Raw genomic sequence first — 144179 nt, forward strand, 5'->3', positions numbered from 1 at the left:
GTGCAAGGACTGTTTTAGGTCCACACGTGGGGGCAGACACGCTTCAGTTCAGCAGCAACACTGTAACATGCCAGGAGTGTCCGGGATTGGACCTGAACCAATACCTGAGGCAAGTCACTCACATCTGATGAAGGAATAGCATATTCCTCTAGATCATCTTGTCTTGCTGCACAATCACTCACTAAAGCCATTTCACAAAAGAACACAAGCATTGGCAGGGGGAGAGATTGAGGGAGAGCGAGAGAGGGGGAGGGAGGAGAGGGGGAGAGGGAGAGAGGGGGGAGAGGGGGAAGAGGGGGAAAGCGGAGAGAGAAGAGGGAGAGAGGGTGAGAGGGAGGGAGGGAGGGAGAGAGAGAGTGGGAGAGGAGAGAGGGAGAGAGGAAGAATGTGAGATTGAGGGATGGGGGGAGAAAGAGAAAGAGAGAGAAGGAAAGAAAGCAAGTTTGTATCAGAGAGAGAGGAGACTAAGATGGAGAGAGAGGGGATTAACATAGAGAGAGAGAGAAAATTAAGATGGAAGGAGAAAAAGAGAGATTGAGAAAGAAAGAGAGAGAGAAAGAGAAAGAGAGAAAGGGAAAGAGAAAGAAAGAGAAAGAGAAAGAGAGAAAGAGAAAGAGAGAGAAAGAGAAAGAGAAAGAGAGAGAGAGAAAGAGAAAGAGAAAGAGAAAGAGAAAGAGAAAGAGAAAGAGAAAGAGAGAGAAAGAGAGAGAAAGAGAAAGAGAAAGAGAGAGAGAAAGAGAAAGAGAAAGAGAGGGAGAAAGAGAGAGAGTGAGTAAGAGAGAGAGAGAGCAGGTGTGGGAGCTGACCAGCTCTCAAGTTCACAATCTCATGTGATTATCAGTTCTTCCACTGGCTACACATGCTCTCTGTGCAGCTCGAGGACCTTTGTACAAGCGACCGGTCTCAGGGAAAGTGTGATCGACTGAGCCGCATCTGAAAAATAGTTGATCCCCATAGCGGGCGGGGGATAGGGTAGGTACGTCGGAACCTGCGTAAGATCAGACACGAACTGTAACCCGCTTTGAAAGGGGATATTCAGGCCTTGGGTATACCTAAGGTCATGGTGTTTCCATCGGTTGCCCAGCAGAAAATTTCTCCTCATCACTTTCCAGGAACAATGGAATCCATGAGAGTGGAATGTTGCAGGAGGAAGAGGAACAGCCAAGAAAGACCTTTGTTAGGTAACTCGAGAGGGTATCAAAAGTGTGGAGACAGTCACCCTAGCCCAGACCTGTTCCTAGTATTTTCTGAATCACTTGTAGAGGCACTGGGTGGTCTCAACAGTCTGAAAAAAATACTATCTACTCAGTCGCTAGGCAACCTAATTGAAGTCACGTCCTAATTACATGGACGCTAGTGTTAAATACTTCCTTCAGCTGTACGTTAACCATTTCCCAACTGCAGTCTTCTGTTCAGACTGCAGATAGAGAAGATATTGTGGTGGAGTTCAGTTTGAGGTTTGGCATGGGTATGTCTGTTCAAGTTCAAAGTTCAAAGTGCATTTAATATCAAAGTATGTATACTATATACAACCTTGAGGTTTGTCTTCTTGCAGGCAGCCAGAAAACGGAGATGCACAATCAAACCCATTATAAAAAGCCTCACGACAAAAACCATCAAACACCCAATGTGTGGAAAAAAAGAACAAATCATGCAAACAATTAAGAAGTTAAAGTTAAAGTCTGTCCCAAGCCTTATAGGCTCATTAGGCCGGTGCTTGTGCCGGTTTCCATGGCGTGAAGCGACTGAGAGTACAAGGCTCCCCCCTCGGATAGGATGCCAGTCTATCGCGAGGTTAACCCCCAGCATTTTGCCAGTACCCATTTCAGCTGGGTGGACTGGCGCAGAGTGTGGTTAAGTGCCTTGCTCAAGGACACAACACAGTGCCTCGGCTGGGGCTCAAATTCACGACCTTCAGATCGCTAGACCAACGCCTTAACCACTTGGCCATGCGCCACATAAGCAATTAAAAAGAAAACAAATAATACAGAGAACATGAGTCTCAAAGAGTCTCTGAAAGTGAATCCATAGGCACGGAGGAGAAGCCATTGGCAGCTGGTCCAGGAACCCACAGCCACCGAGACAGTTCAGTGCTGAGGTGTCTGCTGATTGATGCAGGCCGCAGCTGCGGAGCTATTTCAACATTACAGCTACTCCAGGAGCCAGGTCCAGCGCTGAGGTAAGTCAAGCCAGCCCTGAAGTCCAGTGGTCGCAGGCCATAGCCAACAGAACCGGGTTCCATGTGGGGTGAGTGAAACCAGTCCTGGAGCCCAATGGTTGCAGGCCACAGCCACAGAGCCAGGTTCAGTGCTGAGGCGATTAAGGGCCTGGCCTCGACACCTTGGTCTTTTTAATCTCCAGTTCTGGTCGCCTCACTATAGGAAGGATGTGGAAGCATTGGAAAAGGTACCGAGCAGATTTACCAGGATGCTGCCTGGTTTAGAAAGTATGCATTATGATCAGAGATTAAGGGAGCTAGGGCTTTACTCTTTGGAGAGAAGGAGGATGAGAGGAGACATGATAGAGGTGTACATGATAATAAGAGGAATAGATAGAGTGGATAGCCAGTGCATCTTCCCCAGGACACCACTGCTCAATACAAGAGGACATGGCTTTAAGGTAAGGGGTGGGAAATTCAAGGGGGATATTAGAGGAAGGTTTTTTACTCAGAGAGTGGTTGGTGCGTGGAATGCACTGCCTGAGTCATTGGTGGAGGTAGATACACTAGTGAAATTTAAGAGACTACTAGACAGGTATATGGAGGAATTTACGGTGGGGGGTTATATGGGAGGTAGGGTTTGAGGGTTGGCACAACATTGTGGGCTTAAGGGCCTGTACTGTGCTGTACTATTCTATCCTCTATGTTCTATGTTCTGTCTGGGACAGATGTTTCACTGACCTCACATCCCATAGTCTACCAGTTCCTTCTTGCAGAGCTTCCATCCACAACAGGGGTAATGTGAGTCTGACGGCTGTTACCTCAGAGGCCACAAGGTCTGAATCTGAATCTGAATTTGAATCAGGGTGAAGATCACTAGCATGCAGTATGTTGTGAAATACATCATAATAAAAGCTATAAATTACAGTAAGAAGTATATTTAAAAAATAAATCAACTAACTAGTGCAAAGGGGGTCACAGTAGCGTAGTGGTTAGCACAATGCTTTACAGTACAGGCGACCCGGGTTCTATTCCCGCCACTGCCCGTAAAGAGTTTGTATGTTCTTCCCATGACTGCGTGGGTTTCCTCCAGGTGCTCCAGTTTCCTCCCACAGTCCAATGAGTTGCTGGGCAGCACAGCTCAAAGTTCCGGAAAGGCCTATTCCACGCTGTATCTCAATTTTTTAAAAAGAGGGAAAACGTAGTGAGGTAGTGTTCATGGGTTCATTGTCCATTCAGAAATCTGATGGCGGAGGGGAAGAAGTTGTTTCTGAATCATTGAGTGTGTGTCTTCAGGCTCCTGTACCTCCTCTTCAATGGTAGCAATCTCCATTTCATCAGCTGAACTTTATTCCTGCTATTTGTCATGAGGCCGTAGAGCTCAGAAGCATGCACAACAAGCTGCCCACCCACTTAACCTTAGCCCAATCACAGGGCAATTTACAATGACCAATTACCCTATTAGCCAGTGTGTCTTTGGACTGTGGGAGCACCAGAGGAGACCCACGTGTTCACGGGGAGAGCATACAAACTGCTTGCAGAGGACGCCAGAACTGAACTCTGAACTCCAACAGCCCCAAGCTCCAATAGCTTCGTGCTAACCATTACATTACTTACGACATAGTTGGAGGCCTTCCAGCCCATCTAGTCCATGCTAGCTCCCAGAGAACTCCCATCAGTTCCACTACCATCAGTAAGGAGGTACAGAAGCCTGAAGACACACACTCCAGTCGTGGCACAAGGGAACACACAGCGCACAAGAAAATTCCACGAAGTGTGGTTTTCTGCGAACAATTCTGTAAACAGACACATAGATCTCAGTCCTACTTTTTTTTTGCTGGTTGTGGAGGTGGAGGTCATTGTTTTGCTGCTGCTTATCCATGGGTAGGGGAGCTGGGGGTGCTTTGGGGTTCTAACATTTAACTGTCATACATTTCTTGGGGCACTCCTCTGTTTTTGTGGATGTTTGCAAAGTAAAAGAATTTCAGGATGTGTATTGTATACATTTCTCTGAAACCTATTGAGACTTATAAGCCGCTGCGGGCAAGATTCCGGACCACAAGGCACGAAGTTTGCCACACAGCCAATCAGTGACGAGATCTCCTCCCCACATCACAACTGAGTTTCCAAAATGACAACCTATCAGCTGATTGAAAAGTATATAAAGGCCAAGCATTCGGAGGACACACCACTATCAACAGCGCACCGACGACATCTCCTGGAGAGCAACTCAATCCAACCACACACACTCAATGTTTCAGGAACAGCTTCTTCCCCTCCGCCATCAGATTTCCGAACGGTCCGTGAACCCATGAACACAACCTCAGTAACTTGCTCTTTTTTGGCTCTAATTATGTATTGTTCTTAGTATTTCATATTGTAACTTACGGTACTTCTTCTGTATTGCACTGCCCCTAAACAACAAATTCCATGACATACTGTGTGTGAATGATAATAAACCTGATTCCGATTCATTCCCCTTTAACCCTTAAGTTCTCTCCTTTCCTCTTCAATACCCCACCAATTTCCCCATCGCTTCAACTCAGGTTAATGTTAAGCAGTGAATTAACCAATCAACCGGCATGTTTTTGGGATGTGGGAGGAAACCACAGCAACAAGGGGGTGCCCACACAATCACAAGATCAAGGTCGAATCTAGTCACTGGAGCGGTGAAGCAGCAGGTTTGCCAACTGAATGGCTTGACTGGCACTTTACTGTCAGCCACATTGGTTTGGAAGAGCTAAGGACAAGAGATGTTCTTCCCCCAAAATATCTTGGAGGGTGGGCACTCAATGGTAGAGCTAGCTGAGTCCCTGCCTGGTAGTGCCAGAGGCAAGGGTTTGATCCTGATGTCCAACAGAGTTTGCACATTCTCACTGTGACCATGTTGGTGCACTAGTTCGGTAAGTTAGTTAGAGACTGTGAATTGCCCCTAGCGCACCAGTGAATGTTCATAGAGTTAAACAGCAGGACCCTCAGCCCATCTGGTCCATGCTGACCAAGATGCCCGAGCCAGAGTAATGGAACCTGGGGAAGCTGATGAGAATGGGTTGAGATTAATGCAGGGTTAGTATAAGTGAACAGTTAATGGTTGTTCAAATTTCAAAGTAAACTTTATTATCAAAGTCCATATATGCCACCATATCCAACCTTGAGATTCTTTTTCCTGCGGGCATACTCAGCAAGTTTATAGCATAGTAACTCTAAAAGGATCAATGAAAGATCAACCAGAGTGCAGAAGACGACAAACTGTGCAAATGTAAATATAAATAAATAGCAATAAACAACGAGAACATGAGATAATGAGATAAAGAGTCCTTAAAGTGAGCCCATTGGTTGTGGGAACATCTCAATGGATGGGCAAGTGAGCGTAGTTATCCCCTTTTGCTCGAGAGCCTGATGGTTGAGGGGTAGTAACTGTTCTTGAACCTAGTGGTGCGAGTCCTGAGGTTCTTGTACCTTCTACCTGATGGCAGCAGCGAGAAAAGAGCAAGGCCTGGGTGGTGGGGATTTCTGATGATGGATGCGCTTTCCTGTGACAGCATTTCATTTAGGTGGTTGGGAGGATTTTACCCAAGATATACTGGGCCGAATCCGTATCTTTTGTAAGATTTTTCATTCAAAGGCATTGGTGTTTCCATACCAGGCCGTAATGCAGCCAGTCAATATACTCTCCACTATACATCTATAGAAGTTTGTCAAAGTTTTTGACGCCATGTCGAATCTCCTAGGGAAGTAGAACCGCTGCTGTGCTTTTTTCACAGTAACATTTACATGTTGGGTCCAGCACACGTGCCCAGGAATGTAACACTCAGGGATATAAGGTTGCTAACCCTCTCCACTTCTGATCCTCTGAGGAGGACTAGCTCATGGACTTCTGGTTTCCCTCTCCTGAAGTTTACAATCAGTTCCTAGGTCTTGCTGACATTGAGTGAAAGGTTGTTGTTATGACACCATTCAGCCAAGTTTTCAACCTCCCTCCTGTATGCTGATTCATCACCACCTTTGATACGGCCCACGTGGCAAGATGAAGGAACTGTTTCATTGTTATAACACTTAACAATTCTATGACATTAGTTGGATTCTAACTGCTTCAGCTCAACTTTGACAAGAAGTCTTTTTTAAACTGAATCAAAATTATGAAACTCTTGTTGGAGTACTTAAACCTTAGACTGAGTTTGAATGTCTCAGATACCATTTCAGAAACGCAAGCAGAGAAGAGCTAGGAACAGCAGTATTCTAGCTAAATGACTTAATTAATAGTTTTTACACAGATCTTGTGACCCAACTCCCACCATGGACATCCCAAACATGGGACCGAAAGGAGGAAGGTTGGTCATAGGGTTAACAACCCCATCCCATAAAGATCCGAAGCAACAGAAGCTTCTGAGAGCCTCACCAGGGGAGAGGAAGGATCTTCGAAGATGGGTTACAGCTGGGGATGGTTTGAAAGACTGGCCCAGCACAGAGGACTCTGTCAGTGGCTTCCGCCCCTGTAAGGGTGATGGGGTTAAGTGTGACCCAACCTCAAATTCAGCTGGGGAATTTAAATTGTAAATTAATTAGCTTGAAGTAAAGCACTTGTATCAGGAAAGATGACCACAAAGCTACCCAGAATGAAAATCTTGGGGTTATTTCTCAGTGCCTTCCTCACTGAATTTCCATGAAGGGTGGAGAACGCAAGGAGAGCCATTATTTTAGGCCTCCTGATTTTCTTCCTGATATTTAAGGTGATTGAAAGTCTGAAGCAAAGAGCTTATGTCAGGAAAGATTACCATAAAACCACCAACAATGAAAATCTTGGAACTATTTATCATTCTATCCAGGCAGCCTCCAACCTGATGGCATGGACATCGATTTCTCCTGCCATTATTTTTTTCTCTCTTTTTTTTTATTTTCCCCTCCCCCTTCCCTCTTCTTCCATTCTTCACTTTGGCCTCTTACCTCTTCTCCTCACCTACCTCTCACCTCCCCCCAGTGCCCCTCTTTCTTCCCTTTCTCCCATGGTCCACTCTCCTATCCTATCAGATTCCTTCTTCTCCAGCCCCTTTGCCTTTCTCACCCACCTGTCTTCATCTACCATCTTCTAGCTTGTCCTCCTTCCCCCCCCCCACACACACACACACACACACACACACGTCTTTATTCTGGCATCTTCTCCCTTCCTTTCCAGTCCTGATGAAAGGCCTCGGGCTGAAACATCGACTGTTTATTCATTTGCATAGATGCTTTTTGCCCTGCTGAGTTCCTCCAGCATTGCGTGTGTGTTGGTCGAAGAATAAGTCTGTTGAAATTTTTCAGACAAACCATGAGGGTTATAATAGTGGGAATGTAAAAACAAGAAATAGGAGAGGGAGGGGCTGGTATGAAACAGAACGGTACTGAAAGCATCGACTATAATTTTTTTCCTGCCTATTATGCCACTGGCATTTAGGGCACCAACGAAAGTCCTCCTATCTCTGGCAGTGTTCGGGACTTCCTCCATCCTGTCAGTCGCTTCCTCCTGGTTTTCGCTACCATCAGTCACATAGGTCCCGGGTGGAGACTCAGGAATACCGTCGCTCTCAGATGTAGAAGAAATCTTCGCTGCTGTTTCGGTAACAATTTTGTCTGACCAGTCAGGGTTGTTAATCCTGAACTGAAACCCCCACACCTGGAGGACTGGTGGACCACTCTCACTCTGGGCTCTACCCTTCGACCAGTTTGGCATGGGTGACCCTACCAAGTGCCAACCCATAAAGCCCTGTCTCCGGCCAACATAACTCTCTGGGTTATCGAGGCACACAAGCCTCCAAATCACAACAAGGTTGTGGGCCTCTTGGAGGATTGACTATGAATGTGAGAATTAAAAGACTGTTTATTCTTGTAAATAATTTTCACTCCGTATTCCTAGACTGTAGTCACCAAATCGATGCCGTTGCGCTTCTGGTGAATGGTGAACCCTCAGTTGTTCACGATGAGGGACGTGGAGGTGATAACGCCATCGAAGGTCAAGGATAGGTCATAGAGTCATAGAGGACCACAGCCTATATAGTCTGTGTCAAAATGTTAGGCATAGTCCCATTGACCCACAGCCTTCCATACCCTTCCCATCCATGTACCTATCCAAATTTCTCTTAAATGATGCAATCGAACCCGCATCCACCACTTCCACTGGTAACGCGAGTCTCTCGGTGAAGAAGTTCCCCACTCAGGTTCCCTTTAAGTGTTTCACCCTTCACCCTTAACCCATGACCTTTAGTCCTAGTTTCACCAAAACTCAGTGGGAGAAAAGCCTGCTTGCTTTTACCCTATCTATGCCCCTGATAATTCCCCGACACTCTGGGCAATAAAGCCCCGACCCATTCAAAGTCTCAAGGTACCTTTATTATCAAAGTATGTATACCTTATACAACCTTGGGATTTGTCTTTTTGTAGGCAGTCGCTAAATAAAGAAACACAATAGAATCCACAAGAAAAAAACCCACACGACAAAGACCATCAAACACCCGAAAAAGAACAAATCTGGCAAACAATGAAAAAGTAAATGAATAATACATGAAACATGAACCGTAGGGTCCCTGTAAGCGAGTCCAGAGCCATGGAGCCAGATCAACCTTTCCCAGTAACTCAGGTCCTCAAGTCCCGACAACATCCACTGCACCCCTTTCAATCTTACTGGCAGCTCTCCTGTAGATTGATGCTCAGACTTTCTTGTTGGAGAGAGCCCAGTGGAGCGTAAAGTACTGAAATTAAACCAAAGAAAATCTCTAAAACAAACACATGCAGGGAAAACAGAGAAAGCTATAATATGTTTCATAAGAATAAAGAGAACAAGAAGATATCTAAGGAAGTAATAGGGACTATGAGTTATTTACTGTGTTTGGGGGCAGAGGATGCAGACATTGCAGCTGCCTTCACGTGTATGGAACGTTGCCAACATTGTGGTTAAGGAGGAAGAGCATGAAACATAGGTTGTCATAAATATAATAACAGTGGAAGAATTAAAGGGCTTGTCACCTTTGGATAAGTTGCAAGCCGGAGTGAATAATATCCTGGGGTTTTAAAACATACACCCAGTGGCCACTTTATTAAGTCCACCTGTAAAGAACTGCCTGTTAATGCAAATGATCTGATCAGCCAATTGTTAGGCAGCAACTCAATGCACAAAAGCATGCAAGCATGGTCAAGAGGTTCAATTGTTGTTCAGCAAACATCAGAATGGGGGCGAAATGTGATCGAAATGAGTCCACACAGTTCCTTCCCTTCCACCCCACTGTTTAATTCAGGCATTCCCCCCACTAATTCAAATCCTGATGAAGGGCCTCAGCCCGAAATGTTGACTGTTTACTTTTTTCCACAGATGCTGCCTGGCCTGCTGAGTTCCTCCAGCATTTTGTGGGTGGTGCTTTGGATTTGCAGCATCTGTAGATTTTTTTTGTGTTTGTGATTTACCACATGGTCTTTGAGAGATTCAGGGTTCAGGGTCTGGTGGCACAGAATGTGAGGCAATTTCACTGCTGCAGCCCTCCTCCACCTGCACTGCCACTGCGATGTGCCATTATCATCCATCCACTCCACCATTGGGATCTTGGTCGGATTCCTCTTTGTCTGGACCTCGCCTTGACCTTCCCACTGTGGGTGACCCTACCAGGAGCTAAACTCCAGACAACATCGCTCTCGGGATCTCAGAAACTCACAAGCCTCTTCACCACGACAAGGTGGCAATGCCATACAACCAGCAACCCAATGCATAAAAGCACGCTGACATGGTCACGAGGTTCAGTTGTTGTTTGGACCAAACATCAGACTGGGGAAGAAATGTGACTTTGTCGGTGCCAGACAGGGTGGTTCGAGTGTCTTAGAAACTGCTAATCTGGGATTTTCATGCACAACCATCTCTAAGGTTTACAGAGAATGGTGCAAAAAACAAAAACCATCCAGTGAGTGGCAGTTCTGTGGGTGAAAATGCCTTGTTAATGAGGGAGGTCAGAGGAGAATGGCCAGACTGGTTCAAGCTGACAGGAAGGTGACAGTAACTCAAATAACCACACATTACAACAGTGGTGTGCAGAAGAGCTTCTCTGAATGCACAACATGTCGATGGGTTATAGCAACAGAAGGCCACAGTGGGTCCCACTTTTGTATCTAACAAAGTGGTCAGTGAGTGTACATGGAAATGCACATTTCGTAATTTTATGAGTCAGTGTCTGATCCAAACGTAACCTCACTCAGTACTCCTGTTGACTCATGGTCACCCTTCAGCCCCATAGCTCAAAGTCAAAGTAAATTTATTATCAAAGTATTTATATGTCACCACATACAACCCTGAGATTCAGTTACTTGCAGGCATTTACAGGAAAACAAAGAAATACAATAAAATTTATGAAAAAAGCTAAACATAAAGACTGACACTCAACATATGTGCAAAAGAAGACAAATTGTGCAATTAATAAATAAATACCCTTGAGCAAATACACACAGAGTGCTATCTCAGGAAAGCAGCATCCATCACCCGAGATCCCCACCACCCAGAGTGTGCTCTCTTCTTGCTGTTGCCATCAGGAAGAAGGTACAAGAGCCTCAGGACTTGCACCACCAGGTTCAGGAGCAGTTCAACAAAGAACTGCTTTTTTCGGATTTAAAGAAATTCAAACATTTCTTTAAAGCTATGAAACTGGCTCCTGAACCCAAGGGAATAACTTCACTCACCTTCACTTCAACACACACAAAATGCTGGTGGAACTCAGCAGGCCAGGCAGCATCCATGGAGAGGAATAAACAGTCAACATTTCAGGCCCTGGTCCTTCAACAGGACTGGATAGGAAGGTAGAAGAAGGCCTGTCTCCAACATCCACAGGCTTTGTAGGAAAGCTATCCAGATTCCCACTCCCCTTTGTTTGAAGGAAAACTTCCTGATTTCCATGCCTGAACAATTAAACCCCAGTGATCCGGGTTTCCCCCTGTATGCTGAAGTTATCGAACAGAATACACATTCTCATCTCTCCCAGAGAATTACAGGTAGCATAGTGTAGTAACACACACAAAAATTGCTTTTGAACGCAGCAGGACAGGCAGCATCTATAGGAAGAGGTACAGTCGACGTTTCGGGCCAAGACCCTTCGTCAGGACCAACAGAAAGAAGAGATAGAAAGAGATTTGGAAGTGGAAGGGGGAGGGGGAGATCCGAAATGATAGGAAAAGACAGGAGTGGGAGGGATGGAGCTTCGAGCTGGACAGGTGATTGGCAAGAGGGGTATGAGAGGATCATAGGACGGGAGGCCTAGGGAGAAAGAAAAGGGGACGGGGGAAGCCCAGAGGATGGGCAAGGAGTGTAGTGAGAGGGACAGAGAGAGAAAAAGGAGAGAGAGAAAATATATAATAAATAAATAACAGATGGGGTACGAGGGGGAGGTGGGGCATTAGCGGAAGTTTGAGAAGTCAATGTTCATGCCATCAGGTTGGAGGCTACCCAGACGGAATATAAGGTGTTGTTCCTCCAACTTGAGTGTGGCTTCATCCTGACAGTAGAGGAGGCCGTGGACAGACATGTCAGAATGGGAATGGGACATGGAATTAAAATGTGTGGCCACTGGGAGATCCTGCTTTCTCTGGCGGACAGAGCGTAGGTGTTCAGCGAAATGGAGCCCCAGCAATCATTGATCGGGATTCAATTCCGACCGCCGTGCGCAAAGAGTTTGTACTTTCTCCTCGTGACCAAGTGGGTGTCTCCGGGGTGCTCCAGTTTCTTCCCACATTCCAAAAGGGTGTTAGTAAGTTGTGGCCATGATGACACTTGCAGGCTCCTCCCAGCACCCCTTCAGGCTGTGTTGGTTGCAGATGCAAACAATGCATTTCATCGTATGTTTTAATGTAAATGTGACAAATAAAGCTTTATCTTTCTATTATCTTAATTTAATCAGCCTGAGGATTGAAAAGGAAGGGAAAAGATGCCAGAATTAAAATGTAGGGGGAGGGGGAGGAGGACTAGCTGGAAGGTAGTTGGTGAAGCCGGCTAGGTAGGAAAGGTAAAGGGCTAGAGAGGAAGGAATCTGTTTGGAGAGGAGAGTGGACCATAGGTGAAAGGGAAGGGGAGGGAATCCAGGAGGAGGGGATAGGCAGGTGAGAAGAGGAAAGAGGCTAGACTCGGGAATAGAAGAGGAGGGGAAGGTGAGGATAGAAAAGTACCAGAAGGAGAAATCGATATCTTTGCCATCAGGTTGGAGGCTACCCAGACGGAATATGCGCTGCTTCTCCACCTCATATTCACACGAGAGGAGGCCATGGACTGAAATATTGGAATGGGAATGGGAATTGGAATTAAAATGTTTGGCCATTGGGGCGTTCTGCTTTTAACAGGTGGAGCAGATGTGCTCAACTTCACCTGCCCCATTATTGGACTCACTTTCAAGGCTCCTCGTCTCATGTTCTCAATATTTACTGCTTATATATTATTATTATTTCTTTCTTTTTGTAATTGCACAGTTTGTTGTCTTTTGCACACTGGCTGAACACCCACGTCCCTAAACCCTAACCTGACCCCTAAGCTAACTCACCTCTTTGTCCCCAAAACCATCCTTACGAATCAAAAAAACTACTTTAAAATGACCAAGTCTGAGCTGCAACTCAGCAGAGGTTTCAGTTCAGCACCACAGACCAAGGTCATGACTGCACCAGAGTACTTTGAATTTTACAATTATACCTTGCTATTATACAGTGTACTTAATAATAGCTTCTAACATTTTCCCAACAACAGACGATAATAAACTGACCTGTAGCTTCCTGCTTCATATTCCCCTCCCTTCCTGAATAAAGGCATTGCTTTTGCTATTTTGCAACTGAATCGAAGCTTTTCCAAACTTGGGGATCTTTAAGAAATTCAAATCAATGCAAAAGCCATCTCTCTACCTGTTTCGTTTAAGGCCTACAATGAGGTCTGCCAGAACCCAAGGCAGAGGCTGCAATTTACTCCGTGTCAGTTCCCCTGTGATTTTCCTGAGTTCCTCCCTCCACTCCAGCTCCCCAAGGAGGAAATTGCAAAGGCTCTGACCATTATTTTTCCACCCAGCCTCGTATCAGGAGTGGTGCCAAAGTCCTGCAGTTGTGCTGTTGTTTGAACGGGGAGGAGTAAGTAGGGGCCAGTTAAGTTAGTTTCAGTACTGGACAAATTAAGTGTGATTAGAAAAATAAAAGAAATAGAAGCAGCAGCAGGAAATTTAGCCCCTCTGCCAGACAATGAGATTGTAGAACTTTACAGCACAGAGCAGGCCTTTTGGCCCACAACGTTGTGCCGACCTTTTCACCTACCCTAAGATCGATATAATCCTTCCCTCCCACATAACCCTCCATTTTTCTTTCGTCTCTGTGCCTATCTAAGAGCCCCATAAATGTCCTGAATGTACCTGTCTCTACCACCACCTCGGCACTGCGCTTGCAGACATCCCACCCTGCAAAAACTCATTTCAGGGAGGTAGCACCATTAATTTGCGGGAGACTCCCGGAACTTCTGGGAGAGGTGGGATGTCTGCAATAGAGTAGCTCCTTAGCAGCTAGCCAGCTAGTTTAAATAATGTTAGCTATGCTGATGAACGAATGACACCTGTTAAACTCACCTCAACATGTCTTTTACAGTCTTAACCCACCATGGGCAATAGAAAAGTCACTGTTGCAAACAGTGCAGCGAGCAACACTGTCATTATTTTTGACCTCTATTAGGCAGGGGTACACTTTAGTGCAGTCTGGGGTGATGTACATTTTATATTTCTTGTTTTTTGGAACACTCTGCCATGGTGCGCTCTCTCTCTCTCTCTCGTGGTCGCTGTCGCATGCTCTCGCTTGCTCTCAAAAAAACGATTTCTGGGATATTGTATATAATTTGTGGGCATCAGGGAGCCACTATTAATATGTGGGAGACTCCCGGAACTTCCAGGAGAGGTGGGATGTCTGCACTCCACACACCCTCCTCCCTCTGAATTAGCTCTGACATTCTCCCATGAGGTTCTCCATTGGTCAGTCCTCACAGGGGAGGATATTGCATTCCAGCTGCCTATGGGATATGCAAGCCAGGGCAGTACAGTACAGAGAGCAAACTGTTGCCCATGTAGCAAGCTCCCCCTCTCCAAAGGAATGGCAGAGACTGATACAGTTTGGTACCAGGAGTCACCAGTCAGCGTTGAACTCGGTGTAGGACTGCCTTAAGGACTCCAGCTCTGGATTTTTCCCTTGGGGTTTAGTCCCGAAGCCTTCTCCATGAATAGTTATAGCCACAAGGCAGTGAAGGTTTGAGATCAGAGTTTTCTTTCTCCTAGATGAGCTGCCAATCACGGCTGATGAGCCCCATTTACCCAAAGCGACTGGTTTTATGGTGCCAGTAACCCAACTTTACCCCTTCTCCTGTCAGTAGAAATGGTATTGCTAGGCTTAGTAGCTAAGCCACACGTGAAGGTCAGGAGCTGGACTTGGTTGTCAGAGGCTATTTGAGATGCACACCATTGGGAGCATTTAATAGGTAGCGGGAGCTTATCCCCACCACCATCTCTGTCAATAGGAATCAATAGCCTATACTTTGCCTGATCACCTTAAAATTATACCCCCTCGTCTTATTTGGCCAACAATCTCTTTGATCCCCTACCATTGGCCAGGAAGTACCATAGCATTAGGCCAAGAACTGTTAGAATGGCAAACAGCTTCTTCCCTCAAGCAGTGAGATTACTGAGCTCCCTGCCACCACCCAGGTCTCATCACGTATGAAGCGTCAGTAGCGTTATACTGTTTACTTTTTAACTTGTGTCATAAATGCACCTTATTATTTGTTAACTTAGTTGTGGTAATATTGCTTTACGTGTTGTGTGTGTGAGTGATATATACTGTGTGGTGCACCTTGGTCCGGAGGAACATTGTATTGTTTGGCGACATACATATGTCTGGTTGAATTACGATAAAATTGAACTTAAACTTGATTAGACATTTCCACCCTGGTCACCACTAGTCATCAGCAGCCAACCAGTCTTCCCACTCTTTATTTTCAGCTAGTCAGTCAATCTTCTGAATATACTAGTATCTTATTGACCGGGAAGAGTTAGATTACCTGGTAGGATGGGTTGCATACTTCAAATAGACAAGTGTTAGGTAATTTCTTTTGGAAAACGTAAGGAGCCAAAGAAATGTACAATAAATAATTGGATATGGAGAGGTGTGGAGGAACAGAGGTCCTTGGAATGAATGTTCACAGATCCTTAATATTTGGGATGTTTTAAATCATTAATCAAAATCCAGAATACAACTAAAAGAAGATTATGTTGACCCTGCAGCCAACATCATTTGAACTCTGTATACAGCCCTGTCACATTATACACCCGATCGATTGAGCGATCTGGGTACTTTGCTGTCTCTGAGAAAAATTCCAGGAGGCGAGCGGCCTCAAGGTGGAGATGCTGAGAGGCGGGGCAGTCAGTCAGCAAGTGCCCAGCGCCAGCTACCCGCCTCTTGCTCGCCGCTGTGACATATCTCTCGTTCACTGCCCCCGAGGGAAGGTGTCTGTGTGACTGATCTCTCACTCGCTGCTCCCGAGAGAAGACCTTTGTGTTCGAGTGGTCTCTCTCTCTCCCTCAACGCAGTCGGAAGATGTTATCAAAGTTCTGCAATTTATGGACTGTGGACTGCCGTTCAAATTAGACTCTTTCAAATTTATGTTTTTTTATATATATTCTGTGCTTTCTCCCATCTATCTTGTTATTACATGGCGCGATTTGTTAGTTTTTTTTGTGGGGGGAGGTTTGGCGTTTGATGTTCCCGCTGTTTGCACGATTTGTTTTACTGTGTGGGGGGAGGGTTTGACGTTGCCATTTGCACAATTTTTTTCACCTGGTGGGTTGACGTCGTGTTGCTGTTTGTGTGATTTTTTTGAGCATACGGTGGTGGTGGGTGATGTTTCTCTATGAACGACCACCATGGTTTTTGTAATTATCTGTAGAAAGCAAACCTCAGAGTTGTACACTGCATACGCAATTTGATAACAAATGAACCTTTGATCCTTTTTGAAGCCATTATAGGAAAGATGTGATTGATCTGGAGACGGTGGAGAGGGTACTAGAATGTTGCCAGAATTGAAACATTTTCACTGAAGGGAAGATGGGATTGTTCGACCTGCCGAATTTTCGGAGGATTTTCTGTTCTTATTTGTATTTATAAGTTTAAGCTTCCTTTTTAGCTGAGTGGAGGAGAACGGGAGTGATGAACTGTGAGGCGCAGCCCTGGGGAGAGATGGAATAAACGGGGAGCCGTGACTCTAGTCTCACACAGAGGCTGACATCTTGTGTCATCACTGATTAACTCACTCGTTCCTCAACAGGTTTATTCGTGCACTAGGAGAACAGTACGACCCCTGTCATCAAACTGTTCTGAAGTCTGAGCAAAGAAATTACATCTTTTTCCAGAAATTCCATCACCTAAGGTACAGAAAAAGGTTGAACAAGTTGGGTCTTTATTCTTTGGAGCGTAGAAGGTTGAGGGGGGACTTGATAGAGGTATTTAAAATTATGAGGGGGATAGATAGAGTTGACGTGGATAGGCTTTTTCCATTGAGAGTGGGGGAGATTCAAACAAGAGGACATGAGTTGAGAGTTAAAGGGCAAAAGTTTAGGAGTAACATAAGGGGGAACTTCTTTACTCAGAGAGTGGTAGCTGTGTGGAACGAGCTTCCAGCAGAAGTGGTTGAGGCAGGTTCAATGTTGTCATTTAAAGTTAAATTGGACAGCTATATGGACAGGAAGGGAATGGAGGGTTATGGGCTGAGTGCAGGTCGGTGGGACTAAGTGAGAGTAAGAGTTCAGCATGGGCTAGAAGGGCCGAGATGGCCTCTTTCTGTGCTGTAATTGTTATATGGTTATATGGTTATAAATTGACTAATGGATTTAGGGAGGGTGTCACGGTAGTGTAGTGGTTTTAGTACGACGCTTTACAGTACAGTCAACACGGGTTCAATTCCCAATACTGCCTGTTAAGGAGTTTGTACGTTCTCTCCGTGACTGCGTGGGTTTCCTCTGGGTGCTCTGGTTTCCTCCCACAGTCCAAAGTCGTACCGGTTAGTAGGTTGATCGGTCATTGTAAATTGTCCCATGATTAGGCCAGGGTTAGATCGATGGCTTGCTGTACTGCACGGTTCGAAGGGCCAGACGGGCCTATTCCACACTGCATTTCAATTAATAAATAAATTCTGACCAATTGGTGACCTTGTGTATGATCAAATTCCTGATTTGCATTATCGAACACTATGATAATCTAGGTATTAATAGCCAATAGAATCTGCATGTTAAAGGCCAATAGTACTTCAGAATTATTAAAATAACTGGCCAACAGTAAGTGTCATTCTAGAATCCTTTGTTTACATTCTTATCTTGTCTTGGTATGTCAAATGGCTCTGCTCCCTTGCTGTACCAATGCTCTTCAAAGAGCTCTCTTGCCTGGACTGTCTACACACTATCTATAAACTATTCTTGCCTGGACAATAATTTAACCCTTACCTTGCTTCAGTTTCCACACTGGGATCACTGAGTAAACCTGCTAACACTGTCTGTTTTGTCACGGTCTGAGTGGAGCCACACTGTGAACAACTTCGATCGATCCTTTACACCACACTCCTTATCAAGAAGGAAACAGAAAGGCACTCACCCTATTCAAGGCAGTAATCTTGCACTAGGATTTTCAATGGGAAGCAGGAGGATATGAGATGACAATCTGCTAACGTACTATTCGGGAGGGTCTCGGTGGTAGTCCCTCTATCTGTACAAGACATACTATGGAATAGGTGACAATTCACAAGTGTCAAAAGTTAAATAATGCAGTCTGCAAAATGCAATCCCAGTAAAGGGAATAACACAATCAGGTGTATTATCACTAACATACTGTATGTTGTGTGGTTAAGGCGTTCGTCTAGTGATTTGAAGGTCGCTAGTTCGAGCCTTGGCTGAGGCAGTGTGTGTGTCCTTGAGCAAGGCACTTAATCATACAGTGCTCTGTGACGACACCGGTGCCAAACTGTATGGGTCCTAATGCCCTTCCCTTGGACAACATCGGTGGCGTGGAGAGGGGAGACTTGCAGCATGGGCAACTGCTGGTCTTCCATACAACCTTGCCCAGGCCTGCGCCCTTGAAACCTTCCAAGACACAAATCCATGGTCTCATGAGACTAACGGATGCCTATCATATCACTGTATGTTGTGAAGTATGTAGCTAAATTACTGAGTCAGCATGAAGGGTCTTGGCCTGAAGTGTTGACTCTTTATTCCTCTCCATAGATGCTGCCTGATGTGCTGGGTTCCTTGTGTATTGCGAAACCTGTTGTTTTGTGGTGTAGGTTTCTGCAAATGAAATGGCAGAGGTGTTTTACATTTAAGAAAAAATGTAGCAACTCTTCTATTGAACACCAAAAAAACTGTACAGAAAGTCCTTTATGTAACTACCTCCTCACGTCAGACAAGCCTCTTAAAGTGAACACCAACTCAACGTTGGCAGCTGTAAATTCTGTACCTTTCCACCAATTACATTGCCCTCCACAAGATATAAAAAATACTCAAAGTTACAATAACTAGAGCAAAAGAACAATATCAAAGTATTGTATTCTTATATTCTTATAAACCCCTGGATGAGTCTTCAATCCTCCGCTGTCTCTTTTGATGTTGCACGTTGGAGCTGCCAAAACATGACATTTTATATGCAGCTCTCGAGGGAAGCATTAAGTACTCCCATTCAGAACGATTGCAGACAGAATAATACTCTTCCATTTGGAATTCTATTGGATGATTGTCTCCGAAACAGACCAGGTACAGGGAGGAAACCCCAAGTGGTTCTTCTACAGCTTCCGTGACCTCTGACCCCTCCCGTCTGGGTAGCCTCCAACCTGATGGCATGAACATTGACTTTTTTTCTCTAACTTCTGTTAACACCCCTCTTCCCCTTCATACCCCATCCCTTATTTATTTATTTATTATTCCCCCCCCCTTTTCCTCTCTCTTTTTTCCCCCTCTGTCCCTCTCTCTATAACTCCTTGTGTGCTCTCCATACTCTGGGCTCCCCTCTCCCTTTCTTTCTCCATAGGCTTCCCGTCCCACGATCCTCTCCCTTCTCCAGCCTCGTATCCCCTTTTGCCAATCACCTGTCCAGCTCTTGGATCCATCTCTCCCCCTCCTGTCTTCTCCTATCATTTCGGATCTCCCCCTCCCCCTCCCACTTTCAAATCTCTTACTAGCTCTTCTTTCAGTTCGTCCTGACGAAGGGTCTCGGCCCGAAACGTCGATTGTACCTCTTCCTAGAGATGCTGCCTGGCCTGCTGCATTCACCAGCATTTTTAGTGTGTGTTGCTCAAAGTATTGTTCATGGGTCCATGGACTGACGGCAGAGGAGAAGGGGCTGTTGCAAAAGTGTCGAGGGTCTTCAGGCTCCTGTACCTTCTCCCTGATTGTAGGGATGAGAAGAGGGTGGTGAGGGTCTTCAGGCTCCTGTACCTTCTCCCTGATTGTAGGGATGAGAAGAGGGTGGTGAGGGTCTTCAGGCTCCTGTACCTTCTCCCTGATTGTAGGGATGAGAAGAGGGTGGTGAGGGTCTTCAGTGAGGGATGATGCCTTCTTGAGGCAGTGCCTCTTGAAGATGCCCTTGAAGGAGAGGAAGGCTGTGCCCGTGAGGGAACTGGATGAGTCTTCAATCCTCCGCTGTCTCTTTTGATGTTGCACATTAGAGCTGCCAAGACATGGCATTTTATATGCAGCTCTCAAGGGAAGCATTAAGTACTCCTATTCAGAACGATTGCAGACAGAATAATACTCTTCCGTTTGGAATTATATTGGATGATTGTCTCCTACACAGACCAGGTACAAGGAGGAAACCTCAAATGGTTCTTCTACAGCTTCCGTGACCTCTGACCCCTCCCGTGAAACGATTTACAGCCAATAAGGTATTTTATAAGTGCAATCTCCATTGAAATGTCAGAAATGTGCCTCCGCGAATTTCAACAGATGGACCGTGCAGAGTATTTTAACTGATTGCATCCCCACCTGGTTTGGAGGGGCCACTGCACGGGATCAGAAAAAGGCCGCAGGCAGTTGTAAGCTTGGCCAGCCTGATCATGGGCCCTAACCACCTCAACACCCTGGATACCTTCTGTCCTGTGCAGGGGTGGGGGGCGTGGCATATTTGCTGTTCAAAACCTTCTTCTGTCGTGATTAGTCAGTTTAAAAACTGCCGCTACTCCTCCTATTGGCTGGCTTGCATGTCACAGCATCTAGTGTCCAGTTTCAAACACCCCGGGAGTATAAAGAATAGCACGTGAGAGATTCTACCTCTCCTTTCATCCCCAGAACCATTGGGAAGGCATGCCCCGCGTGCATATTTGTTGAATATTTAGTTCTGTAGTTTGTGTAACTTGCGGGAATGTTTGGTCGTATTTTTTACTGTTTGAATTAAATGACTAATATGCTAATTCACAGTCAGCGTTTACTCCCTCATTCACCAAACCCGTGAACCTGTTTCAGTGTTACACCTTCAAAAGGTGATGCCCCAAAAAGATGGCATATGTCGTTGCGGACCCCCATCACCCAGGACAAGCCTCTTCTCATTGCTACCAACATGGAGGAGGTACAGGAGCCTGAAGACACACACTCAGTGATTCAGGAACAGCTTCTTCCCCTCCGTCATCAGGTTTCTGAATGGACAATAAGTCCATCTACACTATCTCACATTTTTTTCTTTTTTTTTTGCTCTCATTTTTGCAATATTATTTAATTTTTATATAGATTGTGCATTGTAATTTATGGCGTTTTTATTGCAATGTGCTGCTGCCTCAAAGCAACAAATTTCACAACGTACGCCGGTGATATTAAACCTGATTCTGATACTAAGAGAAAAAGTTGGAAAGGGTGAGTGGCTTCAAGTTCCTGGGTTGTCAACGTCCCAGAAGATTTCTCCCTGACCCAATATATTGATGCAATCACGCCAAAGGTGTGCCAGCAGCTATGCTGCATTAGGGGTTTGAAGACTTCTGGCACGTCAAAAAAGACTCCAGCGAATTTCTACAGATGTACCGTGAAGAACGTTCTGACTCATTACATCACCGTCTAGTATGGCGTCCCCAGTGCACAGGAGTGGAAAAAGTTGCAGAGGGTTGTAAACTCAGCCAGCTCCATCACAGGCAAAAGCCTCCCCTCCATCGAGGGCACCTCCAAAAGGCAATGCCTCGAGAAGGCGGGATCCAACATGAAGGACCCCCATCACCCAGTTTCTTCCCAGATTTCTGAAAAGTCCATTAACTTATGAACACCACCTCACTATTCTGATCCCTTTTTGTACTACTTAGCAGTAAATTATATTTTACGAACAGCCGCAAATTAACAAGCCAAAAAGAGACCACAAAATAAGAGAGAACAGATACTTAGCTCAACAGGGTAACTGAAGGCTAGGAGCAACTGGTTGAGGTTGGATGGTTCGTATGAGTGAACAAGGGCCGTAGATGAGACCTGGGTTTAAATAGGCTGCAGGTGATGAGTTGGAAATAAGTGGCAGGTGGCTCCTGCTAGCTGGGTGGAGACGGGGAGGTGCCTGCCAGTGCAGGCCTGACATGAAGGCACGCAGACATATTTTGGGATGTTATCTTGAAGTTGTGTACAACCTTGATGAGGCCTAATTTGGAGTAATGTGTTCAGTTTTGGTCACCTGCTTACAGGAAAAATGTAAATAAGGTTGAAAGATTACAGACAAAAATTATGAGGATGTTGTCAGGTCTGGAATTATAAGGAAAGTTTGAATAGGTTAGGACTGTGTTCCTTGGAATGCAGAAAGATTGGGAGGAGATTTGATAGAGGTATACAAAATTATGAGGGAGTAAATGCAAGCAGGCTACTTCCACTGAGGTTGGGTGGGACTATAACCAAAGGTCAGGGGTGAAGGGGGAAAGGTGAAAAGTTTAAGAGGAATATGAGGGAAAACTTCTTCACTCAGAGAGTCACGGGAGTGTGGAACGAGCTGCAGGCACGAATGATGTGTGTGAGCTCGATTTCAACCAGGTCCCCCCCAGTTTCCTCCTGCAGTCCGAAACATACCGGTGAGTAGGTTAATTGGTCATTATAAATTGTCCCGTGATTAGGTTAGGATTAAATCAGGGTTATCGGGGGTTACTGGGCGGCGCGGTTTGAAGGACCAGAAAGGCTTATCCTGTGTTGTATGTCTAAGTAAATGAAAAAGTTAGTCAATGGTACAGCACAGGAACAGGCCCTACGGCCCACAATATTTTGCCAAACCAATTAAATTAGTAATAAAATTGCCAACTAAATGAATCCCTTTGCATACACAATGTCTAAATCCCTCCATTTCCCTCATATTCATATGCCTATCTAAACACCTCTTAAAAGTTCCACACAACACGCTGGAGGAACTCAGCAGGTCGGGCAGCATCCGTGGAAACGATCAGTCAACATTTCGGGCCAGAACCCTTCGTCAGGACTGAAGAGGGAGGGAGCAGAGGCCCTATAAAGAAGGTGGGGGGAGGGTGGGAAGGAGAAGGCTGGTAGGTAGCCTCCTTCTACTACCCATTGTGTTTTCCCCTATTCCTTCTTCATCTTTCCTGCCTATCACCTCCCTACCTCCCCTCCCCCACCCCTTTATATTTCCCCTTACTGGTTTTTCTCCTGGAACCTACCAGCCTTCTCCTTCCCACCCTCCCCCCACCTTCTTTATAGGGCCTCTGCCGCTTCCCTCTACAGTCCTGACGAAGGGTTCTGGCCCGAAACGTCAACTCATCATTTCCACGGATGCTGCCCAACCCGCTGAGTTCCTCCAGCATGTTGTGAGTGTTGCTTTGACCCCAGCAGAGTATTTTGTGTCTTAAAAGTCCCTAATGTATAGTACAACGCAAAAGTCTTAGACACATATATATAGCTAGGGTGCCTACGACATTTGCACAGTACTGTAGTAATTTCATATATCGCACTGTATGGCTGCCACAATAAAAAAAATCAAATTTCATGACATATGTGAATGATGATAAACCTGATTCTGTTATGGGTCTTTATTGTGGACTGAGAGTGGGAGGGGGGACAGGGAGAGGGGAATCACGGTTGGAAAAGGGGAAGGGAGAGGGGAGGGAGCAGGAAGCACCAGAGAGACATTCTGTAATGGTCAATAAACCAATTGTTTGGAACCTAGTGACCGTGCCTGGTGTCTCAGGGCTTTGTGAGTCTGCACCCGTGCCTGGCACTCCTTCTCTGCCACATGTCCCACCCTCCTCCCAACATCCTTTGCTCTCAAACAGGTTTGCTAACTTGCTTTCTGCTCCACGTTGTGCAGAAGTCTTAGGCACCCTAACTACATATATGCGTGTGTGTATATGTGTGTGTGTGTATGTGTGTGTGTGTGTATGTGTGTGTGTGTGTGTGTGTGTGTGTATGTGTGTGTGTGTGTGTGTGTGTGTGTGTGTATGTGTGTGTGTGTGTAAGGCTTTTGCACAGTACTGTATCGTATCTGCCTCTGAAGCCTCTCTGTATTGTCTTCACAAACCATACTGCCACCCAGCTTCATATTATCAGTAAACTCAGACATATTTCACCTGGCTGCCCCCTCATTCAAGTCATTGATGAGAGCCATGAGCAGCTGAGATTCCTGCACCCATCCATGCATGGTTACAATCTCTCTATCCCAAAATGACCTCTTTATTCCTGCATCCTGTCCGTTAAGCGATCCTCGGTCCAGGCTGGTATATTACCCCAAGAACAAACTCTTTAATTTTACTTAATAATACTTCTGTACGCCACCTTCTCAAAGGTGTAAGTCTATATACATCCATTACCCTCACTAATTCTGTTAGCTACAACCCAAAAACCTTCTGTCTCACTGATTGTTCCAAGACGATTTTCCTGTCATAAATCCATATTGATTCTGTCCAGTCCGACGAAACACCTCAAGCTTTAGAGAGGGTGCAGAGGAGATCTACCAGGATGCTGCCTGGATTAGAGAGCATGTCTTATGAGGAGAGGCTGAGTGAGCTGGGGCTTTTCTCTTTGGGGCGAAGGACGATAAGAAGTGACTTGATTAGGGTGTACACGATGGTATGACGCATGTGTGGCAAATCACATACTCAAGAGATTCCGCAGATGTTCGATATCTTGAGCAATGTGCACAAAACGCTGAAGGAACTAGAATGGACAGTCAGCATTTTTTTTTGGGGGTGAGAAATGACTAATAGAAAGGACATAATTTTAAAGTGATTCAAGGAAAGTACAGTTGGGTGTTCTACCCAGAGTGCATGTAATGTGCTGCTAGGGGTGGGAGTGAGGCAGATACGTTAGCGATGTTTATGAGACTTGTAGATGGGCACATGAATGAAAGAAAAATGGAGGGCTATGTGGGAAGGGTAGATTGATCATGGAGTGGGTTAAAAGGTCAGCACAACATTGTGGGCTGAAGGGCCTGTACAGTACTGTTTATTCTGTGTTCTAATCATCATCATCATTATCATTATGTGCCATGTCATATGACATTGGTGATCATGGTCTTATCCATGGAAAAGAGTAAACAGTCGCTGTTTGAGGCCGAGACCCGGAGTCCCAGAGAAGGCTGTCAGCCCGAAACATCAACTATTTACTCTTTTCCGCAGATGCTGCCTGGCCTGCTGAGTTCCTCCAGCATCTTGTGTGTGTTGCCTGGATTTCCAGCGTCTGCAGACTATGGTCTTGTGCATGACCATGGCAAACTTTTCTACAGAAGTGGTTTGCCATTGCCTCCTTCTAGGCAGTGTCTTTAGAAGAAGGGTGACCCCAGCCATTATCAATACTGTTCAGAGATTGTCTGCCTGCTGTCAGTGGTTGCATAGCCAGGACTTGTGATATGCACCGGCTGCTCACACGACCATCCACCCCCTGCTCCCATGACTTCGCGTGACCCTGATGGGGAGGGGGGCGCCATGCCTTGCCCGAGAGTGACTTTCAGGCTAGCAGAGGAAAGGAGCACCTTACACCTCCTTTGGTAGAGACATCTCTCCACCCCGCCACCTAAGTATTCCAATATCACTTCCTTAAAAAGAGACTCAGAATTTTCCCTCTAACCAAAGTTGTGCTGGATGATTTGGGGTCACGCTGTTTTCTCATTCCCTCCTCTCTCAGAAATCTGTAAATTCAGCCAGCTCCGTCGTGGGCACCAGCCTCCCCAGCGGCCAGGACGCCTTCAAAAAGGCGACGCCACAAGAAGGCAGCATTCATCACGTCAGACCCTCAGCAGCCGGGTCATTGCTACCATCAGGGAGGAGGTACTGGAGCCTGAAGACACACACTCGACATTGCAGGAACATCTTCTTCCCTTCTGCCATCAGATTTCTGAATGGACAATAAACCCATGACCTCAGTATTTTTTGCTCTCTTTTTGTATTTTTTATTTGTATTTATTATTGCAATTTAAAGATTTTTATGACTACATACATAATAATAACTAAAAACTACAATAAGAGCATATATAATTCTAGTGAAAGAGCCCCCGAAACACACAGTGGACTGAAATCATTATTTTCCACCCAAAAGTCCAGAGTCCCTACCAGTAAAATTAAAAGCAAGTTACGGGAGGAATTTGCAATGAGTCCCTTTAAGGACGGAAAAGTCTGGCGGGGAGTGGGTGAGGCGTTGGGAAGTCCTGCAGTCGCTGGTGAGCGAGGAGGGCGTTGGCTTGAGTGAGAACGACTTGTGATCATTGCGTCTGGCTTGGGCTCGAACTCGGCAACTGGCTTCACTTCCAGGGATTCCAGGTAAGAATCGGTGTCCCCGCTCCGATATCTGTCTTCCACCCGCTCCCAAACTATTATTTTCTAGGGGAGGGGAGGGGAGGGGAGGGGAGGGGAGGGGAGGGGAGGGAAGCGAACCCTCTAAAACTTTTATTTTATCTTCGAGAAGAGCTGTTTAATTTTTCAAACCTCCGCCTTGTGAGGGGCTGAGCTGATACTCCGGGTTGTAGTGACGGACTTCATTTTCGGGCAAATCCGACAGCTGGCAGTCGGGGACAGAAGCTGACATCGGCACCCGGCCAGAGTGGAAGAAAACAACTTTTTTTTAAGCGGAGAAGCGTTACGATTTTGCATCTTGTCCCCAAAATGAGTTGTACATTTTAACTGAAGTGGACAAGACCCTGTTACTCTAGTTTCATCTTCAAATCGCCTCCACGGTGCGCTGCAACGTTGGTGTCTTAGAAAGGACCTGGAGTTTAGTAATAACGGAGACGGTATGTAACCCGATTGCTCCGTTTTTAAAAAAAAAACATAATTTTAGAGTATAAATGAAATAGACGGGACATGTTTCTGCATCCTTGTTATTATCAAAGGAAGCATTATTTATTTGTAGACGTGCGCGGTACACCTCGCCTTTCCTTTCGGCAGAGTTGGACGCGGGTGTTTCTCGCTTGTCTGTAAACCAGATGTTTTGAATCAAGTTTGTATGTATTTTAAAGAGCCCCTTAGCGCCCGCGGTGGTAGGAATTTGGGACTGTGTGTGTGTGAGAGAGAGAGGGGTGTGCGTATAGTTTTGTTGTTTCAAGTTGCAGATCGCTCCCACCGTCTTCGGGGTCGCTGCAGGGAGCTAGTTCGCTTGCAAGTCTTGTCAGTGGCTCTGAGCGCTCGGTTCTTATAACTCGCTGATGTCCGGAACATAGGATGCGGTCCCGCGGGGCGGGGCGGGGGATGAGCGTGCCTTTGCTATTTTTGGGGGGGGGAGGGAGATCTCATTGAAACCTATAGACTATCGAAAGGCCTAGATAGTGAACGTGGAGAGGATGTTTCCCATAGCGAGTGAGTGGAGGACCAGAGAGCATAGTCTAAGAATACAAGGATGTCCCTTTAGTACAGAAGTGAGGGTGTTCTTTAGCCAGAGGGTAGTGAAACGGTGGAATTCGTTGCACGGACGGCTGTGGGGCGGAGACCCTTCCCTGGCTTTCTGTCAACTCCGGCCGATGCCAAGGTATTTGTGATGCATCAGGAGTGCAGCAACGTCCCGGCAAAACCTCTGCCTGCAGTTCAGGACGCACATCGACCGGGTGTACGGGCGAAATGGGGAAGGTGAATATTGACCAAAGCCTGGGAGCGGTGTCAGACCATTGCTGTTCTCCCCCCCCCCCGCCCCAAAAGACATCGACGGGTCCCGGAACAGTTTTAGACAGTTTTGGGTTCTCTGCAGTGTGCACAGGTTTGGGTACATTTAAAGCGGAGGCTGATAAGTTCTTGTGAAAGGTTACGGGGAGGAGGCAAGAGACTGGGGTGGAGAGGGATAATAAATCAGCCATAATGGAATGGCGGAAGAGATTCGACGGGCCGAGTGGCCTAGATCGCTCCCATGTTGTATGTTCTTCGCGATGAGCTTGGAGTTTGTAGCTCTGTCGCCTCTTTTACACGGCGGGGTGGGGGAATACGGTCGGCGCGCATGCCGTGATGGCCTCGACACTGCGGAGAATCTGAAGTAGTTCCCGGGGTCCGCCGACATCTGGGGGGGGGGGTAGCGACGCTGGTCTGGAGTGGCCCCGAAGGGTGTGGCCAATATTCACCCCTTTTTTTTCCCATTTCGCCCCTACACGCGGTCGGTATCCGCCTTGAACTCGTAATCAGAGTTTTCGCTTTCCTGATACATCACAGATACTTCGGTATCTGCTGGAGTTGAGAGAGAGCCGGGGGGAGAGTCTCCGCCCCGCATTCCTCCCGCTGATGTCACTTGAACTTAGGGTTTTTGGTTCCTGAAACTTATGCCTTATTTTCTGCTTACATGGCTACCTCATCTGGTACGATGCCGGTGTGTTCAGACGTTGCGGCCCTTTGGGGGCCAACCAAAGGGTATTTCTGACTTTTTTAAAACATTTTTTTTACAATTGCAAGACAATGCTGGACACCTAGAACTTTAAATACTGCAGGTCTACCTCATCAGCAAGCTGTTTGTTGGCAGAGGAACTGCAGCAGTTGGACTTGGCGCAGACTGAGTCACTGCCTGCTACAGGAAGGCATCAGAGGCAGTGCACGAAGGCGGTGTGCGGTCTACCAGCCAGTGATTGTCTTGGACCTTCCTCTTACGATCGCAAGGCCCTGTTGGACATTGATAATGTAAATCGCTGCAAGTCTGTTTCCCTTGTTTGTTGGCACGAAAGGTGACGGGGGGGGGGAGCCGTGTGATCTCGGTCGTAACAAGGACTGGGCCTTTAGTGGTGGGCATGCCTGCTGCTGCAGTCCAGGAGAGGAGATGCTGGAAATGGTGTAGTCCGGCGTTTATGCTGTGTTGGAGGCTGGCCATACTGCTGGTGGTGCCACCCACTGTTGGATTGGTGGCATGCTGGATTTTCTGTGTGTGTGTGTGTGTGTGTGTGTGTGTGTGTGTGTGTGTGTGTCCTTTCATCTGCTAAGAACTGTTCTTACTGATAACACCTATACACCATTAATTTATAGGACATGACACTCAGGGATTTGGGCTATATATGTCTTTTTGTGTGACTATGTTTTCTTGTGTAGCCCCCCGGCCACCCTCAGGGTCGCTTGGCTCGCTGTCGTCTAGGGAAACAGACCTCGGCCCCGCCAAACTGGGTAATTAGTTTGTGTGGATGCTGTGTGATGTACCCCACCTCACCCAAATAACAGACAATACACCAGATATGATTAAATGATTTACAGTTTATAGATATTACTGGAACTATATAATTAATAGAGAATAAATATAAAAGGAAAATAAAAGGCGCCACACTTATCAAAGTTCAGTCTTGTGCACAAAAAAGTTGGAGCTCAGGACCCTTCTTCTTCACCCTGTGATCCCTTGGACCACCTCGACTGGCCGCCTGGGACCAACAACGGGGGTCGACCAGACGCTCCACACGAGTCCGTCTCCATCTCCTCTCCCCACCGAACGCCCTGCTCGGGGTCCGACCCCATTAGCGGACTTACAGCACCTGGTCCATTCTCCGTCTCTCTCTCTCCCACCTTCTCCCTCGAAACCCCGCGCATGCAAATCTTCCAGATACACCAAAGTCATAACAACTATCCCAATTGGTTCATAACATCCTCTTATCACCCCCAAACCACAACAAGCTGCTAGCGCAAAGCTTTCTCAGCGTTTAACATAACAAAGAAGCATTCCCAAGTATAACATAACAAAGAAGCCATTTAAAATTTAACATACAAAAAAAAGAAAGACCCCGTAAAAACTTGCTATCTTATATGTGCCTTGTGCTGTGTGTGACTGTTGGTACTGTGTTTTGCACCTTGGCCCCCGAGGTATGCTGTTTCATGTATGGTCGACATTAAAATTTAACTTGCCTGGTGCAGGATATGGAATCAGAATCAAGTCTATTGTTACTGACACGTGGTAAGATGTGTTGTTTTGTGGCAGCAGTACAGCGTAATACATAAAGTTCAAAGTAAATTTATTAAAGGACATATGTCACCATATACAACCCTGAGATGCATTTTTCTGCGGACATACTCAGCAAATCTATAGAATAATAACTATAACAGGATAAATGAAAGCTGAAAGTAAATTTTGTTTTCAAAGTACATATAAGTCACCATACACAACCCTGAGATTCATTTTCCTGCGGGCATACTCAGCAAATTTATAGAATAGTAACTATAACAGGATCAGTGGAAGATCAACCAGAGTGCAGATGACAACAAACTGCAAATGCCAATATAAATAAATAGCAATAAATAACGAGAACATGAGCTAATGAGATCAAGAATTCTTAAAGGGAGATGATTGGTTGTGGAAACATCTCAATGGATGGGGCAAATGTTCAAGAGTCTGATGGTTGAGGGGTAGTAACAGTTCTTGAACCTGGTGGTGGGGGTCCTGAGGCTCTTGTACCTTCTACCTGATGGCAGCAGCGAGAAGAGACCATGGTCTGGGTGGTGGGGATCTCTGATGGACGCTGCTTTCTTATGGCAGTGTTTCATATAGATGCGCTTAATGGTTGGGAGGGCTTTACCCGTGATGTACTGGGCCAAGTCCACTACCTTTTGTAGGATTTTCCATTCAAAGGATTTGGTGTTTATCTACCAGGCTGTGATGCAGCCAGTCAATACACTCTCCACTGCACATCTGTAGAAGACTATATTAAAAACTCTCAGTAAATTATAATAGGTATAAATAAAGTAGTGCAAAAATAGAGCAAAAATAATGTCCATGGATTCATTAGAAGGACGTCCCTTTAGAACAGAGATGAGGAATTTCTTTTAGCCAGAGGGTGGTGAGTCTTTGGAATTTATTGCTGCTGTTGGCTGTGGAGGTAAAGTCATTGAGTATAGTTAGAGGTTGATAAGTTCTTGATTAGTAAGGGCTTCAAAGGTTTTGGGGAGAAGACGGGAGAATAAGGTTGAGAGGGATAATAAATCAGTCATGATGTCATGGCGATGCAGACTCAGGTCAAATGGCCTAATTCTGCTCCTAGGTCTTATGGTTGTACAGTGATGGAGCTCGCTGAGTTTGCAACACTCCACGGTTTTTTCCGATCCTGTGCAGTGGCCCCTCCATACAAGACAGTGAGGCAACCAGTTAGAATGCTCTCCATGGTCCAGCTGTAGAAATCTGCTAGCCTTTGATTTCATACCAAAATCTCCACAAACTCCTAATGAACACAGAGCGTCATAGGAAGTCATTCCTGCCTGTGGCCATCAAACTTTCCAACTCCTCCCTTGGAGGGTCAGACACCCTGAGCCAATAGGCTGGTCCTGGACTTATTTCCTGGCATAATTTACATATTGTTATTTAATTATTTGTGGTTTTATATCGCTATATTTATACTCTATTCTTGGTGCAACTGTAATGAAACTCAATTTCCCTCGGGATCAATAAAGTATGACTATGAAGTATAGATGCTGGCGTGCCCTGTTTATAATTGTGTCGCTGTATTGGGTCCAAGATCTATCTTCAGTGATGCCGACTCCCAGGAACCTGAAACTTCTCACTCTTTCCACTGCTGTCGGCCTTTACACTGCCCATAGCTCAGTGTCTGCCTGGCTTCTGCATTTATTTTGCTGTTCTCATCTCGTTTCCATTTACCTACTCTACCATTTCTGTGTGTGGAAGTTGTGTGCCTAATATGCTGGTGTGTGTGTATACATACACACATCTGTAGAGCTATACAGCTGGTTGAAACAAGAATACTGGTTCTGTGGAATTCATTGCCACAGTTGGCTATGGAGTCAAGTCAATGGGTACATTTAAAGTGGAGGTTGATAAGTTCTTGATTAAGTTCAAAGTAAATTTTATTATCAAAGTACATATGTGTCACCATATACAACCCTGAGATTCATTTCCCTGTGGGCATACTCAGCAAATCTATAGATTAATATCTATAACCGGATCAATGAAAGATCAACTAGAGTGCAGAAGACGACAAGCTGTGCAAATGCAAATATAAATAAATAGCAATAAATAATGAGAACATAAAATAACAAGGTAAAGAGTCATTGGTTGTAGGAACATCTCAATGGATGGGCTAGTGAGTGTACTTATCCCCTTTTGTCAAGAGCCTGATGGTTGAGGGGTAGTAACTGTTCTTGAACCTGGTGATGTGAGGTCTGAGGCTCCTGTACCTTCTACTTGATGGGAGCAGTGAGAAGAGCGCATAGCCTGGATGGTGAAGATCTCTGATGGATGCTGCTTTCCTATGATAGCGTTTCATGTAGATGTGCTCAATGGTTGGGAGGGCTTTTTCTCTACTTTCTGTCTCCCTCCCCTTTTTTCGAAGGACTCAATTTGTTTCGGAATGCTTTTGCTTGCTTCTGTTTGCGTGATTAGTGTTTTTTTTTCTCTTTGCGCTTCGAGTGTTGGTCTTTATTTTTTCTAATTGCAATCTTTCGGGTCTTCTTTCTTTGTGGTCGCCTGTAAGCAAACAAATCTCAAGGTTGTCTAATTTATGCGTTCCTTGATAATAAAAGTATTTGAATCTTGAATCTTTTCAAAGACATTCCTGCCATGTTGTTTTCAATCATCTGAAACAGTCTCCAGATCTGGAGAATTTGGGAAACGTGCTCTATTGTATCAACCATCTCACCAACCACTACTTTTATGAACCCAGGGTGAGGTCCATGAGAATCCAGGGATCTGTGAGCCTGCAGCTCCAACGGTTTGCTCTGTCCCACTGCCCCAGCGACTGTAAATTTTTTTGACTTCCTCCCTGCCTACAGTTTCCGATTCGGAGCTATTTCTGGGATGTTAATTGTATCTTCCACAGTGACAGCTGATGCAAACATTTATCTTCTGTTTTGCCTTATCATTTCCACAAGCTTGCTTTCTGCAGGACCAAGGTTTGTATTAATTCTTGCCTTCCATTTTTGTCATCTTCAGTCTTGTACTTGGCTTCCTTTATTAATCATTCAAACATCTGTTAATTTTTAAATGCTGTCCATCTTGCTGTCTGTTAAATAGTCTTTCCTGCTCTTCTTGTTCTGTTGATAATTATTGACTCTGTTCATTTGTTCACTTTTATTTAAGTTTGATTATTGATGTTTGCGCATGTGGCCGTTCCGCTAATTATTGATTGCCCATGGCTGTTTGCACTGTTGACTTGTAAATTGTTGGATACTATTGTGTTGTCTGTTATGATGTCCTGTGGTTTATGCTTGGCACCAAACTACGATCAATTCTGGGATGTTTCACATACTGGCAAAGCCGCGACACTGATTATCTGACCTAAGTCTCCTTTTGGACAATTGTATGATTGTACTTTAAGTTGGGTACTATGTTAAACGTTTAACCATGGGTGGTGGATGCATATTTCCTTACAAAACGAGTGGTAAATACAAGACATAGAATTCAGCCCTTTGGCCCATCATGTCTTCTCTGCAATTCTATCATGGCTGATTTATTGTCCTCTCAACCCCATTCTCCTGCCTTCTCCCCATAACCTTTGACACCCTGACTAATCAAGAACCTATCAACTTCTGATCAACCTATCAACTCAATGACCTGGCTGCCACAGTCATTCATGGCAATGAATTCCACAGATTCACCACCCTCTGGCTAAAGAAATTCCTTCACGTCTCTGTTCTAAACTCCAGACAGTTTAAACTCCTTGTATTCTGAGCCTGTATCCTTTTGTCTCAGACTCCCCCAGTATTGGAAACATCCTCTCCACATCCACTCCATCCAGGCTTTTCAATTATTTGATAGGTTACAATGAGATCCCTTTCATTCTTCTAAACTCCAGTGAGTACAAGCACAGAGCAATAAAACGCTCATAAGTTAACCTTTTCATTCCTACATTCATTGTCGTGAACCTCCTCTGGACCTGTCCCAATACTGACACATCCTTTCTTAGATAAGGGGCCCTATTCACAATACTTGTATAGCCCAATGAGTCAATGTTCCCTCAGAATGCAATTCCATTCCCTAGTAGTTTTCTCTGTAACCCACTCTCCTAGCATCTCATCAGTTCTACATCCTACCTGCATCTGGGGCCATGGATTTTGCAAGCCAGGGCAGTACAACGTGGAAAGCAAGCTGTCGCCCATGTAGGAAGCTCCCCCTCTCCACGCATCTGATGAACCCAAAGGAACGGCAGAGACTGTTACAGTTTGGCACCAGCAGCGTCACACGAGTTGTCAGTCAACATTGAAATCAATGTGAGACTGCCTTAGGGACTGCAGCTCCAGATTTTTCCCTTGGGACTTACTCCCAAAGCCTCCCCCGTGATTGGGTACAACCACAAGGCAGCAGAGGTTTAAGATCTGAGATTTCCTTCTAGATGAGCTGCCAATCACGGCTGACGAGCCCAATCTGCCCAAAGCGACTGGTTTTAAGGTGCCAGTAACCCGCATTTGCCCCTCTCCTGTTAGTAGAAACGGTTCTGCCGGGCTTAAGGCTGATTTATACTTCTGCGTCAACTCAATGCCGTAGGTACGGTGTTGCCACGAACCCTACACAGTGCCTACACGGATCCCTATGCCGTATCCTGACGTGAACCTCTCCCAAAATGTAACTATGCATTGCGGCAACGCAGACCGCAACAACTGTGATTGGTCCGCTTGGGAGCATCGCATTTCACCCTACGCTGCAATAGCTTCCCATTGGGCGACTGAAGGGCAGGGAAGGAACTCTGGCTGCAATGCTTTCCATAAAGCTTTCCAGACCTCCGAAATTATGGAGGACACACTTCGCTTTTACGAGAAAAGACGCTCGCTTTAAACTTGTTTACCCCGAGAAAGACTGCCATGACCATGAAGCCTTGCGTGGGCAGGTGTGTGCGCATGCGCGACGTGCCCGAATTGCAGAGCGACGCAGACACACCAACGCACACGTATAAATGCTCACAACGCGCGTAGGCCACTTGCATAGGTTACGGCATCGAGTGGACACACAAGTATAAATCAGCCTTGAGTAGTGAAAGTAAGGAGCTGGATGTGGTTGTCAGAAGCTACTGTATCTGAGGTGCACACCATTGGGAGCATTTAATTGGTAGTGGGATCTTATCCCAATTACCACCCTTAGTTATAACAACCTTAAGGAACCCACCAGCATACAGGTGGTAAGTAACTGTGGCCAATTGACCTGTAAACTAGCATATTTTTTGGGATGTGGGAGAAAATTCTGATGATTAAAAGGAAAATGTAGAAACACTATACAGCACTGGAGATTGTGTTCAAACCAACTGAGTCACAGAAGCTGTGGCCTTTTGAAGTAGTGGATTCCAGTTTATTAGGACACCATTGGAACCAGCACATTTTGATCTAATTGAGTGGCTGTCCCAATGATCCAAAGTTTCATGGAAATAATTAAAAAGGTAAACTGTTTGTTTACCTGAGTAACAAGTTATATATTTAAATAAAATACAGAACAAATTTAAACATTGTTAATATTACTACAGGACTATAAAACTGTATGACTTCCTAGTAGTTATTGACTGAGGAATTGGTGCTACTGGGTACTTTTGTTGTTCCTTTCGAGGCCATGCTGTTTCTTCAGCATTTTTGTCTCTTTTTTATGAGACCAAGTTGCTATCTCACTGCTCAATCCAGCACAGATGGAAAGTGTGCAAGGAGCCAACCGGATTTGAACCCAGGACCACTGGCATCAAAGTCTGGTGCAGATGCTACTACATCATCACCCGGCTGCCAGGTTCTTTTGATTGACTCTAATTGAACAACTTCAGAGGACCACATTAGTCTGCCCACACTATACATCACCATCTTCTAACAGTGACGGTTAGGGAAAAAAAAAATCTACCAAGCTCACCTGAGAGACAGAATTAATTAAATCTCTATAACTTGTGCAAACTCTTTCTTGCGGTTGACGGTTAAATAACCCAGGATTAGTCTATGGATGGAAATGGTATGGAGCACTTTATTTCAGTTGTGGGTCAATGGGACTTAGCATCATTATGTGCCATGTCATATGATGTGAGTGATCATGATCTCTGACCATGATTGTTCTTGGCAAATTTTTTCAAAAGAAGTGGTTTGCCATTGCCGCCTTCTGGGCAGTGTCTTTACAAGATGGGTGGACAACAAATTTTATTGAAAGTGTTGCTTCTTCAGAATTTTCTTCTTGTTTATGGTAGACCACTTGAGCACAAATATAATTTCAGACTACTTGTATCACAGGAATTTGGAAATACAAGACATTAACTTTTATTGACTACAATATGTTTAATTGCATAACGGTACTGATGGATTGCAATGGTGCAACTGAGCTAAGAATGTTTTGTTGATGATTTTCATTTGTACTCAGTGTCTGAGGCTTCTCACTTCAGTGTCCAACAATAATCAGCCAGCAGTTTTTTCATGACTGCAATGTCCTGGTGAAACCTTTCACCATGATCGTCACTGACAGCGCCAAGGTTTGCTGGGAAGAAGTCTAAATGGAAATGCAGAAAATGAATCTGTTTCACTTCATGGTTTTGTATGCTTGAAGCATGTTGTCAACCAGCTGCACATGGATTGATGCTGTGTAGTTGCCAAGAAAAATTCCAACACCATCCTTGAATGCCTTCCATGCGATTTCCTCTGGTCCCACTAGAAGTTCTTGGAATTGCCTGTCATTGATGACCTGTTTTATTTGTGGACCAACAAAAATGCCTTTCTTCTTCTTGGCATCAGTTATCCTGACTTGAATTATGAACTAAATTAACAAATATAGGTGATTCCAAAAAAAAACTGTGCGATTGGGAAATTTCATGCTGATTTTCATGATCAGCAGTATTCAGGAAGCAAAATCTTTGTTGCTCAGTGATATCAATCCTCTTCAGAGGGACTAGGCAAAATAATAGTTCAGCACATTGTGGTGCTCCCTGTCTCTATATGACTCTCTAATCTACTCCTTGGCTTGTTGTTCTTAACTCAAGGTGACCCTTAGCCAGTGTACCGGTGATCTACCATTGTCATTGTGGGATTGGTGCACATATTTGGGATATCCCTAAGGCTCATGATCTTCTCATCCATTGCCCTAGCTGGGCTCATGCTTGTGGCATGAATGGGGTACTGGACGCTGTAGAATGAGGGTTCCTGACATCCTGAGGTTGGTGCTGTCTGGAGTTCGGTCATCTGGTGCTTAGCTCCTGGAAGCGTCACCCATGTTGGTGCGATCCAACCAAGACCGCAGCGGTGGAGCTGGTGGAAGATGATGATGCGTCACAATGGCAGTGAAGGCAGAGAAAGGGTGCGGCAGTGAAGGGGCCCCAGCCATCTTGCATTCCGTGCCTCTGGTCTCTGATCCCAGGCTGCAGAAGGTTGCAAACTCAGCCAGCTTGATCGTGGGCACTAGCCACACCCACTCCCACCCCAGCACCCAGGACACCTTCAAAAGGTGCTGTCTGTAAAAGGCAGCATCCATCATTAAGGATCCCCCATAACCCAGGACACGCACTCTTCTCATTGATGCCATCAAGGAGGTGGTGAGTGGTACTGCCTGTGTATCAGCCTCCCCATGTTAAACAAAGACACAGACAGATGTTCTCCAATAAGGAAATCTACCCTAACGTCTCAGCTCCATTGTGGATGGTCCTCAAGCCTGGCTGTGAAGGGAGGAGGGTTGGACACAGGGCCAGCAACCCCATCCTGTAAAAACCTCAGTGCTACAGAAACAGCAACGGAAGCTCTAAGAACTTCATCCCTGGGAGGGGAAGGACACACCAAGAAGGTGGCCTACACCGGGAGACAATGTGAAGGACTGGCCCAGGTCAGAGGACTCCAGTGAGCTACCCTCAGTGGCCTATGCCCCAGTGGGGGTTAAGGGTACTTAGTTAAGTACCCAGACATCTCGGATATGCGAATCCTATATCGGCCTCTACAACCAGCTGAGGACCCACAGATAGAGAACCCCTTAGGAGAAAAGCATACTTGATTTGAGTGATCACATTACCAGATTTAGCAAGTTCTTGCCACGTTTGAAGCTTATGGAGCGACAATGAGTGTAGGGAGTCTTGTACGTGGGCACCAACCAGCCACCCTTCTGGGTCGGTAAAACTGAGAACCAAGGGGACACTTTGTGGTCCCACCAATATAAGGGTTAAGTATGTGGGTTGCTGGGTGGGGCAGCTCTTTGGGCTGTGGCTCTAAATAAAAAAAAAATCAAATAAAAAAACAATTAAACTGATTACCCTTGGAGGGTGAATTACCCACATTTTAACTGTGGCACTTGGAGGAAGTGTGGACGTCCCTGTGGTGATACCTCTTGAACCAAAAATGCCTTTGCAAAGGCACATTTGCCAGAGGAAGACAGCCCCGTAGCACCCACCCAGTGGCTCCCCTCTCTGATGGGTACCATGGAACGGAAGTTCCCATCTGGCCCAAACCCAGCTCCTTATATTGACTGCAGCCATTGGCTACGCTGCTGCCACATCTTTGTGCTCGTGTCACCGCCCACAGGATGTTAACCAGTTGCTGGTCAATTGGTTAAGTTCTGCAAAGAGAGAAGCGTCGCCATTTTACTCTTTGACTGTTCAAGTGCTTCCAGCATTTAGTTCAGATTTCCAACATCTGCATGATTTAGTTTTTACCGCCAAGCCCCGTTTGGCTGTTAGGTAAGAAATGGGAGCAGGAGTCGGCCATTCGGCCCGTCGAGCCTGCTCTGCCATTCAATAAGATCATGGCTGATCTGGCCATGGACTCATCTCCACCTACCTGCCTTTTTCCCCGTAACCCTTAATTCCCCTACAATGCAAAAATGTATAAATGTAAGATTAAATTAAAGATAAAGCTTTATTTGTCACATGTATATCGGAACATCGAAAAATGAATCGTTTGCGTCAGATCAGAGGATGTGCTGGGGGCAGCCTGCAGGTGTTACCACGCTTCCAGCACCAATGTAGCGTGCCCACAACTTACTAACCTATACCGTACAAATTCCTTACAGACAGAGGCAGAATTAAGTTGGCATTGTAAAGCATTACGCTAACTGCTATGCCACCATTTAATATTAATGAAGGATTATTTTGTGCCTCCGTGCAGGCATAAATGTTTCCATGATGCTTTTGAGACTTTAGTCTTCTCCTGATGTCTTGCTCAGCATTTGCCTTGCAGCCAACTTTGAAATGCAAATAGTTGTCATCTGTTTTACATGAATGTAAATTGTGTTGGAGTAGGGAAATGCAGCCTTAAGGATGCATCACTAGGCGGGTGTCCTCCTTGGGTGCCACAGTGGTTAGCGTGGTGCGGTTTTACCTTGTGGCGCTGGAGTTAGGAGTTTAATCCTGGTGTCCCCTGTAAGGAGTCTCTGTCCATCCTCCCCGTGGAATGTGTGGGTTTTCTCCTGGTGCTTCTGTTTCCTCCCACGGTCCAAAAACGTCCCGTTGGTCATTGTAAATTGTCCTGTGGTTAGGTTCGGGGTTGTTGGGGGGGGGTTGTTGCTGGGTAGGGCGGCACTGAGTAAATTTAAAAACCAATCTTAACTTTGAGAAAGATCAAGCAATTTATTTCTCATAGTAGTTGTGACACAACTTGCAAGTGACCAGTTTTCATCATTTGTGTGGGGATTTGAGCTCTTGGTTCGCTCTCGTTGTGTTATATGAATCAATAAATTCTGACAAGTCTGCTCAGTTCACCTGACCGTCAATGCATGGTGTTGGTGCAGGGGATTGTACTCCTTGTAATGTGAATGAGTAGATTTGCATCTGGCTGCCTTTATCTGTGCCAGGAATCTGTTTACCTCGTCACTGTGTGCAGCAAGGCGTGAGTCACATGAAAGGGACTGGGACATGATTTTCAGGTTCGATTGTGTGTGCGTGCCGACACGTGCCCATAGGTTGACGGAAGAGGCAGCAGCTGTATGTTGGAGGCTGGCTGTTCATGGGCTGGTGGGGGAGGAGGGGGAACAGGGTGTCCTTGTCACAGCAGCCGGCCTGAACCTTTATCCCAGTGAGCTGGCCTAACTGATGGAGCTTTCTCTGTGGGACCAGCCCAGTCTTATACACAGGGCTGCACACCCCTTTCCGGACCTAGGATCCAGCTGTTCCTTTTGGAACAGTTAACTCCCAGCACAGCAGTGAGCAGCATGGGCTCAGAACTTTCCCAGCTGCACAATCCCGGCCGGAAGTCGCCTCGCTGCTCGTGGTCCGTCTCCCTCACATATAAAGCTGGGAATTTAATGAGAGGGCACAGGCTAGCAAGTTGCCCACTCGCCCATTAAGTGCAAATGGTCCCTTTGTCGTTACCAGTATCTGCTTCTGGGCGGGGTAGAAGATACAGGAAGTTATTACCCCATTTACCACACTCTTTAACCAAAGAGCGTAACCTCACTCGTCTCTTTACTGAACTGTTCCTACATCTATAGACTCATCATTGAAGTCGCTGCTGCCGTCAGGCAGGTGGTACAGGAGGCTCAGGACTCACACCGCCAGGTTCAGGAACAGTTATTACCCCTCAACCATCAGGCTCCTGAACCAGAGGGGATAACTTCACTCGCCCTATCACTGAACTGTTCCCACAATCAATGGACTCGCTTTCAAGGACGCTTCATTAGAAGTTCTTGATATTTATTGCATTTATTTCTCTTTGTATTTGCACAGTGTTGTCTTTTGTATATTGGTTGTATGCCCTTCCTGTTGGGCAGAGTCTTCTACTGATTCTATTGTACTTCTTACATTTACTGTGAATGCCCACAAGAAAATCAATCTCAGCGTAGTATATGGTGATGTATATGCACTTTGTACTTCGACACAGCCCTCCCACCAGCGATTGCACTCAGTCAGGACTACGTTGAAGTCTTGATGTACCTTCACTGCCTCAAGAAGGAGGCATCCGTCTTCCAGGCCGCCCACCATCCAGGTCAAAGGTCAGAGTGCACATATATCGCCACCTTCTCACTGCTTTATGAAATCTTCTCATTGTTCCTATCGGCAGGAGGGTAGAGAAGCCTGAAGTCCCACCCCGCCAGGTTTGAGAGTGGTGGCTTTCCTACAACCATCAGGTCGTTGAACTGACCTACATGACCCTACCACAGCGACACAACACTACAGGCCACCGCTTGCTCTACCATGGACTTGTATCTGGTTGCGCTTTGTTTGCACTAATGTCTTTCAGATTCCCCCCCACCCCCCCGCTGTCTCGTATAACTAGTGTTCTTTTCAGAATCAGGTTTAATATCGCCAGCATAGTCATGAAACGTGTTGCCTTTGTGGCGGTAGTACAACGTAATATATAATAATGGAGAAAAATGCGATTACTATGTGTGTGTATACAAAAAAAGAAATACAGAAATGAGGTTATGTTCATGGGTTCAATGTGTCCATTCAGAAATCAGGTGGCAGAGGGGAAGAAGCTGTCCCTGAATCGCTGAGTGAATGCCTTCAGGCTTCTGTATCTCCTACCTGATGATAGTAATGAGAACAAGGCGTGGCCTCGGCGATGGGGGCCTTAATAATGGATGCTGCCGTTTTGAGGCATCGTTCCTTAAAGATGTCCTGAATACTCTGGAGGCTAGTCCCCATGATGGAGCTGACTGACTTTACAACTCTGCAGCTTCTTACGGCCCTGTGCAGGAGCACCCACCCCATCCCACACCAGACAGTAATGCAGCCAGTCAGAATGCTCCCCCCAGTACATCTGTAGAAATTTGCAAGTGTGTTTGGTGACACACCAAATCTCCTCAAACTCCTAATAAAGCCTGACTCAATGTGCCTGTGATGCTTCTGTGAGCAAGCTTTTTATTTGCATGTCAATCTCACTGTACATCTGCAAACAGCCATAAAGCTCTATTTGTCTTGACGGTTAATATTGCAATCTATAAAGAGGCCATGTCTAAGAGGATTGTTTTGACTGCTGAGATTATTGGTTCATCTTTTATCACTGGGCAATAAAACTAGATCTTAAAAAATGATCCAGCTTGGTTTGACCAGACAGAATGAGATTTAATATCCCCAGCATATGTTGTGAAATTTGTTAACTTTACAGCAACAGAAATACATGATAAATAAATGTAGAGGGGAAAAAACTGAGTTACATTATGTATATGCATATGAAATGAAAATCCGTTTTTTTAGGTATCTAAGGGTGAGCGACTTAAGGCTTTTGGACCTCCTGCCTGAATGTGAGCAGTGAGAAGATGCTTTGGCCCAGATGGTGCAGGCTGTTGATGATGGATGCCATCTTCTTAAGGCAGTGCCTCATGGATGTTAATGATTAAAGATTAACTTTATTTGTCGCATGTACTTTGATATACTGGGTCCAACCCATTGATGCAGTTCCAAAGGCACAGCGACGGCCATATTTAATCTAGAGTTTGAGGGGATTTGGTAAGTCACCAGAGAGACTCTCAAATTTCTACAGATGTATCATTGGCAAGCATTCTAACCATACCCCCAGACCATACCCGTCTGGTATGGGGGGTTGGGGGTGAAGGGGGTGGTTTTGCGCAGGATCGAAAGAAGCTGCAGGCAGTTGGAAACTCAATCAGCTCCGTCACGGGCAGAAGCCTCTGTAGATTCCTGGACATCTTCAAGGAGTGATGCCACAAAAAAAGGCATCCATTATTAAGGACCCCCATCACCCAGGATATGCCTTCTCATTGCTACCATCAGGAATGAGGTACAGAAGTCTGAAGGCACATACTCAATGACTCAGGAACAGCTTCTTCCCCTCTGCCATCTAATTTCTGAATGGACATTGAACCCATGAACACTACCTCACTACTTTTTTGCACTACTGATTTAATTTAACTTTTTATATATATATATATATATATATACTTGCTGTAATTCAATTTTTATTATTAATATTGCACTGTACTGCTGCCGCAAAACAACAGATTTCGCAACATTGCGCCATATTAAATCTGATTCTGAAGATCAAATGAGGGTTCCTCAAAGATAAAGATTAGTTTTTTGTCACCTGTACATGAAAACTTTGAAACATAGTGAAAGGCATTGTTTGTGTCAACTACCAACACAGTCCGAGAATGGGTTGGGAGCAGTCCGCAAGGGTCACTGCACTTCCAGTGGCAACGTGGCATGGCCACAGCTTACTACCTGTATGCCTTTGGGATGTGGGAGGAAACCAGAGCACCCAGAGGAAACCCACGTGGTCACTGGGGGAACATACAAATGACAGTGGTGGGAACTGTACCTGAGTGGCTGGCACTGTAAAGCATTATGTAACAGTAAGGCTGGTTCCCGAAGGTTGTCACAGCTGGAGGAGGTGGTGGGGATGAGCTCCCGCTATCAATTAAATGCTCACAATGACAAACATCACTGTCTCTGAAAACCAAGTCCAGCTCCTGGCCTTCAAGTGTAGCTACCAAGCCTGGTGGTACCGTTTCTACTGACGGGCACTTTACTGGCACCTTGAAACCTGTTGCTTCGGGCAGATAGAGCTGGACTGCTGTGGTCGGTAGCTCATCTATGAGAGGGAAAACTGATCTCAAACTTCAACACAAACAAGAAAAACTGTAGATGCTGGAAATCCGAGCAACACACACAACATGCTGGAGGATCTCAGCAGGGCAGGCAGCATCTATGGGGAAGAAGGTACAGTTGACGTTTCGGGCCGAGAACCTTCGGCAGGACCCAGCCTGAAACGGCGACTGTCCTTTTTTTCCATAGATGCTGCTTGGCCTGCTGAGTTCCAGTGTTTTGCGTGTGTTATCTCAAACCTCCGCTGCCTTGTGGCTATACCCACTCATGGGGAAGGACTTGGGAGTAAACCCCAAGGGGAGAAGATTGAGATCTGGAATGCCTAAGGCAGTCCTACATTGAGTTCATGGCTGACGGGCAGCTCCTGCAGGTGCTAAACTGTATCGATCTCCGCCGTTCCTTTGGATTCATCAGCTGTGTGGAGAGGGGAAGCCAGACATCCCACCCTGCAAAAACTCATTTCAGGGAGGTAGCACCATCAATTTCCGGGAGAGGTGGGATGTCTGCAATAGAGTAGCTCCTGAGCAGCTAGCCAGCTAGTTTAAATAACGTTAGCTATACTAATGAACAAATGACACCTGTTAAACTCACCTCAACATGTCTTTTACAGTCTTAACCCACCATGGGCAATAGAGAAGTCACTGTTGCAAACAGTGCAGTGAGCAACACTGTCATTATTTTGACCCCTATTAGGCAGGGGTACACTTTAGTGTAGTCTGGGGTGACGTACGTTTTATTTTTTTTGGAACATTGCCATGGCGCGCGCGTGTGCGCGCTCTCTCTCTCTCTCTCATGGTCGCTCGCGCGCTCTCAAGCACTCTTGCTTGCTTTCTCTATCGCTCGTGCTCTTGCTCGCGCTCTCTCGCTTTCTCGCTTGCTTTCTCGCTCGCTTGCTCTCGCTCCCGCGTGCGCTCTCTCTATCATGGTCGCTCGCGTGCTCTCAAGCGCTCTTGCTTGCTTTCTCTATCGCTCTCGCTTGCTTTCGTGCTCTCGCTCTCTCTCACGCGCATGCTCTCGTGTTCTCACTTGCTTTCTCTCGCTCGCTCTCAAAAAAATTGATTTCTGTGATATTGTATATAATTTGCGGGCATCAGGGAGCCAATATTCATATGCGGGAGACTCCCGGAACTTCCGGGAGAGGTGGGATGTCTGGGAAGCCTGCCCTCCGTATCGTACTGCCCTGGCTTGCTAGAACGCAATATCCATGGTCGAACCATGACCAACAGAGGGCCAGTCAACAGTTAGGCCTCTGAGTTTCCTCACCTCATGCAGCAGCCTCTGGAGCAGTAATGACCAGATGGGTACCTAAGGGAGACTGAGCAACTTTATCCCTTCTGAACGTGTGTTGCGGTGTGAATGCTGTTACCTTGCAACTCCACCATCTAGGTTCAGTCCCAATCTCTGCTCTGAGTAGAGTCGCTACACGCTCCGTGTCACTGTCAGGTTACCTTCCACCCTCCTGGTGCTGTATTAGATGGTTAACTGGCTGTTGTAAGCTGTCACTTGGTGGCAATGTGCGGTGGGGGAAAATGTCAAAGGGAGTTAGTTGATGGTCAAATATAAGAAGATAGATTGCAGATGGAGGTGTTGTCAGTGCTGTCCACTCACTGAAGAACAACCTGGACCAGGCCAACTTGCCATCAGTTCTACAGCCATGCCTTCAGGAACTTGGGCTATGTTCTTTTTCCCTTAGTGACTATATTTTTTCTGAAATTGTAACCATAAGTGCTATTTGTGCAGTGCGGTAATGGTTATGTTTTGCACCTCGCCCAGGAGGAATGCTGTTTTGTTTGGCGACGTTCATGTGCGGTTGGAGGATAATTGAACTTGACTTGAGGGATGAAATGGGACTGATGGGATTTCCTCTGATTGGGGCTGATATAGAAACATAGAAAATAGGTGCAGGAGTAGGCCATTCGGCCCTTCGAGCCTGCACCACCATTTATTATGATCATGGCTGATCATCCAACTCAGAACCCTGTACCAGCCTTCCCTCCATACCCCCTGATCCCCGTAGCCACAAGGGCCATATCTAACTCCCTCTTAAATATAGCCAATGAACTGGCCTCAACTGTTTCCTGTGGCAGAGAATTCCACAGATTCACCACTCTCTGAGTGAAGAAGTTTTTCACTCTCATTCAGGTCTCATACCTTCAAAGTTACCCCTCTTTAAGTTCAGAACCTTTGTTTCTGAATTAACTATGTCACTCTCCATCTTAATGAAGAATTCCACCATATTATGGTCACTGTTACCCAAGGGGCCTCTCATGACAAGATTGCTAATTAACCCTTCCTCATTGCTCAAAACCCAGTCTAGAATAGCCTGCTCTCTAGTTGGTTCCTCGACATGTTGGTTCAAAAAACCATCCCGCATACATTCCAAGAAATCCTCTTCCTCAGCACCTTTACCAATTTGGTTCACCCAATCTACATGTAGATTGAAGTCACCCATTATAACTGCTGTTCCTTTATTGCACACATTTCTAATTTCCTGTTTAATACCATCTCTGACCTCACTACTACTGTTAGGTGGCCTGTACACAACTCCCACCAGCGTCTTCTGCCCCTTAGTGTTACGCAGCTCTACCCATATCGATTCCACATCTTCCCGGCTTATGTCCTTCCTTTCTATTGCGTTAGTCTCTTCTTTAACCAGCAACGCCACCCCACCTCCCCTCCCTTCATGTCTATCCCTCCTGAATATTGAATATCCCTGAACGTTGAGCTCCCATCCTTGGTCACCCTGGAGCCATGTCTCTGTGATCCCAACTATATCATAATCATTAATAACAATCTGCACTTTTAATTCATCCACCTTGTTACGAATGCTCCTTGCATTGACACACAAAGCCTTCAGGCGCTCTTTTACAACTCTCTTAGCCCTTATACAATTATGTTGAAAAGTGGCCCTTTTTAATGCTTGCCCTGGATTTGTCGGCCTGCCACTTTTACTCTTCTCCTTAGTACTTTTTGCTTCAATATGGACCTGATGGGCCAAGGGGCCTCCTGTATCTAACAGGAAGGAGTTGTCCTTTGTACAGGTTGTACTGAGTAATGGTGGTTGTCCGTCAATGACAGGAAACTTGTGTTGGAGAGTTTCTAAAGAGGAAAAGCCCCTTGCACTGAGGGTGGTTCCACTCTCTCGACTTCAGACGTTCGGGTCCAATGATACGAACCGGTGTCACAAACAGGGGCCTTCCTGGCTGTGGGATCTCACTGTAGATCCACCAAAGCTGACTTTGCTTGCTAGGCATGCCCTACTCTCACTGGGATACGAGGCCTCCGGCTACCCCCGCCTGTTTTAGCCCACCTGTAGAAGCAGTTTACCAGGTGTGGCTAGTGTTGCAAGCAAACAGCTACTTTGGAGCCACTAAGTGAGAGCTGAGTAATGAATGGGGTCCATTTTCACAGCTGATTATTTTGTCCCCGAGTTAGAAATTACACAGCTCACTTGATCCAGTAATCTCACTTCCACTGTGCTCAACTGGATAGCATTGAAAAGTCAAAAGGATGACAGGAAAGAACTATTTCTGAAAATGGAGGGGGAGAGAGAGGAAACTACTTCTGCCATTCCTGGGAACAAGTGTATGTCAAAGACATAGAAAAGTGCTGCACACAAACAGACCCTTCAGCCCATCTAGGCTGTTTCAAACCATTTAAACTGCCTACTCCCATCATCCTGCACCAGGACCATAGCCCTCCTTACCCCTCCCATCCATATTCCTATCCAAGCTTCTCTTGCGTGTTGAAATTGTGCTCACATCTACCACTTGTGCTGGCATTTCGTTCCACACTCTCACGACCCTCCTGAGTGAAGAAGTTTTCCCTCATGTTCCCCTTAAACTTTTCACCTTTCACCCTTAACCTGTGGCCTCTGGTTGTACTCCCACCCAGCCTCAGTGGAAAAACCTGCTTGCATTTACCCTATCTGTACCCCTCATAATTTTTTATACCTCTATCAAATCTCCTCTCTATCTTCTACATTCCAAGAAATAAAATCCTAACCTACGATAGGGTCTTTTAAGAGGCTCCTGGATAGGTACACGGAGCTTAGAAAAACAAAGGGCTATGGGTCACCCTAGGTAATTTCAAAAGTAAGTACGTGTTCAGCATAGCACTGTGGGCCAAAGGGCCTGTATTGTGCTGTAGGTTTTCTATGTTCTACGCAATCTTATAACTCAAGTCCTCCAGACCTGGCAACATTCTTGTAAATTTTCTCTGTATTCATTCAACCTTGTTTACGTCTTTCCGGTAGGTCAGTGACCAGAATGGTGCACAATACTCCAAATTAGACCTCTCTAATGTCTTATACAACTTCAACATAACATTCCATCTCCTATACTCAATACTTTGATTTATGAAGGCCAATGTGGCAAAAACTTTCTTTACGAACATATCTACCTGTGACACCACTTACATCAGTGTATGTCAGACATTTAAATTTAATAGTAGAATATTACAGTACAGTACAAACACCACAATATTGTGCCAACCCTTAACCTACTCTAAGATCAATCTAACCCTTCCTCCTACATAGCCCTCCATGTTTCCATCAGCCACGTGGCCACCTAGGAGTTTCTTACACAAAATGCTGGAGGAACTCATCAGGCAAAGCAGCATATGTGGAAAAGACAGATGTTTCGGGCCAGAATGTGAACTGTACTCTTTTCCATAGATGCTGCCCGGCCTGTTGAGTTCCTCCGGCATTTTCTGTGTGTTGCTCGTATTTCCATCATCTGCAGATTTTCTCTTGTTTGTAGGAGTTTCTTAAAGGCCCCTAATGTATCTGCCACTGCACCCGGCAGAACATTCCATGCATTTATCACTCTGTCTTTTAATTAAAGAAAAAAACAAACTTGTCTCTGGCAGCTCCCCCTACAATTTCCTCCAGTCATCTTAAAATTATATGCTTTCATATTGGTCATTTCCACCTTGGGGGGAGAAGGTCTCTAGTTGCCCATTGGATCTAGGCATCTTGTTCATCTTTCTCAAGTCACCTTTCGTCCTCCTTCACTCCAAAGAGAAAAGCCCTCACTCACTCAGACTATCCTTCTATTTAGGACTTCGTTCATGTGTAAGGATGTCTATAAGTTGTGCATTCCCAACCTGGGGAGATTATATTTGCTTGATTTCCTGAGTTTGTGACACAGAATCTAATTTAGTATCTCTAGATGTGGTCTTGAATCTCTTTGCCAGTACTCCTAGTGAGCTGCTTGTCTGATGTCAGTGGCAGAGACATTGGAAGGATCAACAACACCCAACAGGCTTGGACGGGAAAGTAAGGCGAAGGCTGAGCGCCGAACTTGCACCTCCCAAGACGGGTTAGGTAGATCACTGAGCAACACACAAAACACTCAGCAGGTCAGGCAGCAATCATGGAGGAAAATGGGGAGCCAACTTTTTGGGTCGACACCATTTATCTGGTCTCAATCCAAAACATTAACTGTCCACGTCCTTCCACAGATGCCACCAGACCCGCTGAGTTCACCCAGATTCTGTCACCTGTAGCCTCCCATGTCCCTAGTTAGATCAAGAATTCCAGGAATCTTGGCTGTTACCATCAATGTATCCAATTATTGTTCATTAAATGTTGGAAAATTCATGACCTACCTGGAGTTTAGCTGATTCCAGCAATATATAAAGTTGAACGAGCAACCAAACAACACATTGTGAACAGTTTTGGGCCCCTTAACAGAGAGAGGAAGTGCTGACATTGGAGAGGGTCCAGAGGAGGTTCACAACAGTTATCCTGGGAATGAAAGGGTTAATATACGAGGAGCATTTGATGGCTCTGGGCCTGTACTTGCTGGAGATTTTAAAGATGATGGAAGATCTCATTGAAATCTACTGAATATTGAAAGGCCTAGATAGAGAGGACATGAAGAAAATTTTTCGTATTGTGGGAGAGTTTAAGGCCAGAGGACATAGCCTCAGAGTGCAAGGCCATCCCTTTAGAACAGAGGTCAGGATAGATTTTTTTTTTGTAAACCAGAGGGTAGTGAATTTGTGAAATTCATTGCCACAGACTGCTGTGGAGGCCAAGTCATTAGGTGTATTTAAAGCAGAGGTTGATGGGTTCTTGATTAGTAAGGACATCAAAGGTTACAGAGAGAAGTCAGGAGAATGAGGTTGAGAAGGACAATAAATTGGCCATGTTGGAATGACAGAGAAGACTAGATGGATTGAACAGCCTAATTCTGCTCCTATGTCTTATGACTGACGTCTTATGTCTAATGTATTTGTACTCTCCACAGGGTCATAATTGTGAAGCAATCAACTAAAGATAACTTCTTGGATTCAATATGTTGCTGTTACTAGTGTCAATCTGCCTCTTGCACCTGATGACCATCATCTTTCTCATTATCGCTACCGCTAACAATGTAAGTATGGGATGGGGCGTGCACTGTTGGTTTTGCCCACTTCCGATTGGTTCTGGCACCTCATGTAATGGAGTGTTTTGGCACAGGTGGGGATCAGTCACATCCATCTCCAGTACCAGTCTTCCATCTGTGAAAATGAACCAGATTTTTTTTGAGCCTGGTCTGGTGGGAATGTCCTATAGCTATAACCTTTGACCCCCTTTCTAATCAAGAACTTATCAACCTCTGCTTTAAATATACCCCATCACTTGGCCTCCACAGCTATGTGTGCCAACAGATTCCACAGATTCAGCATCCTCAGGCTAAAGAAGTTCCTCCTCATCTCTGTTCTAAAGGGACGTCCTTCTATTCTGAGGCTGTTTCCTCCGGCCCAAGATGCACCCACTATAAGAAAGATCCTTTCCACGTCCACTGTATCTAGGCCTTTCAATATTCAATGGATTTCAATGAGATCCCAGCTCCCCCATTCTTCTAAACTCCAGTGAGTAGAGGCCCAACATTTTTTTTTGTGTGTATCCAGTGTAGACTTGCAGCGTGATCCTTATAAATTTGCCATATTTCCTATCCTCTGGAAATTTTCAAACTTGTCGAGCAAGGTCCAGCCACGAAGGCTCAGATCCCACAATTCACAACCCCAATTTCTTCCGAGATCGTGGAGGTGATCCATCGTGCTCTGAGCTGCTGGTCGGTCTTCGTTAATGATCAGAAGTAATTGGTTTGTGACGTATGTCACAAACTTGCCTTCGCACCTGCTCCTGGGTGACACTCCCTCTTCAAGGGGGATGGGGTTAGGTTGGAGTGGGTGGGCCTTAGAAAGTATTGTAGCCATTTATTAGATGCTCCGGTCAATGTGTCAGAGGATGTTTCCAAAAGAGGCAGCACAGCTTTCTGCAATGATCAATAAACCAATTATTGGAATCAAATGACCTTGCCTGGAGTCTACTCTCACCCCTGACACTCCTTCTCTGCCGCCTGTCCCACACTTACCCCAGCATGTCACCCTCACTGTTCCCAACATCTTTTTGCTCCTGCCAGATTTACAAACTCACTGTCCGCTCCACATTGGCAAATAAAGTACTGTGCAAATGTCTTAGGCACCCTAGCTACATCTAAAGTGTCTATAAAAAGTATTCACCTCCCCCACCCAGTCAGTTTTCATATTGTTTTACAACATTGAATCACAGTGGACTTAATTTCGCTTTTTTTGGACACTGATCAAAAGAAAAAAAACCTCTTGCGTCAAAGTGAAAACAGATCTCTACAAAGTGATCTAAATCAATTACAAATATAAAACACAAAATAATTGATTGCATAAAATACATGGCACACCAAATCATCACTAGTGTAGCCAACTGGTTTTAGAAGTCACATAATTAGTTAAATTGTGATCTGTTTTTGGAGGCCTGTATGCAGTCAAGGTGTTTCAATTGATTGTGGTAAAAATATACCTGTATCTGGAAGGTCCAGCTGCTGGTGAGTCAGTATCCTGGCAAAAACTACACCATGAAGACAAAAGAACACTCCAAGCAACTCCTTGGAAAGGTTATTGAAAAGCACAAGTCAGGAGATGAATACAAGAAATTTCCAAGTCAATAAATATCCCTTGGAGTACAGTTAAGTTAATCATCAAGAAATGGAAAGAACTTGGCACAGCTGTAAATCTGCCTAGAACAGGCAGCCTACAAAAACTGAGTGACCGAGCAAGAAGGGGATTAGTGAGTGAGGCCACCAAGAGACCTATGACAACTCTGGAGGAGCTACAAGCTTCAGTGGTTGAGATGGAAGAGACTGCGCATACAATTGTTGCCCGGGTGTTTCACCTGTCACAGCTTTTTGGAAGAGTGGCAAAGAGAAAGCCACTATTGAAAAAAAACTCATGAAATCTCAGCTAGAGTTTGCCACAGAGCATGTGGGAGACTCTGAAGTCAGCTGGAAGAAGGTTCTCTGGTCTGATGAAATCAAAGTTGAGCTTTTTGGCCATCAGACTATACACTATGTTTGGCATAAGCCAAACACCACACAAAAACACATCATCCCTACCATGAAGCATGGTGGTAGCCGTTGTGGAGCTGCTTCACTGCAGCAGGCCCTGGAAGGCTTGTGAAGGTAGAGAGTAAAATGAATGCAGCAAAATACAGGGAAATCCTGGAGGAAAACCTGATGCAGTCTGCAAGAGAACTGCGACTTGGGAGAAGATTTGTTTTCCAGCAAGACAATGACCCCAAGTATAAAGCCAAAGCTACACAGGAATGGTTTAAAAACAACAAAGTTAATGTCCTGGAATGGCCACGTCAGAGTCCAGGCCTCAGTCCAACTGAGACTTGAAAAGGGCTGTTCACTCATGATCCCCATGCAATCTAACAGAGCTTAAGCATTTTTGTAACGAATGGGGGAAATTGCAGTATCCAAATGTGCAAAGCTGATGGAGACCTATCCACACAGACTTAAGGACTTAAGGCTGTAATTGCAGCCAAGTGTGCATCTACTAAATGCTGACTTGAAGAGATGAATACTTAAGCAATCAGTTATTTTGTGTTTTATATTTGTAAATAATTCAGATCGCTTCATAGACACAAAAGAGTCTTTTTCTGTTATTCAGTGTCAAAAAAACAAATTAAATCCACTGTGACTCAATGTTGTAAAACAATAAAACATGAAAACTTTCAAGGGGGGTGAATACTTTTTATAGGCACTGTTTGCCTAAGAATTTTGCACAGAACCATGCAGGTTAGCATAAGTGAGTTTTGGGCAGGCTATGTTTGCGCTGGAAGCATGGCAATACTTGTGGGCTGCCCAGCACTGATTTGACACATAACATTTCACTGTATGTTTTGATGCATATGTGACAAATAAAACTATAATCAATAGCGAAGAGTCTAGGACAGGAGGCACAGCCTCAAAATAGTCAGATGTCCATTTGGAAAGAAGATGAGGAATTTCTCTTGCCAGAGAGTGGTGAATCTGTGAAATTCATTGCCATGGATGCTGTGGATGCAAAGTCATTGGGTATATGTATTTAAAGCGAAGGTTGATAGGTTCTTAATTAGCAATTAGTAAGAGTGCCAAAAGTTGTGAGAAGAAGGCAGAAGAATGTGGTGGTGAGGGAATACAAATCATTCATGATCGAGTAGTAGAGCAGTCTCAATAGGCGGAATGGTCCAAATGTGCTTCTTGTATCTTATAGTCTTATCAACAGTGAATGTTGGGAGGAAACTGTAGGTCAGACAGCATCCGTGGAAAGAGACAGTGTTAACATTTTAGGCCAAAAATCATTTGGACAGAATTGGGAAAGAGAGACTTCATCAGAATTGGGAAAGCGAGTAGAAAGTTAGTGTCAAGTTGCAGAAAAGGGGAAGGAATGGATAGGTCAAAGGGAATACCTGCGGTAGGGAGAGGTCAGAGTATGTTGTAGGGTTTGTCTTCTGGACATATGAGCTAATGTGGTTAATTGGCGGAGGATGCACTGATCCCAAGGAGAGTGATAATGTCTTGTTGGGACGTATCAGCTTGTGGTAATGGAGAAACAGTAAATGATCTAAATTCACAGAACTTGCAGTAGGAGAGGCCAGTTCGGAGACAAAATGTAGAGAATTTGCTAGAATTCCCACAGCTGTAGAGAGTCCAGATGAGTGAGGAAGAGCTTCCCAATTCTCCACCCTGCTGCCATTCTGACCCATTTGTAAGTGACCTCCTGCAGTGAGGAACGACACCCTTTTTAATTCTAAGCATATTGCAGCTTTCCAGACTTCAGGTAACTTGCCTTGTTTCACAACTGAGCGTTCCTGCCTCTTGGGAATAATTCTGAAAGTGCGTAGCTCGGGTGGCTGATGGTCGGGTTGAGTTGTTCTCCGATCTTGGCAATTTACTCAAACGTTTCGTCACCATACGAGGAGACATCGTCAATGCGCTGTTAATTGTGGCCAGTCCTCTGACTGCTTGGCCTTTATACACTTTTCAATCAGCTGATTGGACATCATTTTGGAAACTCAATTGTGATGTGGAGAGGAAATCTCATCGCTGATGGTGAATTTTGTGTGTTATGATCTGGAATTTTACCTGCATTGGCTCATAAACAGGGTCACGGCGCAAGCTAACATACGGCATGCAAGAGAATTTCTAGAAGCATGGTTTTCCACAAACAATTCTGTAAACCAGCACATTGACCATGATCCTATTCATGAGCCGATGCCAATAAAATTCCAAACCACAGCGCACACAGTTCGCCACACAGCAATCAGTAACGAGATTTCCTGACCCCACCACAGCTGGGTTTCTGAAATTATGTCCATCTGCTGATTGAAAAGTATATAAGGGCCAAGTATTCAGAGGAAACACTGCAATCAGCAGCATACTGATGACGTTTCCTCACATGGCGATGAAACTTTGCGAGTAAATTGCCAAGATCGGAGAACAACTCAACCCAAACATTTCTGCCTGTCTTCTAGTGATCTTTGGCTTGGAATTCTTCTTCCATTAGCACAGCCTGCCTTGCAGAGACATTCTCACCTTCCTGCTGTTAGTAACACAGCACCTTCTTTCTTTCTTTCTTCCATATTTTTATTAATTTCTTACATAAAAGAATAGAGTACAGTACAATATATAATATGTATCGATTACAATATATTGAAATCACAGATAAAGTGTAATTACCCCATATCCATATAAAATTCAATCTAAACATAATATTGAAAAGAGGTAATTTTATGATACAAAAAATCTAAACCTACTACCAGGAAAAAAAAACAGCTGTTAGGTTAAAAAAAAAAGGAAGAAATCCTTAACATGTGGTAAAACATATTACTAGCCAACATCTGTGCTTAATAGCAAATCAAAGATTTTGAAAATAATTCCGAAAAGGTCCCCACAATGTTAAAAGGTTCAGAATTTGAACAGCGAATTGTCTATAAATTTAAGCAAGACATAACATCATGTAACCAATGATTATGAGTCGGCGGAGTGGCATCCTTCCACTTAAATAACAATGCCCTCCCGGCTATAAGGGAGATAAAGGCCAAAATATGCAGATTATGTGTCTCCAAAATAATACCATTTCCTCCAAAAATACCAAATAAGACAGTCAAAGGATTAGGGTTAAAATTTACTTTAAAAAGCTCCGAAAAAGTTTGAAATACTGCCTTCCAATATCTTTCAAGACTCGGACAAAAACATATGGATCAATGAACCTTCTCCATTAGTACATCTATCACAAAAGGGAGATATATCCGAATAAAAATGAGACAGCCTATCCTTAGGCATATGGGACTGCACCTTCTAACTGTCCCTATTAACCCATTATGACCAGAGAGCCTCTGCAGATTATCTCCATGGCAACCATTGTCTTGCCCTTTCACTGATATTCCCTTTGTCCTATCAATCCCTCTCTGCAGTTTAGACCTTTTGAGGCCTCCGTTCATCAGAGTTGACCATGGATGCTGCGTCTTAGCTGTCTACATGATTCACAAGCCAGGCCAGTATGATACGGAGTGCGAGCTGTTGCCCATACAGCAGGCTCCCCCTCTCCACGCAGCTGATGAACCCAAAGGAAGGGCAGAGGCAGATGCAATTTGCCACCAGCATTGCAGGAGTTGCCAGTCAGTGCTGAACTCAATGTAGGACTGCCTTGGGGGCTCCAGCTCTGGAATTTCCCCTCAGAGTTTACTCCCTGTGAGCGGGCATAGCAGCGGACAGTGAGGTCAGCTGAGAAGATCATCGGGGCCCTCTTCCTGCCATCACAGACACCTACACCACACACTGCATCCGTAAAGCAAACAGCATTATGAAGGACCCCATGTACCCCTCATATAAACTCTTCTCCCTCCTGCCATCTGGCAAAAGGCACCGAAGCATTCGGGCTGTCATGACCAGACTATGTAACAGTTTCTTCCCCCAAGCCATCAGACTGCTAAATACCCAGAGCCTGGACTGACACCAACCTACTGCCCTCTACTGTGCCTATTGTCTTGTTTATTATTTATTGTAATGCCTGCACTGTTTTGTGCACCTTATGCAGTCCTGGATAGGTCTGTAGTCCAGTGTAGTTTTTGTGTGTTTTTTCTCTTACGTAGTTCAGTGTAGTTTTTGTAGTGTTTCATGTATCACCATGGTCCTGGAAAACGTTGTCTCATTTTCTGTACCAGCAGTAATGGTTGAAATGACAATAAAAAGTGACTAGGCAGCAGAAGTTTGAGATAAGAGTTTTTCTTCTCCTAGATGAGCTGCCAGCCATAGCTGACAAGCCCCATCTGCCCGAAGCGACTAGTTTCAAGGCACGAGTAACCCACCTTTTCCCCCTACTCCTGTCAGTAGAAATGGTTCTCAGACATCCCACCCTGCAAAAACTCATTTCAGGGAGGTAGCACCATCAATTTCCGGGAGAGGTGGGATGTCTGCAATAGAGTAGCTCCTGAGCAGCCAGCCAGCTAGATTAAATAACGTTAGCTATGCTAATGAACGAATGACACCTGTTAAACTCACCTCAACATGTCTTTTACAGTCTGAACCCACCACGGGCAATAGAAAAGTCACTGTTGCAAACAGTGCAGTGAGCAACACTGTCATTATTTTGACCCCTATTAGGCAGGGGTACACTTTAGTGTAGTCTGGGGTGACGTACGTTTCATATTTTCTTTTTTTGGAACACTTTCCCATGGCGCGCGTGTTCTCTCTCTCTCTCTCTCTCTCTCTCTCTCTCTCTCTCTCTCTCTCTCTCTCTCTCTCTCGCTCTCGCTCTCGCTCTCGCTCTCGCTCTCGCTCTCTCGCTCTCGCTCTCGCTCTCGCTCTCTCTCTCTTTTCTCTCACTCGCTCTCAAAAAAATTGATTTCCGTGATATTGTATATAATTTGCGGGCATCAGGGAGCCACTATTAATATGCAGGAGACTCCCAGAACTTCCGGGAGAGGTGGGATGTCTAGGTTCCACCAGACTTAGTAGCTAAGCCACACGTGAAGGCCAGGAGCTAGACTTGGTTGTCAGACACAATTGGAGCAAACACCACTGGGAGCATTTAATAGGTAGTGGGAGCTTGTCTCCATTACCATCCCAAGCTATAACAACCCGAAGGAACTTAGACCTAACTTAGTTTTTAACTTTTCCAGTTCTGAAGAAAGATTGCTGACTCAAAGCATTGACCCTGCACCACTCTCCACAGTTGCTGCCCAGTTTCCTGAGTATTCCTTGCACTTTCTGCTTTTGCACAAATTTCCGGCATCTGCGGTATTTTTCAGAGGGTTCGCAAGGCTAAGTTACCCAGTGATTTTGGGGAAGAAAAGATTGATGGATGGAATGGGTTTCTGGGGTTGAGAAGGGAACTGATCTTGGCTTGACTGAATTGATCAGACAGGAGGCAGTCTAATCCAGCTGGGATAAAACTGGGAGCAATGTCTCTGGGGCGAGGTGGTGAGCAGAATTGTGTTAGGGAGAAGGACAAACACCAGATCAGAATTGTCAGGGTTAGTATCGCTGGCATACAGTATGTCTTGAAACTTGTTTCGTGGCAGCAGTACATTATAATAAGTCTATAAATTACACTATAAATTACAAATAGTGTATATTAAAAAAAAAGTGCAAAAAGAGAGAAAAAATACTGAGGTTGTATTCACGGGTTCATTGTGCATTCAGAAATCAGATGGCAGAGGGGAAGAAGTTGTTCTTGAATTGTTGAGTGTGTGCCTTCAGGCTCCTGTACCTCCTCCCTGATGGTAGCAATGAGAAGAGGGCACGTCCTGGCTGATGGGGGTCCTTAACGATGGACGCTGCCTTTTGACGCATCTCTTTTTAAAGATGCCCTGGATGCTGGGGAGGCTAGTGTCCATGGTGGAGCTGGCCGAGCTTACAACTTTCTATGCAGCCTTTTCTGACCCTGTGCAGTGGCCCCTCCATCCCAGAAGGTGATGCAGCCAGTTAGAATGCTCTCCACGGTACATTGTGAGTGTCTTTGGTGACAGCAATCCTCGAACGCTTAAGGAAGTATCAGGATATCAACAGGATACATTGATAAACAACGGCCATCCAGGCCAGCGATTGTGTCTCAGCTCGGGATCTGATTAAAATTGCGTCTATCCGAATCATGGTTAGCAATTTGTTCATTGGCCTGTATTTCTCACCCCCACCCCAATTCTTTTGCATCCTGTATGGTGACTGTTTCTTCTGCTCATAGGTTTGGTGGACCACAGATGATTATGGCACGGACATTTGGAAGGGATGTTTCTACAGCAACGGCACCTGTTTTGCTATAGACTATAAAAGTTTGGATGGTAAGCCCACTTGCCACTGGCATCCAAATTCTGTGTTGTCTATTGCTCCCTGGATACCCTGTCTCGGTTTTAATCGGGTTTATTCAATGAGGCAGTCTCTCAGATACAACCTTAGGGTTCATAGAGAAGTAAAGCACAGAAACAGGCCCTTTGGCCCATCTAGTCCATGCCGAAACTATTTAAACTGCCTGCAGTGGGATCTTAGCCCTTCATATTCCCACTATCCATGTACCTAATTTGTCATCTTTTGGCCGTTTATCAGTCTTTTTTTTTAAAATATAAAAGGACTTAAAGGTGAGTTTAATTCATCACCTGTGCGTTGAAACATACAGAGATATGTGTTGCCCATGTTGAGGATGTGCTGGGGGCAGCCAGCGAGTGTCAGCACACTTCCAACCCTAACGTAGCGTTCCCACGGCTTACTGACCCTAGCTCATACGTCTTTGGAATGTGGGAGGACATGGAGGAAACGTATGCGGTCACGGGGAGACGTACAAATTTCTTACAGGCAGCGGTGGGGATTGAACCCCAGTCTTACAGCGGGCACTGTGAAGTGTTACACGAACCTCTACGTTACCGTGCCAAGCTGGAAGAGAAAAGGAACCTATTGTCAGAAGATGGACTTCTGACCTCTCAGTCTACTGCAGCTCCATAAACCCTAGTTAGACCACACTTGGAATTGCACCACCAAGCACATCTTTCCCTCCCTTTCTCTCCCCCCCCAAACTTCCTGCTCTCTGCAAGGATCGCTCCCTTCGCAACTCCCTTGTCCATTCGTCCCTCCCCAATGATCTCCCTCCTCGTACTTATCCTTGCAAACAGAGTAAGTGCTCCACCTGCCCCTACACCACCTCCCTCAGCACCATCCAGGGCCCCAAGCAGTTCTTCCAGGTGAGGCTGTTGGGGTCATGTCCTGTGCCTGGTGCTCCTAGTGTGGCCTCTTGTGTATTGGCGAGACCCGACGTAGATTGGGAGACCACTTCACTGAGCACCTGCACTCCGTCTGCCCGAGAAAGCAGGATCTCCCAGTGGCCACCCATTTTAATTCCACTTCCCATTCCTGTATGGCTATCCATGGCCGCCTCCACTGTTGTGATGAGGCCACACTTGGTTTGCAGGAACAACACCGTATATTTCATTTCAGTAACCTCCAACCTGATGTTATGAACACTGATTTTTTTTGAACTTCTGGTAATAGTCATAGTCATACTTTATTAATCCCGGGGGAAATTAGTTTTTGTTACAGTTGCTCCATAAATAATAAATAGTAATAGAACCATAAATAGTTAAATAGTAATATGTAAATTATGCCAGTAAATTATGAAATAAGTCCAGGACCAGCCTATTGGCTCGGGGTGTCTGACCCTCCAAGGGAGGAGTTGTAAAGTTTGATGGCCACGAGCAGGAATGACTTCCTATGACGCTCAATGTTGCATCTCGGTGGAATGAGTCTCTGGCTGAATGTACTCCTGTGCCCACCCAGTACATTATGTAGTGGATGGGAGACATTGACCAAGATGGCATGCAACTTGGACAGCATTCTCTTTTCAAACCCCACCGTGAGAGAGTCCAGTTCCATCCCCACACCATCACTGGCCTTACGAATGAGTTTGTTGATTCTGTTGGTGTCTGCCACCCTCAGCCTGCTGCCCCAGCACACATCAGCAAACATGATCACACTGGCCACCACAGACTCGTAGAACATCCTCAGCATCGTCCAGCAGATGTTAAAGGACCTCAGTCTCCTCAGGAAATAGAGACGGGTCTGACGCTTCTTGTAGACAGCCTCAGTGTTCTTTGATCAGTCCAGTTTATTGTCAATTCATATCCCCAGGTATTTGTAATCCTCCACCATGTCCACACTGACCCCCTGGATGGAAACAGGGGTCACCGGTACCTTAGCTCTCCTCAGGTCTACCACCAGCTCCTTTCCTTCACCATTTCCCATCCCCTTTTCCCGCTCTCAATTTATCTCCTTGCCAGCCCATTCCTCCTGGTGCTCCTCCCCCCTTTTCCTTCTTCCATGGCCTTCTGTTTCTTTCAACAATTTACTTCCCTTCACTTCATCTCTCTTCCCTTCGGGTTTCACCTGTCACCTTGTATTTCTCTCTCCCGTCCCCCCAGCTTTCTTTCTCCAGTCCTGCCGAAGGGATTTGGCCTGAAATACTGACTGTACTCTTCTCCTAGATGCTGCCTGTCCTGCTGAGTTCCTCCAGCACTTTGTGTGTGTGTGTGTGTTGCTCAGATTTCCAGCATCTGCAGATCTTCTCTTGTTTGTGATTGGTTTACCACACTTGGAGTATGATGTTTAGTTCTAGTCGTCTCATTAAGGGAAGGATGGGAAGCTTTAGGGAGGGTGCAGAGGAGATTTACCAGGACGCTGCCTGGATTGGAGAAAATGGCTTATGAGGGTAGTTGTGGGAGCTGGAGCTTTTCTCTTTGGAGAGGAGGAGGAGGATGAGAGGTGACTTGACAGCGTGTACGAGGTGATAAGTGGCTTAGAGTGGACTGCCAGAGACTTCTCCCAGGGTGGAAATGACTAATACAAGGGGGCACAACTTTAGGGTATTTGGAGGAAAGTACGAGGGGGGTGGGGATACGTGGAATGTGCTGCCAGGGGTGGTGGTAGAGGCAGGTACATTAGGGACATCTACAGGACCCTGAGGTAACCATTTTAGCTTTCATCCATGTGTCTGAGGGAGGGAAGGGTTAGATTAATCTTGGAGTAGGTTAAACGTTCAAAGCAACATCATGGGCTAAGGGTTTATATTGCACGGTACTGTTCCACATTCTAGGAAAAGATTGTTTAGAGCAGGGGTTCCCAACCTTTTTAGATGCTGTGAACCAATACCATTAAGCAAGGTAAGCAAACTTGCACGCTAGTTTGGGAACCTTGGTTTAGAGAATGGAAAACGCTGGGAAAAATGGAGGGAATGAAAATAAAAGTTTGTATCAGTTTTCTGTGTTTTTTTTTTCTACTATTTGTTGGATTGTGGTGTCAAATTGTTAACTACTTTCTGTTTTTCTTATAGTTTAACTTATTATGCTTGTGTTTCTATAAACATGTTCAGTGAATATTTTCTAGAAATATCAGTACAGATGCTTCTGAATTTTTCTAGAAACCTCTTGGTTTTCAGTAGCAGGTATCAAGCCACTTGAATCTGGGAAGTTTCTTGGTTAATTGTTATCACTGGAATTTCATATCTCTCGTCTGAGATAATGACTGCTTTTGCTTTAACCTCTCTGCTCTTTTTTTGATCATTTTCTGCTCTTGTAACACTTCAAAGTACACTTACGATCAAAGTATATATATATATACAACTTTGAGATTCATCTACTTACAGGCAGCCGTGAAACTCACTAGATCCCATTTTATAAAAGACGGTCAAACGCCCAATGTGTAGGGAGGAGGGGAAAAAAAACAAATCATGCAAACAGTAACTGCAGGCAAATAGCCTTCTGAACTGCAGTCCTCAAAGGGAGTCCAAGACACATAGTTTAGTGCAGAGCCAGAGCAAATGTCGCAGAGCATTAAGCTGAATCAGCCCACCCATCACCTTGGGCCCTGACACCCTGACCTTTTCAATCTGGCCCAGCGCTTAAATCGTCGTTCAGTCACCTCAGTATCCTCTGGTGCCTGGACACTGTCACCTGGATTTGGCCCGTACCTGACCTTCCTGATTCAGCAAGGCACTTAAGCTGATCAAACCCTGGTTCTTCCTCACTTTCGCCTTTCCTCTGTTCTGTCACATCGAATGCCTCCAAGTCCAGAGGGAAGTCACAGCCTACTGTCTACAATGGTCATTTGCCAGAAAAGGAGTGACTAACAAAGTATTTACCTGTTTTTCCCCCTCTCGTTAGCCACCAGCCAGAAGTTGCTGAGATTCACCAGTGCCATCTTAAACCCGATTACTTAATCGTTAGCAATAAGTTATGTCTCATTGTTGACTTTTGAAGAACCTTTTGATTACAAATGTATTAGAATCTAATGAATTAATGTATTGAAGTTTGTAGAAAAGAGGAAGAAATGGAAAACATCCCCTAACTAGGTAGTCTTGGTTTCTCTCTTCACCTGGTGACCTTTCAACTTGTACCTCTAGAATCCTTGCAGGCGATCCAGGCGTGCATGGTGCTGGCTGTGATCTTCAGCTGCTGTGGGCTCTTCGTTTTCATCTGCCAGCTCTTTACACTGAATCAAGGAAATCGATTCATCTTCACCGGTGTCTTCCAGCTGCTCGCCTGTAAGTCTGCATACATTTTGCTCTTAGAAATAATCCAGAAGATGTAAGGCTCGAGTGGTCGACGGTTCGGTTGAGCTGCTCTCCGACCTTGGCAATTCACTTGCAAACGTTTCGTCACCACGCGAGGAGATGTCGTCGGTGCGCTGTTGATTGTGGTGTGTCCTCCGAATGCTTGGCCTTCATACACTTTTCAATCAGCTGATTGGCCGCCATTTCAGAAACTCGGTTGTGATGTGGCGAGGAAGTCTGGTCGCTGATTGCCCGTGCGGTGAACTTCGTGGTCGGGAATTTTGTCCTCATCAGCTCATAAGTAGGATCGAGGACTGTGTGTTCATTTAAGAACTGTTGGTGGGAACCACACTTCTAGGAATTCCCTTGTGTGCCGGGTTTTCGTTTGCTCCATGACTTGTACTGATGCCCAGTTAACCAGTGAAGATCGAGAGGGGCACAAATTCGGCTGGACATCAGTGAAAGTCATGGTGCAAGTGAACATGCGGCAAGCAAGAGAATTCCTAGAAGCGTGGTTTTCCACGGACAATTCAGTAAACAAACATGTAGACCTCAATGCTATTTATGAGCTGTTGCCAGCAAAGTTCCCGACCATAATGCATGAAGTTCACTGCACAGCCACTCGGCGACGAGATTTCTTCCTCACATCACAATTGAGTATCCGAAATGACGTTTAAATTTGCTGATTGAAAAGTGCATATAAACGCCAAGCATCTGGACAGCGCACTGAGGATGTCTCCTCGCGTGGTGATGAAATGTTTACAAGTAAATTGCCAAGCTCGGAGGACAACATTTTGTTCTTTGTAGTCACCTGCGGTTGATGGTCAGAGGGATTCAAGAAGAAAAAATAGCAGCTGTAGTTAAATCATTGCGTTCTAGAAGTCCTGGGACATGCAAGAAACAGGAAGGAAATAGCTAGGTGCCCTCATGCAAGGTCTGACAGTCTTATTCATTTATTAAAAGGATGTATAAAATCAGGAAATCAAGTGTTTTGAATCCATCTTGTGGTCTGATCAATCACTAACTTCTTCTCATAGAACAGGGGTTCCCAACCTTTATCATGCTATGGATCAATACCAATAAGCAAGGGGTCTGTGGATCTCAGGTTGGGAACCCCTGAGGTAGAGTCATAGAGCTCTACAGCATAGAACAAGGCCCTTCAGCCCATCTAGTCTGTGCTAAACAACTATTCTGCCTATTCCCATTGACCTGCACCCTGGACATATCTCTCCCATCCATGTACCCATCTAAATTTCTCTTAAATGTTGAAATCAAACCTGTATCCACCTCCTCCACTCGCATCTTGCTCCACTCCGTCATCACCGTCTGAGTGAAGACGTTCACTCTTAACCCACGATCTCTAGTTCTAGTCTCACCCAGCCTCAGTGGGAAAAGCCTGCTTGCATTTACCCGAATAATTTTGTATACCTTTATCAAACCTCTCCTCATTCTCCCATGCTCTAGGGCAGGGATTCTCTACCTTTTTTACACCATAGACCCCTACCATGAACCAAAGGCTCCACGGACCTCGGGAATAAATTCTTAACATATTCAACCTCCCCTAACTATAAGCCGATTAAACCTAAAAATCAACTGAGTTTCCTATTTTGAGTATCTGCGTTTATTTATCCACATTGTGGTCTTGGATCAGCATCTGCCTGTCCCCTGTTAGTGTCCTCTGCTGCCCTCGCAGTGCGGATAAGCAAAGCTTTGCAGTGAGTTAAACACCGTCTCAAAAAAGAAATCACCCAAGGCAACTTTCAGGGCTTTTACTGAGATCTTGAATTTGAATCTGCAGCAAGTTAAATAGTACTAAATTCAATACAGAATCACCACGTGTCTTAAAACTGTTGATTATTCTCGCAATCAGTATTAACCAATATAATACATGTACACATCACTCTATAACTATGCCCTGTGAACAAGAGTAAATTTGTGGTACAATATCTTACTAGCAATATTTTGTTGTTGTTCCTCTCCGCACCTGTGGCGCACCGGGTGGCAACCTAGCCATTTCTTTAGCGTTTTTGTCTGTTTTTTACGAGGTCGAGTTGCTAGCTTGACGTTCAGCCCAGCACGGGTGGAAAGCGTGTGAAGAGCGGGCCGGATTCGAACCCACTCCGGTGCGGATGCTGGCTATAATAGCAATGGGCGATAAACATAATACTTCCCTCAAAACGTTCGCCAATATTAACAAAATATAAGACTCATGGATATTGCTGTTTTGCTGGATGCGTATCTTTTCACCACGTGCTTCAAGTTAGTTCACACAGGAAATGATATAAAAAAAGAAATAGCTTGTGTACAGGAAGTGATGTTCAACTGCTCCTCTAGAGACCAGAACATGTCCTGAGCACCCATGTGGCAGTCTGCAAGAAAGGATGGCTCTCCTCTGAGGCTCTTGCGGAGTATTTTTGATGATTTTGTTAATATTTAAAGCTTCAGTGTGGAGACCACTTTGTCTAGCGGTGAAATGAAAGGTGCTTTTGTGTCCTCCTCCAGGTTTGTGTGTGGTGATCGCGGCAAGCATCTACACCATTTACTTCCACCGTGACGACAAGACTGGCTGGTACGGCTCCTCCTATGTCCTGGCCTGGCTCTGTTTCCCCTTGACACTGGCCAGCGGGATAATGTACACGATACTTCGCAAGAGAGAGTAGGCCTCCCCCGACGGCCGATGTACAAGGCTCAGGGAAAATGGATCTTGGGGCCTAGTTAAATTTTTTTTAAATGTTAAACTGGATTTCCATTTTGAAAAGACAATGCTATTTTTGTAAATTCTTTGTCCTTTACTCGTACTCTCTTGTGCACCTCTGTCCCCAACCTCCCCCCCACCACACGAACCCATGCCTGCTATCTGTTAGCTGAAAGGTGGGCAGCCTACCCAAGGGCCTGCCCTGTGAGTAGCACAGAGGCCATCCTCAAATGAGAGGATCTTGCCTCCCTGTTTCTCACACAAACTCGGGGCAATACATATTTTAAATAATTACATAATAGGCACTCTTGTTTTTCCCCTGCCTCCGCCCCCTCCGCTTACAAAAATCTGGGTCTTATGGTCTTGGGGAGTGAGGAAATTTGAATTGATAGAAATCCTGATAGGGTTCATCATTAGTCAGGGCATCAGAAGTTACCAGGAGAATGGGGTTGAGAGGGATAATAAATCAGCCACGCTGGAACAACAGAGCAGGCTTAATGGGCCGAATGGCCTAATTCTGCTCTTGCGTCTAATACCTCAGACACTGCCATCTACCAGAGAAGAACGTGCACTCCTTTTGAAAACTCCCGTGGTCGGTTGATTGAATTCTGGTCAGAAGCTAAGTTGCCCAGATCCAGAAGATATCTCTGGCCAATAAACGACTTGTTTCTTTTTCTTCCCATGCCGGTGTACTCAAAGTAGATTTATTCCTAAAGCTGTCTTCGTTTTGCCTTAGCGCTTCTTACCATTATAGTCTTGTGGCTTCTGTTCCACTCCCTCCTTTGGGAGGGGAGGGGTGAAGTGGGCGGGCAGGCAGCTCTCTTCAGAAGGATGGTTGGGGCTGGGTGTGAGACCCACCACACACAAGATCCAATCAAGCAAAATGGTATTAAGTTGCGACGCAGCATGAGGCCTCTTCATTCAGCTTGGAGTTTAGTCACATAGTGCTTCAAACAGCTTCCTTAAGATAAGGGTGGATCCTAATCTGCTTCTCAGAAAAGTCTTGATAGGTTTCAGCGCCATTTTATCTATACATTATTCCTCTTTATTACTGGGGGAAAATAAAATAGCCCTTCAGGATTCCCTCTAGAAACTTGGCAAATCAGGTAGCATCTATGGAGGGGAATAAATAGCTGACGTTTCAGTCTAATGAAGGGTCTCAGCCCGAAACGCCAGCTCTTTTATTCCTATTCGTGGATGTTGTCCGACCTATTGGGTTCCCCCGGCGCGTTGTGTGTTCCGGAAGGTTCCAGCATCTCTTGTGTTTTAAAAATCCCTTTTTGATCAATTTTTAAAAAAGATCTTAAATCTCTCTCAGGCTAACTATTATATTCCCAGCATCTAGTTTAATTAATTATATATTTTTAAAAAAGAAACCACCAGGTGGAAAATACAAGAGCAAACACACAACCAGCCGATCCCATTCCCACCTTCCATTGTAGAAGTTGTTTCGTTCTGATGTATTCCTCAGTGAAAGTTCGTTAGAGTTGGATTAATCTTTTCAGACTTTCACTCCCCCCCCCCCACATACACACACACACACACAAACACACTTCCAATCAGTGTTCAGTGTAGATTTACTAAAGAGTCGCTGTGATCTTTGCACTGTTGTGGGGACGTGGGGGTGCCATTTTGACTTTATTTTGTAATACCAATGCTGTATAAACTATTTTGAAAGTAACAAAATACAACTCTTCCTAATTAGTACTTCATAAATTGCCTGTGGAGTGGCTGACCAAAGTGCCGTCTGTTGTATTGTGAATGTTCCTTCCAGTGAGTTTTCAGTCATTCCTTACACTTGGCTCTGTCAAGCTCTTCCAAAGATGCTCCTTCTCCCAAAGTTATTTGTACCCAAAGCTCTGGAAATGAGTAGTCAGCGACCAGTGTTTGGTGTTACACTGACCTGCAAACCCTAAGAGAATATCTCTGACTTGAGATGTGGCAGCAAAATGGACGGGTGAGTAGATTGTCCAAACAGGGTGGAGTGGGAGGTGGGTGAAGACTGTAAGAGAATTGGCGGAGGGCGTGAAACCAAGCGAAGTGCAATCAGTGGGCTCTTTATCAGGCCCAGGAGTGGAACCTGGCATGCTCTTCTGCTGCTGTAGCCCACGTTGTGCGTTCGGAGGTGCTCTTCTGCAAACCACTGTGGTTATTTGAGTTACTGTCAGCTTGAACCAGTCTGGCCATTCCCCTCTGACCGCTGTCATTAACCAGGTGTTTTCACCCGCAGAACTGCTGGTCGCTGGATTTTTTTTTTGGGTTTTCCCACCATCCCTGTAAACTCTAGAGACTTGTGTGTGAAAATCCCAGAAGAGCAGTAGTTTCTGAGATACTCCAAACCACCAAAAATCGTTCCACATTCAAAGTCATGTAGATCACATTCCTTCCCCATTCAGATGAACAACAAATGAACCTCTTGACCATGTCTACATGCTCTTGTGCATTGAGTTGCTGCCACACGATTGGCTGATTAGATATTTGCAATAATGACCAGGTACCTTATAAAGTAACCACTGATGTATATGTTAAGGATTTGGGTTGGCAATGCTCTGAATGGAGAAGTTGGGTTAGGGATGTTGAATGGCCTCCTGGACGAAAGTTAAAGTGGGGGGGGGGAATGTTTCAGCACAAAGCTGATGCACAGCCATGGCAACAAATAGAAGAATACAGAGGCTAGAAAATGAATCTGGGCAGGGGTGGAAAGTACAGTGAAAGACCCACAGATGATGCAAATCTGAAAATAAAATCACAAAAATGCTGGAAACATTCAGTAAGTCAAGCAGCACCTGCAGAAAGGGAAACAGTTGACCTTTGAGGTTAAAGGCTCTTCAGAACTGGGAAAGAAACCAGGTACAAGTTACAGAGAAAAGCTGGGGATTTGTTGATAGGATAAAGGGAGTATTCTTGATAGAATGTGGCTGGGTTTGCTCAGACTACAGAGTAGTTGGGCAATAGGGTGAGGGCAGTTAGCGAAAGAGAAAGAACTCCAACAGAGAGGTTAAAACTAAAACAGAGTTCATTGTAACATACACACACACACACACACACACAACGCTGGAGGAACTAAGCAGGTCAGGCAGCATCTATTGGTTGACGTTTCAGGCCAAGACCTTTATCAGGACTCCAATCCGTCCCCTGCTGAGATCCGAAACTCAAAGAAAGATGCTTTCTGAGGTGAGCCCCATATCTAAGAAAAGATGTATTGTCATTGGAGAGAATCCAGATGATTCCGGGAATGAAGGGGTTAACATATGAGGAGCGTTTGGCAGCTTTGGGCCTGTACTCACTGGAACTTAGAAAAATGCGAGGGGATCTCATTGAAATCTACTGAGTGTTGAAAGGACTAGATGGGTGAATGTGAAGAGGATGTTTTCTTTGGTGGGGGTATCCAGAATCAGAGGACACAGCCTCAAAATTGAGGGTTGACCTTTTAGAACAGGGATAAGGAGGAATTTTTTTTTTTGCCAGAGAGTAGTAAATCTGTAGAATGCTCTGCCACAGACTGCAGTGGAAGCCAAGTCCATGGGAATATTTAAGGTGGAAATTGATCGTTTCCTGATTGGTCAGGGCATCAAAGAATATGGTGAGAAGGTGGGTGTAGAAGGTGAGTTGGATCAGCCATTATGGAATAGAAACATAGAAAATAGGTGCAGGAGTAGGCCATTCGGCCCTTTGAGCCTGCACCACCATTTATTATGATCATGGCTGATCATCCAACTCAGAACCCTGCACCAGCCTTCCCTCCATACCCTCTGATCCTCCTAGCCACAAGGGCCATATCTAACTCCCTCTTAAATGTAGCCAATGAACTGGCCTCAACTGTTTCCTGTGGCAGAGAATTCCACAGATTCACCACTCTCTGTGTGAAGAAGTTTTTCCTAATCCCAGTCCTAAAAGGCTTCGCCTTTATCTTCAAACCATGACCCCTTGTTCTGGACTTCCCCAACATCGGGAACAATCTTCCTGCATCTAGCCTGTCCAATCCCTTTAGGATTTTATACGTTTCAATCAGATCCCCCCTCAATCTTCTAAATTCCAACCAGTGCAAGCCTTGTTCATCCAGTCTTTCTTCATATGAAAGTCTTGCCATCCCAGGAATCAATCTGGTGAACCTTCTTTGTACTCCCTCTATGGCAAGGATGTCTTTCCTCAGATTAGGGGACCAAAACTGCACACAATACTCCAGGTGTGGTCTCACCAAGGCCTTGTACAACTGCAGTAGTACCTCCCTGCTCCTGTACTCGAATCCTCTTGCTATAAATGCCAGCATACCATTCGCCTTTTTCACCGCCTGCTGTACCTGCATGCCCACTTTCAATGACTGCTGTATAATGACACCCAGGTCTCGTTGCACCTCCCCTTTTCCTAATCGGCCACCATTCAGATAATAATCTGTTTTCCTATTTTTGCCACCAAAGTGGATAACTTCACATTTATCCACATTAAATTGCATCTGCCATGAATTTGCCCACTCACCCAACCTATCCAAGTCACCCTGCATCCTCTTAGCATCCTCCTCACAGCTAACACTGCCACCCAGCTTCGTGTCATCTGCAAACTTGGAGATGCTGCATTTAATTCCCTCATCCAAGTCATTAATATATATTGTAAACAACTGGGGTCCCAGCACTGAGCCTTGTGGTACCCCACTAGTCACTGCCTGCCATTCTGAAAAGGTCCCGTTTATTCCCACTCTTTGCTTCCTGTCTGCTAACCAATTCTCTATCCACATCAATACCTTACCCCCAATACCATGTGCTTTAAGTTTGCACACTAATCTCCTGTGTGGGACCTTGTCAAAAGCCTTTTGAAAATCCAAATATACCACATCCACTGGTTCTCCCCTATCCACTCTACTAGTTACATCCTCAAAAAATTCTATGAGATTCCTCAGACATGATTTTCCTTTCACAAATCCATGCTGACTTTGTCCGACGATTTCACCGCTTTCCAAGTGTGCTGATATCACATCTTTGATAACTGACTCCAGCAGTTTCCCCACCACCGACGTTAGGCTAACCGGTCTATAATTCCCCGGTTTCTCTCTCCCTCCTTTTTTAAGAGCAGACTCGATGGGCTGAATGGCCTAATTCTGCTCCTATGTCTGATGGTCTTATGCTGATACTCTCTGGCAGGCCAGGTAGTCTTCTGTGGGGACAGAGGGGGAGAAAATTGGGTTGAATATTACAAATGGATGACCTTACAACATTGGGCCAGTTCTGAAACAAACCGAAATAGCAAGTTCTCCTGAAATGTGGATTTTCACACCAAGTTCAAAAAGGCTACAATGTATCCAGCCTCCAGTTTGCATTTGAACCATGTGACAATGAGATGGAGCATAGAAGTGACAGGCTATGGGGTCACCTCTGCAGACGGCATGGAGATGTTCCACACACTAGATCCCCCAATGTGCTGTTGGTCTCTTCTCATAAGGGAGATCACATAACAGACCAGATTGCAAGAATTGCCAGTGAATCTGGTCGAGGAAGGGTGTGCTGTCCAAGGACAGATGGAACACAATTTAAGTACAGAGCCATGGGAAAGTATTCAGCCACCACAACTATTTTCACACCTTACCAATTCATTTTCTAAGCTTAAGATGTTTTGAAGTGGGATTTTTTGAGCTATTCTAAAAACAATGTGCATAATGTCAGATAAAAAGAGACATTCCAAAATCTATCAACAACTAAAAACCAAAATTGTGAGGCTGAAGAAGTATTCATCCCCCTTTTAATTATGCTAACTTTCCTTGGGTGCAATACCAACTTACCCAATTTGTTGGTGTAGAAATTTGGAGGATCACCTATTTTCAATGAATTCATAAGAATAAATACCCTCTTCCTCTGTAAAGTCCAACAGTATGGTAGATTTTGAACAGAACAAAACCAAAATGAAGGCAAAAGAACATTCAAGACAAGTCAGGGAAATGATAATAGAGAAGCACAAATCTGGGGAAGGGTATAAGACCATCTCAAAGGCACTGACGATATCTCTGAGCTCAGTGTAGTCCATCATGAAAAAGTGGAAGAAATATGAAACCACAGCCACACTGCCTAGGTCAATCCACCCTTCTAAACTTAGTTGCTGGAGAAGAATGGCACTTTAAAGAGCGGCTATTGTGATGCCAACAGTCACTCAGCAGCTGCAACTGAAGATAAGATTCATGGCTTCACAATCTCCAAGGCCTTGCACAAAAAGGGTATTTATGGAAGGGTGGCAAGGAAGAAGCCCTGGCTAAAAAAAAGTATACCCTTGCCTGTAAAGATTTGGCATGGTGTCACTTGGAAGATACTGTGAAGACATGGAAGAGTCTTGTGGTCGGACGAAACTAAAACGGAACTTTCTGGCCTCAACACTAAGTGGTAAGTGTGACATGAATCTAATACTGCACATTAACCAGGTGACACTATCCCTACTGTAAAGGTGGAGGTAGCACCATGTTACGGGGATGCCTTTTGGAAATCCGGTCAGGATTGATGGGAAGATGAATGCTGCTAAATACCGAGAGATCCTGGATTAAAGACCTGCTGGCCTCCACCAGAAAACTTAAACCTCCTTCCCAGTTAATCTCTCAGGAGGACCACAGCCCAGAGCAACCATGGAGTGGCTTTAAATGAAGAAAATTAAAGTCCTTGAGTGACCCAGTCAGATTCCTGCCTTTAACCCGATTGACCATCTCTACCAAGACCTCTAAATCGCTGTCCACTGCCGCTTTCCAACTAAGTTAGCACAACTCGAGCAATTTTGTGAGGAGGAGGAGGAATAGGCGTTGTGCAAAGCTAATAGAGATTTATCCAAAAAAGACTGCTGGCCCTAATAGCTGGTTTAACAAAATGCTGAGCAAAGGGGGATGAATACTTTTGAACTGCGGATATTTTTTGAAGCTTTAGTTTTTCATGCTTTACAATTTACCCTGTTTTTTGGGGGGGGCTCTAATGTGGGGGGGGGGGAAGGAGTGTGCAATTCACGAATAAAAATTCTCAGTTATATTGATTGAAGTACCTGGCTGTAATATTCATTTACGCGAACAAAGTGTTGGGGGCCGACTACTTTTTCAAGGCACTGGGCTTGGTGAGGGTTTAACATCGGTGACGTTGTCAGGGTGACTTACAGGCGTGGAGGGGCTAGGGTGTGATACTAGGATTTTGGAGCCACCGGCCCTACCAATTCTGGACCCTTACACACTCTCCAAGTGCCCTTTGGTGGATACCAGCCAGTAGCGAAGAACTTTGAATACAAAGTTTACCATCAAGTGTTAAACTGACTGCCAGAAGGTTGCAAATTGAAGGTGAGGCGCTGCAAAAGGAAACGTTTCCACCCCATCCGCCTCTTGTCATTCGGTAGTGAAGTTTAAAAATGAGTCATGACCAGCCCTGGGTAAATCTACTTTATAAAATACTTCAAGATCGGAAAGAAAAATTCTCGATCTCGGAACTGGGAACACCACTACAATTCCTGGGCTCTCAGTGGCATCCAGTGCAAAGCTGCCTTGAGCGCTGGCGCCCGATTTATCCTCCTGGCCACTCAATCCTTTCCCCCATTGTCACACAGTATGTTCCATCCACAAAAGGTACTGAGGTCACTTACAGCTTGGGGCGTCGGAGTGCATCACCGGCATCACCCGTATGGAAATTGTACGTTCTCCCCGTGGAATGTGAGGGTTCCCTCCCACAGTCCAAAGATTTGTAGCGGTTAGTAGGTTAATCGGTCATTGTCAATTGTCCCGTGATTAGGTTGGGGTTAAATCGGGGGTTGCTGGGCGGCGTCCGCGCTGTATCTCTAAATAAATAAGTAACCATTCTAAATCCGTGTCCCACACCTTAAAGGACAAGGGCAGGAAGGTTATGGGAACACAGAACGCTCCTCCATGGAAGCTCCTTATTTTGAAATCTCTCGCCATTAGCCGGGTATCTCCTCCCAAAACGCTCTATCTTCACTTCTGCAGTGGTTCATGAGGGTGGCTCCCCACTGCCACCGTGCGGCTGATTAGGGATGTGCAGGAAATGCCGGCTTGCCGCGAATACCCTCGTCAATTAAATCGTTTATTTAGAGAAAAAAATCGGTTGCAGGCCCGGTTATCGAGTTATAGAGTACTACAGCACAGAAGAACACCCTTCTGCCCATCTAGTCCGTGCCAAACTTATTCTGCGTTGTCCCACCTCCAGCATTATTGCACGATCAAGGGCAATGCCAGCCTCCTAACGCTGATTGCTAAAGGTTACACATCATTCCAACCGGGAATGATTTTGCTGCTGTTTTCCCTGGATTTTCCTCTCTCACAACACACTTCACAAAATAATCCGCTCCCCCAGCACCTTTTGCAAGCACCAAGGAATGCGATAAAGGTCGCAAGAATGACCCAGCAGATCAGGTAGCATTTATGCAAAGGAATGAACAACATTTCAGGCTGAGACCCTTCATCTGCACCGTATGTTGCAGTGGGATGAGATTTTGCCCGGATGATTTCTTTGCTATCCTTCGTATCCATCGAAGAGAGAAGGAGAGAAGGCTGGGTCTTCATTTACAGTTTCATCTGAAGGACAGGACACAGCAAAGGCAAAGTCTAAACCTAAAAGGTCTAAAATCTAAACCTGGGTTATTTTCTCTGGAGGACGGAGGCTGAGGGAGATCTAGTAGAGCTTTACAAGATTATGAGAGGCATAGGTAGAGTGGGCAGAGAGTAGAAATATCTAGTACTAGAGGGCATGCATTGAAGGTGAGGGGGGTAGGTTCAAGGGGAATGCGAGGGGTAAGTTTTTACTCAGAGAGTCATGGATGCCTGGAATATGCTTCCTGGTTTGGTGGTACAGGCAAATACATTAGAGGCTTTTAAGAGATCTTTGGATAGACACATGGGTGTAAGGAAGGTGGAGGGATAAGGACATGGTGTATGTAGGAGGGAATAGTGTTTGGGTGTTTTTGATTTGCTTTTTAGCTGGTTCAGCACAACATTATGAGCCGAATGGCCTGTTCCTGTGCTGTAATCTTCTACGTTCTATGAGGTTTTAGCCCCTGGTTCAAATCTGAGCAAGAGAATATTATTCTTACAGTGAGATCCGACGGGATATGCACTCACAGCCACTTTATGAGGTACACCTGTACACCTGTACACCTGCTTGTTAATGCAAATATCTAATCAGCCAATCACGTAGCAGCAACTCAATGCATAAAAGCATGCAGACATGGTCAAAAGGTTCAGTTGTTGTTCAGACCAAACATCAGAATTGGGAGGAAATGTGATCTGAGTGATATTGACAGTGGAATGATTGTTGGTGCCAGATGGGGTGGTTTGAGTATCTCATAAACTGCTGATCTCCTGGCATTTTCATGTATAGCAGTCTCTAGAGTTTACAGACAATGGTGTGAAAAACAGAAAAAAAGTCCAGTGAGTGCCAGTTCTGTGAGTGAAAAGTGCCAGTCCTTGAGAGGTCAGAGGGTAATGGCCAGCCTAGTTCAAGCTGACAGGAAGGTGACAGTAACTCAAATAACCACATGTTACAACGGCGGTGGGCAGAAGAGCATCTCTGAATGCACAACATGTTGAACCTTGAAGTGGATGGGCTACAGCAGCAGAAGATCATGAACACACACTCATGAGTAGGGATGATAAATGGGGACTGTGGTATCCCGAGGCCAAAATAAAACTGGTGAATAAAACTGATGATATTCTGAGCAATCTCCAAACAAGGATGAGCAAAATATGGGACAGATTTTTGGGGACCACATAAGAAATTATACAAGAATAGACTCCAACAACATCTGTGGGTTTTCTTTTGGGGGGCAACACATACAAAATGCTGGAGGAACTCAACAGGTCAGGCAGTGTCTATGGAGAAGAATTAAGAGTTGATGTTTTGGCTGAGAGCCTACATCAGGACTGGAAAGAAAGAGGGTAGATTGCAGAATAAGAAGATGGGGGGGGGCAGAGGAAGGAGTACATACAAGCTAGATGGTGATTAGTGAGACCAAATGGGGAGGGGAGTACAGAATGATGTGAGAAGCTGGAAGGTGTTAGGTGGTAAACCTAAAGGGCTGAAGATAAAGGATTCTGACAGGAGAAGAGAGTGGACCACGGGAGACAGGGAAGAGAGGTGGACACCAGAGGGAGGCGACGGGCAATTTCCTTTCTGGGCTCGTGGAATAGGATGTTCAGTGGCTCATTCTGTACTGACCCTCTGATCCACCTCTCCTGCACAGGCTCACTTGCTCTTGGCCAGCGAGCACGTTGATAAATTCCCATCGCGTCCCCAGGCAGATCTGAAATAATTGGGGCCTGTGGTCATCTGACAGATCAGGGAAATTGCACTGAGTCATAAACCATCCGTCAATCATGTTCTGCCCACAGCAGGTCTCCCTCCCATTTCACTGTAAAACCTAGCAACTTCAAATCAAAAAAAGGGAAGTTGATGTGCCATATGATAGACAATTGGAATCCTTTATAGTCATAGTCATTCGAAGAAGGAAGTCTGAGAGTCGGAGCAGGAGTGCGGAGGAAGACATTTTTGAAATTTTCGTTTTTTTTCTCCATCGGCGTTCAGAAAGGTGGGACTGCGCAGGCGTGTGACGTCGGGCACTGCAGCGCGGCTGATTTAAAAGGAACAGAGCCTCATACAGCGGGCAGCGGAGTGAGCCGGGAGCAGAGTGAAGGCTTAAGGACTTCGGCTCAGTGGGCTTAGGTGGAAACGGGCAAGGCCAGGAAGGTTTGGCATTCATTTTCTGTTGTTATTTGAGGAGAGGGGCAGTATGAGTCTGAGGGCAGTTTGTTGTTCTCGGTGTCGGATGTGGGAGGCCCTGGAGTCTCCAAGCCTCCCGGACGTCCACATCTGCGCCAGGTGTATCAAGATGCAGCTCCTAAGGGACCGCGTTACAGAACTGGAGCTGCAGCTCGATGATCTTCGTCTGGTCAGGGAGAGTGAGGAGGTGATAGAGAGGAGTTGCAGGCAGGTGGTCACGCCGGGGCCACGGGAGGCAGACAAGTGGGTCACGGTTAGGAGGGGGAGGGGGAAGAGTCAGGTAATAGGGAGTACCCCGGTGGCTGTGCCCCTTAACAATAGGTACTCCTGTTTGAGTACTGTTGGGGGCGACAGTTTACCCGGGGCAAGCAACAGTGGCTGTGCCTCCGGCACAGAGTCTGGCCCTGTAGCTCAGAAGGGTAGGGAAAGGAAGAGGAGGGCAGTTGTGATAGGGGACTCGATAGTAAGGGGGTCAGATAGGTGATTCTGTGGACGTAGTCCAGAGACCCGGATGGTAGTTTGCCTCCCTGGTGCCAGGGTCCAGGATATCTCTGATTGTGTCCAAGATATCCTGAAGTGGGAGGGTGAGGAGCCAGAGGTCACGGTACATATAGGTACCAATGACATAGGTAGGAAAAGGGAAGAGGTCCTGAAAGGAGAATATAGGGAGCTCGGAAGGGAGTTGAGAAAAAGGACCGCAAAGGTAGTAATCTCGGGATTACTGCCTGTGCCACGCGACAGTGAGAGTAGGAATGCGATGAGGTGGAGGATAAATGCGTGGCTGAGGGATTGGAGCAGGAGGCAGGGATTCAAGTTTTTGAATCATTGGGACCTCTTTTGGTGCAGGCGTGACCTGTACAAAAAGGACGGGTTACACTTGAATCCTAGGGGGACCAATATTCTGGCAGGGAGATTAACGAGGGCTACTGAGGTGACTTTAAACTAGAATGGTTGGGGGGTGGGAATCAAATTAAAGAGGCTAGGCGTGAGGAGGTTAGTTCACAACAGGGGGATGGGAACCAATGCAAAGAGACAGAGGGGTGTAAAGTGAGGGTAGAAGCAAAAAGTAGTAAGGAGAAAAGTAAAAGTGGCAGGCCGACAAATCCAGGGCAAGCATCAAAAAGGGCCACTTTTCAACATAATTGTATAAGGGCTAAGAGAGTTGTAAAAGAGTGCCTGAAGGCTTTGTGTGTCAATGCAAGGAGCATTCGTAACAAGGTGGATGAATTAAAAGTGCAGATTGTTATTAATGATTATGATATAGTTGGGATCACAGAAACATGGCTCCAGGGTGACCAAGGATGGGAGCTCAACGTTCAGGGATATTCAATATTCAGGAGGGATAGACATGAAAGAAAAGGAGGTGGGATGGTGTTGCTGGTTAAAGAGGAGATTAATGCAATAGAAAGGAAGGACATAAGCCGGGAAGATGTGGAATCCATATGGGTAGAGCTGCATAACACTAAGGGGCAGAAAACGCTGGTGGAAGTTGTGTACAGGCCACCTAACAGTAGTAGTGAGGTCGGGGATGGTATTAAACAGGAAATTAGAAATGTGTGCAATAAAGGAACAGCAGTTATAATGGGTGACTTCAATCTACATGTAGATTGGGTGAACCAAATTGGTAAAGGTGCTGAGGAAGAGGATTTCTTGGAATGTATGCGGGATGGTTTTTTGAACCAACATATCGAGGAACCAACTAGAGAGCAGGCTATTCTAGACCGGGTTTTGAGTAATGAGGAAGGGTTAATTAGCAATCTTGTCGTGAGAGGCCCCTTGGGTAAGAGTGACCATAATATGGTGGAATTCTTCATTAAGATGGAGAGTGACATAGTTAATTCAGAAACAAAGGTTCTGAACTTAAAGAGGGGTAACTTTGAAGGTATGAGACGTGAATTAGCTAAGATAGACTGGCAAATGACACTTAAAGGATTGACGGTGGATATGCAACGGCAAGCATTTAAAGATTGCATGGATGAACTACAACAATTGTTCGTCCCAGTTTGGCAAAAGAATAAATCAAGGAAGGTAGTGCACCCGTGGCTGACAAGAGAAATTAGGGATAGTATCAATTCCAAAGAAGAAGCATACAAATTAGCCAGAAAAAGTGGCTCACCTGAGGACTGGGAGAAATTCAGAGTTCAGCAGAGGAGGACAAAGGGCTTAATTAGGAAGGGGAAAAAAGATTATGAGAGAAAATTGGCAGGGAACATAAAAACTGACTGTAAAAGCTTTTATAGATATGTAAAAAGGAAAAGACTGGTAAAGGCAAATGTAGGTCCCCTACAGACAGAAACAGGTGAATTGATTATGGGGAGCAAGGACATGGCAGACCAATTGAATAATTACTTTGGTTCTGTCTTCACTAAGGAGGACATGAATAATCTTCCAGAAATAGTAGGGGTCCAGTGAGATGGAGGAACTGAGCGAAATACATGTTAGTAGGGAAGTGGTGTTAGGTAAATTGGAGGGATTAAAGGCAGATAAATCCCCAGGGCCAGATGGTCTACATCCCAGAGTGCTTAAGGAAGTAGCCCAAGAAATAGTGGATGCATTAGTGATAATTTTTCAAAACGCGTTAGATTCTGGACTAGTTCCTGAGGATTGGAGGGTGGCTAATGTAACCCCACTTTTTAAAAAAAGAGGGAGAGAGAAACCGGGGAATTATAGACCGGTTAGCCTAACGTCAGTGGTGGGGAAACTGCTGGAGTCAGTTATCAAAGATGTGATAACAGCGCATTTGGAAAGTGGTGAAATCATTGGACAAAGTCAGCATGGATTTGTGAAAGGAAAATCATGTCTGACGAATCTCATAGAATTTTTTGAGGATGTAACTGGTAGAGTGGATAGGGGAGAACCAGTGGATGTGGTATATTTGGATTTTCAAAAGGCTTTTGACAAGGTCTCACACAGGAGATTAGTGTGCAAACTTAAAGCACACGGTATTGGGGGTAAGGTATTGATGTGGATAGAGAATTGGTTAGCAGACAGGAAGCAAAGAGTGGGAATAAATGGGACCTTTTCAGAATGGCAGGCAGTGACTAGTGGGGTACCGCAAGGCTCAGTGCTGGGACCCCAGTTGTTTACAATATATATTAGTGACTTAGATGAGGGAATTAAATGCAGCATCTCCAAGTTTGCGGATGACACGAAGCTGGGCGGCAGTGTTAGCTGTGAGGAGGATGATAAGAGGATGCAGGGTGACTTGGATAGGTTGGGTGAGTGGGCAAATTCATGGCAGATGCAATTTAATGTGGATAAATGTGAAGTTATCCACTTTGGTGGCAAAAATAGGAAAACAGATTATTATCTGAATGGTGACCGATTAGGAAAAGGGGAGGTGCAACGAGACCTGGGTGTCATTATACAGCAGTCATTGAAAGTGGGCATGCAGGTACAGCAGGCGGTGAAAAAGGCGAATGGTATGCCGGCATTTATAGCAAGAGGATTCGAGTACAGGAGCAGGGAGGTACTACTGCAGTTGTACAAGGCCTTGGTGAGACCACACCTGGAGTATTGTGTGCAGTTTTGGTCCCCTAATCTGAGGAAAGACATCCTTGCCATAGAGGGAGTACAAAGAAGGTTCACCAGATTGATTCCTGGGATGGCAAGACTTTCATATGAAAAAAGACTGGATGAACTAGGCTGTACTCGTTGGAATTTAGAAGATTGAGGGGGGATCTGATTGAAACGTATAAAATCCTAAAGGGATTGGACAGGCTAGATGCAGGAAGATTGTTCCCGATGTTGGGGAAGTCCAGAACGAGGGGTCATGGTTTGAGGATAAAGGCGAAGCCTTTTAGGACTGAGATTAGGAAAAACTTCTTCACACAGAGAGTGGTGAATCTGTGGAATTCTCTGCCACAGAAAACAGTTGAGGCCAGTTCATTGGCTATATTTAAGAGGCAGTTAGATATGGCCCTTGTGGCTAGGGGGATCAGAGGGTATGGAGGGAAGGCTGGTGCAGGGTTCTGAGTTGGATGATCAGCCATGATCATAATAAATGGCGGTGCAGGCTCGAAGGGCCGAATGGCCTACTCCTGCACCTATTTTCTATGTTTCTATGTTTCATACTTTATTGGTCCTGGGGGAAATTGGTTTTCGTTACAGTTGCACAATAAATAATAAATAGTAATAAAACCATAAATAGTTAAATAGTAATATGCAAATTATGCCAGTAAACTATGAAATAAGTCCAGGACCAGCCTATTGGCTCAGGGTGCCTGACCCTCCAAGGGAGGAGTTGTAAAGTTTGATGGCCACAGGCAGGAATGACTTCCTATGACGCTCTGTGTTGCATCTCGGTGGAATGAGTCTCTGGCTGAATGTACTCCTGTGCCCACCCAGTACATTATGTAGTGGATGGGAGACATTGTCCAAGATGGCATGCAACTTGGATAGCATCCTCTTTTCAGACACCACCGTCAGAGAGTCCAGTTCCATCCCCACAACACCACTGGCCTTACGAGTGAGTTTGTTGATTCTGTTGGTGTCTGCTACCCTCAGCCTGCTGCCCCAGCACACAACAGCAAACATGATAGCACTGGCCACCACAGACTCGTAGAACATCCTCAGCATCGTCTGACAAATGTTAAAGGACCTCAGTCTCCTTAGGAAATAGAGATGACTCTGACCCTTCTTGTAGACAGCTCAGTGTTCTTAGACCAGTCCAGTTTATTGTCAATTCGTATCCCCAGGTATTTGTAATCCTCCACCATGTCCACACTGACCCCCTGGATGGAAACAGGGGTCACCTGTTCACAGGGGTCATCTGGAGATAGCTACTTTAACCAAGTAGCTATCTCCAGAAGGTATAATAATGTTTTTAGCTTTCTTACCAGTCACTGGCCTATGTTCAGATCATTGAACCTATTCCACTTGCAATTCCCCGAAGAAGTCAGACAGCAATTGGCCAATGGTCTTTTCCACCAGTTACTCTTTTCCAGTAGTCCCATTGAATGCACCCACTTCCAAGGTTTGCATCCCCTTGCCCTTTCTGCTCTTCGCCCAGCGGGTGGGAGCCTGATGGCTTCCCGATCGGCCAGCTAGTCTGAGCTTCAAGTCACGTGGACCTGGCCCATTCATCGTGATGCGAACAGTATTTATTTATTTAATGGGACTCGGTGCCGAATAGGCCCCACCAGCCCTTCGAGCCGCCAGCAACCCCCAGTTTAACCCCAGCCTAATCACGGGGCAATCAACCTACTAACAGGTAGGTCTTTGGACTGTGGGAGGAAACCAGAGCAGCCACAGGAAACCCACGCATTCCACAGGGAGGACGTTCAGACTCGGAATGCAGAAGACGCCAGGATTCAACTCGGTCACACTACCAGGTATGAGGCCATTATGACCCTGCTTGATGTTGTCAAGGCATCAATTGTTGCCTTTTTTATTGTACTTTGAGAGGCTGGTCAAGAACTACATCTACCACCCACACTGGACCGCCTACAATTCAGCAACTGACACAGCCGATCAACGCACAATGCCATAGCCACAGCACCACACACCGCCCTCACTCACCTGGAGAAGAGGGATGCTTATGTTAGAATGCTGTTGTTGCACTACAGTTCAACAGTCAACACCACAGCTCCCCACCCAGGCTCGACAAGAAGGTCAGAGACCACAGCCTGCACCCCGCCTTGTGCAACTGGTTCCTGGATGTCCTGTCGGATCGCCAGCAGTTGGTAAGGATGGGCTCCCTCACCTCTGCCCCTCTGACCCTCCACACAGGAGCTCCCCAGGGCTGTGTCCTGAGCCCCCTCCTCTACTCCCTATGCACCCACGACTGTGTTGCCACGCACAGCTCCAACCTGCTGAACAAATTTGCAGATGATGCGACGTTGCCAGGCCTTATTTTCAACAACGAGTATACAGCCTACAGAGGAGAAGTCAAAGAAAACAACCTCTGCCTCAACGTTGAAAAAACAAAGGAGTTGATCGTGTGTTACTGGAGGAACGGAGAAAGGCTAGCCACTATTGACATCGATGGGACGGTAGTTGAGAGGGTGAGTAGTTTCATGTTCCTCAGTATACACATCACCGAGGATTTCAGCTGGACTGTACATACCGGCTGTGTGGTGAAAAAAGCACAACAGTGCCTCTTTCACCTCAGATGGCTGAAGAAGTTTGGCATGCGTCCCCAGATCCTCAGGACTTTGTACAGGGGCACCACCGAGAGCATCCTGACTGGCTGTGTCATCACGTGGTATGGGAACTGTGCTTCCCTCAATCGCAGGGTGCTGCAGAGAGTGGTGCAGACAGCCGAGCGCATCTGTAGATGTGAACTTTCCTCCATTCAGGACATTTACAGCAGCAGGTGTGTAAAGAAGGGCTGGAAGATCATCAGGGACACCAGTCACCCCAACCCGAAACTGCTTCAGCTGCTTCCGTCTGGCAAACGGTACCACAGCATTAAGGCCAGGACCAACAGGCTCCGGGACAGCTTCTTCCACCAGGCCATCAGATTTATCAATACACTTTGATCTGATTGCCTATCTGACTGTACATACATGTGTAATGCTCAGTTATATTGGCTCGTATATGTCTAGGGGAAATCCCACCCAGCACCTGCCTCAACGCTTCCCACGGAGTCGGTTGCCGCCCGAATCAATCCCAAACATCAATCATCAGCCAGCACACCCAGTACGTTTTACCAAGTACACTTTATAGATATTACTGTCTGTGAAATTAATATAAATTCAATACAGAAAAGGAAGTAATGGAAAAAAAGGCGCCAAGACTTATCAAAGTCCAAGTTCTTCGCGATCAACCGTTGGAGCTCAATCGGTTCCTGACAACCACCCGGATCCTGTCAACTCACGGCTCGGGACCACCCGAAGTGATCGACCGGAGCCTTTCCGCACGTCTGCCGTCCTCCCCGTCTCTCCACCGTCCTCCCCGTCTCTCCTCCATCCTCTCCGTCTCTCCTCCGACTCCCCCCCAAAAACCCGTCCGCCGTCCTCCCCGTCTCTCCTCTGACTCTCCACCAAAAACCCTGTCCCCAGTCATATGAGACAGCATTATCACCCGAAAAAACGATACATGACCACCCATTGGCTAATAGCACCCTGCTGTCTGTATTAACCCAAGCAAATTTCTAGCTGGAGACTTTCTCAGCATTTAACATAACAAAGAAGCCATTTTAAATTTAACATACAAAAAAAAACCGTACACATGTATACAAAACAATTATGTATACAATCTTAGTGCTTGGAAAATATCCTCCCACATTTCCCTTCCTTACTGTGACAGAGATGCAACATAAATATTTTCAGTCTCTTGGATGTAAGAAATAAAATAAATAAATAGATAGATAAATAAATAAATAATGTCACACAAACCACCACACTACTGTACAGTAGATGAATTTTGATCTCCCATTCAACCTTGTCATGACCTTTGCACTCTGCTTATCGACCCATAGTGCATTGCACTTTCTTCGCGTTTTGTTCTCTTTTTGTGCCTTGGTGTATTTGTGCATAGAACAATCGGTCTGGATGGCAAGTAAAACAACAGCTTTTTATTTTACCTCAGTAAACATAACAATGACAAAACAACACTAACAAACATCTATCAAAAAGGATCTAGTGCTTCCCTGGTGAAGATGGCAGAGTTTCTCATTGAAACATCGGTTGAAGTTGATACCTGTACTCAGCTGGAATCCCAAGAAGAGTTTATAACATAGAACATAGAACAGTACAGCACAGTACAGGCCCTTCGGCCCACAATGTTGTGCCGACCCTCAAACCCTGCCTCCCATATAAGCCCCCAACTTAAATTCCTCCATATACCTGTCTAGTAGTCTCTTAAACTTCACTGGTGTATCTGCCTCCACCACTGACTCAGGCAGTGCATTCCACACACCAACCACTCTCTGAGTAAAAAACCTTCCTCTAATATCCCCCTTGAACTTCCCACCCCTTACCTTAAAGCCATGTCCTCTTGTATTGAGCAGTGGTGCCCTGGGGAAGAGGTGCTGGCTATCCACGCTATCTATTCCTCTTAATATCTTGTACACCTCTATCATGTCTCCTCTCATGCTCCTTCTCTCCAAAGAGTAAAGCCCTAGCTCCCTTAATCTCTGATCATAATCCATACTCTCTAAACCAGGCAGCATTCTGATCGATCTCTTCTGTACCCTTTCCAATGCTTCCACATCCTTCCTATAGTGAGGCGACCAGAACTAGACACAGTACTCCAAGTGTGGCCTAACCAGAGTTTTATAGAACATCTATCAGTTCACCCCTTCACCAAAAGGCCAATTGCTTCAACTTCTTTATATCGAAATCATTTAGTAAGGTGATACTTTAATAAGCAACGCACACAGGTTGGGTGGGACTACAACCAGAGGTCAAGGGTTAAGCGTGAAAGGTGAGAAGCTTAAGGGGAACATGAGGGGAAGCTTCTTCACTCGGAGAGTGGTGAGAGTGTGGAACGAGCTGCCAGTAGAAGTGGTACTTGCGAGCTCGATTTCAATGTTTAAGAGGAGTTTGGATAGTAGGGATATGGAGTGCAAGTCAACAGGCATCCGTTAGTCTCGTGAGACCATGGATTTGCACCTTGGAAGGTTTCCAGGGCGCAGGCCTGGGCAAGGTTGTATGGAAGACCAGCAGTTGACCATGCTGCAAGTCTCCCCTCTACACACCACCGATGTTGTCCAAGGGAAGGGCATTAGGACCCATACAGCTTGGCACCGGTGTCGTCACAGAGCAATGTGTGATTAAGTGCCTTGCTCAAGGACACAACATGCTGCCTCAGCGAGGCTCAAACTAGCAACCTTCAGATCACTAGACCGATGCCTTAACCGCTTGGCCACGCGCCAGAAGTCAATAGGATTAAGCAGTTTGAATGGTTTCACCATGAACTAGATGGGCCGAAGGCCTGTTTCTGTGCTGTACTTCTCTATGATTCTACAAAATGCTGGAGGAACTCAGCAGGTCCGGCGGCACCTATGGAAGTGAATAAACAGTCAACGTTTTGGGCCGAGACCCTTCTTCAGGACAGAGAAGGAGGGGGGAAAGTACCAAAATAAAAAGGTGGGGGGAGGGGAAGGAGGCTGGCTGGAAGGTGATAGGTGAATCCAGGCGAGTGGGAAAGGTCAAGGGCTGGAGAGGAAAGAATCTGATAGGAGAGGAGAGTGGACCATTGGAGAAAGGAAAGAAGAGGGGCACCAGGAGGAGGTGATAGGCAGGTGAGAAGAAGTAAAAGGACAGAGTGGGGAATAGAGGAAGGGGGTGGAAATTTGTTTACTGAACGAAATCGATGTGACAACAAAATTATTTACAGTAAAGCACCTCTACTAAGCTTGAAAAGTGAGAAAGTTTTAGGTCCTTTGAGGTGCGTGAAAGAAAGCCATGATGGCCGGGGATCTGACTTGGACACTGCCCCTCTTCCCCGATTGATGGGGAAGTTCGACTACTAAATGTGGAGGCTCCTGGGAGAGGGGGTGAATGGGAAAGAGTTTCCTGCCTAAGGCGGAAGCCATTCTTTGTTAAGTTTTCTTGGCCTGGCAGATAGCGGAGGCAAGAAAGTCCCCACCCTCTGCATCAGGGAGGGACTCGAGATCTGAGTCAAACCACTGATGTTCTGGGTCTGGCTCCTGATCTCATTTAGGTAACGCAGCAGGTAATGGAAGTGCCCGTGACTTGGCCAACTCCTGTCCTCCTTGTTGTCCTCCAACTGCAGTGCAAGCAACGAGATGTTTCTCTCCAGCCGGGTGCTGGGAAGCTGGTTCCCCCAGATACCACAGCCTCCGCCTGTATTCCATGCTGGTCCTCGACCCTCATGTACCTCACCCTCAGGAGGTCTGGCCTTTTGTAGGCTGTGATCCACCAGTTTAAATGGGATGTAACACATGGATCGAATAAATTTCTCACGCAGCATTAAATATATAAATGATACTAATACATTCATCTCAGTAATAAAAAGGAAGAGAGCAGATTAAGGATAGATTGAGGGGTAATCAAAATGCTCACACAGATGTGCTGGCTGGCCTCCTAATGGAGGTTTAGTCTAGCCGGGGAGTAGCTACGTCATATACCCAGACCGGCGGAGCGGCCTTCTGCTAGGGGGTCATCCTCTGCGACCGAGCGCTGAGCTTTGGGAGGGACGCACATGGAGTTGTGAGGGAAGGGGGACACCCGCCTAGCCAGCCAGATCAGCCGAATCAACCCTAGCGATCAATGGGGTGACAGATGTCACAGACTAACAGGGGGCAACGAGGAATAGACTGCGTCTGGTAGATCAGGTGAACACAAAGACTATATATTTATATATATATATACACACACACACAAAAAAAGGCAACAATCGATACCATGGCAACATCAAGCAGTGTCACAATGGGGTCATACCTAGCAGCATGACCTCATCAAGATCTAAGGGGGAGGGGACAGCCTTCCCTGAATCAGAATCACAAGCTTTGCGGCCAACAACCAAAGGGGAGAATCACCTCAGAAGTAAGGAGATTTAGAGAGAGAGAGAGAGAGAGAGAGAGAGAGGGAGAGATTGAGAGCCTTGCAATTCTGAGCTATCATTCCCACACTCGGGATGTTTCAGAGGACATTTGAAGAAATAAAAAGCTCTTTCTTGAATGGTCACTGATGTAATATTGGAACATATTAGAAACACAGTGACATCACAAAATTTGGGACTTGAGACCTGCTGGTCCTTTTTTCAGCATTTTGTGCATTTTTCAGTTCTTCCATTGCTCCATCTGTAGCTTTGGGTGTTGGGAACTTGTCACCGCCAAGGCAGGATTAGGATTTAGTTAACCTGTGGGCAAACTCTTCACTGAAACAAAAAAAAAACAGCGTTTTTTAAAATATTGCAATCGAAAAATAGCCACAGCCTGAAGTGAACTGTGCTCGGAATCCTTTTTGTCCGAGTTCACACCAGTCACAAAATTGGAGCTCTCTCTTTTTCCTGGGATCCATCTTTCCAGGGCTGGACAAGAACCATCTGTATCTAATAAAATGCTACTGAGTGTATGTTCATGGTCATTGGCTGCTGTAGCCCAATTCACATTTCCTCCCCCGTTCTGAGTTTGCTCTGAGCAAGACCACAAGACATAGGAACAGAATTAGGCTACTTGGCCAGTCCATCATGGCTGATTTGTTATCCCTCTCAACCCCATTTTCCTGCCTACTCCCTGTAACCTTTGATGCCCTGACTAACCAAGAACCTATCAACCTCAGCTTTAAATGTACTAAATGAAATGGCCACTACAACCATCCGTGGCAATGAATTCCACAGATTCACCACCTATTGGCTAAAGAAATTCCTTCTTATCTTTGTTCTAAATGTACATCTCTCTGTTCTGAGGTTGTACCCTCTGGTCCTAGACTCCCCCACCATAGGAAACATCCTCTCCACATCCACTCTGTCTAGGCCTTTCAATGAGTTCAACAACTGAGCCTCTTGACCATGTCTACGTGCTTTTCTGCCTTGAGTTGCTGCCGCATGATTGGCTGATTAGATAACGAGCAGGTGCCTGGGTGTGTCTAATGAAGGGATCACAGAGTGCAGACAACTGGAAGATCTCAGCTGGTCTCAGGATCTTGTTTTAGGACCTCAACCTGACGCATCAACTGTTCCTTTGCCTCCTTACAAGCTGCCTGGCCCACTGACTTCCTTCCAGCAGTTCACCTTTTGCTCCAGACACCAGTATTTGCAGTCTCCTGTGATTTCAAACAAGCTTTAGGTCTTCTTAACAAAGACTCAATGTAATGGCAACAAGACCCCAACACCCAGACCCTGTTGAACACGGAGATGAACCAACTACAGAACTGAAGCTGAAACGTGACTTGACAGAACTCAAGGGAATACAGTCCTAACACATTCAATCTTTTCTTATAACTCAGGTCCTGCAGACCCAGCACCATCCTTGTAAATTGTCCCTGTACTCTTACATCTTGCCTGTAAGTAGGTGACCAGAACTGGACTCAACACTCGAAATTCCATGCCATCTTGGACAATGTCTCCCATCCACTACATAATGTACTGGGTGGGCACAGGAGTACATTCAGCCAGAGACTCATTCCACCAAGATGCAACACAGAGCGTAATAGGAGGTCATTCCTGCCTGTGGCCATCAAACTTTACAACTCCTCCCTTGGAGGGTCAGACACCCTGAGCCAATAGGCTGGTCCTGGACTTATTTCCTGGCATAATTTACATATTACTATTTAACTATTTATGGTTTTACTACTATTTATTATTTATGGTGCAACTGTAACGAAAACCAATTTCCCCCGGGATCAATAAAGTATGACTATGACTATGACTATGACTATGACTATTAGGACTTACTAACGTCCTACACAATTTTGACATAACATCCCATCTCCTGTACTCAACATGTTGATTTATGAAGGTCAATGTGCCAAAAGCTTTCTCTACAACTGCATCTACCTGTGACACCACGTTCAATGAATTATGGACTTGTATTCCCAGATCCCTCTGTTCTGCCACAGTCCTTGGTGCCGTACCGTTCACTATGAAAGACCTACCCCGATGGTCCTACGGAAGTACATCACCTCGCACTTACCTGGATTAAATTCCACCTGCCATTTTTCAGCCCATTTTTCCAGCTGGTCCGGATCCTGCTGCAAGCTATGATAGTCTTCCTTGCTGTCCGCTACAGCCCCAATCTTGGTGTCATCTGCAAATTTGCTGATCCAGTTAACCACATTATCATCCAGATCAAAGATGTAGATGACAAGTAACAACGGACCCAGCACTGATTCCTGTGGCACACAACTGGTCTCCTGTCAGAGGGGCAACCACCTATAACCACTCTCTGGCTTCTCCCGCAAAGCTAATGTCTAATCCAATTTACTACCTCATCTTGAATGCCAAGTGACTGCAGCTTCTTGACCAACCTCCCATGGGAGACCTTGTTAAGGACCTTGCTAAAGTCCAGGTAGACAACATCCACTGCCTCGCCTTCATCCACTTTCCTCGTCACTTCCTCAAAAAATTCTATGACATTTGCTAGACGTGACTTACCATGCACAAAACCATGTTGACTATCCCTAATCAGTCGCTGTCTATCCAGATACATGTATTTCCAGTCCTTTCCAATAACTTTGGCACTACTGATATCAGGCTCACCAGCCTATCATTTCCTACCTTATTCTTAAAGCCTTTAAGAAAAAGCACTCTCAGCCTAAAAACACGACTGTATGAAACCAGGTCAGGAGTTGGCCTCTGATGGGCATTGGAAGCACCTTGCTCATGGACTGCTTGTCCCGCTCCCATCAGGGAAGCGGCTAAGCAACATCCACACCAGGACCAGTTACGTCCCCCAAGCCATCAAGCCCACCAACACCTCCACCCATTAACCCACCCCACCACCCCATGTTTCATATCCCCTCTACAGTACCTTGGAGAGTTCCTCTTGCCAAGTCACTTTGTCTCCTGATCGTTTCCTACCAGAGTCACAATAGACAATAGGTGCAAGAGTAGGCCATTCAACCCTTCGAGCCAGCACCACCATTCACTGTGATCATGGCTGATCATCCACAATCAGTACCCTTTTCCTGCCTTCTCCCCATATCCCTTCACTCCGCCGTCTTTAAGAGCTCTATCTAACTCTTTTTTGAAAGAATCCAGAGAATTGGCCTCCACTGCCTTCTGAGGCAGAGCATTCCACAGAACCACAACCCCCTGTGTGTAAAAGTTTTTCCTCAACTCCATTCTAAATTGTCTACCCCTTATTCTTAAACTGTGGCCTCTGGTTCTGGACTCCCCCAACATCAGGAACATGTTTCCTGCCTCTAGCGTGTCCAATCCCTTAATAATCTTATACGTCACCTTACATACAGATACTCCTGACATAGTGTCACTTTATTTACATAAAATCAGTCTATGTCCATAAACTAATCTCATGTATATATGGCCACAATCAATGGTTATTTTGTACATTGCACTTTATAAGATTGCTTTTATATTTATATTTATTGTATTTTTTATGCTGCATCAGATCCGGAGTAGCAATCATTTCATTCTCCTTTACACTTGTGTGCTGAAGAATGACAATAAACAATCTTGAATCTTTAATCTTGAATCTTGACAGGTCGTGATTTAATGCATCTGTATGCTGAAAACAATCTCAGTATTATTACACACCTATTCACTATGAATTTTACAATATTTATGTGTGTGTAGGAAGATATCCAATTGGGCACCATACCTAATATGCTGCTGAGACACAGCCTAGGATGTGCTGGGACACATCACCAGTGATGTAACCTGGGGTCATTGTGCGTTTCGGGTCTTTCAACATCAGACACCCTCACTCAGGTGACCCAGCCAGGGTTGATCATGCCCTGGCTTGTGTCCCAGCACCATTGGTCCACGGGTCACACCTTTTGATCCATAGCCATCTGGAGGCTTGCTCAGTAGCCTCTGTGATTAGATTAGATTAGATTATGAGGACACGCAGTCCTCTTTTATTGTCATTTAGTAATGCATGCATTAAGAAATGATACAATATTCCTCTGTTGTGATATCACAGAAACCCAAGACAGACCAAGACTGAAAAACTAACAAAAACCACAGAATTATAACATATAGTTACAACAGTGCAACAATACCATAACTTGATGAAGAACGGGCCATGGCACAGTAAAAAAGTTCAAAGTCTCTCGAAAGTCCCACATCCCACGCAGACAGGAGAAGGAAGATAACTCTCCCTGCCATGCCCGACCACAGTCTGACTCTGAGTTGTCCGAAAACTTCGAGCTCTGATCAGCCCTCCGACACCGAGTACCAAGCACCATCTCTGCCGAACGCTTCGACCTCAGCCTCGGTTGCCAGCAGCAGGCAAAGCCGGGGATTTTGGGGCCTTTCCTCCGGAGATTCTCAATCGCACAGTAGCAGCGGTAGCGAACCGAGCATTTCAGAAATTTCTGCAGATGTTCCTCTGTGCCTTCTCACGTCTGTCTCCATCAAATCAGAATCGTGCACGGCATCCTACTTACAGGTACGATATCCTGTTGGTCCTGATGGCTCTTTTCTTTGCAGCCCCTGTAATGTCATGGTGAGAGCAGGTTCTGCACAGCAAGCAACCAGCAAAACCTCTGCACGCTGCCTCTACAGGCTCACATCGTGCACTCCACCTAGTGCTGGCACCGCTCTGCCAGATCCTGGTGTCTGGCTTTCTTACGGTCAAACGCCTCCTCAGCCTGGTCTTCCCGAGGCACCTGTCAGTTCTACCACGACCACCTGCTTCGAGGCTTCTGACAGAGTGACCACGTCAAGCTCAGGGACGACGATGCGATGAAGACAGGGAACTTTAACTGCTTGCCCACACCGACTTCCAGTTGCCAGTCAGACCCTGTGGCGGACAAGCCTGCTGGTGATCTGGGCGGAGGCTGTGGTTCGTCTCCAGCTTTGACGAAGGCTGAGGGCTTTCTGGGTTGGCAGAGATGTAAGCGGCTAACACCTCAGGTAAAATCCATTTTCTAGATACACGTGGATTAAATAAACATTGATGGTTGCACCCACTCCCTGGGAATGGGTGGCAATGAGCTGAAACACAACCATCTCTGCAACTACCTCACTGGTTATCAGAGGAGAAAGAACATAAAGCGCAAGGAGACAGTACCCTGTTAAGGCTAACAGTGTTGCTGAGCAGAGAAATCCTGGGGTCCAGGTTCATAGCTCCTTGAAAGTGGCTACACAGGTCGATAGGTGGCTAAGAAGGCTTATGGAATTCTTGCTTTTACTAGTCAAGGCATTGAGTTAAAAAGGCAGGCGGTTATGTTGCAACATTATAAAACTCTGGTTTGGCCACATCTGGAGTATTGCATACAATTCCGGTCTCCCCATTGTAGGAAGGATGTTGGAGAGGGGGCAGAAGAGGTTTACCAGGTTCCTGGCTGGTTTAGAGGGCATGTGGTATCATGAGAGGCTGAATAAACTCAGGTCGTTTTCTCTGGAGTGCTGGAGGCTGAGGGGAGATCTGACAGAGGTTTACAACATTATGAGAGGCTTAGACAGAGTGGACAGAGAGTACTTGTTTCCCAGGGTAGAAATGTCTAATACCAGAGGGCATGCATTGAAGGTGAGAGGGGGTAGGTTCAAAAGGGGATGTGAAGGGTAAATTTTTTACTCAGAGAGTCATGGATGCCTGGAACGTGTTGCCTGGTATGGTGGTAGAAATACATTAGAGGCTTTTAAGGGATGTTTGGATAGGGTCATGGATGTAAGGAAGATGGAGTGATATGGACCTGGTGTCGATTAAGGAAGTAGGGGATCTGCTTTTTAGTTGGTTCGGCATGACATTGTAGGCTGAATAGCCTATTCCTGTGCCGTTCTCTTCTATGTCTATGTCTGTACTTGGCAGTTCAGATAACATCTGAGGAGAGAAGCAGAGATAATGCTTCAGATCGAAGATCTTTCATCTGTATTTCTATTTCTCTGTGTTTTTTCTTCAATCAGCTTTTCTTCCCTGATTACCCAAGCACAAATAGGGTCATTATGTCCCCTGCGGCATAGTCATTTCCGAATCTGTCACTCTGACAGTCTGACTGTGTCACCAATGGAGCTCTACTGCCCAAGAACAATTACGCTGTACCCTACAGATCCAATAACCCTGTATGTAAGCACAACTTCCAAATAGCAAAAGAAGACCAGGATCCCTTAGTACATCATAAACACGAGAAATCCTGTAGATGCTGGAAATCCAAGGCAACACGCACAAAATGCTGGAGGAGCTCAGCAGGCCAGGCAGCATCTATAGAAATCAATAAACAGTCAACATTTCAAGCCAAGACCCTTCTTCAGGACTGAGAAGGAAGGGGGAAGACGTCAATATAAAAAGGTGGGGTGGGGGGGAAGTTGGCTAGCTGGAAGGTGACGGGTGAAGCCAGGTGGGTGGGAAAGGTCAAGGGCTGGAGAAGAAGGAATCTGATAGGAGAGGAGAGTGGACCATGGGAGAAAGGGAAGGAGGAAGGGACCCAGGGGGGAAGTGATAGGCAGATGAGAAGAGATAAAATGCCAGAGTGGGGAATAGAGGAAGAGGGGATGGGGAGTGAAAAAAGCTACTGGAAGGATAAATTGATGTTCTTACCATCAGGTTGGAGACTACCCAGATGGAATATAAGGTGTTTCTCCTCCACCCTAAGGGTGGCCCCATCCCAGTTCAAGAGGAGGCCACGGACCAACATGTCAGAATGGGAAAGAGAATTGGAATTAAAATGTTTGGTGGATGGAACAGAGGTGCCCTCAGCATTACTGCCCTTCAACCATCTCTCAGCCCTATTTTCCTGCAACAATATACTGAGTTAGATCAGGAACAGGCCATTCAGCCTATTGAATCTGCCCCAGTAAGCTAACTGAATCAAAAACATAAAATACTGTGAATATTCACCAGGGCAGTGAGTATCCGTGGAAAGAGAAAGAGACCAATAATCTTTAAACAGATACAAGTTCCTGAGAGCTCACAGTACAGATGATCTCACCTGGTCCCTCATTATCACCTCTTTATGCTTTGGCTCTTGGTGGGGTTACCCATGCCAAACAGGTCAAAGGGTAAAGGCCAGACAAAGTATGATCTACTGGTCCTCCAGATTTGGGGGCTCAGCTCAGGGCTAACAACCCTGACTGGTAAAACAAAACTGTTACGGAAACAGCAATGAAGAATCCTTCTATATCTTTGTGTGACGGTATTCCTGAGTCTCCACCCGGGACTTGCATGAGTGACAGTAGTGAAAACAGAGAGGAAGCCACCGGCATGATGAAGGAAGCCCTGAACATGATCAGAGATGGAGGACCTTCATTGCTGCCTGAAACACCAGTGGCATAATGGGTATTATTTTGTTTTTGAATTATGAATAACAAATACAGGCAATTTCAAAAGAATGGTGCGTGATAGGGAAACTTCATAGTGATTTTCATGATTAGCACCCCAAAATCCATAAGATACAGCAAAAAGTATTCAAGAAGCAAAATCTTTGTTGTTCATTGACTAGGGTTAAATTGGGGATGCTATGGAGTGTGGTTCAAAGGACTGGAAGGGCCTAGTCCATACCTTAGCTCAATATCTCACAATCTACCTCGTCAGGGCCCTCGCACCTTATTTGTCTACCAGCATGGTACGATCTCCGAGACTGTAGCACTACACTGGAGTACAAAAGGCATGGGCGGTCTGGCAAAGTGGGGGGTTTTGATGTGGGTCAGGAACGTCAAGAGAGATATAGACACAAAATAATCTGCAGGTGCTGAGGTCAAAGCAACACTCACAACACGCTGCCCCCTTCCCCAGCTGCCTATCACCTTCCTCATGGTTCCACCCCCTTCTACTACCCATTGTGTTTTCCCCTATTCCTTCTTCACCTTTCCTGCCTATCACCTCCCTGCCTCCCGTCCCCCACCCCTTTATCTTTCCCCTTACTGGTTTTTCACCTGGCACCTACCAGCCTTCTCCTTCCCACCCTCCCCCCATCTTCATTATAGGGCCTCTGCCCCCTCCCTCTTCAGTCCTGATGAAGGGTTCCAGCCCGAAACATCGACCAATCTTTTCCACGGATGCTGCCCGACCCGCTGAATTCCTCCAGCGTGTTGTGAATGTTGTCAAGCGAGATATGTCGATCCTGAGGGTGCAGACCGCCGTCTCAGGTACATATTAAACAGGGATCCCATTCAAGGCTGTGCCCACTACAGCATTCTCCATGGGTTGTAGTATTGTCAACAAAGCTGTTGCGTTGGTGTCGATATAATTGCAACATTTGCTGGCCTCTCAGTAAGTACAGCTAGCCAGAAAGAGGGCACAACTTCAGGACTGAAGGGCATCCACTTAGAACGAAGAAGCGGAGAAATTACTTTAGTCAGAGGGCAGTAAATCTGTGGAATTTGTTGCCACGAATGGTTATGGAGGCCAAGTCATTGGGTGTGTTTAAGGCAGAGATAGATAGGTTCTTGATTAGCCAGGGCATCAAAGGGTATGGGGTGAAAGCAGGAGAGTGGGGATGACTGGAAGAATTGGATCAGCCCATGATTGAATGGCAAAGCAGACTCGATGGGCCGAATGGCCTATTTCTGCTCCTATATCTTATGGCTTATGGAAAGTTGTCAATGGTTCAATGACTCCATTTCATATCAGAGAACGTATACAGTATACTACCTGAAATTCGTACTCTCCACAGACATCCACAAAACAGTAGGAAAAAAACCCAAAGAATGAATGACAGAAATGCCAGAACCCCAAAGCCCCCTCTCTCTCTCCCTCTCCTGACTCGCTCCAGCAAAAGCACCAGACCCTCCCTCCACCATGCAAGCAATAGAAAAGCCCCCAAAGAGACCGTGAAAATCTCCAGTCCATCCCAGCACTTTTGTATCTCAGACAGGCTCTCTCTCACTCCAAAGAGGGAGAGAGAGGTCACCCCTTCAGCAGTGAGAGTGGAGATCAACAGCTTGCTGTTCTGATGTTACAAACTTCTACGTCGCTTTCTCAAGCCCCCTCACTCAAGGACTGACAGTCTTTCAGCCTCCATCAATTGAGAGAGAGAGGGTTCGCTCCAGTGCAGGGGCCTTCTTCTGACAACAGCACACACCGCCTGCTGTCCCGTTGTTTGTCTCCCACGACTGTTCAGTCGGCAAAACCAGTGAGGAATTGTGTCGTCTATGCTCACCAAAGGCACACGTTTTCCAGGCTGTTTCTGGAGACAGCGAAATGCCAGGGCATGCAGCCGGTCTGAAAACACTCTGCAAGTGAAGAACCGTACTTTGGACTGCAGATCACAGACTCAGACAGAACCCCAACCACCTTGAAGAGAAAAGAATGACATAAAAGAATAAGCTGGTTCATGGATGAATTGGAAGAAGTCCCCTGCGCCTGCAGAAACAGCTGGCACTATCTTTCCTAGCTCCTCAGTGACCACTTTATTAGGTACAGTGGTACATGTGCTCATTGATGTAAGTATCTAATCAGCCAATCGTGTAGCAGCAATTCAGTGCATAAAAGGATGTAGATATGGCCAAGAGATCCAAGAGAGCAAAAAAAAACCCAAAACTCATCCAGTGAGCGGCAGCTCTGTGGGTGAAAACCCCTTGTTAATGAGAGAGGTCAGAGGAGAATGGTCAGACTGGTTCAAACTGACAGGAAGGCGACAGTAACTCAAATAACCACACGTTACAACAGTGGTGTGCAGAAGAGCATCTCTGAACACACAACACGTCGAACCTGGAAGTGGATGAGCTACAGCAGCAGAAGACCATGAACATACACTCAGTGACCACTTTATTAGGTACAGGAGGTACCTCAGAATGTGTTCACTGAGAGTACATTCTGCATTCTGAATGTTTTTATCTTCCTTTGGTACTACCTCCATGTATTTATGAGTGATCTATCTGGCTAACATACAAGCAAGATTTATCACTGTATCTTGGTACATTTGACAATAATAAACTATCCAACCAAAAATATATCACAGACTACTAGCCCTTATTTATTTATTTATTTATTGAGATAGTGCAGAATAGGTCTTTCCAGCACTACAAGCCACACTGTCCAGCAATCCTCTGAGTTAACTCTAGCCTAATCATGGGACAACTTACAATGACCAATTAACCTAGCAACCAGTACGTCTTTGGACTGTGGGAGGAAATTGGAGGAAACCCACGCAGTCACGGGGAGAACGTACAATCTCTTCACAGGCAGCAGCGGGAATTGAACTCCGGTCACCTGGACTGTAAGGCCTTGTGCTAACCACTACGGTACCATGCCACCCCTCCTCAGTCCCACCGATCACCTCAGACCTCTTTCTCTTCTCTGTGTTGGCCACTTCACCGCTCCACTCTCAGTCCTGCTAAGACCATGAGATATAGGAGCAGAATGAGGCCATTCAGCCCATCGAGTTGGCTCCGCCATTCCATCATGGATGGGTTATTATCTGTCTCAACCCATTCTCTTGCCTCCTCCTCGTAACCTTTGACACCCTGCTTAATCCAGAGTCTATCAACCTCCGCTTGAAATATACCCAATGACTTGTCCCCCACAGACATCCGTGGTAATGAGCTCACAGGTTCACCATCCTCTGGCTAAAGAAATGCAGGCTTTCAATGTTTCTTGACCCACTGATTTCTTCCAGCAGATCATTTATTACTTGCAGTTTATTAGTTTGAAGGAAAATAAAAATATGTTAATTACACTTTTAATGTCACATTCTCCGTACTACCCCATTCAAGGTCTTTACCAAATACATTTTATAATTTTCACTTCACTCACTTGTCCGCACCCTGGTTTCGGCAATGGTTCTGCGCTAAACTCACCATCTCCCCCTGGTGGCCAGTTAAGTCACTGCATAAGGCATTCATTCTAACTGAGGCTTCTGCATGGACCTCCAAGTTCTTTAACCTTCCCAAATGAAAATAAAATTGGAGTTCTCCCTTTGTGTTAAAATTTAAGCTCCTCAACTAATACACGTTACTCACCAAATGCACATCAACCCAGCTTGGGAAACGTGTCACCACCCCTTCAAATCCTAACACACACCCTCCCTTCACCAGAGAGTAAGAACCACTTAGGTTTAATATCACGGGCATATGTCATGATTTGTCGTCTTGCAGCAGCAGAACATTGCATTACATAATATAAAAAACAATAAATTGCAATAAGAATTACATATATGCAGCTAGGGTGCCTAAGACTTTTGCACAGAGCGTAGTGACTTTATGTATCGTACTGTACTGCTGCGGCATAAAAAATAAAATTTCATGAGATATGTGAGTGATGATAATCCTGATTCTGATCTGGGTCTCTATTGAGGATTGACGGGGCAGGGAGAGGGGAATCATGGATGGGAAAAGGGGAAGGGAGAGGGGAGGAGCGGGAAGTACCAGAGAGACATTTGGTAATAATCGATAAGCCAATTACTTGGAATCAAATGACCTCTCCTTGTGTCTCAGGGCTGGTTGTCTCTGTATTCGTGCCACCTCACCACTCCCCTAACCCCTGACACTCCTCTGTCATCTGTCACCAAACCCTCCCGCGGCACTCCACCCTCGCCATTCCCATCATCCTTTGCTCCCGCCACGCTCTCGCTCTCCGCTCCACGTTCACAAATAGAGTACTGTGCAAAAGTCTCTCTATATATAGCTAGGCTGCCTAGGACTTTTACACTGTATTGTCTATTAAAAAAGAGAGAGGAAAAAATAGTGTGGTAGTGTTCGATGGCCATTCAGTAATCTGATGGCAGACGGGAAGAAGCTGACCCTGATGGCAGCAAAGAGAACAAGGCTTCTCCCGGGCGATGAGGGTCCTTAGTGATGGATGCCACCTTTCTGAAACATCGCCTTATGAAGGTAAAGTCAGTAACTCACAGCCATCTTCTCAATTAAGAATGGGGAATAAATATTGTCCATTCTCAGATCCCAAGAAACGAACGCGTTTATAGCAGTTGTTGTTAATGCACTCTGAATGTTTAAAAAAATGAGGGATATTAAGGATATACGTTGAACACAAGAGATTCTGCAGGTGTTCCAGACGTAAATCAGGAGCAACACACACGTACAAAATGGTGGAAGAACTCTGCACATCAGGTAGCGTCTAACGTGGAGAATAAACTGTCGACGTTTTGGGCTGAGACCCTTCGTCAATACTGGAAAGGAAGAGGGAAGAAGCCAGAATGAGAAGGTGGGATGGGGAGGGGGAAGGAGTACAAGCTGGCAGCTGATAGGTGAGACCAGGTCAGGGGGAAGGTGGGTGAAGTAAGAAGCTGGGAGGCGATAGGGGGAAAAGGCAAAAGGCTGAAGAAGAAGGAATCTGATAGGAGAGGAGAGAGGACCATGAAAGACAGGGATGGAGAAGGGGCACCAGATGGAGGTGATGGGCAGTTAAGGAGAAGGGAAGGGGTAAGAGGGGAGACAGCATAGGGAACGGAAAAAAAAGAGAATGGGAGGGTTTAGAAATTACCGGAAGCTGGAGGTTCAATACTCATGGTGTCAGGTTGGCCATCCAGATGAAAAATGAGGAGTTTCTCTTTCAACCTGAGAGTGCCCTCATCATGGAAGTAGAGGAGGCCATGGTCCGACATGTCAGAATGGGAATGGGAAGTAGGTGGCTATCTTGAAATCGTGCCTGTTGCGGCGGACGGAGTGAAGGTGCTCGATCAAGCAGTCCTCCAATCTATGTCGGGGCTCACAATTGTAAAGGGGAACGAAATAATTGTTACTCTGGATCTGATGCAACACAAAAAAACACACAAAACATAAAGAACACAATAATAATTTTTAAGAATCAATTAATATATAAGATAGTTTTTATACATAACTTTATTTTATGTCCATAAAATGATGCTAGGCTGTAAATAAGATGATTGACAGGAAATGGTAAAGTAGTGGTGGAGGGGTGTGTTAATGGGTGGAGGTGTTGATCAGCCTTACTGCTTGGGGAGAGTAACTGCTTTTAAGTCTGGTGGTCCTGGTGTGGCTGCTTTGTAGCCTCCTCCCTGATGCGGGTGAGACACAACAGTCCATAAGCAAGTAAACTGTTAACGTGAATGACAAGCTGCTGGTATGAAAGAGAGAGGGAAATCTGCAAGAAGTTTGAGCCGTGAGAAGTGGCAGGGTCGTCACCCTTGTTCATTTCCAACTGGGTTTATTCGTTTCATCAGTCCTGCCCTCACCCAGCCTCAGTGTTCAAGACGAGAGAGCCAATGGTGCGGTGGAATTCCCTGGGCTTAGCGGTTAGCTTGCAGACGTTTCATCACCAGTCGAGGTGACACCCTCAGTGCACAGTCGTTGGTGTTTCTCTCTGGGAGTGCTCGCGTTTATATAGGCCTTCCCCCGCCCCCCCCCCCAACTCTATTCACTTGCTTGGTCCTGATTGGCTACTCCTTCAGGAGGCCTTTGAATTCTATTGGCCCTCGTTTCTGTGGCTCTCAGGGGTTCATAGAAGGCATCAATTTCCATATGATTATGTGTCTGAGGATGTCACGTTGACTGGTGATGAAACGTCTGCAAGATAATTGCCAAGCTCGGCGAACACCACAACATCAAATGCCTCGACATGAGCTATCAACATTCGCCACCATCCTAAAGAGAGCCTATCATTAAAATCATCCCGAAAGAGGAAGTGTGATAGAAATATTTTCTGCTGTTTACAATAGAATAAACCCTTATGCTTATTCAGCAAAAATAGATTGCTGGAACTACACAGAAGATAAGGCAGCAGTTATGGAGAAAGAAAAAGGGTTACTGGTATAGGACAAGACAGATTCGTATACTCAGCTGGGTCCATCACGGGTACAACCCACAGCACCATCGAGAATACCCTTAAGAGGCAGTGACTCTACAAGTTAGAATCCATTGCTAAAGACCCTCACTGTCTGGGATGTTTCCTATCGTGGGGAGAGCACAGCCTCAGATTATAAAGAGGTCCCTTTAGAACAGAGATGAGGTGGAATTTCTCCAACCAGAGGGTGGTGAATATGTGGAATTCTTTGCCACAGTCGGCGTGGAAGTCATGTCATTGGGTATATTGGTTCTTGATTAGTAAGGGCGTCAAAAGTTGCAGGGAGAAGGCAGCAGAATGGGGTTGAGAGATAATAAATCAGCCATGACGGAATGACAGAGGACTCAATGGGCCGAATGGCCTAATTCTGCTCCTATGTGAGTGCAAAATGGCGGGAGGAGAAGATGGCGGCGTAATGCAGCTCGCAGCAGCCACTCCAGAGGAGATATCTGTTATTTGTCAAGTAGGATGTCGTGTACAATCCTGATTTGATGGAGGCAGATGTGAGAGCACAGAGGAACATCTGGTGAAACTTCTGAAATGCCTGTTTCGCTGCCGCTGCTACTGTGTGATCCAGAATCTCCGGAGGGGAAGGCCCTGAGTCCTCGGCTTTGCTTGTTGCTCGGCGGCTGGGGCGGGGTCGAAGTGCTCGGCAGAGGATGCTGCTCAGTGCTCGGTGTCGGAGGGCTGGTCAGAGGCTGGAGGTTTTTGGACAGACTCAGAGTCGGCTGCGGTCGGGTGCTTCCAATGCATCGGCAAGTTTGCAGCACTTGGAGGTTCATGGCAGGGAGAGTTTCTCCCTTTTATCGTCCGTGTGAGATGATGGGGCTATCGGGACTTGAGACCTTTTTTACCGTGCCCATGGTCTGCTCTTTATCAAATTACGGTATTGCTTTACACTGTTGTAACTATGTGTTATAATTATGGGTTTTGTCAGTTTTAGTCTTGGTTTGTCCTGTGTTTCTGTGATAACTTTCTGGAGGAACATTGTATCATTTTTTAATATATGCATTTCTAAATGACGATAAACGAGGACTGAGTGTCCTCATAATCTAAATCTAAATGTCTTATAGTCTTATGATATGTCCTTTCCTCATTACTACCATCGGGGAGGAAGTATATAAGCTTGAATGAAAACCCACACATAACATATTAGGAACACAGTATTTCCCCTCCATCATGAACAGTCCCTGAACCAGTGAACAGTACTTTGTTACTTGTGCTTTTATTTGCATCATTTATTTATTTTTGGAACTAATAACAATTTTTATGTACTGCCACTGCAAAACAACAAATCTCATGACATATGTTGGTGATAATAAACCTGATTGCAATACTTTCACTGCTGAAAAGAGCCTTTCGCTTCACAGATTGCTGATGTCACTGAGGATCTGGCCAATCAAGAAGAGAGGCAGATTGAGAGCTATTCGCAATGGCGGTAGGATTGACTTCGACGGCACAACGCTACTGTGCCGTGCCAATGGCTTTTGGGACTGCCTGGTAAAGGAAGCCATTGAAATAAAACTAGAGGAAAAGGATCAAAAAACAAAGACAAAGGTCTCACTCTTAGTAAGACCGCAAACATAAGGAAATCTGCAGATGCTGGAATTTCAAGCAACACACATAAAAGTTGCTGGTGAACACAGCAGGCCAGGCAGCATCTGTAGGAAGAGGTACAGTCGACGTTTCAGGCCGAGACCCTTCGTCAGGACTAACTGAAGGAAGAGCTAGTAAGAGATTTGAAAGTGGGAGGGGGAGGGGGAGATCCAAAATGATAGGAGGAGACAGGAGGGGGAGGGATGGAGCCAAGAGCTGGACAGTTGATTGGCAAAAGGGATATGCCTTGTACCCCATCCATTATTTATATATATATTATATATAATTTTTTTTCTTTTTCTCTCTCTCCTTTTTTTCCCTCTGTCCCTCTCACTATACCCCTTGCCCATCCTCTGGGTTTTCCCCCCCTCCCCCTTTCTTTCTCCCTGGGCCTCCTGTCCCATGATCCTCTCATATCTCTTTTGCCAATCAACTGTCCAGCTCTTGGCTCCATCCCTCCCCCTCCTGTCTTCTTCTATCATTTTGGATCTCCCCCTCCCCCTCCCACTTTCAAATCTCTTACTAGCTCTTCTTTCAGTTCGTCCTGATGAAGGGTTCCGGCCCGAAACGTCGACCGTACCTCTTCCTAAAGATGCTGCCTGGCCTGCTGCGTTCACCAGCAACTTTTATGTGTGTGACTCTTAGTAAAAACTGGAATTCGATTGTAAACAAGGTGGGACAGTGGAAACCTGATTGGATGAAGAATAACCAATCAGGAGGGACGGATGGCAGGCCTATCAATACCACCAGGCTAGGCATGCCCAACATCCTCCCTGATGAAGATGGCAGAGTTTGTAATTGAAGTGTCTGTTAAAATAATTACCCATACCCGGCTGGAAGCCCAAGAAGGATTTATTCATCACATACCACCAGGAAAGAGCTAAATCCTTTTTCTTTGAACTTCCTTGTTTGAGGAGCCCTCAGTTTGTCTCAGCTGGTTACCCTGCATAAGCCTTCTGAGACTGTGTTTGAGAACATGCTAGCACGAGTGCATGGGACGACTTCGGAGCAGCAATAGCTGGTGAGTGTGCTGCATTGTGACATGCAAGGAAGAAATTGGCGAGCTTCTGATTCAGTGTTAGTGTGGTGTGTTCTGCTGCCATCGCTCGCAGTGCGTTCTTTAAGTCTTGCCAGACCTTTCTGCCAAGCTATTTGTAGCTGGGTGCTACAATGCAGATGTAACATGTCATATTCCATTTATTTTCAGGAATGACTGAAACAGTTCCGCAACAAACGGTGGTCTATTGTCACTGACTAAATGCTCTGGAACACCAGTCCCTGAGAAGAGGCTTCTCAATACATCAACAGTGTGCGAGGCTGTCGTGGAGGCTATTGGGAACACTTCAGGCCACTTTGTAGCTGCATCCACTATTACCAAGAAATTTGTGCCCATGAATGGATTGGCAAAATCCTCACAGATCCTCTGCCAAGGCCAATGCAGGTCATTCCCGGGCAAGGAGAGGTGCCGCTCCAAGCATCTTCTGGACGTGACGGCAGCTCGAACAGTGCGAGGCAAGCTGCTTGACCTTCTGATCTATCCCATCCACCAGAGAAAGCTTCGGGCCAATGCTTTCATTTTGACCACACCTAGATGACCGTGATATAGCTCCTCCAACACTTTAGCTCTCAGCTTGGATGGTACCACAGCTCTCAAACCCCACGTAAGGCATACCCTGTCAAGGGTAAGTCCACTGGAATTTCTGCTGCATATTCCAGCCATGTGGATCTGAGATAGTGTGGGGTCTATTCTGGTTCCTCCCTCTGGATCACCTCTGCCATAATAGGGAAACTTTCGATTTGTAATATGGGGAATACGTTAAGAGGAAGGTCTTCTTCTGTAAATTTTTCAGGTGTTTCCTCTTCCAAAAGTAAATGGGTCAATCCATCAGCATTTCCATTATTAGGTGTCCTCTTCAAAGTTCAAAGTAAATTTATTGTCAATGTTCATAATGTCATCACCTACAACCTTGAGGTACATTGTCTTGGGAGCACACTCAGTAGATCTGAGCGCAGCCTCAGAATAGAGGGACGTCCATTTGGAAAGGAGTTGAGGAGAATTTCTTTAGCCCGAAGGTAATAAATCTGTGGAATTCATTGCCTACTAATGTGTAGACCAAGTCATTGGGTTTACTTAAAGGTTCTTGAACAGCCAGGACATGAAAGGTTACGGGGAAAAGGCAGGAGAAAGGAGTTGAGGGGGGAAATGGATTAGCGTGCTGAAAGGCAGAATAGACTTGATGGGCTGAATGGCCTAATTCTGCTCCTATATCTTACGGTCTTTCTTAAGGTAATAGCATAGCGGTTAGCGTGACATGATTACAGCCAGAATTTGTTTCCAAAGTCACCTGTAAGGAGTCTGTACGTCCTCCCCGTGGAACATGTGGGTTTCCTCTGGGTGCTCCAGTTTCCTCCCACAGTCCAAAGTTATACTAGTTCGTAGGTTAATTGGACATGGTAAATTGTCCCTTGATTAGATCATGGTTAAATCAGGGGCTGCTGGGCAGTGTGTTTCGATGGGCCAGAAGGGCCTGTTCTAAGCTGTATCTTCAAATAAAGAAACATTTCAGTCACCAGCATCTGGCAGAGCTATCTCTAACTGTGAGAAATTAATTTTCATTAAGTATCAGCAGTAGATTTTAATTGGAATTGGCTAGGCAGAGTATGGTTTTAATGAATATTATGTCTTATTATATTAAGCCAAGGCCTAAACAGAAATTGAAACAGATCTACAGTGATCTGTTGGCAGAAGAGTTTTGAGTACCCTGCTCTCTATTGCCATTGAGGAGCCTAAAGTTCAAGGACAATTAGTCATTCAGGTAAGGCAGCTGAAGCTTTGAATTCCAGGCATGAAATGCTGGAAGAACTCGGCACGTCAGGCTGCACCTATGGTGAGGGATAAGCAGTTGACGTCTTGGGACGAGAGGACTGCGAAGGAAGCGGGAAGAAGCAAGAATGAGAAGGTGGGGAGGAGAGGAAGGAGTACAGGCTGGCAGGCGTTAGGTGAAACAGGTGAGGGCAGGAGGTAGGTGGGTGGACAATTGGGGGGAAATGAAGCCAGAAGCTGGGAGATGATAGCGGAGAAAGTAAAGGACTGAAGAAGAAAGAATCCGACAGAGGGGGTGTAGTACATTTAATATTTGAGTGTTATTGTAAATATATTATTTGGATTAAGCACTTTGTTTGTTTGCATAATCCACTATGTGTTATATGTAAGAAGTATGTGAATGGCATACGTTATTAGGCCACCATGCCAGATGAGAGTTAAGTAAACGAGTTCCCTTTCACCCCCCCCACCCCCGTTGGTTTTCTTTCATTAAGTTACAAAACATAACAGTGGTGATGAGGAAGTTTTAAAATGAACCTGAACTTGAGATGACCACCTACCCGTTGAAGCGTAATATGTTTTTCTTTGGAGGGGAGAGAGACTTGTGAATTTTTAAAAAAGGCAGAAAACAAACAAAATTAACAAACAGTAAGTACAGCCATTTCATAATTAGTGAGTACCCCGTGATAATAATAATAAACAAAAAAGCATAAGTGGCTGGCTACATCAGAAAGATAGACACATTCAATTGCACAACAGATAACTGGATGATGTATACTGAACCAACTGAACAGTATTTTAAAGCAAATGGGATAACTGGTAAGGAATGAATGCTAGAGTTGTTTAGTGTAATAGATGGAAAAGAAAACACTTTGCTTTGAAGCTCCAATCAAACGAGCTAAAATGAGCTTTGTTGATATTGTGAACATAATGTAGGAACATTTAGAAGCCAAACCATTACTCACTACAGAATACTTTAGGTTCATAAGCAGAATCAAAAGGAAGGGGAATCCATCCAAGCATTGCCAGTTGAGCGAAGGGCTTAATGATGCACTGAGAGATCATTTAATATGTGGAATCTTACAAAAAAGTATTCAAAAATGGATCCTAACTGAAGCACAACTCACATGTAAAAGAGTGGTTGAAATCGCTGTATCAATGGAGATAGGAGCCAGAGGCACAACTGAGACGCAGTCAGGAACGAAAGTGAGAGTGAACAAAATGATACCATCTCAACAGAAACCAGCCTGGCCAAACAAATTGTGTTACCGTTGCAGCAGGGGCTCAGAAGCACCAGACCAATGCAGGTTTACAGGCGCCGAAAATGCGACAAAGTAGGACACGTACAAAGAGCATGTCAAGCAGAAGACAATAAAAGGACTGCACAAGGAAGAGAAAAAGATAAAAAAAAGTCAAGCTGCAGTTTCATAAGGAGATCTAATCTTATTGCTGTTGAAAAAACTGATAATGATGAGAGTGACAAACTATATGTCTGAGTAGCCTTGAGATTTATTATGTGAAAACTAACAATAGATAAGCATTATGGCTTACACCAGAAGTGAGCAGCAAGTTCATTAACGTGGAATTGGATGCTGGCTTGGCTGTTTCCATCATTCCACAACATGAGTTTGAATGGCATTTCAAAAGTACTGAAGTCTGCAGTAATTGAACTAAGAAAGTATACAAACCACGCTGGCTTGTGGACTGGTGGACCATGACTGGCAGAGACAACTGCAACCTGATTGGAGACCTATCCACCATTTTCATGCCACATTCCCTGCAGTAGAAAGTGCATTAAGGAAGGTACTGGATGATGCCACAGCTATGTTCAAGGATGGCAATGGAAAACTCAAACTTATCGAGGGTAAGATAGGGTTAAAAAATGTGTCTGGTTCCTTTTACCAACTGTGATAAAGTAGCCTCTGAGCTTGCTCACACAGAGGCTGAAGGAATTCTTTCCAATGTCGAGTGAAATGCACCGTTTGCGTTAACAACCAATGCAACCTAAGCGCCCGCTGGGGGCAGCCTGCAAGTGTCGCCACACGTCCTGGCGCCAACATAGCATGCCCACAATTCTTGGCAGAACAACACAGAACACAACAGGCAATAAAACAGCAACAGCAAAACAAGTCCTGTTCCTCTCTCCCATCTACGCACGTACACAGTCTTCCAGCCCCAAGACAGTCCATTTTCTTCAGTCTTCAGTCTCATACACACGGACATTGGCTCTTTGACTCCCCCAGTGGACTCACAGAGATTCACAGGTCCAGGGGCCCAGTGGGTGGAATTTCAGATTTCCAATTTGACCCCTGGACCTTGATCCTCGGTATACACACCAGTATCCATCAATCACCGAACATTGCCGTGAGAGAGATCAGTAGTAATGCAGAACTAAGAAAATGGAGAAGGCTTGATTTTCATCATCAAAATAGTTTCATTTTTTTTTAGAGTAGAGCAAAGTTTGGTTTAATATGCTCTCTAAAAAATATAGCACCTCCAACAATGCTGGGTTAACTTAGATGCTTGGATCCCTGAACCCTTAACTCTCAGATAAATGAAAGAAATGAATGCAAGAAAAATGGGAAGGGTTAGATTGATCTTAAAGGGTTAAAGGGTTGACAGAACATAGTGGGGAGAAGGGCCTATACTGCGCTGTTCTCTTGGAAACTGTGGATTCTAACAGATAGAGAACTGAATATTTGCAGTTCTATAAATATGGATCAGGGGTTCCCAGCCTTTTTTGTGCCATGGACCCCTACTAATAACTGAGGGGTCCATGAACGTCAGGTTAGGAACTCCTAGTTTATGAATCATGTAAGACCGATTGAGAGAATGTGGTATGTGTGTCTGTGGATCTCACAGCGGATCGATTGGACCTCCAAGGGAAAGAAGGTTCTCTCATTTTCCGCAAGCTTCAAGTGAGCATGTTTTCATCTCGGCGGGCCCAGTATGTCGAACGCACGCGAGAAGTTGCCCAGCATGTACCGTGGCTCAATAAAAACTTCTAATTATTGTACTTTGTTGTCGTTTTTGTTCTGTCCATCCGTAGCAGTTTACAGATGAGGATCTCTCACTAGGTTTGCTCGTCATGGAGCTACACTTCCAGCGGTATCACAAAACTGGCAAGATGCCGCCTCGACTTCATACCTGGTGAAATCCTTGGTGCCCAGACAAGATTACGCTACAACCATCAGGATCCCGAACCAGCGTGGATAACTCACCCCAACACTGAACTGATTCCACAAACTATGGACTCACTTTCAAGGACTTGACAATTCATGTCCTGAGCATTATCTATTTATAATTATCGGGATACAGGGCCGACTTGATCTTTCCGGCCCTTCAAGCTGCCCCACCCAGCAACCCCCGATTTAACCCCAGCCTAATCACAAGACAATGTACAATGACCAATTAACCTATCAATCAGTACTTCTTTGGACTGTGGGAGGAAACTGGAGCACCCGGAGGAAACTCACACGGTCATGGAGAGAACATACAAACTCCTTACAGGCAGCGCCAGGTAATGAACCTGGGTCGCTGGTACTGGAAATCGTGCTAACCATTACGCTACCATATTATTATTATTTTTATTTGCATTTGTGCAGTTGATCTTCTTCTGCACCTTGTTTTTTGCCAGTCTCGGTGTGTAGTTTTCATTAATTCTGTTGTATTTCTATGCTCTTCTATGAATACCCACAAGAAAATGAATCTCAGGGTAGCATATGGTGACATAAATGTTCCTTGATAATAAATTTACTTTGAACTTTTAAACTTTGAAGATTGGAAAGAAGGAGGAGATACTGAAACAGGAATGAGGTCAGATTTAAGGACTGAATGAAAGGAGGTGTAAGAACATAGAGCATAGAATAGTATACAGGCCATTCAGCCCATAATGTTGTGCCATCCCTTTAGTCTACTCTAAGATCAATCCAACTCTTCCATCCCACATAACCTTCTATTTTTCTTTCATCCATATGCCTATTTAAGAGTCTCTTAAATGTCCCTAATTTATCTACCTCTACCAGCACATTCCATCACCTACTATTCTAGGTGAGAAAAACCTGCCTCTGACATCCCCCCCCACCCCCCCATCCAATCACCTTAAATTTTTCTCCCTTTGTATTACCCATTTCTGCTCCGGGAAAACTTCTCTGGTTTTCCTCTCCAGCTATTCCTGTTATCATCGTACATACCTCTATCAATTCTCCTCTCAGCCTCCTTTGCTCCAAAGAGAAAATTCCTAACTCTCTCATCCTATCCTTGTGTGGCATGCTGTCTAATCCAGGCAGCATCCAGGCTAATCTCCTCTTCACCCTCTCTAAAGTTTCCACATCCTTCCCATAATGGGGGGGGGGGGGTGGCAGCAACTGGAAGGTAGAGGAGGTTAAGGGCAGAATAGCACAGCTCATGAGCCTGCTCACAGCAGGCGGCTGGGAATATTGGACAGAGATAGTGCTCACAAGAGCACACATTGTGGAACTGAGGAATTGGCATTATCTCTGTGTCTGCATGGAGGTAAGGGTGTAACAGAGAGAGGCATCATTTCCAGAGTATCAACATTCCTTCCTTCCACTTCACCAACTTACTTCCATTGCTCTACTGATGACCGTGTGGCCAGACACAGCTCAAACGCCATCTATAAATCTGCCAAAGACACAACTGTTGTTGGCCCGAATCTCAGATGGTGACCAGGAGGAGTGAGATAGATCAGCTGGTTCAGTGGAGTCACCACAACAACCTTGCATTCAGTCTCAGTAAGACTGAAGAGTTAACTGTGGACTTCAGGAAGTGGAAGGTCAGGAGAACAGACACTAGTCCTCATTGAGGGATCAGCAGCTTTGAGTTCCTGGGCATCAACATCCCTAAAGATCTATCCTAGGCCCAATATATTGATACAATTACTGAGAAGACGTGCCAGCAGCTATACTTCAGTAGTGCTTGAGGAGATCTGATATATCACCAAAGACTTGAGTGAACTGCTCCAGGTGTACTGTGCTCTGACTAGTTGTATCCCCACCTGGTATGGAAGCATCAGTGCACAGGATCCAGCTCCATCAGGGGCACTAGCCTCCCCAGCATTCAGGACATTTTGAGAAGGCGATGCGTCAAAAAGGCTGCAGTCATCATTAAGGACCCTAACCATCCAGGGCATTCCCTCTTCTCATTGCTACCGTCGGGGAGAAGGTACCAGACCCTGAGGACACACACTCAGTGTTTTAGGAACAGCTTCTTCCCCTCCCTCCGCCATCAGATAGAACAGACAACGAACCTCTGAGCACCACCTCACTCTTTTTCTTTCTCTTTTTACACTCCTTGTTCACTTCTTATATTCTTGTTGTAAATTATAGTAATTCTTTTATGTATTGCACAGTCTCTGGAGTTGACTATAGCTGGTTTATGACTGGCCTGATCGGAAGCATCCCAGGGGAGTCCACTCACTGGCCGGTCAACCCGTGGTGCAGGGCATTCAGGAGGCCGCTTTTCCTCTGAAGAAGAAAATTGATTTTTGTTTTATTCATTTCGTGGAGATAGGCATCTCTGGCAAGTCTAGCATTTAATCCCTGTCACCCTTGATTACCCTTGGGAAGGTGCCGGAGCCTTAGTCCTGTATAATTCAACGAACAATGACCTTGTGAGCATTGCACAGGGTAGCAAACCTTGTATATGTTCCAGAGAATTGAAATCCTGGTAGCTTGAAGAGAACAGGATCTCTAACGTACATATCAGGGAAGAATAAGTAAGATCGGTGGGACTGTTCAGCCTGGAGTCAAGGAGGCTGAAAGCTGGCCTTAAGGTTCTTTTCAAGTTTAATTATTCAAAACACATTACCAACAGCACATAGCACATAGCACATAGCACAAATGGCACACATGGTTTTGATTTCAGAAAAACATATAGTCACAAAGAAAATAATAATGTAGCCCAAGTCCCTGAGTGATATGACTCTAGATTTATGGCAAGGAGGACTGGTCCAGCTTGTTCTACCACCAAAGTGAACATGAGAGGGCAGCACTGAGCAAACACTGGAGAGCAGCACTGAGCAAACACCGGAGGGCAGCACTGAGCAAACACCGGAGGGCAGCACTGAGCAAACACCGGAGGGCAGCACTGAGCAAACACCGGAGGGCTGCTCCAAGTGGACACTAGAGGGCAACACCAATGGAAGGGCCAGTCCCCAAGCCAGTATGGATTCCAGCATGGCCGACAGAGGTTCTCCCACACCACCTCAGTGTCTCCGCTCCTGGGCGGCTGCAGCAAGCAAATCCAGGGCTGCCAGAGATAAGATTAGCTTAAGATAAAATTAACTTTATTTATCACATGTACATCAAAACGAGTCATCTGTGTCAAATCAAGTCAGCGAGGATTATGCTAGGTAACCTGCAATTGTCTTCAGGCTTAAGCACCAACATAGTATGCCCACAACTCACTAACCCTAACCGTTCACCTTTGGAAATCGGAGCGTGCTGAGGAAACCCAAGCAGTCACAGGGAGAACATACAAACACCTCACAGGCAGCGGCTAAATTTAAACCCCAATCTTAAGGGCCCTCGCTCTAATAGCCTTACGCTTACCGCTATGCTACTGGGCCATCCCGATTTATCCTTTCTCAGTTCCCAGAGGAAGCTGGAGATGTGGCTCCAGTTACAACATTTAAAAAGATATTGGACAGGTACATTGTGAGCTATTGAGTTCAAACCTCAGGAGGTTACGTTGCAACTTTACAGAACTCTGGTGAGGCCACATCTGGAGTATTGCACACAGTCCTGGTCACCCCACTATAGGAAGGATATTGAGGTTTTGGAGAGGGTGCAGAAGAGGTTTACTGGGATGCTGCCTGATTTAGAGCGTGTGTGTTGTCACGAGAGGCTGGATAAACTGGGGATTGTTTTCTCTGGAGTGACGGAGGCTGAGGGGAGATCTGATAGAGGATTATAAGGTTATGAGAGGCATAGTCACGGAGTATCTTTTTCCCAGGGTAGAAATGTCCAGTACCAGAGGGCATGCATTGAAGGTGAGAGGGGGTAGGTTTTTCACTCAGAGTGGTGGATGCCTGGTAGAGGCAAATATATTAGAGACTTTTAAGAGGCATTTAGATAGGCACGTGAATGTGAGGAAGATGGAGGGATATGGACATGGTGGAGGTGGGAAGGATTAGTTTTTCTTGGGGAGGGTTGGACATGAGTTGTGAGTTAAAGGGCAAAAGTTTAGGGGTAACACGAGGGGGAACTTCTTTACTCAGAGAGTGGTAGCTGTGTGGGACGAGCTTCCAGTAGAAGTGGTAGAGGCAGGTTCGATCACGTCATTTAAAAAAAATTGGATAGATATATGGACAGGAAAGGAATGGAGGGTTATGGGCTGAGTGCAGGTAGATGGGACTAGGTGAGAGTAAGAGTTCGGCATGGGCTAGAAGGGCCGAGATGGCCTGTTTCCATGCTGTAATTGTTATATGGTTATTTACTTTTCAGCTGTTTCAGCGCAACATTGTGGGCCGAAGGACCTGTTCCTGTCCTGTACTGTTCTATGCTCTATATGGATAAGGAAGGTTTAGAGCAGGAGTTTCAACCTTTTTTTTTATGCCATGGACAAGCAAGGGGTCCATGAACCCAGATTTCCATTGGCTTAGACGTCACGGTCAGAATGGACGTGCTCGACCAGAAGGTCTGTTTGTGTTCTGTGTAACTGTATGAGTCTCGAACATTGGTGCAGCCCTTCCCTCCACGGACTCCGTCTACACTTCTTGCTGTCTCGGTAAAGCAGCCGGCATCATCAGAGACCCTGCCCACCCCAGACATTCTCTCTTCTCCCCGCTTCCACCAGAAGGAAGATTCAAAAGTCTGAAAGCATGAACCACCAGGCTCAAGGACAGATTCTAGCCCACTGTCATCAGACTCTGAATGGGCCTCTTGTACGATAAGGTAGACTCGTGACCTCACAATCTACCTCGTTGCGATCTTGCACTTTATTGCCTACCTGCACTGCACTTTCTCTGTAGCTGTTACACTCTATTCTGCATTGATACTCTTTTACCTTGTTCTACCTCAATGCACTGTGTAATGATCTGATCTGTATGAGCAGTATGCAAGACAAGCCTTTCACTGTGACAATAATAAGTCAATACCAATGTGGTCAGGGGCAGTTTTCTGGGTTTCGGACTCTCCGGTGATGAGGCACAATGATCTAACTGGCCATCAGGGTCAAGGTGTTAACGGGCTTCCCCCTCTTCCCTGGATTAAGCAATCTGTTCCTAAACTTTAAAAAAAAACTGAAAATGCATGCTGCTGAGGAAGGCAGACTATCAGGCTCCTGAACCAGTGTGAATAACTTCACTCACCTCAATACTCAAGTGATTCCACAAACTGTGGACTCACGACCAAGGACTCTACAAACTCATGTTCTCAGTATTATTTATTTGTTTGTTGTGGTTTAGTTGCATAGCCCGTCTTCTTTTGTGTATCGATTCTTTGTCAGTCTTTGGGTGCAGTTTTTCATTGTTTCCTTGTTTTCCCACGAATGCCTGCAAGAAAACGAATCTCAGGTGACATGCCCCATCAACGCAACCAGCCATTAGTTGTGCAGAGGAGATTTACAAGGATGTTGCCTGGATTGGCGGGCGTACCTTATGAGAATTCGGGTGAGTGAACTTGGCCTTTTCTCCTTGGAGTGACAGAGAATGAGATGAGACGTGACCCGATAGAAGTGTACAAGATGATCGTGTGGTTAGCCAGAGGCTTTTTCCCAGGGCTGAAATGGCTATCACAAGGGGGCGTAGTTTTAAGGTGCTTGAAAGTAGGCACAAAGGGGCTGTCAGGGGTAAGTTTTTCACACAGAAAGTGGTGGGGGCGTGGGATGCACTGCCAGCAACGGTGGTGGAGGCGGATACAACAGGGTCTCTTAAGAGACTCTTACAAAGGTACATGGAGCTTAGAAAAATAGAGGGCTCTGCTGTAGGAAAATTCCAGACAGAGTAGGTAACATGGTCAGCACAGCATTGTGGGCCAAAGGACCTGTAATGCGTCATAGATGTCTAAAAAAATATATCTGTGCTTTGATAATAGATGTGGACGTTGAACTCAGAGTGTGGGCACAACCTGAGTGAGAGCAGAGAGCAGCTCTGCTGAATGCTGATGCACAGAGTGAACACACAGGTATTCTGCACAAGAGACCGTCAAAGGTCACAGTTCCATCTTATGCACATCTCATTTATGCTAAAGAAAAACATCTTTTCAGTGTTGTGTTTGTGGTCCAAAGTGTTAAAGTGCCCAGTAAAATCTTCCAGCCTTCGATAATTCTGCTGTAGCTGCGTTGAGGATTATTCGAAGTTCGAAGTACATTTATTACCAGCGTACATATATGTGGCTGTGTATGCCGGCTGGTGGTGTAGTGGTAGCAGCACTGGACCATGAGGTGAGTGGTCCTGGGTTCGAATCCGGCCGGCCCCTTGCACGCATTCCATCCGTGCTGGGTTGAGTGTCGAGCTAGCAACTCAGCCTCGTAAAATAACAGACAAAATGCTAAAAAAAAACCTGGCAAGGTTGTCGCCCACTGAGGAATAACAAGGTGCAGAGAGGAATAATAATGTGTTACCGTATACTACCTTGGGATTCACTTTCTTGCAATCATTCATAGCAGAACAAAGGAATACAATGGAATCAATGAAAAACTACACACAAACAAAGACCGACAAACAAGCAATGTGCATAAGGAGACAAACTGTGCAAATATAAAGAAAGTAAATATATCATACTGAGAAATTCAATGTGAACCAGCTCCTGTGGGCAGAGACCTTTGCCTATTTTCCCTTCCTCACTCTGACAGCATTACCTTGCAGGCAGTGACTAGTGAGAGGTTTAAACATTCTGAGAAGGGATAACATGCCACAGGGGGAAGCAGTAACAGACAGCCGCAGCTCTGGAGTGCAGTGAACACCGTCCTTGCATTAGCAGAGTCGTCCCATGGCATTTTATAGGACTTCTGTGTACCGAGAAGTGATGAGCAGAGTGGGAAAGGTGTGGGCCCGGTCTTTCAGCTCGTGGCAAGCACCGAAACAAGGTCCTCAACTTGTTGCCAGGACAGGAGGGACTGGAGACAGAGTTGAGACTTTATTTCTTGGAGTTTATGAGACTGAGAGGCGATCTTATAAGACCATAAGATATAGGAACAGAATTCGGCCATTTGGCCCTTTGAATCTGCTCCACCATTTTATCATGGCTGATTCATTTTCCCTCTCAGCCCCAGGCTCCTGCCTTCTCCCTGTATCCCTTCATGCCCTGACTAATCACAAATCTGCCTTAAATGACTTGGCCTCCACAGTGACTTGGGGCAACATATTCCACAGATTCACCAGCCTCTGGTTAAAGAAATTCCCCGTCAACTCTGTTCTAAAAGGACTTCCCTCTATTCTGAGGCTGTGTCCTCTGGTCTTAGACTTTCCCCACCATAGGAAACATCCTCTCCACATCCACTCTATCAACATTCAATAGGATTCAGTGAGGTCACCCCTCATTCTTCTGAATTGTGGTGAATAGAGGCCCAAAGTCATCAAACGCTCCTCATATGACAAGTCTTTTAATCCCAGAATCATTTTCATGAACCTCCTTTGAACCCTCTCCAATGTCAGCACATCCTTTCTTAGATAAGGGGCGCAAAACTGCTCACAATAGTCCAAGTGAGGCTTCATCAGTGCTTTATAAAGCTTCAACAATACATCCTTCCTTTTATAGAGGTGAGTAACTGTTATTTCACAGTTGAATAATTGTTAATGTACTCATTATTCCATATCTGTACATCAAACTTTATTTTTATATAACTGTTTATTCTGTGTAATTGTTAATTGCCATTTTTGTTGCATATAGTGCCAATGTACCACAAGAATTTCCCAGTTCATTGAATTCAAAGTTCCAAGTAAATTTATTATCACATACATACATGTCACCACATACTTCCCTGGAATTCAATTCCTTGCAGGCATTCACAGTAGAACAAAAAGTACAATAGAATCAACGAAAAACTACACACAAGCACTGACCAACAACCAATGTACAAGGGCCTCAGGACTCGCACCACCAGGTTCAGGAACTGTTACTACTCTACAACCATCAGGCTCTTGAACAAAAGGGGATAATTACGCTCACTTGCCCATCCATTGAGACGTTCCCACAAACAATGATCTCGCTTTAAGGACTCTTTATCTCATTATCTCATGTTCTCATTATTTATTGCTATTTATTTATATTTGCATTTGCACAGTTTGTTGTCTTCTGCACTCTGGTTGATCCTGTTATAGTTACAGTTCTATAGATTGCTGAGTAAATCTAAAGAAGGAAAATGAATCTCAGGGTTGTATATGGTGACATATATGTACTCTGATAATAAAGAAGGTTATTGGGGTCTCCTTACCTTCTGTCCAAGACCTCTTTCAGAGTCGATGCCTCCAGAAGACACGGTACATCATTAAAGACCCCTCACACCCTCTCCATGAACTGTTTGTTCTTCTGCCATCAGGCAAACGTTACAGGAGCATCAAAACTAAAACCACAAGGCTACTAAACAGCTTCCTCCCACAGGCAGTCAGACTGCTAAATAGCTGCTCCATCTGACTCTGCTTTGGACACTTTTAACTTGCACTGGACACTTATAACTTGATTTTAACTGACATGTGGCTGTTGTGTTTTACTATTTATTGTTATGTTTATTATTTAGTGTTGCGTTTGTTATGTTATGATTGCACTGCCCCTGAGAAACGCTGTCTCATTCTGCCCTGCAGAGCTGATGTACGGTTAGAATGACAATAAAGTTTTTTGAATCTTAGAAACTTTGAAATTTACTTGGAAAACAAATCGTGCAAGTACAATCAACTAATCAATCAATCAAAAATGGGTGGATGAATGAGTGAATAAATAAATAGATAGATAGATAGATAAATAAATAATATGAGGAACGTAAGTTTTAGAATCCTTGAAAGTGAGTCCGTAGGACGGCTGTGTAGATATGCTGTACTGTATCTGCTCTGTCATATGCTGTGCTGCTTTGTAAAATAAGAATACTGTAAATAATAATAAAAATTTGAATTTCAAAAAAAGAAAGTGAGTCCATCGGTTGTGGAATCAGCTCAGTGTCAAGGTGAGTAAGGTTATCCACTCTGGTTCAGGAGCCTGACGGCTGAGGGGTAATAACTGTTCCTGAACCTGGTGGTGTGGGACCTGAGGCTCCTGTGAACCTGGTGGTGTGGGACCATAGGCTCCTGTACCTCCTTCCCAATGGCAGCAGCAAGCAGAGAGCAAACAATGGACGGTGGGGGTCCTTGATGATAGATGCTGCTTTCTCGTGGTAACAACCATTGTGGATTGAATTGAACTGAATGATCTTTATTGTCATTGTACATAGGTACAATGAAACTCTGTTTGGCTTCCTCTCAGGCAATTAAATAAAGCGGTAGATAAAAACAAGACAGTAATAGTAAAAAACAATATTACACAGATAAGTAACAGAAAATAAGTTGATGTACTCAGTGACAGCCTCTGCAGGCTTTTCTGTTCTGGGGCATTGGTGTTTCTGTACCAGACCGTGATCGTCAGATTCTCCACTGTGTACTTACAGAAGTTTATCCAAGTTTTAGATGACATTGCCAAATCTATAAATGCATATGGTGAATAAAGTTGATCCTTGATCCAAAGTTCAAAGTAAATTTATTATCGAAGTACATATATGTCACCCTGAGATTCATTTTCTTGTAAGCATATTCTATAAATCCATAATGGTTTTTAAAAATAACCATAATAGAATAATGAAAGAGCACAGAATCGATAAAATCATAAGGGCCATCAATATGGTGAATGTACGCAGTCTTTTTCTCCTAGGACTGTGGAATGAAGAACTAAAGGGCCTAATTTGTTTATGGTGGGAGAGGAGAGATTGGACAGGAACCCGAGGGGCAACTTTTTCCATTTATGGAATGCTCTGCCAGAGCAAGTTGTTGGGGCAGGTACGTTAGTAACATTTATAAGGTACTTGGACAGCTACCGTGCATGGATAGGAGAGGTTGAAAGGTACGTGAGCCATTTACTTAACTTAAGCCTGTCACCTCGATTGGAGTATAAGTCGCCGACAGCAGCTCGCCTAGCCCAGACGCCCAAGTTGTCTCAGGTGTAGCCATATATAACCATATAACAATTACAGCACAGAAACAGGCCATCTCGGCCCTTCTAGTTCGTGCCAAACTCTTACTTTCTCCTAGTCCCAATGACCCGCACTCAGTCCATAACCCTCCATGCCTTTCCTGTCCATATATCTATCCAACTTAACTTTAAATGACAACATTGAACCTGCCTCAACCACTTCTGCTGGAAGCTTGTTCCACACAGCTACCACTCTCTGAGTAAAGAAGTTCCCCCTCATGTTACCCCTAAACTTTTGCCCTTTAACTCTCAACTCATGTCCTCTTGTTTGAATCTCCCCCACTCTCAATGGAAAAAGCCTATCCACGTCAACTCTATCTATCCCCCTCATAATTTTAAACACCTCTATCAAGTCCCCCATCAACCTTCTACGCTCCAAAGAATAAAGACCTAACTTGTTCAACCTTTCTCTGTAACTTAGGAGATGAAACCCAGGCAACATTTTAGTTCACCTCCTCTGTACTCTCTCAATTTTATTGACATCTTTCCTATAATTCAGTGACCAGAACTGTACACAATACTCCAAATTTGGCCTTACCAATGCCTTATACAATTTCAACATTACGTCCCAACTCCTCTACTCAAAGCCCATCCGCGAAAACCCCTCCTTTCCCAGGGATGAGGTTTCCAGAGCTTCTGTTGCCGTTTTCGTAGCTCTGGGTTTTTATGGAATGGAGTTGCTGGTGCCATGTCCAACTCTCCTCTTTTGGTAGTCTATGGCAGAGTTTATGATCCAAATATGGGAAATTTGGACGAGCTTAGATGGGAAAACTTGGTCAGCATGGACCATTTGGGTGGAACGTTCTGCTTCTGTGCTGTGGGATTCTATGTCTCTCTGACTCTAGCTTCAGTCACCTCAGAAAGGCTGAAATGCCGCAGAGCTTGAAGACGAAGGAAGCTGGACTGAAAAGGCAGAACTCTGAAAGAACTCAGCAAGTCCTGATGCAGGGTCTCGGCTTGAAACATCAGCTTACACCCTTTGCCTCCACAGATGCTGCTTCTTTCCTTGTGTTTCAAACATTAAAGAGGCAGCCTCAGTCTAGCTGAGTTGTCTCACGTCAGTGTTAATTCAAGCTTTGATTAGTAACTAAAACAAAGAAACCTTCCAACTTCCCTAGAGCATGCTGGTGCATTTCTCCACTGCCATCATCGAGAGCAGCCTCACATCAGCCCTCACAGTCTGGTTTGGTGCAGCGTCCTCTTGTGATGTGCAAAAACTGCAGAGGACTGTCAGGTCAGCAAGAAAAAGTCCACAATTATAGCATCATAGAAGACTACAGCACAAAACAGGCCCTTCAGCCCATCTACTCCATGCCTAGTCCCATCTACCTGCACCTAAACCATAGCCCTCTATACCCTTCCCATCCATTTGCCGATCCAAAATTCTCTTAAGTGTTGAAATCGAACCCACATCCACCACATCCGCTGGCAGTTCGGTTCACCCTCTGAGTGAAGATGCTCCCTTTAAACTTTGCACCTTTCATCTTTAACCCACAACCTCAGGGGGAAAAGATGCAGGTTTAGAGGATGCAGGTTGAAGGTGAGAGGGGAAAGCTGCGAGAGACATTAGGGACAAAGCTCTTCAGACAGGAGGTGGTGAGTGAGATGCCAGAGGATGTGATTGGTGCAGGTGAAATGATAACATATAAAGCACACCTGGACAGGTACATGGAAAGGAGAGATTTAGGAAGATATGGGCCAAACATGGAAAAATAGGACTAGCTTAAGTGGACATTTTGGTCGGCATGGACGTGTTGGCTTTCTTTCTCTGAGTTACTGAGCCGTAGAAAAGTACAGCAGTGAAACAGGCCCTTCAGCCCATCTAGTCCATGCTGAACCATTTAAGAGCTTCCACAGGTATTTAAGAAGAGAGTAGCCTACGTAAATGCTGTTCCCTAAGAGGCAGAGATAGAGGAATTAATCATGGAAGTGGAGAAATGGCAGAGGTTATGAGCACTTGCTTTTGGATCGACCACACTGGAAGACACGAAAATTATTGTAATTAGAATATTTAATCAATGGCTGTAGTGAGGGAATTTCATGAGAAAAAATACAAGGCAGACTAAAGCGACTAAAAGGTGACATTGTTGGACTTGACAACCTGCATCTAGGATCTTATAGGAAGCGATGGAACTTACCAAAACTCCTTGGATTCTAGAGATGTCACGAAGGCACTGGGAGATCCAAATATTCTATTCAAACAAGTGAGAGAGAAATCAGAAAACTGTGGGCCAGTTTCACTAACAGCCACTGATGCATGAGTTAGCAGTGCGAACAGCAGCGAGCTGAGCACACGGCCCGGGGGGGGGGGGGCACCAGTGCTCAGCGTGATGGAGCTTGAGATGTTGCTACCACCTCGGACTGACTGGGGTCTTTCTGCCAACAAGTCCAAGATCCTGTTACAGTCCCAGTGAGGACGGTTTTCCCACTGGCCTCTGAGAGATGATCATGTTTGATGCTGAGCTGAAGTTAAGGAACAACATCCTGGCATATGAGGCATCGCGGGACAGGGTGGACAGTCGAGGCTTGTACGGTGCTGCACTGTTCTATGTTCTATGCATTTAATAAATAAGAGATTTTATGATCCAAGGACATGACCTTGTACTAAAGGGCTATCCCTTTAAAACTGAGGTAAACTCAGACAAGGAGGAATCTCTTCAGCCAGAAGTTAGAGGATATTGTGGGCTATGGAGGCCAAGTCCTCAGGTGTATCTAAAGCAGAGATTGATAGCTTCTTGTGGTAAGCATTATGGGGAGAAGGCAGGAGAATGGGATTTGAAAACGTAATCAGCTATGATTAGATTCGACCTGATGGGCTGAATGGCCGGTCTGGTCCTATATCCTATGGTTTTATGGAAACGTTCGATGAGGTCCATGCTGTGAGAAATATAGGAAATGGATCCCAGTTCCAAGATGTGCTGCCTTTCTTTTTATTTGTTTATCACGTGTGTCCCGTGTCATTCCTCTGACACCGAAGATGAGGAAAGTCAGCCGTCATTGCTCTACTTCCAGCCCTGGGGAACTTGCGTGGCAACCAGGGTCTTGGTTCCACACTGATGGCCTGTCTGTGTCAACAAGCCACCAACTACGGTTTCTATCCTTTCTGTCAAAGGACAGAGTTTGCCCTCAGCGCTGTGCACTGACTTCTCCCAAGCACCTGATTTGAATCAGTCAGCCTTGCAAGTGATGTTTTTTCCCCGTCCCAAGCAGCTGTCAAAGGTAGTCTGTCCTTGTACCGAACTTGTCCCAGATAATGAACCATGCCTTGTCCCTGAGAATTAGGAGTTAAGGCTCAAACGCTCCGGGCCATCACTCCAGGGATCCCCTCATCCTTAGTGATCTTGATAGCTTCACCTCTTCGCCAAGACTGCTGCAACTTTCTATTGTTTCGAAAGAGGTCATATCGAGAGGAATGTAAACACACTGGACACTGTACTGTACCTTGTAATAAATAGGCTCTGGGTGGAGAGGAGAAAAAAATACATCAGAATATTATTGGAACTCTTATAAATTCTGGTAATAATTTGAGGTACTGGTAATATTTGGGTGCCATGGTAGCAGGGAGTCAGAGTTCAGAGTTCAACCCCAACATCCTCTGTAAGGAGTCTGTACGGCCTCCCTGTGGAATGCATGGGCTTGCCCCAGTACTCCAGTTTCCTCTCACAGTCCAAAGACGTCACTGTGGACTGTCCCATGATTGGGTTCGGGTTAAGTCGGGATTGTCAGTGGGGTAGCACGGCTCAAAGGGTCAGAAGGGCCCACTCTGCGTTGTATCTCTGAACAAATAAAATATTAAAAAGTCATGCTATGACAAGAATAACTGAACGAAGACTTTCTTCTCTATTCCTACCTTGCAGTAGGGATTGGAGGTTTGCGTGCCTCAAAGCCCAGAGAACTATGCTGACTGGAGTCAAGGCTTTATGCTTTGGCTCTTGGTAGGGTCAAACAGGTCAAAGGTTAGAGGCCATACTAGGAGTGGTCCACCGGACCACCAGGTTGACGAGCTCAGCACGGGGCTAACAACCCTGACTGGTCAAACAAAACTGTTTTGGAAACAACTATATCTGAGTGCAACAGTGTCGCCAAGGACAGGCAGAGATGGAGGACCTTCATTGCTGCCCTAAATGCCAGTGGCGTAACAGGCAGTAAGTAAGTTTCCTGGCTGTTGCAGTAAAAAAAAAGGAATAATTTAATCTTTGGAGGTTTGAGAATAATTAATTGTGTAATTGTTTTGACTCAGGTAAACAGAAATTCATCAAGATCAAAACCAAACACTAACAGCTATTCCTAACTGCCTTGGAGCTGGGGACAGTTAAGAGCCAGATGGATTGACCTTGCTCTATACCAGACTAAGAGCACCTGCAAGTGGGTGAGGATAAAGGATATTCTTCCCCAAAGCACATGACTTAAAAGCAAAATCCTGCAGGTGACGGAAAACCAAAATAGAATCAAATTCTCTACAGGTCAGGCAGCATCTGATGAGAGAGAAACTCAGTTAACCTTTCAGTTTAATGACGGTAATCGATTACACCGGGTTTTTGCAGCGATTTTGTTTCTGTTTGAACCACAACCTGGCAGTTCAATATTTTTTATTTAAATGACAGAACTTAATTAATTAACTGATTTTTCAACCAGTTTAATCTTGTACTTTCTGGATTACTGGTCCAGTAACTCAGCACTGTACAGAACAGCTGTGATCTCATTGACATGCCTCCATCTCCAACATGGGAAAGATTTCAGTTTACAATGATTCTCTAGTATGCTAATGAACTTTAACACACTTTTAATTAAACGCTGTTGTAGTATCATACATTAGACAGAGACTGATGCAGACATCAGATCTGAACCAGTTGAGGCGCCACCGTAGCATAGCGGTTAGCACAACGCTATTACAGCTCAGAGCATCAGAGTTCGGAGGTCAATTCCGCCACCGTCTGTATGGAGTTTGTACGCCCTCCCTATGGAATGCCTGGGTTTCCTCCGGGTGCTCCAGTTTCCTCCCACATTCCAAAGATGTAGGTTATTTGGTCACTGTAAATTGTCCTGTGATTAAGCTAAGGTTAAGTAGGTGGGTTGCTCGATGGTGCAGTTCGTTGGGCCGGAAGGGCCTGTTCCATACTATCTCTCTAAATAACTAAATAAAAGTACAAAGAAACATAGAAAATAGGTGCAGGAGTAGGCCATTTGGCCTTTCGAGCCTGCAACGCCATTCAGTATGATCATGGCTGATCATCCAACTCAGAACCCTGTACCTGCCTTCCCTCCATACCCCCTGATCCCTTTAGCTACAAGGGCCATATCTAACTCCCTCTTAAATATAGCCAATGAACTGGCCTCAACTGTTTCCTGTGGCAGAGAATTCCACAGATTCACCACTCTCTGTGTGAAGAAGTTTTTCCTCATCTCGGTCCTAAAAGGCTTCCCCTTTATCGTCAAACTGTGACCCCTCGTTCTGGACTTCCCCAACATCGGGAACAATCTTCCTGCATCTAGCCTGTCCAATCCCTTTAGAATTTTATATGTTTCAATAAGATCCCCCCTCAATCTTCTAAATTCCAGCGAGTACAAGCCTACATAACATGGTATTAATTCAAGAGAAGTACCGATTCAAATTGGATTCAGGCTTGGATGTTGGAGAACATAGAAGATTGACTAATACTTGTAAGGAAGGCACAGTAGTGGTTAGTGTAACACTATTACAGCACCACTGAAAGATCAGGGTTCAATTCCTGCCACTGTCAGTAAGGAGACTGTACATTTACCCTAGGACCGTGTGGCTTTCCTCCAGGCGCTCTCAGTTGCTCCCACATTCCAAAGACGTACGATTAGGGTCAGTGAGTTGTGGGCACGCTATATTGGCGCTGGAAGGGTGCCAATACATGCAGGCTGCCCCCAGCACGATCCTTGCAGATCTGATTTGATGCAAATGTTGCGCTTCACTGCATAATAAACACAAGAGCTCCTGCAGATGCCAGAAATCCGGAGCAACACGCATAAAATGCTGGAGGAACTCAGCAGGTCAGGCAGCGTCTATGGACATGAACAAACAATTGACGTTTCAGGCTGAGAACCTTCTTCAGGACTGGAAAGGATGCTAGAATAAGAAGTTGGGGGGAGGGGAAGGAGGACAGGCTAGAAGGTGATAGGTGAAGCCAGTTGGGTGGGACAAGTCAAGCACTAGAGAGGAAGGAATCTGATAGGAGGAGAGAGTGGACCATGGGAGAAAGGGAAGAAGGAGGGGCACCAGGGGAGGTAATAGGCAGGTGAGGAGAAGAGGTTAGAAGCCAGACTAGGGAATAGAAGAAGAGGGAAGGGGGACGGGGAAAAATTACTGGAAGGAGAGATCAACGTTCATGCTATCAGGTTGGAGGCTACCTAGACAGAATATGAGGTATTGCTCCTCCACCCTGAGAGTGGCTTCATTGTGGTGAAAGAGGTGGTTATGGCTGACATGTCAGAATGGGAATGGGCATAGGAATTAAAATAGTTGGCCAGCAGAAAATAACGCTTGTTTCAATGTTTCAATGGTGGAGGCAGATACGCTAGTGAAATTTGAGCGACTACTAGACAGGTATATGGAGGAATTTAAGATGGGGGGGTTATATAGGAGTCAGGGTTTAAGGGTCGGCACAACATTGTGGGCCGAAGGGCCTGTACTGTGCTGTACTGTTCTATGTCCTATGTTCTATGTTCTATGTGACAAATAAAGCTAATCTTTCTCTCTAACATTTTCCACAAAGGGTGGGAGGAGGGACGTCCTAAATCCATGGAATACTCAGATGTTAGGAGAAGCATGAGATTTGCTTTCGATGGATGATTTTATGACCAAACTCACATATTCAAAGAAAGACATGTTAGCATTTTGAAGTGTTGTAGACTTTATTTTTTGAATATAAAGTAACAAGAAATGATTTCCAATAGAAAAAAGAATCTTTCTCTATGTACAGATTTTTACATAGCAATGTCCTGTGTATTTTTAAAACATCCGCACCGTATTTATATACAGAGGAAAACATCGTGGAAAAAAGATCCAACAATTAGTCTCTCACTTCCCATTCTTTGTAATTTTTGGGGGAGGGGAATTACCCCCGTTTTCTGTTTCCAAATAAAGTGACAGAGGTGGACTATATGACTTTCGGGAGAAAGTCGAGCAGAAGGTCTCCCCTGCCTGCTCTGAACAGGTTGATGCGTGGAACCCCTCACCCTCACCTGCCCCCTTCCCCGGGCACCTAGAGTTCAACGTACATCGAATTCAAATGTGAGAGGATTGAAACGTAATCTGCTTTTTTGAGCCAAAGGGCATTCTCAAAACAATTGCTGCCCAGTAAAACGCCATAAAAACATCCTCTCCACAACCTCCAAGCTCCCTTTTCTGTCCCCTTCCCAACCGGACTAAGAATAGTCTTTCTTCTGTTCATATTGATTCCTTTAAGGAGACAATATGATACCAGCAACACAATCTCATTAAGCGTCTATTTAATCAAAGGTGCTAGTCTCTCTAAAAAATAACAGATAAGGGAACTTCAAGAGCAAAGCAGCAATAGATATCATAATGTGAGCTTGCTTAGCCTTCAGCCGTCTTTGGGGTTGTTATGTCAAATAGGTTAACTTCAGAAATAGTTCCTCCAAGTGCTTTCTGCTTGTCCCTTACCCAGCTAACTGATGGCTGGTAAACTCCAATTAATAGATATTTGTGTAACACACTCCCAGGTCACGTGCCTATTTAAAACAATAGGGTTCAAAGCGGCCGCAAAGCGCAGCACGTGGAAAGTGCCTCCTGACCCAAAGCCCTCAAGTGACCAGGATAGGACACCCACTTCGTGGTCCTATCTATTAGGTTAGCATCATTGCTGAGAGCAGAAAGATGGGTAAGTTTTAGTGTTGACTTCAGTGACAGTACACCTCTTCCTCACTGGATTACAGAATGGCACTGGGTGTGAGGCCAAAAGGCAAGAGAGGACCCAGTTAAAAATATCATCCTGTCCAGTGGAAGGTCATGATCATCTTCAGAATTATTTTAAACAGTAAACTTCAGAGACCGTCTTCTGATTGAAACTGTGACTTAACTCTAACACTGTGCCTCTCTGAAGCTATGAAGCCTGAGGTCTAAGATAACTCAACACTTAACACACAACGTAGTTGACTTTGCATTGGATTAGACTTCACGAATCATAGCTGCTGAGATGAAAGAAAGTTACTTGTGAAGGCATGGGGGCCGGAGCAGATTGGAATGAAAAGGAAACCCAAAGACCTTCAACAGAGATGGACTGTCACTGACTGGAGTTTTCAATATTTAATTCAAATTTTGCTGAGGGTAGTGTGTTACTGTTCTTCGAAAGGAAAGCTTCCACTTCAAGTCCCTAAGCATTTCAGCATAGAAAAAAAACCACCAGGAATGGAAATAAAATGCCATCACAAACTCAGCGAAGGGAAGGTTATTTCTAAAGTGATCTCACATAACACACCAAGCATAGTTCATCTCTGTACCTGATTTAAAACCTCAACAACTGTCGGAGGAGGGCTGGACTATTTGAAAAACCAAGGCCAAATTCTGGGCACGAGCCCTTTTGCCCTGGGGCAGGGCCCCTCACAACCCTTGATAGTTCCACCCACCCTCCTCCAGTCAATAAGCATATTGGAGCTGTAATTTAAAAAAAAACGTTCTCAGCTATCTAAATTCCTGATATATGTATATACAAGCAACAAATTAAACACTGAACTATAAAGCTACCTAACACTGATATTGATACCCCCCATGAACTGTATATACCTTGTTTAAAAAGTTTGACTTAATAAAATGCTTCTTCCTTAAACTAAAATGGCTTTGGGCTCCATTTTCAAAATGCTGCTGTGGCGTTGCCTGGATGGCTGTTTTTTTTTTATTGTTTTCTTTTAAAGCTCTCTGCCTTGTGCTATTCGTTTGGAGCAATGTAGTGTGGCGACAAGGAGGGGCAGAGCAGACACACAGGGAACGGTTGGCACGGTCAATCCCTCCGCAGGCAAGGGGGGAGAAGTGAGGAGCAGCCTTCGATATAACCCTCGCCCGAAACGTACAGCGAGCCTCCCCGTACAACAGGGTCGGCCGAGCCGGGTGCGGAGACAGGGCACCTGGGGAGGGTTTGAAATAAATGCCCTATAAACGTCGTGCATCAAAAATTAATCCCCTGCCTTGATCAGCCTGCCATAAAATTTGGTGGACTTCGGAAGGGGAAATGGTTGTGTCAACCAGATGACTTCTACCTGAAGGAAATGGACTACTGAAGCAAAGCACACTACCAGCTCAACAGGCTGACCAGGAGAAATTTATTCTGTTAAAATCAAAATAAAAGAATTTGCAGAGCTCAGTCTCAGCATGCACAAAGCAAAGGACCAATGCTTAAAAGTTGGGCCCACCGTGCCTTGGCGGCACAGGGTAGGTGCAGAGCATTAAGGGCTGGCTACTCTGTCCATCGCAGGCAGAAGCCGTACCCCCCCCCCCCCCCCGGCCTTCACAAATCCCGCTAAATCTGTTCACTTAGTTATGGGCAGGTCAACAGCAAACCATAAAATGGATAGTTACAGACAAGCCCAGAATCAGAAGAAGAGGGCCCCCACCCCTGGCTTGACCACAGACAACATACATATATACCAAGAGGTATCTATTAGCATGAGACATTAACTTACAATCCAGGCACATGTATATGCATTTGTAGACACACAGTTGTACTCCTTTACACATGTATACCATACTTGTATGTAGATGCACACATATACACAGATAGGTACTCATCAACATGCGTACCGTCATACATATCTCATTCATATATGCAAATGTACACTATACCCTCAAGGAGACGGCGTTATTACATTGAAGTGGGTCTCGGTGCAGTGGGGAACATGGCTGAGTGAGGGAAGACACATTGGCTGCGTGTTGGGATTCACTGGGTCACAGCTGACCAGAAAAGGGATGACCGGACCGGGAAGTGGAAGGAAGAGAGACAGAAAGATGCAACGTGGCTGACTGCAGTGGAGGGCGACAGGACTCTTGGGATGGAAAAGATGCCGCCACAAATTGCTCAAAGGCTGGAGAGAGCACACCATGTTCATCCTGTAGAAAATGTTTGCATTACATAGTGCAGGAACCGAATTGTCGGAACACAAGGTTCACTCTCATAGTCGGAGGTCGAGACCGACAGACAAGGCTGCATTCAATCAATAGGGCTAGACGAACCCCACCCCCCCAGTGGGTTCAATAGAAGCATGTCTTCTAGTTCGGGGAGAAACTAGCATGATATTAAAACTGCCTGGCCCAAACTAAAGAATTCAGTCTTACAACTGGGGACACAAGTCAGACTGGTGACTCTGTCCAAGGTCCTGAAATTTATGCTTCTGTATGTTAGAGGAGTCCAAATGATCATCTTCCTTCTTGCCTGCATGCACACAACTCCAGTGAGACCCACCAAATAAAGTGCATAATTGTTCAGTACAAGTTTATGGTCTATTGACAGTATCAGAATTTTTGCAATCTCTGGACAAAATACAATCTGGGACAAACACTATCGTTGTCAGCAGGCAAGAATGAAGCATGCAAGGTGCTGGTACCTACAGAGTGAGAACTCTCAAATCATCTTTATTAAATGTTCTCAAGAACAATGGCTGATACAGTATGTTCAAAGCTAGGAGGGAATATTGCAGATGTAGCTTACTGAATTACTTTTAGATAGGAGTACATTTCCCTTTCAAGAACATCCAGCCACATACTGCACCATATGTCAACAGCCCATTCATGTCCTTCTCAGGTTCTGAGCTTGACTAATTCTTGGTACGTCTGCTAAGTTTCGACCCCTTCTTATGGACAGTTATTTTCAGGCAAAAATATGGACGCCTCAGCTGCCACATTGAAGTGCACAGGTACGTGATGCTGATAGACACAGCACAACACAAGAGCACTCACAAGATAGTGACCAAACACTATTAAAATACATTTAGAATGAGGCTATTTATGGATATCAGGAAAGATTTCTTTTAAAGGAACCATGCATTTCAAAATGAGAAATCAAGTAATCAGTAAAAGCAATGATGGAAGCCAATCACTGCACGGTCCAATATGGCAGATCATTGGGGTCCTTCAGTCAACTTTGACATTCTTAAGTGTCTTACAGCCAACCTTTCTCAATTTTAAAAATCACACAATATACATTATCAATTTCAAGTAAATTTCACGAATGTATTTCAGTGGCTCAGGTCATGAAGCCTGCCTGTTGTACATCTTTTTTTGAAATCTCACATATACTTGGAAAGTTAACGACCAGAGAGAGAGAGAGAACTCCCTCTTTGCTCATTGTTCAAAAGTGTAAACAACTCATAACACAACCTTTAAAGAATATATTCAGTACACCCCATATTGTTTTATTAAAAGTCTTAATTGAAATCTATTCCTAAATTTAATAATTTACAAAAAGAGCAAAATCCAAAAAGAAAACTATTGATGAAGAGGTTGTTGTTACATTAAGGCTCCCACCACAAGTCCTATGTACATAATATGATAACTACTAATATCATTTCTGGCATCTTGATACTCCTATAATTATTGGCTTTACACAGATAACTATTGGCCTCATCCTCTGCCAGTCAAATGCTCACATTTGTCAACCCACTATCAACCAGCACTGCGGCAGCATCTTTCGTCGAATGGACTGTAGCAGTTTACACTGGTGCTCAACGCTGTCTCCTCCAGAGAAACCGAGGATGGGCAAATCAAAGCCAGCGCTGCCAGAGCAATGCCCAGGTCCGCACAATTACTTCACTTGAAAGTACATTGTGTTTGGAAAAATATGGCTCCAAAAATATGGCACCCCGACAAAACTATCCGCATTTATAGGAATTGTATAGTGGATTCACACTAATCAGCATTTTAATTCTACGTTGGCTAGAGATTTGATATGTAACTACATGACATAAGCCAACTTTTAACGTGTTTTCCTTTCATCACTTTCCAAATGTTAATCCAATTGACTCTGTCAGTCCAAGTGATTTCAGTGCCAGACTATACTGCTAAAAACGAGGGCAAAAAGACACTATTACCTTCAAATCAGGCAGCACCTCTGCATGGAAATATATTGCCTTTGCTTCTTCGCTGCTAAAGTAAAAGTGAAATCCCCACATTATACTAATAAGTGCCAACCATTACCACAAGTACTCGTGGTCCAAAAGAAGTTCAGATACAAGCTGTGCAGGATAGCCAGCGATGGCTAATCCGTGTAACCCACACCTCCCTGAAGAAGTTACAAAAGGCGTCCTCTATATTCTGAGGGATATATTCCAGTCTTTATTTTAGTTACTGCATATAGCTTGTACATAGAGTATTCCTTATTCACACACTTGCTTACAGCACACACATACATACACACACGCGCACACACACACTTTCAAACACGCATGTTGAAGAAACTTCCAATTAGATATAACCCATGTATTATTTTATTTAGCAATACAGCACGGAATAGGCCCTTCTGGCCCTTTGAGCCACGCAACCTCTGACAACCCCCAGATTTAACACTAATCACGGGACAATTTACAATGACCAATTAACCTACTAACCAGTAGGTCTTTGGACTGTGGGAGGAAACCAGAGCACCCGGAGAAAACCCACGCATTCCGCAGGGAGGATGTTGCGACTCCTTTACAGAGGACGCTGTGATTGAACTCGAATCTCTGACCCCCAAGCTGTAATAGCGTCACGCTAACCACTACACCAGCATGACACTCTGATAGGAAACGTACATTATTTTTCTGTCTAAACCCTGTAAGCATGGTGATACGTAGACCATGCAAGATATTTTGATCATTTAAAAAAGAAATCTTTCTATGAAAATCAAGGTGCTCGTTTTTGCTGCTGTTGTTTTATTGCTTGTTGGGTTCTGTGTAGTTCTGTGAGGACTGTGGGCATGCTATTCTGGTGCCAGAATGTTTGGCGACATTTGGGTGCCGAACCCAATCCACCCCGAACTCCGATGCTTCAAGTTGGCTATTAATGCAAACAATGCATATCACTGTACGTTTTGATGTACCTGTGATAAATAAAACTTTGAATCTTGAAGAACTCCCATTGTGTTTTGGTAGCAGCTCCCCAATATATAGTCCCAGTCCCACAAACTACACTGTTTGCAGTACACTTCACATAGTATGTGATAGTCATAGTTTTCTGATCTCGTCAATCTCATCTACTGTTAAATATAACTCTTGGCCCGTTCTGGCTTGAAATTGTTAAGCTGAGGATCACAAATATATATGAGTAGCCTGAGTGAAAAATTATTTAAAACTTCTTTAACGTTGAAGAGAAGGTTGGATGGCTACACGGATGGCAGGAGTATGGAGGGCTGTGGTCCCAGTGCAGGTTGATGGGAGTAGGCAGCTTAAGTAACTCAGCATGGACTAGACGGGCTGAAGGGCCTGATTGTGTGCAGTACTTTTCTATGACTCTAAAAGATACCAATAATTATTCATCACTTGTCATTTGTTCATTTGTAGGACAAAGTTAACTTTGCAAAGCAGAAATCTGGGTAAGATCTGACGGCTACTGCCAAAACATCTAACAGTGCTAACATCAGCGGGCCAACCTTCTTTGCTGAGCCCCTCCTGGTGATCAAAGTTGAGCTGGGGGAGAAAAAGCAGATCTAAGGTGAAGTTCTTTACTGGGTTCATTACAAGTGTGTTCATGGGAAGGTTCTGGAGTTTCCATGGAATTACCATTGAAAGTCCAATAAACAAACATGATGAGTGTCCCGGGAAATTCACGAGCAAGTCCTGAGCTCAAGTTGGGCAACCACTGAAGTTGGCATGGTAGCTGATGCCAACAGGTACAGAGTAGTTTGCATGTCTCCTTCCAGAATCCCTAAGGTAGGTTGATAAAAGCCAAGGGTTTAATTTATTTTAATATATTACATTTATTTCTTATGTTTTAGATATATAGCGTGGTCTGGGCCCTTCCGGCCCTACGAGCCGCACCCCCCAGCAACCCACCTATTTAACCCGAGCCTAATCAATAGGTTTCAATAGGTACATTTAATGTCAGAGAAATGTATACAATATACATCCTGAAATTCTTTTTCACGGGACAATTTACAATGGCAACTTAGTCTACCAATCGGTACAGTTTTGGAATGTGGGAGGAAACCGGAGCACCCGAGGAAGCCTGCACGTTTGTGGGGAGGACATACAAACGCCATCCAGACAGCGGTAGAATTGAACTCTGAACTCTGATGCTTCAAGTTGTATAGCGTCGGCGCTAACCGCTAAGCTACAGTGGCGCACTATTATTATTATTTACAGTGGTATCCCACATGCGGAGAGGCCACTGAAAGAAAGCAAACACTAGGCTCGTTGCCTTTCCTCAGGGGGGAGTGGACGAGGGGAGAGTCTGATGTGGGCATATGGGGTGAATGTAATGACGATGAGGATCTGGGGAAATTCTGCAGCATGAAACCACAACAAGGCTTTTTGAGAATGCTTGCATTTAAGGATGTTTGCTCTGTGATTAACTGTTGCTGGAGAAAGAGACCAGACACACTTTGTGAGGAGAACTATGCAACCCAGCTTCATAACCACAAGAGATTCGGCAGATGCTGGAAACGCAGAGCAACACGCGTGAAGTGCTGGAGAAACTCAGCAGGCCAGGCGGCATCTATGAGGAGGAATGAACACTCGCTGTTTTGGGTTGAGATCCTTCATCAGGACTGGAAAGGAAGTGGGAAGAACCCAGAATAAGAAGGTGGGGAGCAGTGGAAGGTGGACAAGCTGGCAGGTGATAGGTGAAGCCAGGTGAAGGAGGAGGTAGGGGGGTGGGGAGGAGAGGATGAAATGAGAAGCCAGGAGGTGATAATTGGAAAGGATAAAAGGCTGAAGAAGAAGGAATCTTATAGGAGAGGAGAGTGGACCACTGTAGAAAGGGAAGGAGGAAGGGCACCAGAGGGAAGCAATAGGCAGGCGAGGAAAAGAGAAGGGGTAAGGGGTAATAAGGTAGTCTCTTGCCTTCTCCCCATATCCCTTCATGCCCTGACTAATCACAAATCTATCAACCTCTGCCTTCAATCTACCCAATGACTTGGCCTCCACAACCACCTGTGGCACCAAATTCTACAGATTAACCGCTCTCTAGCTAAAGATATTCCTTCTGAACTCCATTCTAAAAGTACGCCCCTCTATTCTGAGGCTGTGTCCTCTGGTCTTAGACTCCCCCACCATAAGAAACATCCTCTTCACATCCACTCCAATGAGGCCTTTCAACATTCAATAGGATTCAATGAGATTCCACCCTCATTCTTCTGAATTACAGTGAGTTCAGGCCCACAGCCACCGAACACTCCTCATATGATAAGCTTTTCAATCCCGAAGATCAGGAGCTGCCTGTGGCAACAAATTCCATTTCTTCTTGCATTGTATAGAGTACTGGTGCACCCAGTCTCAGTGAAATCATTTTCCACTCACAAGTGGTGCATTTCCTACCCATGACTTGTTTTCCCTTCAGACAGAAGAAAAAGAAAATGTCAGTGCCTTGCGTGGGACATGAGCTCCCAGAGCCAATGAAGGGTGCCAAGCCTCCTTCAATGGAGAAGATGAATGAATCAGTTGGATTTATGGTTCCAGCTGCTTTAACAATCTAGTTGCTATGGAAACCTTTCAATCTACATCTATTACACTATCAGTCTAATTCCTTAATCATTACATAACTACACTCAGTGGCCACTTCATTAGGTAGTCCTGTACACCTGCTCGTTAATGCAAATATCTAATCAGTCATTCAACTGGCAGCAACTCAGTGCATGCAGGCAGGGTCAAGAGGTTCAGTTGTTGTTCAGGCCGAACATCAGAATGGGGAAGAGATGTGATCCGAGTGACTTTGACTGTGGAGTGATTGTTAGTGCCAGATGAGGTGGTTTGAGTAGTATCTCAGAAACTGCTGATCCCCAGGGATTTTCATGCAGAACAGTCTCTACAAAAAAAAAATCCAGTGAGTGCGAAAAATTCTGTGGGCGAAAATGCCTTGTTAATGAGAGAGGTCAGAGGAGAATGGCTGGACCGGTTCAAGCCGACAGGAACGCGCATTACGAAAAAGATCTAGTGAGCGGCAGTTCTGTAGGCAAAAATGCCTTGTTAAAGAGAGAGGTCAGAGGAGAATGGCCAGACTGGTTCAAGCTGACAGGAAGGCGACAGTAACTCGAAGAGCCATGCATTACAACAGTGGTGTGCAGAAGAGCATCGTTGGATGCACAACACGTTGAACCTTGAGGTGGACGAGCTACAGGAGCTGAAGGCCACATTGAGTTCCAGTCCTGCACCTCATAAGGCAGCCACCGAATGCATATTCTCTGACTGAGCTGTAAAGGTCCACCTTAGGTCTGAGATGGAAATACTTATCTTTGCCTTCTTGTGGTTGGAGGGCACCTGGACAATTGAAGGCTCTATTCGAAGGTGGGTTCGATGCCAGCCACATCCAGTCTACAACCTGCCCACGCTACTCATGATACAGTAAGTGGGGCCAAATTCGGGCAATTGGTGCCAGCCAATAGCAAGTGTAGATCTAGACAGTGTAAGCATGCAAAGTTAAAGAAATGAAAACTGAAAATGCAAAGAGAAGTCAACAAGCAAGGCAGCGTCTGTGGAAAGAAAGAGAATTAAATCTTCGGGTCAGTTATCTCTTATCAGAAAATAATCAGTGCCCCGATCCTGAGCGGTAGTCACGTTGGTCAATTTCTGTTCAGCTTTTTTCTCTCCTGCTGTAGACACTCAGAGTTGCAGAAAGAAGTTAGGATTAAGGGTTCAGGTCAGCGATCATTTGCCTGGAAATTCTTAAACAACAGAGATTCTGCAGATGCTGGAAATCCAGAGTAACGCATACACACACAAAATGCTGGGGGAACTCAGGAGGTCAGGCAGCATCTATGGAAAGGAATAAAGAGTCGATGTTTCAGGTCCAAACTCATCATCAGGACTGGTGAAGGGTCTCGGTACAAAACATTGACTCATCATTTCTTTCTGCCCGACTTGCCGAGTTTCTCCAGCATCTTGTGTGTGTTCCACTGTATTCCTTCAGCTTTTGTTCCTAATTTCCAATCTCTTATACTTTGATCATGTTTCAATCACTGATCAAACCCTTACAGTCAAGAGGATATCATCGAGCCCACTAAACCTGTCAACCATGGACCAGATACTGTATTTTATCTGAGTTTTCTACACCCTTCAATGTCCCTAGCACTTGTGAATAATTCAATTCACCCAAGATTTTCCTTTCCATCACACCCAAGACCTCCCCTGGCTTCCCTCCGAAGCCCAAGTCCCAATCAGTTGTTGCTCACAGCTCATGGTGTTTATTTCAAATGAAGCTAGAGGGTTAACTGTCCTTGGCATGGTGTTGTTAGGAGTGCCCCAGTCAGAATAAAGGGGCAACAAACAGAATGATGGAGGAACTCAGCAGGTCAGGCAGAATCTGTGGGAGGAAATGCAAAGTTGATACTTTGGGTTGAGGAAGGGTCCTGACCCGAGACATTGACTGTTCCTTTCCCTCCGTAGATGCTGCCTGACCCACTGAGTTCTTCCAGCATTTTGTATGTGTTGCTCTGGATATCCAGCATCTGCAGTTTTTCCAGGATTTCGGGCTACTAACAAGCATAATGCGGCAAAGTTGAAAGCAACCCAAACTCGGTGCACTCAGCTAAATGGATACATTGTACAGAGGTTTCTGAGGTTTCTGGCATTGATGTTTTAACTCTTAACCCTTACAACAACAAATATATCACTCTATAGTACATGGAATTTGTCTAGACATTGGCAACATAGCAGATGCTGGCAGGAAAGGAGACCCAACATAATAAAATCACAGGGGTATGTTTCTCAAAGGAAAGATCTCAATAAAGATTATTATATTAGTAACAATTGGTTGTGTTATATTACTTGCAGAGACTTTAGAAAACTTTTTTGCTACTCAGTTGAATGTGATGCAATTTTAAGATAATCTTCTCTAATTATACCAGACCCCACATTACTATACCAGGTACACATATTACCTGTAGAATTGATTTCTTTTTTTACATGAAAGCTTCCAGTAACTCCTTGAACAAACTTCCTTTCTATTGGCTTTCTTTCCACGCTAATGTTGTAATTCTCCAAAAGGATGCACCATCCACTGATGAATGGCTTATCCTGTTTTGTCAGTCACTCAAAGGATAGCTACTGTTCTCCTCTTGCCTCACATTTCAAAAGCCAGCAAAAAAATGATCTTTGGACGTCTTCTGCTGGTCAAAGTCAACGATGGGTTTATTTTGCTCACCCTTAATCCTTTGAAGCCATCTCACCAAATGTTAATGAGCGGCATGTTTGAAACGGTGGATGCTAGCAGTTCAAGGCGACTTGTCTGTTGTCCATCACCACCCAATCTGAATTATGGACAACCCATCTTATAGAAATGCAGTAGGAGTAGGAAAGCAGAGGAAGTAATTGGTTCATCTGTCATGTTTGTGAAAGAATACTGAAGGAATTTATCTATTCTTCTGGGCTTTGTGACTATGAAACTCAGCAGGACCGATCCCATGGCTTCTCACCCATGAGCTAGCTAATGCAGTTGCTAGGAAACCATTGACCTCCCTTGGCTAACAAAAAACTGTGAAGACATTAACATCTTCACTTCGGATTCCACTTCCAGTCTTTGGCCTGTGGGACTCCCCTTCTCTTTTCTGAATCTACAGGCTACTGAGGATCGGCAGTTGGCTGGCATTCGATCTGCCGCTGCTTCTCCTTCCAGTGATAACCTCAGTACGTCTGTAGGTCTGGCGCCACGGTAACGGTTAGCGCAACGCTATTACTCTCGAAGTGTCAGAGGTTCAATCCCAGAGTAAGGAGTCTCGGGTACGTTCTCCCCGTGGAACGGGTGGGTTTCCTCTGGGTGCTCTGGTTTCCTCCCAGCAGTCCGAAAGCATGCCAGTTAGTAGGTTAATTGGTCATTGTAAACTTTCCTAAATGGGGGGGGTTGCGGGATGGTGCGGCTCAACGAACCGGAAGGGCCTATTCTGCGCCGAATCTCTAAATAAGTAAAATAAAATCTTCCTAAAATGAACAGAAACTGTTTTTTAATCCAAGATTGGGTAAATGCACCTGTCAGCCGTAACCAGCAGTCCCCTCTCCCTAACACTGCAGCAGTCAATGGGAACTTGTTTCTAATCAGGGATAGATAAATGCCACCCTTCAACCATAACCAGCAGTCCCCCTTCCCTAACACCGTAGAAATCAATATACCAAAATCTATCAGTGCCACTGCGGTCAATTTATTGAAAACTTTTGTTATATGCAGCTACTTTTCCGACTAATTTTGAAAAGCACTCATCCAATGATTACAACAAGCCGATGTCTATAATTGTTGGGCTATCACATACTATCCCCTATGCATCTGTTACTTCTGAACAAAGCCAAGGACCACCTAATCCACCATGAAACTGAGTCAGTACTTACAGAGTCATGGAGTACTACAGCACAGAAACAGACCCTTCGGCCCATCTAGTCTGTGCCAAACTGTTTGTTCCTAGTCCCTTGTGGGCCTGCAATTGGACCATAGCCCTCCTTACCCCTCGCATTAGTCCGTGCCAAACTATTATTCTGCTGTCGCATGGACCATCGACCTCCATATCCCTCCCACGCAAGTTCTTGTCCAAAGGTCTCTTAAGTGTTGAAATTGAATCTATTTCCACCACTTCCACCGGCAGCTGATTCCACATTTGCACTACTAAGTTTCCCCTTAGCCTTCCCTTAAGTATTTCACCTTTTATCTTTGACCCATGACCTCTAGTTTTAGTCTCACCCAACCTCAGTGGAAAAAACCTGCTTGCATTGACTATATCTATACTGGCTCATAACTTTGTGTCTATCAAATCTCCTTTCATTCCATTGCAATCCTGGGAAAAATGTCCTAACCTCTTCAACCTTTCCCTTTAACTTGCTCGGTTAACAGGCGTCTTTGGCCAAATGCAAGCAGCTTGATCTCTGGTAGGTTCTGTTGCCAACTGGCAAGGGGAAGGAAGGGCCTCTATCAACTGCAAGTGATGAGGAAGTTGTCTACAGGCCCAGAAGGATCATTCAGCCAACATCTTGCTGGGTGCAAACACCTGTTAAAGTTACACACAGAAAATCCCAGAGGAACTCAGCAGGTCATGCAGAATCTATGGAAGTGAATAGATAGTCCACTTTTTGGGCGTCTTCAGGACATGTTAAAGTACTAAAGTAAGATAGAAATATTTAATGAAGGATAACATTTTACCCAATCATTCAGCAGTGATGGTAGATGGGTCGATTCTTTTAAAGTTTGTATATTATTTGTGTCTGACATCTTTGCATTTAAATTTTCATAAGATTAAACACAGATTTGCATTTCTGTTTATAAAGTGCAAGCGGAATATATTTAAAAAATGGAGGCATGCCTGGACTTAACAGCTTCTATGAGGCCAACCAAAGATGTGCTGCGTGTGACTGTTGGTACTGTGTTTTGCATCTTGGCCCCGGAGGAAAGCTGTTTCATTTGGCTGTAGTAATGTATGGTTGAGTGACAATTAAACTTAAAGAACAAAAAAGCATCTGGCATTCGATGATGCCAAGTAAAGGCCAGGAAGTAAAATTTCAGCATGAACAGAGACTCCCTCTGCAGTGCACAAACACAAAGGAACACACACAAAGTGTTGGGCAACATCCTGGTGAATCTTTTCCGTACCCTCGCTAGCTTAATGACATCCTTCCTATAGTGCGGCAACCTGAACGCCAGCCCTGTGACATATTCCGTCACACAAATCCCTCACCTCCCCTTTCATCTTCTGTTTTTAACCGCAAACAGAAGCCCGGGTAGTCTGCAGAACCCACTTCTTCTACCAGTCCAGCTTTGGGATGTGGGAGTAACCGTGAGCAGCTAGGGAGCGACAGGAACGGCGTGCAAACTTTACGTGGTCTGGGTTGAACAGTGAGGCAGTGCAGTCCTGATGAAGGGTCTCGGTTGAAACGTTGGGCCGTTTAGCCCTTTCCATAGATGCTGCCCGACCTGCTGAGTTCCTCCAGAATTTTGTGTGTGTGTTGCTCCAGATTTCCAGCATCTGCAGATCTTCTTGTGTTAGTGTACAAACACTAAACCTTGGGCTATTGATCTCACAATCTACCTGACCATGGCCTTGGACCTTATTGTCCACCTGCACTGCACTTTCTTTGTAACAGTGTATTCTGCATCCTGTTATTGCTTTACCTTGTTCTACCTCAATCCATTGTGTAATGATCTGATCTGTATGAGAAGTATCCAGGACAGGTTTTCCATTGTAACAGGTAGAGGTCCCTGACTGGTTTCCAGAAGCCTAGAGGACTTAACAATCAACATAAGAATGATGTGGGCTACTGATAAGCCCAAGCCCAGGTCAAAGTTTCATCCCAATCTTTATCATTTCTTCAATGGCCTAAGATCCTATACAATGGATTCCAGTTAACTGGGCCATCAATTAATCAGGTAAGGTGCTTATTTGGGACAACTATTAAACAGCAAATACCAATCGAGAAAACTGCCGGGACTCCCACCGTTTATTTGGGACACTATGCCGCCTATTCGGGGCAGCTGACTCTTGCTGAACTGGTTCTCACTAGCGCCAGTGGTGGTGCTTGCGTAATGGCCGTTAGACACTACACCGTGCCAAGAGCAAACAGTTTTAAAATAGCGTCAGTTGCATGCGATTGTGCTCAAACAGCAGTGGTTTTTGTCACTGATAGTTGGCGAGAAATAAGCAGCATGACAATTCAGAACTCTTTTGCTCGCGCATTGGGGCTTGGAGATGCCAGAAACAGCCAAGAGTGAAAACAAAATGATTTCACAACTTCAACAAATTAGGAACAAAGAAGGATTTAAATGTATCGACAATCATCTTGAATGTGACAATGAAAATGAGGATTTGGAGGATGCAACCATTGATAGCATTCTGTGAAGATAGTCCATTATCTACACTGGGTGCCTGCGCTGATTTTATTCAGCACTGGATGAATTCCTCTGTCGATAACTATTAGGAACTAATACACACTTTAATAGCACTGCAGTACTATTGCTAGTGTTCTAATTTGTTCTGTATTTCACTTAAATACACAATTTGTCTTCTTTATACTTTTAAAACTATTTCCATGAATCTTCGGCTAATTGGGGAAGCCACTTATTTGAGGCAAAATGTGCCAGACCTGATAAACCGAATTGACTGGTTTACACTAAGATGTGTGCCACAGCTGGCAGTGACACAACACCCATAACCAAGGGAAAGACATGCCTCAGCTGATGGTGACTGTCTCGCAGTTCCGGTGTTTATTGGGCGCCCTGTTCCGGGGGGAGGAAAATGGGGGAGATAGTTCAAGGTCGCTTCCCCCCGTTCGTTACCGGTGTCACTGCTGTGTCATCAGCGCTGTCACACGCTGTTAAATTCCTGATCAGAAACGCTAGGCTATAGTGCAATATCGAGTCATCGTTTCATTGCAATGAAGTTACTTAGGATGAGGCACTGCAGCGGTGAGATGACATTCCAGACCCAGGGAGTGGAAGGAGACCACTTGCATGCTAATAGCTAGCAGTGTTCCTTCATGGAATGACCAGCAGATACAAGGCAAGTAGAAATTGTGCGTAATTCAATGGTAGTCACTTCATCGGGAAATAACTGAGTCACCAGAAGACACAGGAGCAGAATTAGGCCATTCGGCCCATCTGCTCCGTCATTCCATCATGGCTGATTTACTATCCCTCTCAATCCCATTCTCATGCCTTCTCCCCATAACCTTTGATACCCTTACTAATCAAGAAACTATCAACCTCCACTTTAAATATACCCAGTGACTTGGCCTCCACAGCTGTCTGTGTCAATGAATTCCACAGATTCACTACCAAAAGAAACTCTCCCTCATCTCTGTTCTAAAGGGAAGTCCTTGTACTCTGAGTCTGTGCCCTTGTGTCCTAGACTCTCCCTACTGTAGAAAACATCACCTCCACATCCACTCTATCTCGGCCTTTCAATATTTGGTAGGCTTCAATGCGATACCCCGCTCATTCTTCCAAACTCCAGTGAGTACAGCCCCAGAGCCTTCAAACCTCCCTAAAAACATTAACCCTTTCATTCCCAGACCTTCACCTGGCACAGTGTTTTCCTTGGTGCTGCCAGGAAATGTCCGGACTTGGGAGTAAGGATTAGGACTGAAATCATAACAAAATCTTGTAGCACAAACCCCTGCATTTAATAGTTGCCTAACTTAGACAAACCGCTTCATAAGTCCGCTGGGACTTCAAGACCAGCGGTTGCTTCAAAACTTAATATCACCGTCATCGCGGTGCCCGAGATTTTTATCGAGTCCCAACAACGTCACTGCACACTGTCGTCATGGAGTCGCTCGCGCGCGTGCATGAATGCACTTACACGCACGCACGCACGCACACACACGCACGCACACACACACGCGCACGCACGCAAGCGCGCATCTATACACGCTCAAGCACGTACATCTGTGAGCGGACGTGCGAGGATGCACACAAGCCACAGGTGGAAATGGTCACGGTGCATGCCCGCGCACGCCCATGCACGAATGCACACCTCCGCACACATTCACGCCGTCGTTCCAGGATTAATCGCTGCAACCCATCTCCACGTCTGCGGTAAATTCTGCAGCTGAGGGTTTACCAGAACCCTCGCGAGACATTCAGAATGAAGCCAAAAAGGGTCTTCGGTGGCGAGTGGGTTGAAACAGGTTTTAAACTGTACAGTACGGGCACTGATATGAATATGTACTCTATTAATAATGAATATCCCTACACAAAGATGCATCACCCGATGTAACGATACAGCTGACATGCAGTTAGAATTTTGCCATATTGTATTGGACCAGATTTAATGTTCATCGTGGGTTCCAATTCGCCGCCATAATGACGCTGCTGAGAAACAAAGACCATTTGATATTTTGCAATGAAGACCAAAAACGTAAAAAGTAGAAAAGAGCCGCTGATGCGGAGCTCCGGCGCGCGACCCAGAGCAGGAGGTCCCGAACAGTGCAAGGCCTCAGACATCCGACTCGATGCTGGACAGTTTCTCGTACACGTGTCCGTTGCTGGAGCCATTGAAGGGCCGGGCAGTTTTATTGTTGGCCATGCACACTGCTGTCTGGCCGCCCAGGCACACGTCCTTGGCGAAGCGGGTGCCCAGCACGGCGGAGGCCGGGGCCCGGCCTTTGGAAGCCGACGGGTGCTTGAAGTGCAACTTGGCGCCGTGCAGCAGGCACTGGTCGTCGCCGAAGGTGGGCACGAAGGGGTTCTGGGTGACGCGGTCGGGGTAGAGGGACTTGCTGAGCGGGTAGCGGCTCAGGCTGCGGTGCTCGGGCGCCGGCGCCTTGCCACCGAACGGGGCCTCGGTCGTCGTCTCGAACATGTGGGCGTAGGGGCTGCCCTCGGGGAAGCGGTCCTTCTCCTTGAGGCTGACGCTGCGGGGCGCCACCGCCACGCTCTCCTCCTTCTGCAGGTCGACGAAGGTGTCGTACGAGTGCTGCCGCCGCAGCTTGTTGCGGCCCCGCCTCGCCAGCTTGGCCGAGTCGCTGGGGCTCTGGTACTTGGAGAGGCCGCTGCCCGAGTGCTCGGCCTCCTGCAGCGAGTTGTCCTCGCTGATGTCGTACAGCGTGGCCGCCTTCTTGCAGGCCTCGCACCAGTGGCAGGCGCCCCTGCCCGCCCCCTGCCCGCCGTAGTTGTGCAGCTTGGCCGGGCAGTTGCGGCAGTAGACCTCGGCCTGCTGCCCGCCCCAGTCCGCCTTGTCCCACAGGCCGGCCTGGGGCTGGACGGGCCCGGGCCCGAAATCCGCCAGGTGCAGGTGGTGAGGCCTGGCTAGCCGCGGCACCTCGTGCTTGCCAAAGTCGTCGTCGCCGCCGCCCCCGCCAACCCCGCCTCCGCCGCCTCCTCCTCCGCCGCCCTGGTACAACTCGGTCAGGTCGACGTGCTGCCAGCGGGGCTGGCTCTCCTTGGCACAGCGGAACTGGTCGTGGTAGAGGTCGCGCAACTTGTCCTTGTTGAAGAAGCGGCCCTTGCGGTCGGCGGTGTGCGCCCGGCGCCGGTAGGCCAGCTCGATCTCGTCGTACTCCTTGCGGGACTTGGCGGAGGCCGGCCGCTTCTTCAGGCTGTCCTTGTACTGCTTGCGCCGCTTGGTGTTGCCGATGTTGCCGTAGGTGACCGTGTGGGTGGAGATGTCCGAGACGTCGGAGCGGATCAGATCGTCGTGGGGGTAGCGGTCGTTCTTGAACCACTTGTGGTTCTCGTAGCTGTCGCTGAGGTGGCCCTGGGCGTGCTTCAGGGGCAGACCGATCTCAAAGGGTTTCCTGGGCAGCGTCCTGCCCTGGGTGCCGAACATGGCATTGTCGCACTCGTAGGGGATGTCCAGGGAACTGGTGCTGGCGATGCTGTGTGGCCGGTGGTGATGGTAGTGGTCTTGATAGATGCTGTTAGTGTCCTTCGCATGGAGGTTCCCAAATGTCCTCTCCACTTCGCTGATGTAGTCGCTGAACAGGTTGTCGTCGGGCTGGTAAGACTTGCAGTCCGAGTGGGTGAAGCTCCTCCGGTGCTCGGACACGTCGAAGACAGACGGGTCATGGCCGATGTAGTCCAGCGCGCTCTGGGGCGAGCCAAAGTGCGTGCCGTTGACCCCGGTGAGGTTGGCCATGCTCTTGGCTGTCCTCAGGAGCCGCATGATGTTGGAATGGGTGTCGTTCACCGTGGCAGTGGGAGAGTCCATGCACGACTGCTTATCCTCGATCGGCACGCCATGAATGCAGCTGTATATGCCCTGGAAAGAGAGCAGGGGAACAAGGGCAGAGTTAGGACAAGGTTTTGCACACTGTGACCTTCAAAGAAATCCACCTGAGGTGGTTTTACAACGTAACAATCGCAAAGAATTGCAGGAAGCGCTGCACCAGTCTCCCTCCCCAATATTTGTGAGCAGATTTGGGCTTCTCATCTAAAAAGAGATGTGCTTACATTGGTGAGAGTTCGAATGAGGTTCACGAAAATGATTCTGGGATTGAAAGGCTTGTCATACGAGGAGCGTTTGATGGCTCTGGGGCTCTACTTACTGGAATTCCGAAGAATGACAAGAGATCGCATTGAAATCCACCGAATGTTGTAAGGCCTCAAAAGAATAGATTTTTTTTGAGGATGTTTCCTATGGTTGGGGAGCCTAAGACCAGAGGACACAGCCTCAGAATAGAGGGATGTCCTTTTAGAACAGAGATGAGGAGGAATTTCTTTAGCCAGAGGGTGGTGAATCTGTGGAAACCTTTGCCACAGACGGCTGTGGAGGCCAAGTCATTGGGTGTATTTAAGGCAGAGGTTGATAGGTTCTTGATTGGTCAGGGCAGGAGATTGAGGCTGAGAGGGAAAATAGATCAGCCATGATGACATGGCGGCACAGGCTCGATGGGATAAAGGGCTTAATTTTGCTCCTATATCTTATGGTCTCATGGTCTTATTTACCCCATAAAGGCAGCCATGAAACCTACTCCACCTCCTGATATGAATCAGTACAGCTTCCATTGGCTGATGTTGGATGAATTTCCCAATGAGCTCCTTCCTCTGTCTACAAGACCATAAGACTTAGGAGCAGAATTAGACTATTTAACCCATCGAAGTCTGCTCCACCATTCCAATATGCCTGATTTATTAACCCTCTCAACCCCATTCTCCTGCTTTCTCCCTGTAACATCTGACTCCCTTAAATATGACCTCATGACTTGGCCTTTACAGCCATCTGTGGCAACGAATTCTGCAGGTGAAACCCCCCCCCCCCGGCTAAAGAAGTTCCTCCTCATCTCTGTTCTAAGAGGACATCCCTCTAGTGTGAGGCTGTGACCTCTGGTTCAAGACCTCCCCACTATTGGAAAGGACCTCCACACGTCCTGCCATTTCACATTGAACAAAATCTTGAAAAAACTATGAACTATAAGTTCCAGATGGCTCTCAACCTTAAATGGCTAGGGGTGGGTGTGGGGGAGCGTAGAACATGGAGACAAGGGCAGAGTACTGCCATC

General features: G+C 45.5%; 2 protein-coding genes across 3 annotated transcripts in view; one reads left to right on the top strand and one right to left on the bottom strand.

Annotated features, from left to right (window-relative positions):
- The first annotated feature begins 25532 nt into the window (after window positions 1-25532).
- On the top strand, window positions 25533-66094 carry LOC140204771 (peripheral myelin protein 22-like). 2 transcript variants are annotated; one of them, XM_072271540.1, is made up of 5 exons: window positions 25533-25910; window positions 49219-49344; window positions 57500-57596; window positions 61697-61837; window positions 64349-66094. In XM_072271540.1, the coding sequence occupies exons 2-5, from the start codon at window positions 49267-49269 to the stop codon at window positions 64504-64506; spliced, it is 474 nt and encodes a 157-aa protein (XP_072127641.1). In that variant the 5' UTR covers window positions 25533-25910; window positions 49219-49266; the 3' UTR covers window positions 64507-66094. The 2 variants fall into 2 exon arrangements, with proteins under 2 accessions (XP_072127641.1, XP_072127642.1); XM_072271541.1 differs by lacking the exon at window positions 25533-25910 and adding an exon at window positions 26088-26380.
- Window positions 66095-141175: 75081 nt separating this feature from the next.
- Window positions 141176-144179, bottom strand: part of LOC140205361 (glutamate receptor ionotropic, NMDA 2B-like) — a 383673-nt gene continuing 380669 nt past the window's right edge. Inside the window, exon 12 of the mRNA XM_072272956.1 lies at window positions 141176-142939. Within this exon, the coding sequence (XP_072129057.1) occupies window positions 141176-142939 (1764 nt within the window). The remainder of the gene's footprint in view (window positions 142940-144179) is intronic.

The sequence above is a fragment of the Mobula birostris genome, chromosome 11 (assembly GCF_030028105.1).
Source record: "Mobula birostris isolate sMobBir1 chromosome 11, sMobBir1.hap1, whole genome shotgun sequence".
Taxonomy (NCBI): Eukaryota; Metazoa; Chordata; class Chondrichthyes; order Myliobatiformes; family Myliobatidae; genus Mobula; species Mobula birostris.

Coding starts and splice junctions, on each gene's coding strand:
- LOC140204771 (XM_072271540.1), top strand. CDS start 49,267: ATGTTGCTGTTACTAGTGTCAATCTGCCTCTTGCACCTGATGACCATC. Junction 49,345..57,499: donor TTATCGCTACCGCTAACAAT/GTAAGTATGGGA, acceptor TTCTGCTCATAG/GTTTGGTGGACCACAGATGA. Junction 57,597..61,696: donor AGACTATAAAAGTTTGGATG/GTAAGCCCACTT, acceptor TTGTACCTCTAG/AATCCTTGCAGGCGATCCAG.